Source organism: Callorhinchus milii, unplaced genomic scaffold, assembly GCF_018977255.1.
Source record: "Callorhinchus milii isolate IMCB2004 unplaced genomic scaffold, IMCB_Cmil_1.0 Scaffold31, whole genome shotgun sequence".
NCBI classification, from domain to species: Eukaryota; Metazoa; Chordata; class Chondrichthyes; order Chimaeriformes; family Callorhinchidae; genus Callorhinchus; species Callorhinchus milii.
The window spans coordinates 1,003,292-1,140,866 of NW_024704772.1; the positions used below are offsets into that span (position 1 = coordinate 1,003,292).

Sequence of the window (137,575 nt, forward strand, 5' to 3'; positions counted from 1 at the left end):
TGTCGGAAAAAGGAGCAGTTACTATTTTTTAAAAAAAAGAAAAAAATATATATATATCTATATCTCTATCTATCTCATCAGGGTGAGAAAAGTGTATTGATTATTCGTGCTTCGAAACGTGATTTCTTTCTTATTTTTAAGATACTGACTGTATATACAGATATATTAACGGGGGCTGGGGGGCGGGGGGTGGTGGGTGGGGGGGACAAGAGCGTTGGAAAGCGTGGGATGGGAACTGAGTTGGGATCAGGAATCCACACTCCACCTCAGTTCCCAAAACCTTCCAAAGGGATTCAATTTGGACACCGGTCCATGGAGTCCCACTCCCGTGATTTTTAGACTTTAACGATCGATAGTCATGTGTTTTGTAGTTTAACAGTGACTGTGTTCTGTAACAGCCATGTTCTATTGGCCGACCTGCTACCCCACCCTCCCTCTCCACCCAAATAAATACACAAGTCAATTCACTTAACAGTGTCTATCCTGCGAAGGCGTCTCGAAGACGTGATACGGCGCTGTGTCACAAGCAAAGATTATTGGGGGACGCTGCTGTGCGCAGTTGGCTGCTTGGTTGCGCCCACGAAATACACGGTTCACTCCACTTGACAATATATATCCTGTGATGCTCCTTGAGACGTCTCTCAACGCCGTGATAAAGCGCTGTATCAAATGCAAGGATTATTATTATGATTGCGATGAATCCCAAATTGCTGTGGGATTTCAGCCGATGTTCCTTACTTGTGTTTAATTCCATCTTCTCGTTCTCGGTCTCTCTTTCTCTCTCTCTGTATCGCTCGCTCTCTTCTCCCGACAGTGAGGAAGAACTCTTTTGTCTTCCAAGCTGCCCTGTGTTTATTGTTTCAGCATGTACCTGTAGAGAATGCGGTCGGTCGGTCGATTCTGTCACTAATGTCTTCAATACATTGGAAGGTGCTTGCTCTTACAAGGAAGGAGTTTTGCTTTGTTAATTGTTGGGGTGTGTGTGTGGGCGCGAGGGAGGGGGGAATTGGGGGGTTTGCTCGAGTCCTGTGGGATGGGACCATCAAACCTCCACCCCACTGCCGTCTTCCACAGGCGACCCAGCTGCACATTGAATCACTCACTCACTCACTCACTCACTCACTCACCGACCGTGCCTGGGATCTGTCTTGTCCACTTTACTGGGGAACCCATTGGTGCCAATAATGAACCACTCCATCTGAAGTCATTGGCTTTGTCGATGGTTACAGGGTGAGGCGAAGGAGACGGGCATCAGTAAAGCTGCCTTGTGCCGTCAATGCCTTGGCACGGCTTCAAGGGGTTGAGCTCAGAGGAAAGATTTTGATAGTTATTCCACACGAAAGGAGGCATCGAGCACACATTGCTGCTTACATCCTCCACCCCCTACCCCCCACCCCAAATTCCCTCACAAAGCTTCCCTTTCCCTTACCAGTCACCTCGGTCCTCGCTAGGCTCCTCTCCCTGTCCTCCCAGTGGATTGACTTCTAGGTCTTCAATCTCGCCGACAAATCCCTCCCTACCTCTGGGATGTTCTCCATCCAGCCTCAATCTTCCACCCCGTACCCCAACCTCTTCCGCGGGAATAATCTTGACGGACGGTGAGAATGAAAGCACGCCCCCCCCCCACCAGACCTGCCGGCAACTCTGACTGACTGTGAAGGAATGCTGCCTGCGTTTCAGCATTAACACGTGAAGATCTCGACAGAGGGCCACACAATGAGCAACGACATCTCGGTGAACATAACAGGTAACGCTTGTTCGACAGTGATACGACGACGACTTGCATTGAGGCAGTGCCCTTCACACGGGGCAGCGTCTTGCTTAACAGTGGCGGAGCTTGGTTGTGAGCTGGGGAGAGAGGGGGGAGGTGACCACAGGCGCGGTCAGAGAGGAAGGTCTTCAGGCGCGACCCGAAGATGGGGCCAGGAGATGGGAAGGCGGAGGGAGGGAAGGCTGCTGTATAAATACAAGTTGTTGTGGATGAACCATTCTCTGATGTAAATGCCACTTCAGTCCTGAATGGGGTTAGACTTGTCCTCAGTCCAGTGTCGAACGCCGGGAGGGAAACAAAATGACGTAAACGCGAGTGACTCTGGACAACTGAGCTGTGTGTGGCTGTGACGTGATAATCGGGACGGGAATCATTCCCAAATAAAATCCCGTCCTGTGCTTTTGAAGCACTTTGTTGCATTCGTCGCTCGTAAGTTTATTTTCCCCTTTTTTTAAAACACTTGACTTGGAGGGTTCTCACCCCCTGGACCAACGAGTCTATCCCGCTGTGTGCCAACAGACATCTTCGCTTGGGCCAAGGAAGATTCCAGTGAGTGAGTGAGTGAGAGAGAGAACGCCATTTGTAATAATTAATAATAATAATCCTTTTGATACGGCGCCTTGCGTTGGGAAGACATCTCAAAAGCGCTTTTGCGGGCTACCAGAATGGCCGGACAGGCTCGAGGGGCTGAACGGCTGAACCCCCCCTGTTCCTGTGTTCCGAGAATTTTAAAGTGTAGTGACTTTTTTTTTGACAGCCAATTCTGCACCCGGGGGCGACTTGCGAAGGCAAACGGCCGTAAAAGGGGAGTCGGCCGGAGCCTTAAGCCGGAGGGAGGACTGTCGGTCGGTCAAGACGTGAGGAGTCCAATTTTCCAATTGGGGCCTCGGGGTGGGGGGGAGAGAGCGAACCCGCGAAGCCCCCCCCAAACCCCTACCCGCTCCCCCCCAACCCCCACCCGCCCCCTCTGACTCGGAGGCGGGAGCGCTGTCGAACTGCAACCAAACCCCAAAACCCGCGGCCGCGAAGGGGGGAAACCACTTTTATGCTTTCGTTATTCTATTTGAATTTAATAATTCAATTGATTTTTTTTTCTTTGCGTTTTTCGTGACGGTCGGTCGGTCGGGGAGGGGTGGGGTGGGTGGATGGGTGGACTCGAACCTCTTCCTCCCGCGCCCGACCTCTCTCTCTGCGCCGGAGACCCAGCGCTTAACCCGCTGAGCCACCGACCCTTTTTTCCACGTCTGGTCGCGCGGCGGTGACGGTGCGGAGGGGGTGGAGCGAGAGGAGGAGGAGGGAGGGAGGAGCCAGAAGGCATCACGTGGGCGCTCCCCCCCCCCCCCCCACGGAAAACCCCGCCCCTCCTGCTCCTCCGGGACCGTGGTTACGGCGCGATCACGTGCGCCGAGGGGGCGCGAGAAGGAGGGGGGGGCGGGGCGCGGTGACGTTGGCGGGAGGGGGGAAGGCTCCGCGCCTGCGCGCTGGGGGCGAGTGCGGGGCTCGAGCTAAGATGGAGCTTTCGGCGGTTGGAGAGCGGGTGTTCGCGGCGGAGTCCATCATCAAGCGGCGCGTCAGGAAGGTGCGTCGGCGGCGGCGTCGGCGGCGGTCTGAAATCGTGGCAACCGCCCGGTCCCGTAGCACGGGCAACGCGGCACGGAGTGCATCGATGCACCGGGCGCCGCCGCCTCCCGCTTTTGCATTTGCGGCCGGTGACCGGGGCTTCGGGGATGATTTTTTTTTGTGTGTGTGTGTGTGGTGTGTGGGGTTGGGGGGGGGGGCGTCGGGGGGGGTCTCTCTCTCTCTCTCTCTCTCACACACACTCACTCTCTCTCCCTCTCCCTCCCTTTTTGCCAGGGCCGCATCGAGTATCTGGTCAAATGGAAAGGATGGGCGATCAAGTAAGTGGTCGTCAGATTCTCACCCTCTCCCCCCCTCCCCCCTCTCTCCCCCCCTCCCCCCTCTCTCCCCCCCACCCCCCCTTCCCCCTCTCTCCCCCCCATTCCCCCCCTCCCCCCTCCCCCCCTCCCCCCTCTCTCCCCCCTCTCTCCCCCCCCCCTCTCCCCCCCCTCTTCCCCCCTCTCTTCCCCCCCCTCTCTCCCCCTCTCCCCCCTCTCTCCCCCCCCTCTCTCCCTCCCATTCCCCCCTCTCTCCCCCCTCTCTCCCCCCCCCTCTCTCCCCCCCCCTCTCTCCCTCCCATTCCCCCCCTCTCTCCCCCTCTCTCCCCCCTCTCTCCCCCCCCTCTTTCCCCCAAAGAAAAATAACAGAGGCAAAAAGGCGGCCCCTGTAATGTAACGGTTACCCCCCTCCGAAAAAAATCAATTATAATTGTGTGTCTGTCTCTGTCTCTATCTGTGTCTGTGTGTGTGTCTCTGTCTGTCTCTGTGTCTGTGTGTCTGTGTCTCTGTCTGTGTGTCTCTGTCTGTGTGTGCGTGTCTGTCTCTATCTGTGTCTGTCTCTATCTGTGTCTGTCTATCTGTGTGTGTGTGTCTGTGTCTGTGTGTGTCTCTGTGTGTGTGTGTCTGTCTATCTGTGTGTGTGTGTCTCTGTGTGTGTGTTTGTCTCTGTGTGTGTGTGTCTGTGGCTTTTTTGCATTCAAGTTATCCTCGTGTGTAATTTTTTAAAAAAAAGAAATATTTTGCATTCAATTGATTCAATCTCTCTCTCTCTTGTTGTTGTTGTTGTGTGTCCTGTTATAAGGTACAGCACCTGGGAGCCAGAGGAGAACATTTTGGATGCAAGATTGATCGCTGCTTTTGAGCAAAGGCAAGAGTTAAAAGTGTCTTTATTTAAGATGTTTTTCTTCCCCCTTAGGATCCATTTTGGATTTGATTTATTTTATTTCAATGGCTGTTTTTTTTTTGCAAATGAAAATCTTCTCCTTCCTCCTTTTCCCTCCCTTCCCATCGCCATCGTTGCACCTTCCTTCTCCTGTGCCTTTTGCAAAGAAAAATGTCTTCTGGTGGCAATCCAAATTCCTCCCCTAACCACCCCGCCTCCCCCCCCCCCCCCCACCACCGCAGCCAACACTACTAACTCCACCATCGCTACCAAAAAAATAATGATTAATGTTGTATTTGCCTTTCTTGCAGAGAGAGGGAGAGAGAGTTATATGGACCCAAGAAAAGAGGGCCCAAACCTAAAACCTTCCTCTTGAAAGTGAGTGCGGAGTATTGTGTGTGTAGGGGCGGGAGGGCGGTGTGTAGGATATATTCATCGTAATAATAATAATAGTGAGATGTCGAGACGATGTGAAAAGCGCTATATCAAATGCAAGGATTATTATTTATTGGACTCCTTGCATTTGATATAGCGCCTTAAAGCGCTCTGAGACACCGTCCGGCGTGGAGGGCGCTATATAAATCCAAGTTGTTGTTATCACGCCATCGTTCATTATAGCGATCCTATGTAAACGAATATTACATTGTGTAAATTCTTCCATTTGACACGGCGTCTCATCATGTCTCGAAAACGTGACAAGGCTCTATATCCAATGCAAGGATTATTCTTATTGTTAGCATCACGGGAGGACATATCAAAGCGCTTCGCAGGATTTTGCTGTAAAGTGTAGTGACTGTGCATTTTTTTGCAGGGAGACCGCTCTAGCCGATTTGCGCACAGCTATGTACCCGCAAACAAACACGAAGCGAGTTTCACTACACTTAAAAATTCCCGTGAAGTGCTTTGGGACATCCCCTCAACTGTGTTAAGTCAAGGGCAAGGATTATACGATACAACATGCATTTATATAGGATCGCTGCGCCATAATAATTCCTACGTGCAGTTCAGGTGAATGCTAGATGTAGGGTTGTGATGCGGGAAGCAAAGCTGTGTGTATTTTCGCAATGCAGTATTTCCTAGTCCTGTTGGTAATGGGTCCGGATAGGATTACAGCTGTGGTTTAGACATCGTGTGTCGTGTGAGGTTACTCACTGTGTCAGCCCGCAAACCCGCTCAATTCTGTGAATTGGTGTCCTGTAGCTTAGTGGTTAGAGCACTCGCCCCGCAATCGAGAGGACCTGGGTTCGATTCCCGGGTGGGGGGGGTGCGAAACGCTGAGCACGTTGCCTTACTCCACACACGTACGCGCCTCTGTTTAACAGTAAGTAGGAACCCGCTTGTTAACCGCTTGGTGAAGATCGCTAATAATCCCTCCACACAAAAAAAGTGGGCACTCAATCCGTGATAGTCTGTGGGACGTCGCTGGGCGCAATCGGCTGCCGCGTTTCGACCCCCCTCCCCCCCAAAAAAACCACACGGTCACTACACTTTACAATGTATCCTGTGAAGCACTTTTGAGACGTCTCGACCACGTTGTAAGGCACTGGGTCAAACGCCAGGATGATTATCATTATTTCGAATGATTGTAATGGTTTGTTTCGGTCGCTGTTTGCCAGGCCCGGGCACAAGCCGAAGCCCTGAGAATCGGCGAGATGCACTTTTCGGTCAAGCCGGGGTCCGGTTCGGGGCCCCCCGGCCTGTCGCCCTACAAGCTGAAGAAGGACCTCCGCAGGTGCTACCGCACGTCCAGGCGGACACTGCCTCGCTCCGAGCCCCCCCAGCAACCGGGGCTGAGCGGTCACAGTCACGCTCATGGTCTCGGGCACGGCCATGGGCACGGGAGGCCGGCGATGCCGATTCCCGAGACCGTGCGCATCATCAACCGCAAGGTGGAGCCGCGCAAACGCAAGCGCAATCGCATCATCCTCAACCTGAAGGTGATCGACAAGGGGGGCAAGAGCAAAATCCCCTCCCGCAACCGGGTCATTGGCAAGAGTAAGAAGTTCAGCGACAGCGTCTTGCGGACCCAAATCCGCCACATGAAGTTCAACCACTTCCCCCTCTTCGATAAGTCGGCGCGGATGCCCACCGCCTCCCTCGGCTCCAGCTCTGAGGGGGTTGGGGGTGGGAGGAAGCCGGAGACCGCGCTGGGGGGCAACGACCCCGGCCCCTCGTGCGCCAAGCCCCCCGCTCGCGACCTGCCCCTTCCGTCTGACCCGCTGCCCCCCTATCTCAGCGGAGCCCCCCGTTACGGCAACAACCTGGTCTCCGCCAAAGCTGCCATCGCGGCCACGCCCGACCGGGCCTCGACCTGCCGCCGAGACCCCCCCTCGCCTAACCCCTCCCTGCCCCCCGGGGAGTCTCTGAGCCCCGCTGTGCCCGACTGGCGCGAGGCAGAGGCCCTGGATCTGTCCATCCCCCCTGAGTCCGCGGCCGGTCGTCGTTCCCCACCGCCCGGCTCCCGCAGCCCCCCCTCTGACCCCGAGCAGGAGGTGTCGGACTGGAGGCCGGAGATGTCCCCCTGCTCCAACGTGGTGGTGACGGACGTGACCACAAACCTCCTGACCGTCACCATCAAGGAGTTCTGCAACGCCAACGACTTTGTCAAACCGGCCAATGGGAATAAATAATTCCTCGCTCCCCCCCCCCCCTCCCCAGCCTAGGGGATCGTTGGGGGTGGGGGGGGAGTTTAGCTCAATTGGCTTGGGAACCACAAAGCCCCTTCCTTCCTTCCTCCCTCCCTCCCCCGCCCACCACCAACCCTCTCCCTTTGGTTGGCTGTTCGCTGTCTTCATTAGGATTCGCCATTACCTTTTTTTTTTGCATGGAACCTCATCAGGGAAGGAGGGAGGGAGCCAACGTCCTCTATAAGTAGGATGTCCGGGCACTGATTGATCGATTGACTGACCCTCTCTCCCTCCCTCCCTCCCTCCCTGCCTTGTTCTATCTCTCAGAGAAATTGAAATTGCGCTTTCCCCGTTTCCCCGGCTGATGGGATTGGATTAATATGATTTGCACTGGGGACCAAGTCTCGCTTTCTTTCCCCTCCCACCCTACCCCAAACCATCATGGCTCTTAACACTGCCCGGCATTAAGATGCCAAATCACCCCCACCCCCCCCCCCCACCCCACCCCATCTCTCTCACCCAACACCACCCACAGGCACAGCCGATGGAGGGGGGGGAAATGCGTTTAACGCTTTCAAAACCAAAGCCGTGGTCACACGATCGGTTTACGCGGCTCTTTAATCTTTCTTTTTTTCCCCCCTTCTCTCTCTCGCTCCGTTTGTCCCCTTTCTTGGGGGGGGGGGGGGGCAGATGAGAGTGGATCGGGTTGGGGTGGGAGGCGAGTGGGTGAGGAAAAGGGGGTAATAAGAGGGGTGAGTAAATGGGGGGGGAGGTAAGTGGACCGAAGACACGGTCAAGGTGGGGTAGGTACCTGCAACAGGGGAAGGGGGGGAAATTCTGACAACATAACCTGGCTCTCGGGAACCTGTTAACCCCTGAGATTTTGGCCGGTCGGAGCAGATGCCCCCCATTGTCAGTTCTGAACTTGGTGACGGTCACTTTATCTTTATTGGGGGGGGGGGGGGAGCCAATATCCCCCTGGGGTTGCCCTATGTTTTTTATTCGCTCGGTTCCACTTTTTCAACCGACTTTAAACAAAGAAAGAGAGGAGAGAACAGAGAGAGATGGAAGGAAAGAAATAGAGAGAAAGGAAGCGAGAGAAGGAAGACAGGCGGGTGGAGGGGGTGGGGAGCTGGGGAGGAAAAATATTCCCAAATTTTTTTTGACAGCTCTTACTATTACGTTTAGTGCAAATTAGGTAGTATATTGGACAGAAAGCTTAAAGCACTTCCAAGTCAAGTGTTTGTGAGCCTCTGGGATGGATCATAGGAACAGGTAGAGGCCATTCAGCCCCTCGAGCCTGTTACGCCATTCTATTAGATCATGGCTGATCTGGACCTCAAGAGTGATGAGGTCTCACACACACAGAATTTGTAGGAATGACGTGGTGAGGGTGGTGGCATTGATCGATCAACTGATCGATCCATAGCAAGGCAGGAGGGAGCCTTACCTGGAGGCAGTAGTCTGAACAACTCGAAGCGCTTCACAGACCGTGTAGTGACTGTTTTGTGCAGATTGACTCCACAAAGTGTGAACGGTCAGTTTTATCTGCAGTGGGTGGGAGGGGGGGGGAAGAGTTGTCGATTGTACGCGCAGGGAGTGGTGGGGAGATGCGGATAGAGAGAGAGAGAGAACTTCCCAGTGAGATGGTAAGATTTGTTTGGTCGAGTTGACATTTGTGATTGTTACTGTGATCACCGAATGGTTGGGGTTATTGTTCGTCTGCCCATTCGTCCGTCCGTCTTACGTTCCTCCTCAAAGCCTTTCGTACACTCGCGCGCGTGCGCGCGTGCACACACACACACATCAAGCTCACAAAACCTCCCAGCTCATGCACATACATGCCTGGCAAGAGTTGGTTGACGTGACGTTGTCAGCGCTGTGTGTGTGTGCGTGTGCGCACGGATACTCATAAGCTAGAGATTGAAGGGCGAGGATAGATTTTTTAAAAATTTTTTGCTCTTGATTTATTTGCACATGTATAAATAAATAAAAATGACTATAAGCTAACACAGATTAAGTGTAAGGCCCCGTCCGTCCATCCGTCCGTGTGCGGCGAGAGGGAGGTGGGATAACGTGCCAATTGGGGGGTGGTTGGGGAATGAATGGCAGAGTTTGAATACTAATGAATACACAGACTAGATGGAAATCCTTATGTTCTTGGTAGAGATGCAGACAGTTGAGTTGCCTCTTATTGATGATGATAATAATTAATAGTCTTTGCATTTGATATTTAGTCTTATTTGTGGAATCCTGCAGCTCAGTGGTTAGAGCACTCGCCTCGCAAGCGAGAGGACCTGGGTTTGATTCCCGGGCAGGGCTAAAACCTTGGGCAAGTTTCCTTACTCCACCCACACGTCTCTGTGTACCCAGCAGGCAGTGGGAACCTGGTTGTTAGTCGACTGGGGAATCGCTTTTCTGGGAGTAACTTCAATTTAAAAAAAAAGTAACAGTAATTTGATCACTCGGTCCACGACTGTGTGCGGGACGCTGCTGTGCACAATTGGCTGCCGCTTTTCTCCCACACAATATACGGTCGATTCACTTTACAGCGTATCCTTTGAAGCGCTTTGAGACGTTGTGATGTGAGTGATAAGGCGCTGTATCAAATGCAAGGATTATTATCGCCTTCTTGGGTGCTATAAATTTTTATGGACCTTTCCCTGATTTTGCTCGTGCCCCCGAAAGGTGAGTAGAAAGGTGACTTTGCTCCGACAGAAGATGGTTTAACAGAGGAGCTTTTTATAGAGTGTTGTGAGTGAGTTTTCTTAAACTCCCTCTCTTCTCCCTGCCCACACCCTCCGAGCTGCGTGGGCAAAAGCACCCTCTTCCCCCCCCCCCACCCCCACCCCCTGGTGATAGGAACTAAGTTGGTTTTAAGTGTAGCGTTCATAACTTAAGAGTCAACAAATTGTACGTTGGTGTTGGAATTGTTTTTTTTCTCCAATATATATATATTATAAATATAAATAATAATACTGCATTTAAAATCAAACATTTAAAAACCGTATTAAACAAAAAAAAAGTAAAAATAAGTAAGTGAGGGACGATTGGGGAGGGGTGGGGGGTGACGGAGCGAGTGGAATTGTTTGGTTTGTGTTATATTCCAATTGTCGTGGTTCTGGTTCTGTGTTTGGAGACTAGTTGTTTGAGAAATGGCCTCAATGTCTTGCTGTTTGGTGAGCGAGAGGGGGAAGGGGAGAGAGGGGAAACGAGGTGGGGAGGGGTAAGGGGAGTGGAGAGGGGAACGAGGGAGGAGAAGTAAATGGGGGAAAATAGGGGAAAACTAATGGAGTCAGTGGGGAAGGAAGAAGAGGAAACGGAGAAGGGGGAAGGAGAGAGGGAAACGGGGGCAGGGGAGGAGCGCTGAGTGATGTCAAGTGCAAACCTCGCGTCCCTCTTCAAGTGATTTTTGTCTTTGACGTTTATTATTTACCTGTCCGTCAGGTGAGGTGAGGAGTGGTGTGACTGGGTATATGTTGTTGACTGCAGTGACTGTGTTTGTAGGTAGTAATAACAATAATAATCCTTGCATTTGATACAACGCCTTATCACGTCTTCGAGATGTCTCAGATCGCTTCACAGAATGCACTGTAAACCGTAGTGACTGTGTTTTGTGTGCAGAAGGTATAACCTAGAGTGAAGGGTGCGAGAGAATAGGAAATGTGTATTTGTATTCATGTCTCTTTCCTTACCCCCCCCCCCCAATTGTTTATAAAACACTTTTCTCACCCATCCACCGACAGTAATCTGTCTCTTTTCCTTTCGCACCCTTTCCCCTGCCCCCCCCACCCCGTAAGACTTGCCACAGCTTGCACTTTGTTTAATGTCCCATGCAAAGCAGAATTGGTGTGTAGAGTTAGCAGCAGTTTATAGCACTTGCATATAAATATATATGTATATACACACACACACACACACATGGTCCTTTGCTCTTATCCCAATCCTTGGCACCGTTGGGTTGGGGCAATACATTCCAGCACTTTTTTGTGTGTGTGGTAGGGCAGGAGGGTGGGGAAGAAATGTTCAGAGGGTTTCCCTCTTTCCCCTTCTCTCTCCCCCTCTTGACATTGTCTGGGGGAGGTGAGAGAGAGGGAGAGCGGGATTGATTGATTGACTGACTGACTGACTGGGTCTCTTATTTTAGGTAGAGTAGGAATTGATGTGGAAAAGCTGGTAGATGCAACCGTTTTTTTTTCTCTCTCTCCGTGAAACGGACCGTAACGGTTTGAAGAGTGGGTTAAGAAAGCTCTCCCTCCGCTCACGTCTGCTATTGTCTCTGTCCGGTCAGACAGATGAGAGCATGTTTTCATTGCGTCTTTCCAATGGAGTACAGTCTAGTTTGTAGCATGCAATGTGGTGGCTGAAGTCATGATGATGGTGTAGCTTTGTGTGTACGTGTATGTTTCTTTCTCTTCCCCCATCCTCTCTCTCTCTCTCTCCCCCCCCCCGCACCCTCTTTCATTGTTTTGGGTTGAAACGCCATTGCACCCACCTTGTCTTTGGAAGACGGGAAGAAAAAATACACAAAGAAGAAAGAGAAATCACGAATTTACAAATTTTGTGCGATGAGTTCATTTTTAAAAAAAAAAAATTATTGTTTGCTCCTGCAAAGAAAGGCTAAGACTAGGTGGAACTTGGGGGTGCCTGGGCTCCATAGTGACTTCGAGAGAGAGAGAGAGAGAGAATGTTTTAATAACAACAGTAATCCTTGCATCTGATAACAGCACCTCATCACGTCTTCGAGACGTCTGAAAGCGCTTCACAGAATAAATGGATCTGACACGGATTGAAATAACTTCTTAATAGCTGGAATTATTATCCTGTCTTCCCTCCCTCCTCGCTGCTCTCCATTCCTCTCTCCCCCACCCCCCCCACAACCTGTAATTAATTACTGCTTTTGCATCCTATGGTACCTGTGTATGTGCTTTTCAAGCAATGTGGTCGCGAGAGAAAGATTGAATGCGTGAACAATAAATAAATAAGCATGGAACGTGACGTTTATAGATCTTTATGTTTTTTTAATTAATCATAATAATTATCCTCGACTTTGATACAGCACCTCATCGCCTCGGGAGGATGTCTCGAAGCGCTTCACCTGATTTTTAACTGTAAAGTGAAGTGACTTGTGTGTTCTGTGGGCGTACCCAGTGCGTCCAATAAATACTTTAAATGTACTGAAACCTTCCCTCCCTTGTCCCCTCATTTTTGTTTCGCAAACTGCGTTAGACCATGATACGCTGTGTTATCTTGTACTGTGGAACCAGAGGACACGGCCTGCGATTGATTGAAGTTGGGTGGGGTGGGGTCGGGGGGGTAAATCCAGAACCAGACAGACAGACAGATGGTGGAAGCACAAAGTGTCGTTTGTTTCAAGAACAAGTTAGATAGATTTCTGTTAGAAAATAATATCTGGGGATAGTTTGGGACACGACATGTCCAGCGACGGCCAGGAATGCTGAAAGGCCAACTGGATGGACCTTGGTTTTCTTTCGCCAGCAAATTCTTATGTAAACTTTTGAATGAAGAAAACTTTTGTTTATGATTGGCCATCACTTACTAACTCACTCTCTCCGGTGGTTGATGTGTTTTTTTTGGGGGGGGAACGGGCCATTGACTGTATTGTTGACACCCAGCACTTGTTACAGCTACACTTTGGGGGGAACTTGACTAAATGAATATTAATACACCCAAATACAACCTAAAGTATTGTGTTTTCTCTCTGTTGGAGTCTTGGAGGTTGATGTTGAACTGCGAGATGGTAAGCCTTTCTTTGTTTGGCCGTGTACGTGGGGGGGTGGGGGGCGGGAGAGTGAAGGGGTGGGTGTTCTGGAAGGATGTTCTTCATCCAAACTCGTCTTGTGAGTCAATTTTTCTCTTGATTCCTTGACTCTTCTGTCCATTCGTTGATATTGGAAATTTTCTTTTGCATTTGGGGAGGATAAGTTTGCAGGGCTACGGGGAGTGGGATCGATAGCTCTTTTCAAAGACCGGGCACAGACTTCTGTGCTCTACGATTCTATAATATAATAATAACAATCCTTGCATTTGATATCGCATCTTTTCACGTCCTTCTAAACGCCTCAAAGCGCTTCACAGAATATATTGTGAAGTGCATTGACTGTACACTTGTGGGCCGTTTGCATGTGGAGGGGAGGGGCGTGAGGGCCTTGGACTTGGACAAAATCCATCATCTCTTTTATAAAGAGGAATTGATGAAGGTTGCAGAAAGAAATGCAAGGATTATTATTATTATTATGTACACCTCACCCCCAAGACCTGACCTTGCTTGTTGTCCAGAGGTGCCTCACCACAGGTAGCCACTAGGTGGCAGATTGGGCACACGAGTGCCAAGTCCCTTTCTCCCCCCCCACCCCCACCCCCATCACTGCCAAATCCTTCTGCGTTGCCTTTCAATTCCAAGCAGCGGGAAAGTTTGCCAGACAGTGCTCTCGATGGCAAGCTGTGCGGTTTTAGCTGGTTAAGACTCCAGCAACTTTCCCCCAACGCACCCTCTGTCCCCCCCCCCCCCCCCCAAGTCTTGGCTCTTGCCACCCCATACCTAATACTTGCCGTAATTAGGTAAACAAGGTGCGTACGTCCAGAGACAGAGAGAGAGCACAGTCCATTCCAACAATCGATTGCTGGGATTTCCACGTGTAAATGGAAATCTCAGTTTGGTTTGGAGGCTCCTCAACAACGCTGATGGGTTTCCGCGTGTGTCAGACGGACACCCGGCTGACAAAAAAAGAAATGATGCCAAATGCAATTTGTTGTTGTGTTGAGTGCAGAATCCTGATGTTATCTCGTGCTGGACAAGGGCAGGTGTATAGCGACGGGCGGTTAGCGACGAGGACCTTCCGAACGGCAGCGGATTTGAGTTAATTTATCAAACGAACATTGAGGTAATCACAACGTGGGAATTAAGTTCTCCTTTTATACAGTTGCGCTCGCCGAATCCGACTAATCCTGTGATTGCTCAGTGACTCTGCGGTTTGGCTGAGCGAATGTGTGTGGGGGTCGGGGGGTGGGCTGGGGAGCAGGCTTGCCAGCAAACGCACAGTCACTACACTCATCAGCGATATCTTCCCAACGCGAACCAGAGTTCTGTGCAGCGTTCCTCTGATGTCAAAAAGTCTTCCGATCCTGTGACCGAGTGGGACATTTGTCCCGTTAGAGTAGTTAGTGCGCTCGCCTCGCAAAGCGAGGGGACCCGGGTTCGATTCCCGGGCAGGAAGAAACCTCTGGCAAGTTTCCTTACTCTCCGCGCGCGCCTCTGTTTACCTAGCAGTAAGTCAATTGGCGGATCGCTTTCCGGGGGTAATAGTCCCTCACCCCCCAAAAAAAGGTAATAAATGGGTCGCTCGATTCACGCTGCTGTGCGCAATTGGCTGCTGCGTTTCGCCCACAAATGACACAAGTCAATCCACTTTACGGTGTGTTCTGTGAAGCGCTTCGAGGCGCCTCAACGAGATGTTTAAGGCGCTGTATCAAATGCACGTCTGTCGAGGCTGCTGCTGGGGGAAGGCTGCACGGCCAGCAGTGCTGCCCTTCGGACGAGACTTGCCCCGTTGAAGTCGACGTTAAAGATCCCTTGCGGAGGGAGGAAGCGAGTATCTTTCCTGCTCGCCTGGTTGATGGTTCCCCCTCCCTCCTCCCTTCCCAAATCAGTCATTCGCTTCATTGGCAAAACTGTTCGCAAACGTTTCCTGCGAAGAGATTTGACGGTCGCTTTCTCCAACAGGACGCGCAGTGACTGCACTTCAGAGCGCAAGCCCTGTTTCCCAATACGTTTGCGGGGAGAGATGCAAGACAGAAGTCCACCTGCACTAATTTGCCATGTAGCTTAAAGGGATAAGGTTTCCATGGCGACGGAGATCGCAAGACACATTACGCAGCTCATGCGATGAAATTATTCCACGCTCTGTCTGGGCCAGCAATGTGCTTGTTTTGTTCTGAGATGCCATGCGAACGCAGCGCATTCTGAAGGGATGCTGTTCATAATAATAATGGTAATAATCCTCACATTTGATGCAGCGCCTTATCACGTCGTCGAGACATCTCTAAGCGCTTCACAGAATATGACTGTAAAGTGAATTTGTTCCTTTGCCAATTAGCTTAAATCTGTGTTCTCTGGTTCCCGACCCACTCACCCACCAGAGGAAACGGTTTCTCCCCATCTACTCTTATCAAAACCCCTCATAACGCCTATTAAGCGAACCCTCAACCTTCTCTGCTCCAAGGAGAGCAATCCCCGGGTCTCTCTCGTCTCTCTCTCTCTCTCCGCCAAATTCAAGTCTCTCATCCCTGATGTTTATGTTTGCGTTGGGTCCCGTGAATTGTAGACCGCAGTGTGGACACGCTGCACATTTCAGACGGCAGGCACAGAGCTGATTGCCGTACCAGATAGCAACATGAATAAAGACTTCGCAAAACCACATTAGCATTCGACTTGGCAGGAAGCCAGACTCTGGGCTGTACCAGTCTTGGATTCATAACTCAATTAACTGGGTGACGTTAAGTGCTACACATTACTTGTGGCCAGGCTGTTAGCCCGACAGTGCGACTGCTAAATCCTTGCATTTCTATCCGTGCCGCCTTTTTCTTTTCTTTTAACAGTAAGAGCATTCGCCTTTGAGGCCGCGCCTTATCATTGCCGTCGAGACATCTCAACCACCGCAAATTATAATAATAATAATAATAACAAAAGTAAATCGTGTATTTTGTGGGCAAAAACCCATGCGTTTGTAAATTGCATTTGCTACTGGATGATTGGGATTCTAATAATAATAATAATAATAATCTTTGCAGTTGATATAGCGCTTTTCACGTCTTCTAGACGTCCCAAAGCCCTTCACAGAATATAATGGTTCTCATGGTTTGGAGACTCTTAAGCAGCACGGGGATAGGTTGCTGCATGCGTCAAAGAATTCGAAAATAATTTGACATTTTCTTAAAAAAAAGATATCACCCAAACACACAAGTCTCTTATCTGATCAATCGATCTGTTATCTGATCAATCGATCTGTCTCTTATTTGATCGATCTATTTATCTGTCTGTCTTATCTATCACCTAATCTATCCATCTACTCACCTACCACTTTCTCTCTCTACCTCTTCATCTCCATCTCTGTATCTCTATTTTGACAAAACGTTAAAAAAAATTAAATGAAGAAAGAAAACCATCTCTGTAATATTTCCCTTTTAAGAAGGCAGTGAACTCGTCCTGTGGGTGTTGGTGACGTGTTGGTGATTGGTAGGGATTTGTAAATCTATCCCTCCCTCTTCCTTCAGTCAGTGTAGAGTGGAGCTGCCCAACACAACACAACACAACACGACCCAACGCAACCCATCTCCACTCCTCTTCCCTCCTCGCTCTCCATCACCCCAAACCCCCAACCCTTCCCTGGTGTCTGTCTCCCTCACTCTCCGGCACCCTGAAGTATCTGACTGTCCTGCTCGGGGCAGGGATGCTTGCCTTCCTGGGTGCAATCATCTGCATCATCGCAAGCATCGCCCCAGCCTCCACGGGAACTCTCCAAGGTGCTGAGGGAGACCCGGGCGCTGCCAATGCTGTGGTTGGGGTTGGAGGAGATGGCCAGGGCTCTGTGCCAGGCACTGCACCCAGCACAGGCACAGCCACAGGTATGGACACTCAAGCAGCCAAGGCATCTGTATTGGACGCCCATCTGGGCCAAGGATCCCCTCTGGGCTCTGGTGTCCACCTAGGCAGCACCAGTAGGTTCCTCTGCTTGCCCCTGACCCAGGACTGTCCCTCCAGCTCGGCCAGAGAGGACCTGCTCCTGCTCAGGACCACCGCTGACCACCTGAGCCAGATGGTCACCCAGCAGAAAGACCAGATCTTCAGCGACCAGGAGATCATCAAGGAGCTGACTGGGAAACTGAGTCAATGTGAGAACGGGCTGGAACCTGGCTACTTCCAGGGGAATCAAGAGGAATATGCTTGGGATGCAGGCAGAGACAACCTAGACCATCTAGCTGATGATGACGATGGTGGTGAGGATGATGAAGATGAGTCTGGGAGGACAGTCCAGGAACTGGAACAAGCCATACACACCTTGAGGGACAGGATTGAGAAATTGGAGGTAGGGTTTGCTTGCTATTCTTGCTGTACTGTATTTTTTGTTCTATTGTAATGGTTAGTGGGTAGTGGGAGAGGGTCAGTCAGTTAGCAACAGTGGGGTGGGTTGGTAGGGGTGTGTGGGGGTCGGGGTGAGGAGATAGATAGAGAAATAGAGAGAGAGATAGGTAGATAGAGAGAGGTAGAATATTGAATGATTGATTGATTAGACAATATAAACATAAGAAATGCTGCACGAAAAAAACCCGAGATCCATCTCGTTCGCCTTCCACCTTCCTGGCAGTCGCTTGCACATATGTCCCAAACTACCTATGTACTATATCCCATAATGTTATTTACTGAAAGAAAACTATCTAATCTGTGTTTGAAAGAGATAAGAAATAGATGGAGAGAGGGGGAGAGAGTGAGAGATAGCGTGGGAGAGGGCGAGAGAGAGAGAGCTAGAGTGGGAGGGGGGGGGAGAGAGAGATACAGGGAGGGAGATGAATAGATAGAGAGATAGATAGATTGATTAGAAGACAGACAAGCAGATAGATAGATCAACAGCTGGATAGACAGACAGATAGTGTGAAAGATTGTTCATTGCTGTCCATTTTATTGGGGGGGAGGGGGGGGAAGGGACCAAATAACAAATAACCTGTTGCTGTGAGCAAACTGTTTGCTGTGTTTCACCCTCCAAATACACAGTCACTACACCCTACAGTGTATTTTGTGAAGTGCTTTGAGATGTCTCAACGGTGTGATGAGGCGCTGTATCAAATGCAAGAATTATTATGATGATGATTGTCCTTATTCTCAATGGCACAGAATTCCATCTTAAAAAGGCAGTTTCGAGGCTCGTTCATTTATCGCAAAATTCTGTTCTTCAATTTATTCTCATTGAATAAATTTATTACACCTTTTTTGGCGTAAGTCAATCGGTAAGAACTGATTCCTGACCCTAATTTGATTTCTTTTGTTCAACAAAATGGGCCAGGGAGTGTGGGTCAATCTCGTTGCTCTCCTTCTGCACTGCCTCTTGGCACTGAGCAACCCTGTTAATTCACGGTGGACCAGAAGTGGACGCAGAATGACCATTCTGTCCCGCCTCTCCGCCTCTCTCTCTCTCTCTCTCTCTCTCTCTGACCCTGCCGGCTCTGAGCAGAGTATCTAGACTTCAAAAGCAAAGGCTTCCATCAACATTGCCCTTTGAAGACGAGCTCCTGCTATGAAACCAAATGTCATCTGGATGGAATGCAGATGGATTGTGCTTCCCTGGAGATGTTGGAATGAAGCCCTTCACACTTAACAAAAAGCGGTAGTGTAGTGGATAGTGCGTTTGCCTCGCAAGTGAGAGGACCTGGGTTCGATTCCCGGGGCAGGGCGAAACCTTAGGTATGATTCCTTGTTCCACTCTCCTCTTCCTTAAGGAGGAACCTGGCTGTCAGTCGATTGGCGGGTCACTTTCCGGCGGTAATAATCCCTTCAAAAAAATAATAATGATAATTTGGTCACTCAATTCATGACTGTTTGTGGGACGCCGCTGTGCGCAATCCGCTGCTGCGTTTCGCCCACAAAATATACAGTCAATTCACTTTACAGTATATCCTGTGAAGCGTTTTGAGACGTCTCAATAACGTGATAAGGCACTATGTGAAATGTAAGGATTATTATTAAGCAATTGCACGCTGTCCCTGTGTTACCAAGTCCAATAAACTCAAATCTCTCTCTATAACAATGGCGCTGGAACAAAATGGCTGCCTATCAGCATATCCAGTTTGACAAGACACCAGTAACATCACTTCCGGCCTGGGTGTGGGTCACAGGAAGCTAGAGGTGCGGATGTACCGCGCTATAAATGGACTGCGTAGGAGTGTCAGCCTAGACGACGTGTGATGACTAATCTCCCCAATATGGTGGCTTGAACCCAGGACCTTCTGGCTGAGAGGCGAGAGCGTGAACACTGAGCCAGGCTGACACCGAGCCAACAGGAGGAACCTGTGCGAAAACCTCATCCCGTTGCGCAAATTAGAGATTATGCTGTGCCCAGCCGGGTTACTGCCGTCTCTGGTGTAAGACAAGTCGCCTTGTACTGTAGATACCTGGATTAGGACTGAGGGGAATCTTGAGCATTCAAGTTGGGGGAATGTGGACCATTATGTGTCACTATGTACAAAGCTCCCAGCCTTGACGTCTCAGTTTCTTCCTGTTTTCCTGAAAACGTTTCCCATCGCGTTGGATTAAAGGTGGGGATGCAGAGAGATATGCAAAGCAACATGGTGGCTTGGTACCGGTGATGTGGCAAGTGACAGATTAGCAGTTGTCTCTCTCTCTCCCTCTGTGACTTGAAGCAGATGGTCAGGAAGAAGCAACACATCGAGGTTCCTCATTGGGGAGGCAGGGGGGAGTGAGAAGAGGAGGTCAACTTCATAGTGAGTAACACAGCAGACACAGAGAGAGAGAGACTGGGGGTAACTGCACAGTCCCATCAAACAAGCCACTGGAGGATACCAAGGAGAAGGGATCTCACTACAAACATCCTTCACCTGACAGTAAGACAACAACATCAACAACAACACACTGACCACAGAGACAACATGGAACTAACTGCTTTGTGGCTACAGTCTGGGAAGGACCAATGTGATGACTTGATGACTGCGATTGCTTTGGGAGGAGGGTGTGGATGTGGAGTGGCGGGTGTTGGTGTTGTGGATCAACCTACTTCCCCCCTGACTCTGGGTGTGTGTGTGTGTGTGTGTGTGTGTGTTTATGATGGAGGGGGGGGGCGGGTTCAGGTGCTCTGGGAAGCTTGAGATGACAATTCCCACCCCCAGCTTTTGATGTCTCCTCTTCCTGTTTTCCAGATGGAATGATGGTGAGCTTCATTCTGTGAAACCCCTTCTCCCACCCCTTCTGTCCCCGCTCTCCCCTACTCCTTCCCCTCCCCCTCCCTCCCATTGGAGGTTCCTATAAGGGAGGGGAGGCATTTGCCTTCAGGCTCTCAATGCTATCAATTGTCTCTCGCTTGTCACATTAACATTGGGGAGTGGTGGGAACAGTGTTCCATTGTGCCTTCCTCTTCTTCCGCTTTCCCTCGGCAATCTTCATCGTCGTTATCATTATTCTCCTCCTTCGGACATGAAGACATCGTCTTGTGAGGAGGCAGCTTTGGCTTGGGAATTGGATGGTTCAAGAGTGAAACCAGAAGAGTTTGAGTTCTCTAAGGAGGAGTGAGGGGGAGGAAGGAGGCTTCGTGAATGTGCTGAACTGACTTGTGGAGGGAGGGGTGTAAATTGGACATTGTGGACATTGTGCATTTCAGTGTTTTACTGCCATCTGTACTTTCCTGGTCTAAGTATGGGCCGTGCCGTGTCAAACTGTGAGTGTCTTAATGTTCTTGACGTCGTAAAAGTTTCTGAGAGCCTTTGTGATCCGTTGTGAAGTGAGTAAACTTCCAATAAAGTAATTACTGCCATCAACGTGCGACCCAGAGTCGTTTAATTCTCACGTGTTTCTCAAACCTTGCAGTTGCTTCAGCGCCTTATCGCGTCTTCGAAACATCTCAAAGCGCTTCACAGAATATACTGTAACGTGGATTGTCTGTGTATTTTGTGGGCCAAACACGGCAGGTGACAGTAAGCACGGTCGAAAAGGATGGCTTTCAGGCGGGACTTGAAAAGGGGGAGAGGGGGACAAGGCGGAGGGATTGAGGGAGACTGCTCCAGAGATTCAGGGCGTAGTGGCTGAATGATTGACCTCCATTGATGGAGCGGAAGGCGCGAGGGACAAGCAAGAGGCTTGTGGTTTTGTCTCCAGGTTCACTCCCAGGACATCCGCTGGGCTCAGTCGAAGGCAGACACACACACACACACACACTCTCTGAGAGACAAGTGCTGTGGGTTCAAACTCCACGTCGTAATTGTTTTTATTTTGGGTCTGACACATGAGGAAACCCATCACCGTTGCTTAAGAGTCTCCAAATCAAGCTGAGAATTCCATGCATCCCGTGGAATCCCAGAGATAGATTGCTGGAAAGGAATGCACATTCTCTCTCTCTCTCTCTCTCTCTAGCTTACCTAATTCTGGAAAGTATTAGGCGCAGGTTAGCAAGTGCCAAGGCTTGGGGACTTTTGTGTTGCGCTAACTGCTGGAGTCCAGCCAGCTAAAACCATTGCTTGCCATTGATAAAACTGTCTGGCAAGCTTTCCTGCTGCTTGTCCGTTATAGTTATAGTGGTATAATAATAATACCTTTGCATTTTCGCCCACAAAATACACAGTCAGTCCACTTTACAGTATATCCTGTGAAGCGCTTCGAGACGTCTCAAAGACTTGATAAGGCGCTGTATCAAATGCAAGGATTATTATTATTATCAAAGCCAAGAGTACGAGAGATTTTGAGTTCCCCACTCACGATCTCCATACATTTATCTGGTGACAAATAATTATGTTCCTTATTTTTAATCTGACCTAATTTCCACACTTGGATGAGTAGCCAGGGACAGCTCCAATTATATATTTAACACCTGCAGCTCGGTGCTATATTTAAGCTTCCTTGAGGATGTAGCAGAGACTTAGTGTGATCTGTCCTTACCCCATTTAATACACAATGTTCTAGTATTAAGTTTAATTGTCACGAACCAAACACGGTCTTGAATTTATTAGCGTAATCGTTCTGGAAGGCTCCTGGCACCTGGAGAGCTCGGAGTCACGTAGCATAGTGGTTGGAGCACTCACTTCCCTCGTAAGTGAGAGGACCTGGGATCTGTTCCTGGGCGGGCAGGGCGAAATGTTAGGCAAGTTTCCTTACTCCGCACACACGCCTCCGTTTACCAGCAGTAAGTAGGAACCCGGTTGTTAGTTGATTGGCGGATCGCTTTTCTTTGGGTAATAATCCCTTCAATAATATATATTTAAGAAATTAGGTCACTCAATCCACAACTGTTTGTGGGACACTGATGTGCGCAATTGGCTGCTGCGGTTTGCCCACAATCTATACCGTCAATCCACTTTATGGTATGTTCACTGAAGCACTAGATCAAAGGATTATTATTATTAATAATTAATAAAAATCATCCTTGCGTTTGGTACAGGGCCTTTCATGTCCAAAGTGCTTCACGTGATTTCACTGTAAAGTGGAGTGACTGTCATTATGTTTCTTAATTTAACCTCTAGCTTAACCCCTTAACTTAACCCTAAAATTAATCTAATTTAACCCCTCCTGATCCCAATCCCCAGCAAGTCAGGTGCAAATCTTTGACTGTCCAGCGCTTTGGGATGTCCTCCCGACGTGAAAGGCGCTGTGTAAGTGTAATTTGTTGATGTTGTTTCCTCTTTGACCGTAGTTCCTCCTAAATTCCCCTACATAAAAAAAAACCCTACTTCAGTGAGCGAGTAATAAATGTGTGGAACAGGCTTCCGAGGGAAAGCAGAAAATGTTGTTTGCTTCAATGACAAATTAGATAGATTTCTGTTAGGAAATAATGTCTGGGGGATACAGTATATAGTTTGGGACACGACATTTCAAGCGACTGCCAGGATGGTAATTGAACTTCAGTTACAGATCAGTCATGATCTTATTGAATGGCAGAACAGGATCGAGGGGCTGAATGGCCTACTCCTGTTTCTATGTTCCTATGGTGGAAGGCAAACTGGGTGGACCTTGGTCTTCTTTCGCACAGCAAATTCTTCTTTGCTTATGTTCTCTCTAACACCCTGTGGAACAATCTCTATCTAAAGGTCCAGGAGTTGGAGGTTCAGTTGCTCTCCCGGTTGGCGGAGCTGGAGAGAGACCGGCTTCTGTTGCAGAATGAGAGCTCCCACCAACGGCAACACCTGGAGTCTCAGCTCAACACCCTTCACCACCGCGTCACCGGACTGGAGAAAGGTACCTTTGTTACCTGTCAGCTTTATCTACATAGTAGGTGTGTGGGGAGGAGAGGGGAGAGAAGGGGGAAGGGCGATTTGACTATGGAGGGCATCATAGTACACTTTTCCGGGGATGATAATCTCTTCAAAAGGGGAAAATTCCCTTGGAAATACAAAGGGTTGGGTGACTTCCAATCCGTAGCTCAGTGGTTAGAGCCCTCGCCTCGCAAGCGAGAGGACCTGGGTTTGATTACCAGGCGGGGCAAAACCTTCGGCAAGTTTCCTTACTTCACATACACGCCGCTGTTTACCAGCAGTAAGTAGGAACCCGGTTGTTAGTCGATTGGCGTATCGTTTTCTGGGGGTAAAAAAAATTGGTCGCTCAATTCACGACTGTTTGTGGGACACTGCTGTCTGCAATTGGCTGCTGTGTTTCGCCCACAAAATATACTGTCAATTCACTTTGCTGTATATCCTGTAGGACCTCGGTTTAACCTCTCATCCGAAGGACGGTGTCTCTGACAATGGAACGTTAGGGTAGATCAGGGTATAAAGGGATATGGGGCAAAGGCGGGTAATTGGAGGTGAGGTACAGATCAGCCATGGTCTTACACAGTGGTGGAACAGGCTCGAGGAGCTGAATGGCCTCCTCCTGGTACCTATTATTAATAAAACTGGACTCTCCCATTCTCCCCAACAGATGCTGCGGTGTATAAATTGGCAGAGGGATATAAGATTGTGTTTCCAGTGCGCACTAACTACATGTATGCCCGGCTGACCAGGAGCCTGCCTGAGATGTATTCCTTCACTATCTGCCTGTGGTTGAAGTCCGATGCCTCTATGAGGATTGGGACACCATTTTCTTATGCTGTCCCAGGTCAGACCAACGAGATTGTCCTGCTAGAGTGGGGCAACAACCCCATTGAACTGCTCGTCAACGCCAAAGTAAGTGACTTCGGGAGTCTCTTGTTTTATTTTGTATTTTTTTTGAGTCAGTCCGGTGTCTGACACACGCGGAAACCCATCACCGTGTTTAAGGGTTATGTAAATGGGAAATGGATTCATCAAAATGTCTCTCTATTTAAGAAACGTTAGGCAAGTTTCCTCACTCCACACACACGCCTCTGTTTACGCAGCAGTAAGTAGGAACCCGGTTGTTAGTCAACGGATTAATAATAATTTGGTCAATCAATCCACAACTGTTTGTGGGACGCTGCTATGCGCAATTGGCTACTGTGGTTCGCCCACAAAATATACAGTAAATTCACTTTATAGTACATTCTGTGAAGCGCTTTGAGACGTCTCGAAGACGTGATAAGGCGCTATATCAAATGCAAGAATTTTTATTAATTATTATGTCTCTCTGTAGGTGGCACAGCTACCCTTACGGGTTAAGGATGGACGCTGGCATCACGTGTGTGTGACCTGGACGACTAGAGATGGCACATGGGAAGCATATCAGGATGGTACACGATGGGGTACTGGAGACAACCTGGCGCCTTGGCATGCAATCAAACCAGGGGGCATCTTGATATTTGGGCAGGAACAGGTATGTGTCTGGGGTGCAGGCTAGTGGGGAGGAGAAGAGGGGAAGAAATGGCGTGAGCAATGATTAGACAAGTTAGGGCTCTTCAGCCTTGAAAGGAGACTTCACTCAAGTGGTCCTCTATGTAGATTTTAAATGGGACTGAGAGAGGCAGCTCAGAAATGGATAGACCAAGGCAGAAACCAGGAAGTGTTTCTTTGCACAGAGGGGAGAAATAACGACAGGACATTGTGATCAACTGGGTCCAAGGGTGTTCTTTACTTGGATATCTCTCTCCCTCGTGATCTTTTGAAACCCACAACGTCTTACACAGAGACGAGAATCCTACACGGGTCCCGATGGGAGCTTTGGGTGCAGTCACTGCTGTGTCTGTCCACAAAAATACAAAAATAAAGTCTGTTCGAGGGACAGATAGCGTGGGTGTAAAGCAGGTTAACTTAAGATTGCGATCACAGAATGTGGAGAAGAGATTTCCACTAAAAAGCCGTAACTCTTAATTCTTAATGTACGTGAATGACTAATTGATTGAGAACACGACTGAAAACCATAATGATAGGTATCATCAGAGATAATTAAATCAAGTGCGTTCCTGCCTTTGGGACCCTGTTAAGGTACAGTCAATGAGTTGCCTTTATTTGGAGCTCCAGAGATCTGAAATTCCACCTACTTTTAGCTTGCAAGACCCATTTTGACTCAACGTGTAAGAAATATTTACCTTGGGAATACAAGGGGTGACTTCCAATGTTTTAGTCCTGTAGCGTAGTGGTTAGTGCACTCGCCTCGCAAGCGAGAGGGTTCAATTCCCGGGCAGGGCGGGGTGAAACCTTAGGCAAGTTTCCTTACTCCACATCCCTCTGTTTGCCTGTTTGGTATATAGGAATCCAGGTGTTAAGTCAATTGGCCAATTGCTTTCTCGAGGTAATAATCCCTCAAAAAAATGTTGTGACTCAATCCACGACTGTTTGTGGGACACTGCTGTGCGCAACTGGTTGCCGCCCACAAATACACCGTCAAGTCACTGATTTGTACCTCAACTCCATCGACTGTGTATTTTGTGGGCGAAATGCAGCAAATTATTATTATTTTTAACAATAATGGGTGGCTTTTTCACACCAGAAGCTCGATGGAACCGAGTGGCATCTTTCTTTTGACATAAGCTTCATGTCTTTTTTCCTTCCGATCACGCAGGACACTCTAGGGGGACGTTTTGATGCAACACAGGCCTTCGTTGGTGAGCTGGCACAGTTTAACGTGTGGGACCGTGTCCTCACCTCCGCGGAGATCATCAGCATTGCCAACTGTTCAGCGGGCACAGCGGGCAACGTCCTGCCCTGGGAGGATCAGGGCCTCGAGGTGTTTGGTGGAGTGACCAAATGGCCTTTGGAGAGTTGCGATGAGAGGAGAAGGTTAGGGAGTGACTGACGGGGGGATTGGGGATCAGGGAGGCCGTCTGCACTTTACGTCAACATGCATGGACCAGGCATGAGCAAAAAAAAATCCCTAGCTTTCGCACTGAGATCATCCCGCAGTGTGTGTGTGTGTGTGTGGGGGAGGTGGTGGGGGTAACCCTCAGGCTGCCAGCACAACCCTTGCCGTGTCTCTGATGCTCAATTAATCCTTTTGCCAACCTATTAATATTAATAATCCTTGCCTTATCACGTCATTGAGACATCCCAAAGCCCTTCACAGCATAGGCTGTAAAAACTGTATTCTTTATGGGCGAAACGCGGCAGCCAAATTGCGCACAGCAGCGTCCCACAAACAGTCGTGGATTGATTGACCACATTATCATTATTTATGCCTATTATTATTAATATTTATGACCCAATGCTGGATGGGAGGGGAAATGTCCTTCAGCGCCCAGAAGCATTTGATTCCCAGGGTTATTGAGACACCGATCGCTTGTGCCCCTGTAGACACCAGAAGGTCATTAACAGAACGATTCACCTGGTCACAAAGCACTCACTGTTTGGCCCAATGAACTGTATTTTGCAGAGATCCATCGATCCCTACATCCACACATACCAGTCGACCTCACCTTCCCCCATTGTGTTGTTACCGTCACATTACCTAACTAGATGTTCGGACAAATTCTGTGTATCAGTCTCTAGCTTGTACCACACGTGTTGGTTGTGCCATGTCTTTGAGGGGAGGAAAGGAGGGGGAACTTTTATTTTTAACCTTAGATATAAGTTTGCAAGGAAGTACTCCAGGATCAAATGGCCAACACCAATTTACATGGCGCCCATCACAAGCGATAGCATCTCGGAGTGCTTAGAAGACCTCATTGACTATGGGCCGTGGGAGCAAGGCACCATTGCCCATATCTTTGTTGTCATCTGACGCTATTCTAACCTCCCCTCCTTTGTGGTTAAGATGTTTGAAGACAGGGATCTAGTGTTGCAGACTGCAAAACTGTGAATTGTCTTGTTGGCGGTAGACTTTCTCTCCTGGAGTGAGGTGAGGCTTCAATATCTGTCTTGTTTGCAGCACGTGCTGTGCTGTTCTGTTCTGTTGTGTCCAGTGTTCCTCGTGACAATGATAACATTATTTCGCACCGGACGTAACGTAATGTTCTTCTTGGGCTGTCTGAGCACGTACAGCCAGCGCACAGCATGTCGTCAGTCTTTGTTCATCGCCTCCTTCGAGACCAAGGTGCTCTCTGTCCCCGTGTGTTTCGAGGTAGAGGCACCTGGTCATCATGTGTGGTCTTTTTGATATGGTTCTGGTTACTTGGTGAACGATTAAAACAAGACTGAGGTACAAGTTGGTGGCAATTGTTCAATTTATTTGCTAATTTTTCTGAATACAAACCTCGATTTAACCGTATTTAATCCAAATCCCCGACTGTCCAGCGCCTTGGGACGTTCTCCCGAGGTGAAAGGCGCTGTGTAAATGTCATTTTGAGTTGTATTTGGCTGTTGCGTTTGCCTACAAAACACACACATGATGGTAAAATCCTGTGACATCCTTCTGATGGGAAAGAAGCTGCGTCAGATGCAAGGATTATTATTATTTGTGAGTGTCTGTGATGGCTTTCTTGAACAGTTCTGCATTGAACCCCACTCTCTTCCCCTCCCCTCCTCACACATCCCCCTTTTTATATTTCTGTTTTTGAAATATTTGTCTGAATCCCTCACAAAAGCGATTAAAGCCGTATTTACTCAAATCTAAGGCGCCTCCTGAAGCCGCAGGAACTTTAATCAGACGTCAAAACGTGAGTGAATTTTTATAAGTGAATGTTTAGTTTCCTCTCTCTGGCTCTCACACATACAAGGAGCTCTCTGACTTAGCTTCCGGCCTGTGTTTAAGTGCTATTGAGGTGTTGTTAACTGTCTTGTCACCTACGTGTCATTCATTCTCTGGGCTCGTGGGAGTTAGCAGCTTGCCACAGTGGGAAATCAGGATGCATCTCGGATAACTGAGGAACTGGGTGGTGAACACACTGACAGAGAGAACAGGGCAATTGGGCACAGTGTTATCCAGTGCAGTGTTGGTTTGAAGGATGTAAAGGCAGGTAATTCTTGAACAAAAGGCAAATTACTGCAGACGCTGGAAATCTGAAATAAAAACAGAAGTCGCTGGGAACACGCAGCAGGTCAGGCAGCGTCTCTGGAGAGAGGAAAATAAAAATAATAATCCTTGCATTTGACATCTCAAAGCGCTTCACAAATATACTGTAAAGTGAATTGACTATATGTTGAAAAATGAATCAACGCTTCAGGTCAATAACATTTCATCGACTACAGTGTACTTGAGAGAGACTTTAGTGGGAGCTTCTCTTCCCCCACCCACCCATCCTCCTCTCACCCGTTCCCCCCGCCACCGCCGCTGCCTCTCAGAGGGAGGGGAAGCATAAGAGAAAGTCATTTCTCGTCACCGCTCATGTACAATAACCAGGGGCTGAATGATGGGGGAACAACAGATGCCAGGAACAGATGGCTAGGCTGTGCACTGAGCTGGAAACGGTGCTTTTCTGTAACCAGCCAAGAATAAAAATATCTTGTATAGTGGAGTCCTGTAGCTCAGTGGTTGGAGCGTGGGTTTGATTCCCGGGCAGGGTGAAACGTTGACCAAGTTTCCTTACTCCACGCACCTCTGGTTACCTCGCAGTGAGTAGGAACCTGGGTGTCAGTCGATTGGTAGATCGCTTTCCCAGTGCTAATAAAAAATAATAATAATAATTTGGTCACTCAGTCATACTGTGTCCTGACTGATCACCCCATCCCCACTCTTTGCTCTCTCACACAATATCCCCAACAACCCAGCCCTACACACAGAACACTTCCCACTCGCACATCCTGCGATGCATCCCTAAAGCCTTTCAAACACACGTCAGCCGACTGACGAATCATCTGCATAATATTCCCTTTCATGTCTAACTCAGACCCGTTCACACGCAGCTTCCTTGATGTCTGATGTGCGTCTGTACAACCAACTCATCCACTGCGGACTTGCCAAAATCAATCGTGGCTTGTTGCAGAGAGAGGGAGAGAGAGAGATTAGCCTCTGTATCGTGGTTGAATGAGGTATCTTTTAACTCTGTCCAGGGAGTATAACCTTAGAGTATAGGGGCAGTTTGGGCACAGACACCCAGGCAATAATAATACATAATAACCCTTGCATTTGGTATAGCACCTTATTATGGCTTGGAAACGTCTCAAAGGGCTTCGCAGAATATACTGTGAAGTGTAGTGACTGTGTATTTTGTGGGCGAAACCGGCAACGCGCATGGCTCAAGGGCTGAATGGCTTACTCCTATTCGTACGTTCCTTTACATACAGAATATATATATATATATTACCTTTTAAGAGGTTTTGACATTGAAGGTACTCCCTCAAACACCAAGTATTTCTTACTTTTATGCCGTGTGTACTCTCAGTCTCGCACTCCTGTCCCCTGTGTTAATGCCACAAAGAGAGAAAGCAGGTGAGCGTTGCTGTGTTCAACCTTACAAGGAGATAATGCAGTTCTTTCGATTGTTATTGGAGTCGGTGACAGGCTGGCTCAGTACAGAACCATGCTAAGAGTTTGCAAACGCCATTCAGATTTGCTTGAGGCCCACTTCAAACCCCGCAAATACGACTCGCTGTCAGATTCGATCCAAAAACAAGACAAAAAAAAATCATGCGTTTGATAGCTGGCAATGCAGTGGATCGCGTTGTGAGAGTATTAAAATAAAGGCATCAAAGCAAAACTCCTCAAAAGTTTAAAACGTCCTTCGGGTGAGACGTTAAACCTCACTCAATCCCCATCTGCCTGTTCAGGGACATGTTGAAGACCTCCCACGGTGCTATTCAAAAAGGGAAGGGGGTTTCTCCCCCTCTCTCCCCCGGTGTCCTGGCCAACAATTCCCCCAAAATAAAAGAGCGGTCGCTCACTCTGTCCCTGTTTGTGGGATGTTGCTGTGCTGTGCGCAACTGGCTGCCGCATTTCGCCCCCAATAGTTACAGTCACTCCAATTTGAGACGTCCTAACGACGTGATAAGGCGTTAGATCAAATCCACGGATTATTATTTATTATTATTATTAATCCAGTGTTAATTAACAGTGTCGAAACTGGCTCTTACTTGATGGATCGGCCAATTGTAGGCAAAATGATTGGAATCGGGTGTTGCGGTGCAACAAATTCCTCTCTCACGCACACGCACTCCATCTCCAGCACTGAATTATTCATTCAGCCGCCGATTGAGATTTTCGCACCTCTCACATCACATTAGGCAAGACTGTCGTCATTCACGCACCCTGCTTGTTGTTGTTCATCACAGACTGATTCGTGCGATGCTAGAATTTTACAGCGCATCGGGAGGGCAATAGAACTGTTGTGTTTACGTAGATTCACACAGTCTATATAGCGTGGAAACAGTCCACTCGCCTCCACCAGTACGTGCCGGTGTTTATGCTCAACATAAGTCTCCCTCCCCTCCCACTCCTTACTCCCTCCCTCCCCTTCTCTTCCCGTCTCGCTCTGTCATGTGTGATATATAGCTTCCTCTTAAAAGCATCTACATTATTAATAATAATCATAATAATCTTTGTCTGCTTCAACTACCGCTTCGGGCAGCGAGTTCCCCATTCTCTGCATGAAGTCGTTCTTCCTAAATTCTCATTGAGATCCACTGGTCGCTACCTTATAATAATATAATAATGTGGTCACTCAATCCACGTCTGTTTGTGGGACACATCTGTGTGCAATTGGCTGCTATGTTTCACCCACTGAACATACAGTTAATTCAACCGTACTGTATATTCTGTGAAGCCCTTTGAGACATCAAACCCAAGGATTATTATTAAAGACGTGATAAGGCGCTATATCAAATCCAAGGATTATTATTGTTATACTTGTGCCTTTCGACTGAGCCAAGCTGAAACCTAAGTAGATGAAGAGGAAACAAACATGCAATAGCTGCTTTGAGAACAAATCCGTCAATCTCTGTGGCTTATTTTGCTGCATTCTGCCTGAAATATGCAGAAACCCATCACTGTGCTTAAGGGTATTCAAAGCAAACTGAGAATTCCATTCGTGCATCCTCTCAAAGTACCAAACTGACAACTACAGCATTTCCAAAACCTTACTCAGCTCTTCTCAAGACCGTTAGCAGTCACGGTGAGCTCATAAAAAACGCGATACAGTTTCAAAGAGGCCATTTAATTTTATACTTTTATTTTATTTTATAAGGGTTATTTATAAGGCTGAAATTAATTGCATGTACTAATTAGCCCACAATGAATGATCCAACCCAACACATTAACAATCCGTGTTATATTTTCTACTTGCTGGAGCGCAGGTTATTATTGCTGTCTGGCAGCTGTATATATCTTGTGTAATTGTACATATGCCACATGCATACAATGTGCAAACTAACTACAGTATTCCCTGCCCCACCATCAGCAGTTGGGCCTTCAGCTTCTCTGCCTCCATCCTTTGGAACACCATCCCACAGTCCCTCTGCCTCGCCCCCTCGTTTGCCTCCTTCAAGGCCCGACTTAAGACCCTCCTCTTCGTCCCTGCTTTGGTTGCCCTCCTACCCATAAGCTCCCTGCCCTTCACCCCTCCTGAACCCAACCCCCAGCTCAAGTCCAACTGCCTGGCTGTCCAGCGCCTTGGGACGTCCTCCCAATGTGAAAGGCGCTGCATAAATGTAATTTGTTGTTGTTGTGTTGTAGCTATTATCACAGTTATTCGATGCCATCAAAGCAGTTATAATGCACCAGCTATAATGTGCTATGTGTACTGTCCAGGGCAATGGGGCTCAAGCCCTCCATCCCTGTGGTTAAACCCTCTCCCGACAGCGTGGAGAGAGCAGAAAGCTGTGCTCTCTGCCGTGTGGGCTAACCCGTGTTTATAGGGTTAAACTGCTTTCAGTCAGGCTTCATTTCCAAGCTCAGAACAAATTTTTATATTTTATTCATAAATGACTCCTGGGCGAAGGGAACGGTGGTATAAACAAATGGCAATACAGTCTGCCTACCTTTCTAATCCGCCTGCGCAGATTACATTTAGCTCTACCCCACATTAAACATTTGCAACACGCAGTTAAAACAAACAGGTCTGGAAAGAGGGGAAAACATTTTTTAGGCAATAAAGAATAAAAAATCTCTGACGTTTTTAACCCTCTCCTTGTTCCGCGGAATTTTCATACATTTGAGGTAGGAATTTCCCAGGGGAAGTTTGGAGAGGGCCTTTCATTCTTAACGTGCAATGCACCTGTTCTGCTATCCTGCTATCATATTAAACAGCTGTACGTGTGGGAGTGCTCTCTTAAACCTGTCTCTTAATAATAATAATCCTTGCATTTGATATTGCGCCTTATCATGTCTTCTAGACGCCTCAAAGCGCTTCACAGAATATACTATAAAGTGAATTGTCTGTAACTTTTGTGGTCGAAAGAATATTTTGTGCAGCCAAACGCACACAGCAGCATCCCATGTAATTTAATGGGTCCAGCAAGCCCAGTGTGTGACACTATTTTGCAACTTATGGGGGTGGGTGCGGTGAAAAGGGGGCAGGAGGCTGGGAGGGAAATGAGACGGGGAGGGGCTTTAATTAAATGAAAGCATCAAAATTGATCTTTTTTGTCTCATTTCGGCCGAACAATTTATCCCACCGTCAATCGCTCCCCTTTCTTCCGCCCGGCGTGGAGGGCGCTATATAAATCCAAGTTGTTGTTGTTGTTCTTGCAGTAGCTGAGCGAGATTTTCCCTGGACACCTCGTGAACAGAGTAAGTGGAGAGTGAATTTAATAGAGTAATCCAATCTCGGCTATGTTAGATTACAAACCAAACCGCTTCCTTTTTTTTCTTCTATTTCTCTTGATTGGATTAATTCCTCTACCATCATCTCCAAATCCTCCTTTTTTTTGAAAAAAAAAGGTCAAGTCAAATGAACAACAACAACAAATCACATTTTTCTTGTTGGTCGGCCGGGTGTCCTGACGTACACGGAAACCCATCACCCGTTGCTTAAGAGTCTCCAAACCAAACTGAGAACTTCCATGGGTCCCACCTACACACGGCAATCCCCGAGACTGACTGTCGGAATGGAATGCGCTCTCCCTCCCTCCCTCCCTCCCTCGGTCACCTAATTCCGGAGAGTATTAAGCGCAGGTTGGCGAGCGCCAAGGATTGGGACGGTGGGTGGGTGGGAGGGGGGGGAGACGGTGGTCTGGGGGGTTAGGTGAGGGGAGCCCAGTGGGCGCGTTGGGGCAACTGCTGGAGTCTGACCGCCCAAACCCGCGCGCGGCTCGGCCATCGAGAGCCCCGTCCGGCCAAGCTTTCCCGCTGCCTGTCCAGCTCGGGCCCCCGACAGCGAGGGCTTTGGCTTCTTGAAGGGGGTCGACCGGAGCCGAAGGGGGGAGGACTCCCCGGCCCCGAGAGGGCGCGGAGACGGGGCTCGGCGGAGGGGTGAAGGGTCGCCATCGCCCCCCCCCCCCCCCCCCCATGTCGACGCGGTCGCTCCAACCCCCACGGCTGACGGTGGGGGATGTCATCACGACGACGATGAAGAAGATGATGATGGAGATGACGATGAAGATGATGATCATTTAAGGGGGCGGATGTGGCTCTGAGCACGGCCGTGACGTCACTTCCGTCTGTGCCCCGTTGCTAGGGACAGCTCCTTAGCAACCAGCCGCAAACAAAGACTTCCCCTCCCCTCCTCCTCACCTCAAAACAAGGCCCCTCGAACGCCGCAATTCCCAACCAGGGGAGGCCGTACCCCTCACCCCGCGCCACCGCCCCGCCCCGTCTCTCTCCGGCTAACGTTTTTTTTAAAAGGGGAAGTCCCGCAGGCGCGGGGGCGGGCAGCCCGGCCCGCGGGCCGCAGCGACTGACAGGGCACACGGGCCAATCGGCTGCTGCGATCGGCCCAGCAGGGCGGGGCTGAGGCTGGGGATACGCCTACCTCGTCGATTGACGTAGCGACGGACCAATCCGGGACGGGCAGGGCGGTGGCGATCGACCAATTGGCTGCGCGGGGAGGCGGGAGCTGGTGGCGAGGACCCCCATGGAGACGCTGACAACAAGAGCGGCGGCTTCTCGTCCCGCCTGAATGGCTGACAGACAGACAGAGTGACCGACCGACTCCCCTCCCCTCCCCTCCCCGGCCTGACAGACACTCACACACCCCAGGCCCAGGCCCGGAGCCTCCCCCCTCCCCAACCGGTCACTCTCACAGGGCTGCACTCCCCCCCCACACACACACACACACAGCTCCACCCTCCCGGGGCCCATGTACCGCCTCCGCCCGTCGCGGCCCATCAGAGCAGCAGCTTAAGGTAACAATATACACTCCACAGTCAGTTTATATGCAGATATATATATATATGTGTGTGTTGTGTGTGTGTGTGTGTTGTGTGCACGTGTGTGTGTGTGTTGTGTGTATTGTGTGTGCGTGTGTGTGTGTTGTGTGTGTTGTGTGTGTGCATTGTGTGTGTGTGTTGTGTGTGTGTGTTGTGTGTGTGTGTTGTGTGTGTGTGTGTTGTATGCACGTGTGTGTGTGTTGTGTGTGCATTGTGTGTGTGTGTTGTATGCACGTGTGTGTGTGTATTGTGTGCGTGTGTTGTGTGTATTGTGTACACATGTGTGTGTTGTGTGTATTGTGTGCGCGTGTGTGTGTGGAGTAAGGAAACTCGCGTAAGGTTTCACCTCAACCTGCCCGGGAATTGAACCCCGGATCCTCTTGCTTGCGAGGCGAGTGCGCTCACCACTGTGCCATAGTACTCCACTACATACAGTGTATGTATATATATATATATATTTATATGTTTATATAGTTATATAATAATTCTTGCATTTAACCCGGTGCCTTATCACATCGCCGTGACTCCCTCAGAATGCTTCCCGGGATTTCGCTGCCCAGTGAGGCGACTGTGTGCACGGTGTGTGATCGCGAGTTGCGCATGCATGTGCACAGTCACTACACTTGACTCACGGTCACTTCCGCGTGCAGCGCTTTGAAACTTTTTGACGTTCTACCCGCTGTACCCAATGCAAGGGCTACGTTACTTCTTCAAATGTTTCTGTTTCTCTCTTTCTCTCTGTACCTCCCTCACTCCCTCCCTCCCTCCCAGGGCTAGAGTTCCTGTGTGATGGCCGACCCGAACGAGACAAAGAAGGAGGAGACCGATGCCAGGCGACTACAAACCTTTCCCATCTGCAGGGTGAGTTTCTGAGCCTGTGAACCTTCAACCCCCAGGGGTTACAAAAGGTCGTTGAGTGCGAGGACTGTCTCATATGGTTTAGATGGTTTCCCAAATTGGAGGGGATTGTGGGGTGGCTGTGTTTCACACCTCACTGGCTCCACTATAATAATCCTTGTATTTGATACAGCGCCTTATCACGTCTTCCAGACGTCTCAAAGCGCTTCACAGAATACACTGTAAAGTGAATTGACTGCATATTTTGTGGGCGAAAAGGGTATTAAGCCTTTACAAGACGGAGTTGTCCAGCCTCTGCTTTGTTCATCAGCACTCTGATATGACGGAGGAAATGAAAGTGGAAACGATGGAATTGTGCGTCACCGCTTGTGAGAAATTTTCTACCAACAATGAGGTGAGCCCACGTGCTCTCCGTGTGTGATGAGGTGTGGGTGGGGGGGTGGAGGCGCTACGAGTGAGGTTGTGCTTGTAGCTAGCTCGATGGGGAGGGATTAAGGAGAAGCTTTCTTCCTGTCTGTTAGCAGCCCAGCGCGCCTGAGGATCCAATGGGAGGAAAGATATCATGAGTAGAAACTCTGGTGAAATTCCACTCGGTAACATTAACTCGTGGGCACTAAGACCAGCTGTGTCCCGCACCACCACCATCCCAGCTGAGATCAACAACAACAACTTATAAGCGTCCAGGAGTACTTCCAGACCAGGCTGCAAACCTGTTGCCCTCAGCGTTCAGGTGTCTTTGAAACTCCCATCACACAGTCCCTCCGCCTCGCCCTCCTCCCTCGCCTCCTTCAAGACCCGTCTCAAGACCCTTTTGTTCGGCCGCGCCTTTGGTCACACTCCTACCCTTACCCTCCCTGCCCTCCACCCATGCTGATCGCAACCACCAGCGGATCCCCGACTGTCCAGCGCCTTGGGACGTTCTTCTGAAGTGAAAGGCGCCGTGTAAATGTCAACAGTTGTTGTTGTTGTCTTCTCATTTGATTGCGCCGTTGGCTGACCTATCGCTGGGTTTCCTCTCTCCCCGCAGACAGCAGCCAAAATGATCAAGGAAACGATGGACAAGAAGTTCGGCTCCTCGTGGCACGTGGTGGTGGGCGAGGGCTTCGGGTTCGAGGTGACCCACGAGACCAAAAACATGCTCTACATGTTCTTCGGAGGCAACGTGGCCATTTGCGTCTGGAAGTGCACGTGAAGCCCCATCGCCTGCCCCCCTTTTTGAGACGCTATGAGTTTAAACGTTTTTTTTTACTCCTAATAATTTTGTGTTCGTTTTCAGCGTTGTGAGTTCTTCAATAACAGAGTCTGGTTTAGTTTAACCCGCTCCATGTTTCTGTTGTTTTTAACATAACCCCCTCAACCCCCGCGAAGGTCATTCCACATATAAATCTCTGTCGGGGGTGGGGTGGGGGTTGTGGCTGTGTCGCATGTGTCCGGTGCCTCAAAGCTTCATCTTTGCGGTGGATCAATGACGTTGAACTCGTCGCTTTGGGGTTAAAAGTGGCAGACAGCAGAGGATCCATATTGTGGAGAGGCTGTGTGTGTGTGCACGTATGTGTGTTTTGAGGAATGTGTCGTTAGTGTGTTTGGGGGAGTATGTGGGGGGGGGTGGTGTGGAGGGTGGGTGTATTTGGGTGTGCGTATGGGATATGCATGGTAAAGAGGAGGAAGGACACAATGGGAGGTTTGGAAGTAAATGTGTCACTCGCAACCTCACTGAATACATAGAGGTTCAGCCCTTGGCTATGCAGACCTGAATGGGGCGATGGATTGGCTCATGGTGTGGCACTCATCAGGTTGGCTTTCTAATCCATCTCACTTCAGTTTTCATCTCCCCTGCGGACAGCAGCGGGAGAGGGAAACGGACCATCACGAGCCTTCAACCGTTTACTAATAAACTTTGTATTTTTCATCAGAGAAACTCGCTTCACTTGATCTAAAATGTTGTTTATTATTGTTGTTATGTTCTTAAACGGGCGAGAAGGGAGCTGTTTTCTTTCATGTTTCTCAACACGTTTTATTTCTTTTAAAAACGGAATTTTGTATGATAGAATGTGTGTGTGTAATAATAAACCCCATTCCCTTAGAAATAATAATAATCTTGCATTTGATATAGCGCCTTATCATGTCTTTGAAACTTTTCAGAATGCTTCATAGGATATACTGTAAAGTGTAGTGACTGTGTATTTTGTGGAAGAAATATATTCTGAGATATTATTTCCTATCTCCATTCCTAGGGTAAGGATTGATTCACAGTGCTGACAGATCACTAACCAGCGATCATTCCGCTTCACCCCAACTGCTGGGAGGTGCATGGGTGTGTGTGACTGTTGCATGAGGACAGCATTGCTTATGATACCTCATATCTCCACTCGTTTACTCTCCCTGGGAAGCCACTGACACAGTGCAGGAGGCTGCCAGCTGTCTGGAGCTGTTACCCAGCGAGGAGCCTGTAGCTGCAGGAGAGGAGGGGGAGGTGACAGCAGGAAGCTTTTGGAGGAGAAAACTAATTACAACGAGAAATGCCATCAACAGGCTTCGTAAATTCCTACAGTATAGACTCCTTGAACAGAACAACAGTGGCCCCTCGTGGCGAGGAGGCGGCTATTTCAGACTTGTTAAGAAAAATATCCTGTCCCTGTGCAAGTCCATAGCATCATTCAATTGTGCTTTTCTCCACATCCTTTGATATCATTACGTAACAATTATCTACCTCTCTGTCTGCGATGCTTCAATTGACTTTCTATAACTTTGTATAGCCTTTCCCCTTCCTTTCCCATCTTCAGATCATGCCTGAAGACCTTTCTCTTCGACCGTGCCTCCGGTCACCTCCCCCGGTTCTGCGTTGTGCTCCACCACTGTCAATCGCTCTGGGACCTACCTGTGCGAGGGGGCGCTGTGTAAATGCAAGTGTTGTTGAGACAATTCTATCAGTCATTTATTGGTGGGTTGGTGCAGTAGTAATAATAATAATAATCCTTGCATTTGACCCAGCGTCTTATCGCGTCGTCAAGACGTCTCAGAGCGCTTCATGGGATACGTTGTAAAGTGAATTGACTCTATTTTGTGGGCAAAGAAGGAGTAACGGCAGGCTCGCAGTTCACAAATTGAGATGGCTGGCATTTAGTGCTCAAATATTCAAAGGTTTTCTCTCTGTCAGAACCTGCCTTGGATGCCAAAGGCACCTCGGAGGTTGCTCATGGCAACAGTTGCTTGGATATGCTTGGATGCTGGAGCTGAGAGAGGAAATTAATAACAGCTGTTGCTTTGGGATTTAAAGCATAAATGTGTCGGGGCTTGTAAACAGTATGCCGGGGAGACTGATGTATGATGTTAGCTATTGCAGCTACAAGAGCATTTGCAGAGACGGCCTTTTCCCCCAGAGACTTGAAAAGTCATCAGTTTTTAATCCAATGTTTAATTGCATTCCTTTGTTGCACATCCACCCTGACTTGCTGTGTCCAGCGGTGGCGTCTTTGCTATTCCTGAGCGGTCTCCTCGCTCTTTATGGCTTACTGGGAAACGCAGATTGTTCACATTGCACATTGATTGAAACTCGCATTCGGTGTAATTTACATTTGATAGAGTGTCTACAACATCAAGATGTCTCGAGGTGCTTCAGAAGTGATTAGTGTTAAGATTAGTGGCTTGTTTTTATAAGCAGCTCAGTCAGATCTCACACAGCAACCGTGAAGTGAATGGTCAATTTATCGGTTGGATCATTGAGAGGAACTCTCTTTTCAAACAGGGGATCTTTAATGTCACCTGATTGATTTCTAGTCCACTCTTGGAGGTGGCTTGAAGCTTGAGATCAACCCACCCAGGTTTTATGAATACCTTTCATCAATTTTGCGCAGAGAGAGAGAAAAAACCCTTTTCTTTTCGAATAGTTCCATGGGATCTTTAACATCCGCCTAAACAGGCAGACAGGGAGCTCAGTTTAACGTCTCATTCAAAGGATGGTGCCTCCCAACAACGCAGCACACCCCCAGCACTGCATTGGAGCGTCAGCTTGAGTTCCTAGTTCCTAGTGGGGCTTGAACCCACAACCTCCTGACTCAGAGAGGCGAGAGTGCGGGCCACTGAGCCGGGTTGACACACTCTTAACATAAAAAATATTCTTCTAAATAATTTTCTCTGAATGCAGATCGAGAGTTCCGACTGCGACGATCCACTCTCTCGCTACGCCCTCACGTTGTATGTTTAAAAGGACTGTGCAATGTTGCGATGGGGCTCGACAGACCCTTCGGGTCCAATTCCAAGGTATTAAACCACCGGGAAACGGGCCGAGGCGCTGAGGTACTGATGGAATTGAGTGAAGAAGCCGTCGATGTCTCCAGGATGTGGTGCTCTGATGGCAGAGCTCTGCCGAGAACGTGCGGTGGGTGTCGGAGCTTCTGCTTTGTCTGAAGGACACCCACACACAGAGCCTCTGTCTGTCTGCCCAGCAATGGGGGGTCAGACAACAGGGCCCCATCTCAGCGCCTGGAACCCACACTGTCCCCTACAGTACCCCCTTTGGCCGCACAGTGTCGCTGCAGTATCGAGTGACTGCAGTACCCCTATGGCCGCGCAGTACCGCTGTGGTATCGAGCGGCCGCAGTACCCCCTATGGCCGCAGTGCCGCTGTAGTATCGAGTGACTACAGTACCCCCTATGGCCGCAGTGCCGCTGTAGTATCGAGTGACTGCAGTACCCCCGAGTGGCCGCAGTGTCGCTGTAGTATCGAGCGGCCGCAGTACCCCCTATGGCCGCAGTGCCGCTGTGGTATCGAGCGGCCGCAGTACCGCGTCTGACCGTCGGGCGTCGCTGTCGTCGACTTTCCCCGGGAGTCGCCGCCGCCATTTTGTGAGTGGTCCCCCACTGCCGCGTCCGCTTCTCTCTCTCTCTCTCTCTCTCTGTGTCTGTGTCTCTGTGACTGTGTCCCTCACCAGCGGAGCCGGAGGCCTCTCTGTGTCGGTAAGTGTCCTCCCGCCCCCCCCCCCCCCACTCTCTCTCTCCCGACCCCGCGGCTCCTCGGGGGCTGAGAGGCCGCGGCCTGGGCCTCGGCCTCGGGGGGGAGCGGAACCAGGAAAGGCCGAGGCTTTGCGGCCTAGTCCCCGGGGCCTGGAGGTGGCGGTTGGGGGAAGGGGGGGTTAATGGGGCCCTGAGGGGGAGGGGATGGGGCTGAGGGGGTAAAGGGGGGAGAGAAGTGGTTTTGTTCAGGGGGTTGAGGCTGTGGGGGGGGGTCTTTGTTTACCCCTCTCTCCCCCCTCTCTCCCCCCTCCCCCCCAAGGCAAGGAGACCGCCCGCGCGGTGAGGATCTGTGACTGACCCCCTCAACACCCCCCACCCCAACCCCCCGATCGCCCCGTCCACTCGCCCTGCGATGGGGGGACATAACCGGTCTCCCCCTTCCTCTCCCTTCACCGCGGGGGCGGGTGGGGGAGGAGGGGAGGGGGTTGTGGTGGTGGTGGTGGTGGTGGGGGAACGACAGCCAATCCGCCCCCCACTGCATCGCCGAGCGCTCCGGGGTCAGCCGGTACCCGGCGACTGCTTTAGGGACCTCCCTTTTTCCCCGTGACCCCCCCCCTCAGCTCGGAGCCACAAGGATCGGGGTAACCTCCCCCCACCCCCCCCACCCCCCTCCCATAAACACACACACGCGCTCGCGATGGGCGTTGGAACCCGTTGACAGGAGGAGACGGACCGTCCGGCCCCGCCTGACCCAACGCCGCCGTCCATCCTCCCCGTCGATGGCGGCTTTACACTTTGGCCGCGATCGTTTGATGTTCAGCGTCTGAGTGACCGACCGTGGATAGTCACCCCCCCCTCCCCCCCCCCCCCCCCTCCCTCCCCGCCCCCCCCCTCCCCCTCGTTAATCAGCCTTCACCATCTGCACAGTGGAGTTGTGTTCGCTGGAAGATTGGCGATGTGTTGGGGACTGGTGTCGCGCTGTGGCCATCCTCCCAACTCCCCAGGGATCGGACGCGTCTGACCTGCGGCTCGGTCCCGCTCTCCGCTGACCCTCTGACACTCCGTATCAGCGGCTCGTGCCGGCGCTGGACCTTGGAGAAAGGGCTGGGAGCGCGTCGAGGAGAAGTGAGGAGTCCTGTGATTAGGAGCTTCCCGTCGGCCACTTCACACGTGCAGTGAAAGTCTGAGCACTAATACTCCATTGTTCTCCTGGAGCTCAGCTGAGATGTGGCTCAGATATGAACACACAGTCAGAGGCCGATCGCCGCCTCTGTCATAGGAAACTCGAGAGGTGCCACAGTCTACGAGTTCGCGTCCAGTGCTGAGTGGGATCACTTAAGTGGGGTCTGGTTCACTGGCAGTAATTGACGAGGAGTGTGTTCACCAGTGGTAACTAGTGATGAGCGTGTGTACTCGCACTGACTAGCGCTGAGTGTTTTTACCAGCGGCGATTAGTGATCAACGTGCGCGTACAGACAGTGACTAGCGATGTGTGTGTGTGTTTACAAACAGTGACTTGCGGTGGGTCCGTTTACTAGCGGTGACTAGTGCTGAGTGTATTTACTAGCGGTGATGAGTGTGTTTACTAGTGGTGATTAGTGATGAGAGTGTTTACCAGTTTGTGCTCCTCTGGGTTCTGACCATTTTGGCCTCATTTACACACACATATAGATATACACACAGACAAACACACACACACACACACACACTGTGACCAGCCATTCATACCCACAGCACCTTGCTTGACCAAGTCACCCTCGGTGCAGACAGACGGCTGACCCACCACCGCTGGTCACTGTACGGTAGCCCCCACATGCCTGTGATCGAGTCCCGAGCTGTGCGTGGTTCCAGCCGAGCCGGGGAACGGGCAGCGGGGTCCCACACATTTCCTTCCATTGATGGTGCCGGTGTGGAAAGTTGGCACGTGCATTTCCCCCTGAGCCCCCCCCACCTCATCCCCCCCACCTCACCCCCCTCCCCACCACCCGGCTGTCCAGCTCAGCCTCACTCTCTGTTCTGTAGCAGTTGCTGAAGCTGTAGAATAATAATAATAATAATAATAATAATAATAATAAACCTTGCTATTGATACTTTTGCCTTGAGACGTCTCAAAAGTCCTCCACGGGATACAATGTAAAGTGTAGTGACTGTATATTTTGTGGGCGAAGCTATCCCCTGGGCACTGCGCCAACTCAGCTTGAGGTCAGGTTGGCAGTTAGCAGTGCCAGGCCGGGAGGGGAAGGAAGTGCACGGTTTAATGTTTGATGGGGGGGTGTAGCGCCCCGGGCTCCCCCTGCCTCCCCTGGCTGACCCGTTGCGCTCGGCTGGGTCGAGTTGAGTGCTAAGTCCCAGGCTGGGGGTTTACTGAGGGATCGAGAATCATTGGTTCAGAGACGTCACCCCAGCTCGTGTCTGCCACCCATCGATCTGTGTGCTGCTGCGGGCAGGGTTCGGCTGCCTTTAACTCGGCCACACGTGCGCGGTGTCGGGGCCGCGTCGATGGCCTGTGGTTCCTCCTGTGTCGTTCACATCGGTTGTTTTCCTGACCTGAACTTTTCCTGGGCTGGTGCTGTCCCATGTCACAGCGATCGCTGTTGAGAAGCACTGTGAAATCCGTCGGCTCTCCCGAGATCATTAGATGAACCTCTGCCCCTTCTGATATCATCCACGAGGTTCCATCTCTCTCTTTATCTCTGTCTCTCGTTGGCAGTAATGATTATCCTCAGCACCGTGAGCCTATGTACCAACTAACCTTCCACCTCGCGGCTTGAGCTGCCTGATTTAATTCCCCTTGTACATGAGGGAAGGAACTGTTCAGTATTGGAGCGTGAGCGATGCCACATTCAAATAACAGTCAGCCTTGTGTTAACGTCACTCTTAACGTCAGTCAGACTCAAAGTGCTTCACGGTGTAGTGCCGAGTGTCGTGACTGTAGTTCCAGGCAAGCGTAGCACACACTTTTGAGCTCAGGAGAGCCCTCACGCAGGGCAGTAAAGCGAGCGAGCGACGTGCGGTATGTGGTGGGTTGTTGGCCGGGAAACTGGGAGATGCTCAGGATCGACTTCTTTATGTATAAAGAAGGGTGGACGGGATCAGACGTGCAGCTCAGGATGGTCAGGGAGCTCCGTGGCTGGTTGGAGAGGAGGGAAGCTTGTCAGTGTGGGAGGAAGCAGAGCTGCGCGTGTGTGTGCGCGCGGAGCAGTGTGTGTGTGTGTTTCAGTCCGTGTGTGTTAGTTTGTGTGAGTATATTAGTGTGTGTGAGAACGTTGGGTGTGTGGGGTGTAAGTTTTCGATTGGGAAGGTTTCCTTGAAATACTTCATCTTTTTAATAGCAATTTGGTCACTCAGTCCACGACTGCTTGTGGGACGCTGCTGTGTGCAGTTGGGCCGCCGCTTGTCGCCCACAAAACATACACAGTCGGTTCATTTTACGGTTTATCCTGTGAAGTGCTTTGAGGCGTCTCGAAGACGTGATGAGGCGCTGTGTCAGACGCAAATGTTGTTATCGTTGTGCGCGCGTGTACATCTCCAAACGTGTGGAGGATCGCTCAGCTTGCTTTGGCTGCTCTTGTGGACGGCGGTGGGTTTCCAGGGCGTTGGACACCTGGCCGACCGACGTGAAACAGCGCGTGGGGATCGGGAAGTGACTCCGGTTATCGTGCAGCACTCACAGTGCGTGTTAGTGCTTTGCTTTATGTTTGCGATCGTCATGCTCGGCGTTGCCAGGTGGTGAAAGGTATCTGACTGTATTTCCTCTCTCTCTGTCTGTTTTACAGCGCACTGGAGCATGGTGTTAAGGCACTGACTGTTCGCTCAGTCATGGCTGATAAAAGGAAATTGCAAGGTAGGAGACCCGCAGCGCACTTTGGGTTGTGTGTTTTTTTTAAACTCTGGGAAATGAAATGAATGCTTTCCTCTCCCCCTTTCTGTCACGTTCAATGCGATGCACTTAGCTTGTCTGGTGCTGCACGAGGTAAGGTGACACAGGCTTGAAATTCCACGGAGTCTTTATCTGTCGGCACATTCCGTCTTCCAAATCTTAAGGTTGTGCAGAACTAATCTGAAATTCAGAAAAGACACCGTCTTTCAAATAAAGGCTGCGTTTAGGAAATTTCTACAGGTTGTCCACACAGTCCCATTACCCCCATGTTATTTTCCCCCCACAGCGCACTGACCAACAACTGAAACATGATGTGGAAGAATGATGATAATTGAACTTAGAAGTTACTTTTAATTGTATTCAGTTTAAGTTTTTAACTGTATTTAGACGTCCGGAGGATTGGTGTGTGTGTGCTGTGTGTGTGGTGTGTGAGTGAGTGTTTGAGTGTATGAGTGAGTGTGTGTGTGTCAGTGTATGTGTGAGTGAGTGTGTGTATGAGTGTGTGTGTGAGTGTGTGTATGAGTGAGTGTGTGAGTGTATGTGTGAGTGTGAGTGAGTGTGTGTGTATATGAATGTGTGTGAGTGAGTGTGTGAGTGTGTGTGTGTGTGTGAATGAGTGTATGTGTGTGTGAGTAAATGTGTGTGAGTGTGTGTGTTTACGCCATCATTTTCATGGTAGATAATGATCCTTCGCCATATTCGGTGCCGTAACATGAGTGGAGTGAGGAGGGCCAAATGCGTCTCTGACAACTTGTTGCACCTCCTCCATAGTCTCATGTCGCTGTTTTGTAAGGTGGGCTGAGGTGTAACAGGACTTTGTGGACACCCTGTACTATGGACACCCAAGCAGTCTATAGTGTTGAGGCAAGATGGTCTTATAGGCTGAGACGTGAGAGGTCCGAGGTGGCTGTGAAGCGTGAAGGCTGTGGCTGGGCTGATATCTGGGCAACCAAACTTTCCTCAAACTTGTGTCCCAGTTCGGGCCGGGACTCTCCTGCTTTGATGGGTCTGAAGAGCGAAGCACCTCAACAGCTCGCAAACAGCAGCTAAACTCCAACTCCCTCTCCCATCACTGCCTTTCTCAGCTCTCTCACCACACCATGCCTCGCTCCGCTCCCCAGCGTCTCACACTAGGGGTGGGGGGGAGAACGGGGAGTAGGGAGACAGACAAATTTATACCCTGTGAACTCGCTGTCTGTAAAGCAGGTGCAGTCGGCCCTCGCCTTGTTTATAGTGCGGGGAGGGGAGTTTGTGGACGTCACACTGTAGAATATTCACATCTACGTGTGAGCGCAAAGCGACATCAGAGGGCGGCTTGAGATAGCTGCTGTTTTCAGAGTGAAATTGAAGCCGTGCTTATGTCTGTGCAGCTTCATGACATTCGCCGCAAAACTTTTGAACGCCAGTCGAGGAGACAACAACAACAAATGGACATTTACGCCTTTCACGTCAGGAACATGTCCCAAAGAGCCGGACAGTGGGGGATTTGTACCCAATCTGGGGGTTGTGATCTGGAGGGAGGGTAGGGTAGGAGGGTGACCGAAGACGAGGTCCGTTTCGACCATACGTATTGTTACCTCCCCCGCCCCCCCCCCAGCTCGGAGTCGGGCTCCGCCACTGTTAAGAGCTCTGAGGCACTACCCTGTGTGGAGGGCGCTATATAAGTGCAAGTTGTTGTTGTTAATCGCCGCTTGTATCTGTTGTCCTACAGGAGAGATTGACCGGTGTCTGAAGAAAGTCAGTGAAGGTGTAGAAACCTTTGAAGACATCTGGCAAAAGGTAGAGGTACTCGACATCCACATCTGGCTTCCTAGCGATTTCCTAACCGAATTTTGTAACTTTATATTCTGTAAAGCGCTTTGAGACGTCTCTAAAGACGTGATAAGGCGCTATATTAAATGCACGTTTTATTATTATTGTTATTTATAATGTTTGCATTCGATACGGCACCTTTCACATCAGGAGGATGTGTCAGAGCACTGAGGAATAGGGGGGAGGCCATTCAGCCCCTTGAGCCTGTGTTCTGTCATTCTATTGGATCTGTACCACAACTCCCAATTTCACAGGATTTACAGCAAAGTGCAGTGACTGTGTGTTGTCGGCGTGAGTCGTTCGGGAGAATGAGTGCGGTCGTTCTGTGCTGAGCCAGGCTGAGTTGAGAGGAGGCTGTTGTCGGTGGTTTTGCCTCTGATCCCGGCTGATGCGCGAACGGTTGCGGAGTTGTGAACTGGAGGTTGGACTCCGGCAGTCAGACAGACAGACCGACCGACACTTGCGGCTGCGCTGGCTGTGCGCTTGTCGTTTTGCATCAGAGCAGAGGGTGGTCAACACCTCGCGGCGAGTGAGTGGGACACATTGGTCAGGAGAGGAAACCGAAAACCCTAATCTCAAACTCGAATTGTGCCCGTGTGTATATCCACTTTCTCACTCTGTGGCGATCCAGTGTCACACGAGAGAGAGGAGAGAGAGAGAGAGGGCCACGTTGCCTTTGTTTGGCCTCTCTAAGACTTCTTTTTTCACCCTTTTCTCCTCTCACTCCATCCGATGCCCCCTTAAGTGCTTTTTTTCCCCCCTCTTTCCTCCTCCCCTCCTTCGCTGCGGCCGTTGTGTTGCCAGCGACGGGCGGGCGGGCGGGCGGGGCGGGGGGGGCGGTGCGGGGGGTGGAGGGAGGGAGGGAGGGAGCACTGAGAGCCCGAGAGGAACAAAGAGAGAAAATTGCTTTTGAAGACCAATCCTATTGGTTTGCCTCTTGCGGCTGTGGGACCTTTGAGCCGCCGGGAGTGCCTCCCCCCGGCAGGCGGCGCCGACACACGCCGGGGGATCCTTCCCCCTTCCGCCCGCGGCGGGGATGCATTCACTCCCACTCTCCACCTGGTGGCGGCGCCGCTGCGCCGCTTGAAACGGCCTCGGCTCGCTAGCGCCGCCGGGAGGCGATTGGCGCCGCTGCGACAACACCGGTTAAGGTCCCCCCCCCCTCCCCCTCTCCAAGGAAAATAATAATAATAATAATAATTGTCATTATTATTGTTTTGGTCGCTGGATCCGCGACTGTTTGTGGGGGCGCCGCTGCGCGCATCTGGCTGCTGCGCGTCGCCCGCAAAATACACAGTCACTCCGCTTTACTCTCTTTTAGACGCCTCGGAAGACCTGATAAGGCGCTGCAGCAAATGTGAAAGGTGCCGTTTCAGTGCAAGTTTGTTACTGTAGAGGGGATGGAGGTGTCAACAGTGCCCACGGGCTGCGTAATCGTGGGCTTGGGATAAACGTTCCTTTTCCTCCTCCCTCCCTCCCTCCCTCCCTCCCTCCCTCCTTTCCCCGCTCCCTGAAGAACCCTCTCTAAGGTCTTGCCCACAGCGCTGATGTGAGAGTAGAGTAACGAGAGCGCTAGTTAATCCGTGTCTCTGTGATCAGGTTCACAGCGCAGCGAACGCGAATCAGAAGGAAAAGTATGAAGCTGACCTGAAGAAAGAGATCAAGAAACTACAGGTGAGAGAGAGTGTGAGGACCAGAGCGATGGCGTTTACCTCTCACGCCACGTAGCTGCCTTTTTGTCGCGTCTCGCAGAGTTGCATTGTTTGATTGAAACCTTCAGTGGCCTCACGGCTGGAGCTCGGAATCCCTCGCTCCCATCCCTCCCTGTCCCCATCCCTCTCCCAATCCCTGGCCCAGGCACGTGAGCTTTGGTTTCACTCTTTGGTTGTGTCTGAGGGATTTCACAGCCCAAACCAATTTTCCAATTCGCTTGTGGGGGGTGTGTATGTTTGTGTGTGTGTGTGTGTGTGTGTGTGTGTGAGCTGCCGCTTCGCGATCTGGGGAACAGCACAGGGGATAGACTGTACCCCTCTTGGGGAGAGGGGGAACAGATTGAGCAGGTTGCTTTGTCTGATCAAAGAATCGTAGAAAGTTACAGCGCGGAAGAAGGCATTTGGCTCATTTTCCAGTAAGTCTGTGTTAAGAGTATGGGGTGAACGGCTTCTGTTAAGATGTGCCTTAAAGGCATGTCAGGCGGCAGATTGGGATGGCCAGCGTTGACTGGGGAAGCTTGATGGTGAGCAGGAGCCCTGGTTTGTGCGTTACAGGTGTGTTGGTGGGTCTGGCGGGGGCTCAGGGGCCTGAACTTTGCTCTTATGGCCTGTGATCACATCAGAATGCTTCAATTGTGACAGTGTGCAACACATTCCAGCTGCCCTGGGTTCTCAGGCTCGGGAGTGGGGGCGGGTAGGGGGGGAGGGGGGTGCTGAGCCTGGGGCGAGAGGCGCTGGTTGCTGACTCCAGTGCCATTTCCTGTGTCGTGGGCGGGGTGGGGGGTCGCTCGTCCTGGCCAAGGGCGTGAGCACGAGAAGCCGCTGATTGAGAGACAGACGACAAACGGATCGCTGGGAAGGTTTTGGATAAATGGTTTGTGCCAGCCAAGAGCCAGCTGATACTCTGTGTGGCTTTGTGAGGTTAGCCTGGCTGTTTCGCTTTCACACTGCTTTGTGTGGAGGGGAGTTAACACGTGGAGCAGTTTGTACGGACAGCGTTGGCTGTTTCATAAGCGCGTTGAATGGGATCTTGGCAGAGAGGGGAAGTGTGTGTTTGAGTGAGTGTGTGTAGCTGTGTGAAACTGTCACAGGCCCAAACAGATACACACACACACAAGTGCACACACAGACACTTACACACAGATACACACACACTAACGCACACAGCAAAGCACGATCAGGGAAAGACATAGCCGTTGGGAACCGTCAGAAGCAAAATAACCTCATCGGACTCTCTTGTTAAATGTGAGTCGGAATCTTTGCTGTGTGGAGTCCATGTGGTTTTATGTATGTCTCCCCCCCCACCCCACCCCACCCATATCAAGTCACGGAGTGAGAGGGGAACTGCTCTGAGAAGAGCGAGGTGTCCCATCGACTCGCTGGTCTTAACTCTCTTGCGTTGTGTTTGCAGAGGTTGCGAGACCAAATAAAAACATGGGTGGCCTCCAACGAAATCAAGGACAAGAGGCAACTTCAGGAGAACAGGAAGCTGATTGAGACGGTAATGATCCGCGCTTCATCCCACCTCCCCCTCCCCTCACTTCGTCCCGCCTCCCCTCACTCTGTGCGATCGCTGGCCGCTGCCTGCTGCTCCTTCCGCACACCTACGCAGGGTAGTGTCCCAGAGCGCTTAAATGCGATTGCAAATCGATGGTTGTGGTCATGTAGTTTTAGTTCATTAGAGGTTAACTATTCTGACTTTCCCCCCACCCACGTGAAGCAAATGGAAAGGTTCAAGATCGTGGAAAGAGAAACAAAGACCAAAGCTTACTCTAAAGAAGGATTGGGGTCAGCGACCAAGGTGGACCCCGCACAGAAAGAGAAGGAAGAAATCTGCCAATGGCTGACGGTAGGTGCCCTCTCCAACCTCCTCTGGTACCCTCTATGCGCTCTCTCACCCTCGCACTCCTCCATTGCTTTGATAAAAAGCCCACAAAACACACAGTCAACCCACCTTACAATCTATTTAATATCTGGAAGGCACTGCCTGAAAGGGTGGTGGAAGCAGATTGAATAGTAACTTTCAAGAGGGAATTGGATAGGTACTTGAAAAGAAAAAAAATGTGCGGCGCTACTGGGAAAGAGCGGGGGAGTGGGACTAGTTGGTAGCTCTTTCAAAGAGCTGGCACAGGGCACGATGGGCCGAATGGCCTCCTTCTGTGCTGTAAGATTCTGTGAAGCACTTTGAGACGTCTCAACGAGGTGATAAGACGCGATAGCAAATGCAAGGATTATTATTAATATTATTGAAAACCTCTTGAGGACTGTGAATTGAAAGAATAACAGTAACATCAGCTGATGTTTCCCACAGCCTCTGACCTGTGTGCTTTCCTTTACAGAATACAATAGACACTTTAAACATGCAGGTGAGTGACCACAGAGTGACTTTTCCCCGCGCGCTGACACCCCCACCCGTAAGCGCTCCTGGACGCTACCCCTCGTGAAGGGCGCGAGCTGATAAATACAAGTTGTTGTTGTTGATGGGCAAGGAGAGTAACTCCGTACTGTTCCCCAGGTCGACCTCTTCGAAAGTGAAATGGAAACGTTATCAGCCGTGACGAGGAAAAAAAAGGGGGAAAAGGAGGTACGAGTGCAACTGCCGTGTGTCTTAGTGGAGTCCCCGTAGTGTAGTGGTTAGAGCTCTCGCCTCGCGAGGGGACCTGAGTTCGATTCCCGGGCAGGGCAGGGCGAAACCATAGGAAAAATTTCATTCAGCGGATCGCTTTTCCGGGGGTAATAATTCCCCCACCCCCCAAAAAATATTGGTCACTCAAATCAGCGACTGTAGGTGAGGCGCTGCTGTGCGCAATTGGCTGCCGGGTTTCGCCCACAACATACACAGTTGGTTCCACTTTACGGTATATACAGCATAAGCGCTTTGAGAAGTCTGAACGACATGATAAGTCGCTCTATCAAACGTCAAGATTATTATTGATTATTACCCATTGACCAGACGAGTGCGAATGAGAGATGGTGTGTGTGGAGGGGGGGGGGAAGAGAGGGGGTGTGGGGGGGGAAGGGAAGTGGAAGAACATTCAGTACGATGGAGTTAGTCCTCACTGCCCATTTCCCCTTGTTGCAGAAACAAGACCGCTTGGAGGAACTAAAACAGCACATTGAGAGGCACAGGTACCACGTTAAAATGCTGGAAACGCTGCTCCGCATGTTAGACAACAGTACCATAGAAGTGGACCAGATAAAGAAAATCAAAGACGACGTGGAGTACTATGTTGATTCCTCCCAAGATCCCGACTTTAAAGAGAATGAGTTTTTATACGATGACCTTGATTTGGAGGATATAGGTAAGAGTTGTGTTTTCTCTCTTTTCCTCCTCACATTCCTGAGCATATTTAACCCCACGTTCAACCCTTTTATTTGTTTTGCCTACAAAATGCACAGTCAATTCACTTTACAGTATATTCTGTGAAGTACTTTTGAGACGTCTTGAAGACGTGATAAGGCGCAATATCAAAGGCAGGAATTATTATTATTATTATCTATCTGTGAGCCCCTTCCCTTGCCTCTTTCTGCGCCTTTGGTCATCCTCCTACCCCACCCTCCCTGCCCTGCCCTGCACCCCTTCTGATCCTAACCCCCCGCTCAGGTGCAAACGATTGCCTGTCCAGCGCCTCGGGACGTGTTCTCGATGTAGACGGCGCTGTGTAAATGTAATGTATCGTTTACTCCTCTCCTCCCCCTTCGTTTACCCCACTATTTCTCATCCCCCTTCGCCCCCCAATCTCATTGTTCCCTTTCCCGCCAGTTGATAGAAGCAGACTCTTAATTGCCTCGGCTTACTGAGAGTCAGTCAGTCAGGGGAGCGAGAGCTGAGGTTCAGCTGGTCTGGCAGTGGAGGACAAGTGGCTAATTGACCAAACGAGCCATTGCTGCTGATTTTCCAGCCCCGGCCCTCCTCAGCGTGAAGGCAGCCAATGAGAGCAGCTGCCGTGGCTCCATTGAGGTGCCGTCAGGTGGGGCTGTCTTGTCCCTCCTTCAGCAGTCAGAGCTCAGGGTGTTGGGGGAGGATGGGGAGAGGAAGCCCCTTCTCCTCTAGGATGGGAGCCTTCGCCTGTTGGGTGAGGGAGGTGATGCCGGCCGCTCGCTGCCTCGGGTGTTAATGGGATCCGCTCCGTGTTTGCAGCACAAACGTCGATAATGGCCACCTCGCCGGCCAGCAACAGCAACAGCAATGTGGAGGACGAGCTATTTATCCCGTGTAACAGTACGCCCACCTCCACAACCTCCAGCTCGCCCGTGCCGCTCAGTCCTGCCAACCCGTTAGTGGTGAGTTGGGGTGTACACAGCCTTGGGGTGTCCAGGTGGGGGGAGGGGAGAGTCTGCTTTACATCCATTGCCTGCTCTTTGCGTGTGCGGAGAAGCTGCTGCGTGTTGTACTGTTGAGGCAGAGCCCGTCAGATTGTTTTGAAAGTGGGGGAACGTCCCTCCTTTGAGCTTAAATGCCTCGAGACCTTAACTGGAAGGGTAAGTGTCAGGGTTTGGAACTTGTCTCAACTGCCTGTTGAGGCCGGGGCTATAGGAAGGAGAGCTGGATAAGCACCTGGGAAGCGGAGGTGTTATAGGATGTGGGGGAAGGGGTAATGAAAGGGTAGCACAGACATAATGTACAAAATACCTCCCCCCACCCCCCTGCCACAGTGCAGAAACATCCTCTGTTGCTGATGAGCAGCAGCTCAGCAGAGTCGGGGCTGATTGTACAGAGATGCTGTGAGCTCGGGAGGGGGGGCAAGCTGTTCTGAAGCTGGCTGGGTCCTGTTACAGTGTCATTGTGTTGGCTTTTGGTGTGGGGGGGTGGGTTACAGGTGTGTGGGAGCCATTGACTGCCCTTGGCCTGAGCGCTGGGGGCTGTAGTGAGCCAGTGAGCGAGCGACAGTCAGTGCATTAACACCTGCTGTTTCTCTGCAGGAAAACCACGAGGATGAAAGGAAACGGAGCCGATCGGACAGTGAAATGAGCATGGTCAGTGGGGGGGTGTGGGTGGCCAGTGGGGGGGTGTGGGTGGCCAGTGGGGGGTGTGGGTGGCCAGTGGGGGTGTGGGTGGCCAGTGGGGGGTGTGGGTGGCCAGTGGGGGGTGTGGGTGGCCAGTGGGGGGGTGTGGGTGGCCAGTGGGGGGTGTGGGTGGCCAGTGGGGGGTGTGGGTGGCCAGTGGGGGGTGTGGGTGGCCAGTGGGGGGGTGTGGGTGGCCAGTGGGGGGGTGTGGGTGGCCAGTGGGGGGGTGTGGGTGGCCAGTGGGGGGTGTGGGTGGCCAGTGGGGGTGTGGGTGGCCAGTGGGGGGTTGTGGGTGGCCAGTGGGGGTGTGGGTGGCCAGTGGGGGGTGTTGGCCAGGGTGTGAAGGGTGTGTGTGATGTGATATTTAGTGTAACGTTTTGTTATAAGCAGTTGAACCTTTCTTCCCCCCCACCCCCACCCCCCCCCCCAGTCCCTCTGTGTGCACTCTCTCCTGTTGCTGCTCAGTAACTGGTGGTCGGTCGCTGCTGACCGGTGAAAGGCGCTGTACAAACAAATGCAGTTTGTTGTTGTCTTCCCTCCCTCTAGTTGTATGAGCGAGAGGCTGACTTTGGCCTGGGGCCTTGCTGGTGATCTGGCCGGGCCCCAGAGGATGGTGTGCGTGTTTGTGTGCTGGGGGTGGGGGGTAATCACTGGAATAAGTAACCTGTCCTGATGCCTTCGCATTCTGCGTGAGCTGAACGTTTCCACCTTCACCCATTCCCTGACGTGTGTCGAGTACCGCCTCTCTGCTTCTCTTCCCTCCAGTCTCCAGCGAAGGTGATTGGCAGTAAACCTCACCACAGCAACAACCTTCCGCCATCCATCGCTATCTCACAGAGCTCCCAGGTGCTGAGCAGCACGAGGCCGCCTGCGTTGCCCCCCAACGGCTCCAGCAATGGGGGCAGCAAACTGCTGCAGGCCAGCAAGAGCTACTCGGCGTGAGTATCCCCCCTCCTCCTCCTCCTCGCCCCCTACAATTGGTGGTTGGAGCACTCGCCTCACAGGCGAGAGGACCTGGGTTCGATTCCCGGCCGGTAATCATCCTTTTTCTTAGAAAAAAAAAGTTTTAAAATAATACTTGGGTCACTTCAATCCACGACTGTTTGTGGGACGTCACTGTGCGCAATCGGCTGCCGCGTTTCGCCCACAAAATATACAGTCGCTACACTTCAGTACTCTGGCACTGTCCAGCGCTCTGGGCCTCTCTACTCTGCGTGAGGTGGGCGGGTGGAGCGCTGTGTAAATACAAGTTGTTGTTGTTGCCTGGCTCCGCTCTCCCTGTAACCGAGTCTCCTCTCTTCCTCCTCGTCCAGGACTCAGGCCCCCATCTCTGTGTCAGCCTACGCGGCGGCTGTGGCCACGGGCACCACCACCATCAGCAGCAGCAGCGTGGGCAGCATCAGCAGCAGCTCGTTCCAGGCCAGGCCGGCCAACGCCGTGCCCATCCCTGCCACCAAACAGCAGAACGGCACCGCAAGTACGTGCCCGGCCCTTCTTCCCCCCCACCCCCACCCGGGCTCCGTGTTCTCAACGCGCCCCCACCCCACCGCTCTGCTCCAGTGCCTTGCCTCGCTGCCCCCGGCTGCTAGACCAAGATTTAAAAACAGCCCCTGTTAACTCTGCAAACCAAAGCCCTAACAGGTAGGGTTGTTCCTCACCGGGCAAGCAGCGGGAAAGCTTGCCAGGCAGGGCTCTCGCTATATGGGCAAGCTAGGTAGTTTTAGCTGGTTAGACCCCAGCAGTTGCTCTTGCCAACCTGCGCCTCTCCATATTTAGGGAAGCAGGATCCTCCAGTGAGGGGTCAGTAGACGGCTCGCTTCAGTCTGTGTATGTTGCTCCCCCTGTGTTTGGTGGCTGGCCCCTTCCGAGCGGGTGTGTTCTGCCTCCATGTGACCCCCACCCCTCCCAACCACCTCTCCTCTCCTCCCCAGGTTACAGTGCCGTGGTGGCTGAGAACAGCGTGGAGCAGCCGAACAGCTACAGTCTTCCTTCCAGTACAAACAGCCAGCCGAGCAGCACGACGCCCGTACAGAACAGCGTGTAAGTAGCGCGAGATGCACAGGCGCACTTTCCCTGTGCTCCCGGGTTGCCGAACTCTCAGTCTAACTCGATTGATTCTTCTCCCGTAGGAAAGAGCCCGTCAGCGTGTCTGTAGCCAACACGACGAACATCATCCCCGTGCTCGCCGCCAGCCAGGTCAACACACAAGCCTCCAACTTCACTGATCTGAAGCCCAGCACGGCCATGATGAACGGACCCTTGCCTTTCGTCTCACAGGAACTGAAGGTGAGTGCTAACGTCTCCGTCCAGCTCACTGCCCTCAGAGGCAGTGAGTTTCAGACAGAAACTCCAGTGAGTTTCAGCAGCTCTTGGGGCTGGAGGAAAGAAAGGTCGTGATAGAACGGGCTCGGAGAGGCTATAAAGCTAAATTTGTCTCCTGCAGCCCCTCCGTTTTTCCTCCTTTAAAACCTCCCTTCCCAGAGGCGTGAAGACTTTCTGAGTTCAGCTCCACGGGAGGAGAGTCAGCCTCTGAGTGACCCACGTCCAAGAGCTGTCAGTCTTTGTACGTGAAGTGAGATGGTCGGAGTCGACACTGTGTTTGGGGTGTGGGTGGGTGGGGGAGAGGGACGGGGGACTGAGCAGTGTCTTGACACCTGTGACGGCTCCTGAGTATCATTAGGTCCTGCGCTTGTTATCGAGGCTGCATTTGTTTTCAAAGGCAGGAAAGCCCCCTTTTCCTTTGTAAGTAAATGGGTTTGAGTTTGACAGCTGCTGTCTCTGGGGTGGGGAAGGGAGGCGGGGAGAGGGGTGAACGTGCCTGTCTGTCCCTTGCTGTGGGGGTGGGGGGGGGGTTGTTGTTTGAAAGAATGGGAACTGTTGATTAGAACGTTCGGAGACTTCGCTCACAATCCGTCTTCTGTCTGGAAGTTGGGGTTTGAAGGTAAACTCCAGACTGCAATGAATTCAGAGGCAATTTCGGTGGGGGGGGTGGGGGGATGGTGGGGGAGGCTGAGGGAGGTCGGGGGGGAGGCTGAGGGAGGTCGGGGGGGAGCCTGTGTAGTCTGTTACAGCAATGTCCTCCTCTCCTTTGCTGTATGTCTGACAGCACTCACACAGAGGAACTTCGCCAAAGGTAAATTCGCTGTCCCTCGGGTGTGAACAAACTCTCTGTGGGTGGAGGCCGTTGTGCTTGTGAAGCATCCTCAGGACGTGAACGGGGAGCCTGGCGGAGAGGCTGGGGCTCTTGGCTTCCGTCTCCCGGGCGGGTGGGCATGACTCTGAGGCTAACTCTGCCTTTCACTCTGCCCCCAGCAAGCTCCTGAGACCCTGAGCTCTTTAAAAAGCATGGCGGAGCGGGCGGCTGTCAGTGCCGGGCTGGAGGAACAAATCCAGTCTTTGCACCTGAATGAGAGGGGTGAGTGCCTGCCGGAGATCCCAGCGAGCGCGGTGCTATTCGTCTGTCTTCAGGGTAATGCGCTCTGAGACGTCTCAACAAAGACTTGTGTATAGCGCTGCTCGTGCAGAGTAGCGTCCCAGAGCTTAGCAGCAACGTGATGAGGCGCTAAATCAAACTCAAGGATGATGATTATTCGGGTGATCAGTGCGCTGTGTCCACTCAAGTCTCTGTGAGTTTATTCAGTTTAGTTCTGTTGCAAAGCGCCCCTCAGCCTTTCCCACCTTCAGGGGACAATGTTAAGGGGCTGATATGTCCACACCTCAGTGCACACCTCACACGTGTGTTAATGCTTCACTTCAGCGATTATATTGACAGTATATTCCATGAAGCGCTTTGAGACGTCTCAGGGACATGCCAGAGCAGTGCATCAAATGCAAGTATTATTATTATTATATTGTGTCGTACAATGTACAAGTAACAAGGCAGAAAGCGCAAGTTTTGAAGTCTGGAGCGCTGTAAGGTGACTGTTCTCTCCTTCCCCCCTCCCTCCCGCAGATCTCTTCAGCACACCGCCCACCCAGAACAACTCCATGCCCCCCAGCGTCCCACAGACAACTGAAGTTCACCTGCAGCCAGTGCTCGGCGTGTGCCCGCTCAGCCCAGTGCATCTTTCCAAGGACCAAGAATACCAGCTGCACATGGTGGAATCAGCCTGGCTCCACATGCCTCACCCCTCAGACTCTGAGAGGATACGGTCAGTCTCCACTCACTCACTCACAAACACCGGGGGGGGAGAGGGAGGGAGGGAGCAATAAGACGGGGATTTACATCAGGATAGGTGGCAGGGCGTGTTAGTCAGTCGGGAACTCCCTCAGCTTGGGGTTAGATGTTGTTTGGGAACGCGCTGTATTGTGTGAGGCGATAACCGTCCACAGGAGCTGTTGGGAACATGAGAATTTGCTGGACGAAAGAAGACCAAGGTCCATCCAGTTCGCTTTCCACCCATCCTGGCAATCGCTTGACCTGTCGCGTCCCCAGATAAGATTTCTGTTGAGAAATACTATCTCATTTGTTCTTGAAAGAATCAACACTTTCACTTCCACCGCCTGTCTGTCTCCCTCCCTCCCTCTCTCCCCAGGGAGCCAGTCCTATACGCTTCCTATTCGCTCACTGAAGTGTTTCTGCAAAACCACGTGTGAGAAGGGAGTTTCCCCCAATACATTGCTCGTTCATCTCATGGTTGTTTTGGGGGATTTTGCTGTGAACAAAAAGGCCTCTCACAGACCCAACTCCCAAAGCAATTCTAGGAAAGATAAAACACAGCGCCTTTCAACTTCAACAACAGCAGCAAAATTACATTTGTATAGCGCCTTTCACGTCAGGAGGACTCATAGGATGTCTGCCCCGCTCTCTGCATCTCCGTCCCCAAGGCCCTCCAACTTCTTCCCTCCCTCCCTCGCCTTCTTCAAGGTATATCTCAAGCCCTACCTCTTGACTGTGTTTTCAGTCATCTGTTCTCTTCCTCCTCCTGCTCCCATCGTCGTTAAGCACTTTGGGACATCCCCCTGCCATGAAAGGCGCTCGGTAAATGTCAGTGTGTGTATTGTGTTGTATAACGTCTTGAAGTGCTTCACGGGGACTGAGCAAGGTGGAGAAGGTTGGGGAGTGGGTGAGGGTTTGGGTTGTGGGGGTGGGTGAGTAGTAATTGAAGCTGCCTGTGACTGACAGGAACGGAGTATGGTTTGACCTCTTCTCTGTGTGTTTCAGACACTACCTCCCGCGCAATCCGTGTCCGACACCGCCTTACCATCACCAGATTCCTCCGGTCCACTCTGACACCCTGGAATTCTACCAGCGATTGTCCACAGAAACTCTCTTTTTCATCTTTTATTACCTGGAGGTGGGTGCTGACCGCAGCAGCTTTTACTGACTCGTTGATGTCAGGGTCTGGGGCGGAGGGGAGGGGGTTTTGGGGTGGAGGGAGAGAGATGGGAGGTCAGGCCGAGTGTTCATTGGTGTCTTACAACGAGCCGGAAGTTTGTGACCTGGTCACTTCAACCGTGCCTACAATCACCTCCACCCCCACTCGGTGTCGTGCTCCGTCACTGTCAGACGCTCTAGGGCGCTACCCTGCGTGAGGGGCGCTGTGTAAATACATGTTGTTGCTGTTCATCCCCTGTCCAAATCCATCAGAAAAGAGATTAATAACTTACCTCATCGTGGGGGTGGGCGGATACTTCCAGCAGTCTAGTGGGCACGTTTGTCTTCATAACCACAGTCACTACACTTGGTGTGAAGCCGGTGAGCTGGCTTGTCGTGTTGACGTGCTGTGTTAACCTCCCCATGTTAACGCTGGTTTGCTCTCTGCCCCTTTGTGTAAAACAGGGGACCAAGTCCCAATATTTAGCTGCAAAAGCACTGAAGAAGCAGTCATGGAGATTCCACACCAAGTACATGATGTGGTTCCAGAGGCACGAAGAGCCAAAAACAATCACCGATGAATATGAACAGGTATCCTGCCTCTGTCTCTCTTTCTGTGCCTCCCTCTCTCTGTGGTCTCTCTCCGCGGCCCCCACCCCCTCCCCATTTAGTAAAATGCAGTCTAGACAGTCGCCCTCTAGGACTGCTGCAATGTCCTGCCAATGGGACTCAGTTGCGCTGAGCCAATGCGCTGTTACCTTTGAAAACTTTATGCCGACCCCCATGTGCAATCCGGGCCGGGTGGGGGGTTGGGGGGACACAGGAGGTGGAGAAGAGAGGTCCTCACAGTCTAGACTGCATTTCAGGGCAGTGGGAGGGTGTTTGTGAGGGGTGGAAGAGGAGAGGGAGAGTGTTGCATTTTTCACTCAGCGAGTTGTTGGGATCTGGAATGCATTGCCTGAAAGGGTGGCGGCAGCCGATTCGATAACAACTTTTAAGAGATAATCATTTGGGGGAGGACAGGTTTGCAGGGCTATGAGGAGAACGCGGGGCGTGGGATTGAACTGGGCAACACTTTTCATAGAGCCGGCACAGACAGACACGATGGGCCGAATGGCCTCCTTCTGTGCTGCATAATTCTACGCTTCTATGATTGTCCTTCGCACGAGATGTGTAAAGCTGCCCCTCATCCTGTTTGTAACCCACTGGCTTTGCTCTCTGACCTGCAGGGAACATATATTTACTTTGACTACGAGAAGTGGGGCCAGCGCAAAAAGGAAGGCTTCACATTTGAATACAGGTACTTGGAGGACAGAGATCTGCAGTAACCAGGAGGTGTGCCCTGCTGTGTGTGTGGCTGGGTTCTGCCCCCTCCCTCAAGTGCTGCTCATTGAACCCTTTATACCCGAATTATCAGGCTTACAGTCTGAAAGGGAAGGAGAAAATGTTCTTAGAAGAGAACTCTTTTTTGTTTAAGAGACCTTGTACAATTTGCAACAAGAGAGAGACAAAAAAAAGGCGAGAAAATGTTGTACATCATGTATTTTGTTCTAACCTGTGCATAAGATATTGTATTGGAAAATACTTTGTCAGGGTTCTGTACAGTTCTGCGTTTAAAAGAAAAAAAAATAAGCAGCTAGTGCTTGTATGAAAAAAATAAAACATTTTTCATGTAACGCTGGCCTGCTCATTCAGCCCAGAGAGAGAGCGAGAGGGAGAGAGGCAGGTAAGTCCATGGTCTCACAGACTGGCTCGCCAGACCAGCCACCTCCACAGATATTCACAGACAGAAGGAAGGTGTACAGCCCCATCGTGTCTGTGTTGGGCTCTTTTTCTTACCCTCTCTACCCTTCCATTTGGGAGCTTGCTGTAGCCCAGTGCGCAGCGATGTGACGAGAAGCCAATCCACCGCCAAGTGAGGTCCTGCCGACCATTTTGCCCAGTGTCCTCTCGGTTGCTGGGCCAGTTTGGAGGCACTCGATATCGACCCATCTGTCTTGCAGGTAAGTGTTGTGAAGTCAAGTGACTGTTTGTTGTGTCTGCTTCCAATGACTCCACCACCCGGGATTGTTGGCTTTGGTATCAGGTGATGGGAGAAACAACCTAAGAGAGAAGGCAGAGAAAGGCAGAGTGGCACTCCACACTCTCGTCTGTGAGACCTGCCTCTCTCGGATTGTAAACCCTCCCCAGAGTTGAAAGTTGGATTTGAGAAACCGATACACACAGGAGGGGAAAGGGAATGAAGGGAATAGAGTTGGGGGGGGTGGGAGAGAGAGGAGGGTTGGGGGCCTGTGTGGATTATAAACACGGCCTGTGCAGACCAGTTGTTCCAATGGCCCGTTTCTATGCCCTCTTCTCTACACAACACTCCCAAAACTTGCTTAAGAGTCTGACTTAACAGCAGGAGGTCTGGGCTTTGAGCAGAGAAGACTAAAGGGAGGCCTTTAACAAAGGGATGGACAATAATAATGGGAAGCCATTGAGAGCTGGGGCTGTCGGAAACAGTGCATGGGTTTGAGACGGAAGTTTATACTGTAATAATAAATATTCCTTGCATTTGATAGAGCGCCTTATCACATCGTCCAGTTTGTGCACAGCTCCAGAAACAGTCGTGGAATGAGTTACCAATTTTATGTGGAGGAGAGAAAACTCTCCTTTTAGAATAGTGCCAACAACAGGCAGGCGGGACCTTGGTTTAACGTCTCATCCGAAGGACAGCTCCTCCGATAATGGAGCACATTCCCAGCACTGCATTGGAGCGTCACCTTAGACTGTGCTTCCAAGACCCAACATGGTGGGAGATTGAACCCACAATTTTCTGACTCGGAGGTGAGAAAGCTACCACTGCGCCAGGCTGGAATGAGAGAGAAGGGGGTGTTTGCAACTAAACATGTTTTTACTCTCGTGCCAGTTTTAGTTGAGTAACAATTTCAGTAAAACTTACAGCTTTGTTACTGCTGCCGCGTGTGTATTTTTACTCTGTTCCAACGAATGACGTTTAATGACTGTCTCCGGTGGCTTTGAGAAGCCAAGTACGATGGCTGTTCCTTTTGGTTTTGGTCGGCTGACACGCACGGAAACTCTCCCGTGTGTGTTGCTCACGTGGGCAGTTTCTGTCTTGTATATGGTTGACTATTGAGTTCTGACCTTTCTTTTGATCTGCGATGTGTGATCGCAAGGTGATACTTTCTCTCCTCCTGGGAATGAAAACAACCTGTGGCTTTCAAGTAAGGTTGAAATCACAATAATCCTCACCCTTGATGCAGTCCCCTATCACGTATGAGGCATCTCAAAGCCCTTCAAAGGAATTTCCTGCAAAGTTCAGTGTTTGTAGGTGACCGCAGCAAGCATTTGCATATGACTTCCTCGTATATAGATAGAGAAGCGAAGCGAGACATTGTTGATGATAGTCCTTACATTTGAATAGCGCCTTATCACGGCTTCGAGACGCATCTCAAAGTGCTTCACAGCACACACTGTAAAGCGGATTGACTGTAGAATTTGTGGACCGCAGTGTCCTACAAACTCGTGGATTGAAGTGACCAAGTTATTATTTTTATTTTTTGGAAGGGATTATCACCCCCGGAAAAGCGATCTGCCAGCCGACTAACAACCGGGCTCGGCTCCTACTTACTGTAGATAAGCAGAGAGTGTGTGGAATAAGGAAACTTGCTTAAGGTTTCTCCCCACCCGGGAATCAAACCCGGGATCCTCTTGCTTGCGAGGCGAGCGCACTAACCACTAAGCTACAGGACTCCGGTGGGGGTGGGGGGAGGGCCGTGTGTAATTGTCGGCTTGGGACACTCGGTAACATCTCGGAGCGCTTCGCGGCGATGGAGCGGAACTGGAGGTGGGTGGGGGGAGTGCGGTTGGGAGGGTAGGACAGGTAAGGCTTCTGAAAGCGGAGACAAGTCAGACAGGTGATGGTTTCGGATGTGCTGAGGATTATGAGGTGTTGGTGGAATTCTCCCTGAGCTGAATGTTCCGGGTTGTGACTCAGGATGGTGGAAGGCCACCGAACCAGTTATGGCTTTTGTCCTCCTTGATGTTTACCCACAGGGTTTGGGGCGGACACACTGGCTCCCTCACTCTGATATCAACCCTGTGCATCTCACTGAAAGCAGATCTCTCTGCAGATATGCCAGTCACCATGACGCAAGTGTCAAGACCGATCTCTGACCGCACTTTCGATCATCTTCCAACGCGCACACGCACAGGCTCACATTCCCCCTCCCTGCCTTCCACAGCCCCTTGTCTACCCATTGCCCCGTCCCCACCTCATCCGGAATTTAGTAATTTAGTAATAATAATAATAATACTTGCATTTGCTATTGCAATATCAGGTCGTCGAGATGTCTCAAAGTGCCTCACAGGAGATACTGCAAAGGGATTGACTGTTTTGTGGCCAAAATGCTGCAGCAAATTGTGCACAGCAATGTCCCACAAACTGTCGTGGGTGGAGTGACCATATTATTATTTTTGAGGGATTATTACCCCCAGAAAGCGATCCACCAATCGGCTAACAACCAGGTTCCTACTTACTGCTGGGTAAACGGGCATGTGGGTGAGTAAGGAAACTTGCCTAAGGTTTCACCTTGCCCGGGAATTGAACCCAGTCCTCTCGCTTGTGAGGCGAGTGCTCTAACCACTAAACACTCCCGTTCCCCCTCCCCACCTTCCTCGGCCCCTTTCATACCCTTTGCCCTCTCTTCCCCACCTCAGGAGGAATTTAATCCTAAATGATTACAGCAGATTGGTAGAAAAGTTAAGTGACTTTTGTTGAGATGTGCGTAAAGGCAGATTAAGTCTGACTACACTGCTCTGACCCAATCTGCAGAAACACGGTTGATGAAAGGAGATCAGCCGGGAGTGTATCGCACACCGTGTTATCCTGAAATCGGGAGCAGCTGGAGCTCAGGCGGATCCGACATCTTTCTGGGAATTATTAGAGATGTGCGTGAGGTCTAACAGCCTGAGAGCGTTCGACATTGAGCAACGAGACTGAGACAAGCACAGGGACAGGACCCTGGGAGCTTCACTGATGCAGGTGGGAAGGAGGTTCAGGTTGCACTGTGTGGGGGGGGTACAACAACTTGCATTTACACAGCGTCCCTCGCACAGGGTAGTGTCCCAGAGCGCTTGACAGTGGCCGAGGAGGCTCCCGAGCCGGGTGGAGGTAACCGTAGGCACGGTCGAAGAGGAAGGTCTTCAGGCGCGACTTGACGATGGGGAAGGAAGGGGGCAAGGCAGAGGGATTGAGGGAGGGAGTTTCAGGGCGGAATGGCTGAAAGTGCAGCCACTGATGGTGGAACAGAGGGCATGAGTGCCAAGCAGGAAGCCAGAGCCAGAAGAGCGGAGGCAGCGGGTAGTGGTTTGTGGGGTAAGCAGCTCAGAGAGATGGGCAAGTGCCAGGGAGTGAAGGGATTTGAAGATGAGTGAACAGCTGGCGGGCAGAAAACTGAAGGGGTTTGCGTTGTTCCACCATTACCTATGTATTGGAGCGCAAGATTCAGCAAATTAATTTGGAATGTGGTTGACTTATTATGTAAGAAATCACGGCACGCAATCTGCTAGCAATACACCCCCACCCGCACACCCCCACCCGCACGCACACCCACTCGCACACACCCACACGCACGTACATAGCAACGAGATGAGTTGCTAATTGTTTTTCTTTTAGTGCAGTTTCGGAGTTTCGTCGAGAAAGGAATGTTGGCACGAGCCCAGGAAACAACTCGCTGGCATTCTTCCAGACAGTGTGACTACCACTCGGGTGGGAGAGAAAGGGCGAGAGAGACCCGCTCCAGATTCTTATCTGAAGGGAAAGATGAGGCGTGAAGACCAACCTTCCGAAGGGGTGAGAGTCTGCCCTAAGCCCGCCTCTGATAACACCACGAAAATTGAAGTGCGTCCACAAAATATGCAGTCAATTCACTCTTAGGTTGTATCCTGTGACGACGTTTCTGGGACGCTGCCCTGGGTGAGGGGCGCTATATACATGCAAGTTGTTTCAATGGCGTGCTGAGGCGTTGTATCAAATACGAGGATTATTGTTAATAATCTTCTGAAGGTTTGTTGTGCTCTGTGAATCCTACACATTACGGGACAGGGTGAAACCTTGGAAGGGGCTGGGGATGGCGGGGAGGAGGAATGTGAGCCTGTGTGTGCGCGTGCGTGTGTTGGAAGATGATCGAAAGCACGGTCAGAGATTTATGTCATGGTGACTGGCGCATCCGCAGAGAGATCTTTTGGATTCCTGTAGCTCAGTGGTTAGAGCACTCGCTTTGCAAGCGAGACACCTGGATTCAATTCCAGGCAGAGGGCGAAACCTCGGGCAAGTTTCCTTACTCCACACAGAGCCTAATAATAATCCCTCCAAAACAAAATAATAACAAATTGGTCATTTTCAATCCACGGCTGTTTGTGAGACGCTGCTGTGTGCAATCACCTGTCCTACCCTCCCAACCGCGCAACCCTCACCCACCTCCAGTTCCGCTCCATCCCCGTGAAGCCCTCCGAGATATTACCGAGTGTCCCAAGCCGACAATCCCTCTCTACCCCCCGGGAGTCCTATAGCTCAGTGGTTAGAGCACTCGCGAGAGGACCAGGTTTGATTCCCAGGCAGTTTCCTTGCTCCACACACTACCCACTACCGGGTTTCACCCACAAAATACAGACACTCCACTGGACAGTATACTCTGTGAAGCGCTTTGAGACATCTTGAAGACGCGATAAGGCTCTACATCAAATGCAAGGGTTATTATTATTACAGTGGCTTTTGCATTGACACACAATGCCTTTTACCTTGAGGGGATGTCTTAATGAGCCTGACCTTGAGCTTGAGTGTGTGTGTGCGCACGTCTGTTTTGAGTCACACCTTGAAATGGGAGGCAGGGAGGGAGGGAGACTGCTGTATGGTTGCTTTCAGTTAATTTTGACTGATTTCACCTCCCAAACTGAATTATATGATTGCAGCCCAACCCAGGGAAGGGCGAGCAATAAAAACTCGGTATGGAATGTGCTGTAATAAATGATAGCACCACCTGTGTTTTGGGGTGACAGCAACGTCCAGTTGGGAAGAGTTGGGGCAGGAAAAAAAATGTTTTGACTCGGTCAATCTACGAGTGTTTGTGGGGCACTGCTGTGCGCAATTGGCTACTCGTTTCACCCACAAAACACAGTGACTCCACTTCAGTTTGTTTTGTAAAGCACTTTGAGAAGTCTCAATGATGTGATAAAGCGCTATATCAAATGCAAGGATAATAATAATTATTATTATTTTGCTTTGTTCCATATTCTAAAACAAATTTACTTTTTGCAACAGGAAAGTTGCAACAGAAGTAAGGACAAAAGCATTTGCTCGCTTAAAAACATTTTTAATGTTAAATTTCAGTCTGAATGAATTGTACAAACACTGGTATTAAAACTCTGGTACAGACAGATTATATCAAAAGTCACAGGAATGCACGGCATATACAGTTATACATCAATTACTAACAAGTGCAGTGACAGAAAGAGAGGAAGGAGGTTTCTGAAGGCAATTTATGTCGTTCTTTAGCTCTGAACTCCATCACCTTCAGCGTTTAGATACATTCATTATAGCATGAGTGCTGATATGTACAAGGGGATCTAACTTGCGATCTTTCTTAAATAAGAAATCCATTTCTTAATCAGGACAACTCCCGCACTCAAAGCCAATCTCTTGTCTGGGAATCTAAGGTCCCTCTGTGATGTGCTGATGGCCTTCCAGTGAGCAGAACAAGGACCGTCTTCATTGCTTAAGAACCATCGCAAATTACATCCGCCATAAACCCCATGGGCTGTAAACGGTTTATTTGTGATAATTAAGTCCTTGCATGCAAAAATATAATGTGTGTATGTATATATATATATATGCTCATACTCTCCAGTGCAGCTGAGACTTGGCGGATTTCATGTGGGACACAGGCAGCTCTTGAATGGGTTAATGGCACAAGGTTTGTGTGGGGGTGTACGGGTGATCAGAGAGATGCACATCCCCTGCCAGGCACCGAATCACTGGCTGACCACTCCTTTCAGTCGCTCACTCCCAACGTGGGCAACGTGACAGAGGACATGAGGCCGAGCCAGGCATGTTTCGTGTTGGGGAGGGAGTCCAGCTGTTGATCTCCTCGGGGCTCTGCAGCGTAAGCCTCGTTCCACTCTGCAATCCATCCCGCTCGCTGTCGAGAGGGCTCGTTTAATAGATGGGTCGGGTCTGCGGTCTGGGGATGGTGAAGTCACCCGGGGTACCCTGAAATACACAAGGAAAGGACAAACGGGTTAATACAATACAATTTACCTTCGTACAACACAACAACGAATGACATTTTACACAGCGCCTTTCACCTCGAGAGGACGTCCCAAAGCCCTGGACAGTCAGCGATTTGTACCCGAGCTGGGGGTTGGGATCAGGAGGGGTGCAGGGAGGGTGGGGGTAGGAGGGTGATCAAAGGCACGGTCGAAGAGGAGAGTCTTGAGACGGGCCTTGAAGGAGGCAAAGGGAGAGAGGGAGGGGGTGAGGCGGAGGGACTGAGGGATGGAGTTCCAAAGGGCAAAAATCAAACAAAAATACAGTACGTGGGAAAAAAACCTGTAGTGCCTTTCAAGTCAGGTGGACGTCCCAAAGCATTTAGTGAGAGAGCGAGACTGGCAACAAATCATTGTATTCCCCCATGTGTCCCCCCCACCCCCCAAATCAATTGCTCATTCAACCTTCTTTCATTCAAAGAATTTGCGCTTGATGTCGTGGGCTGTTTTAGGAGAGCCTTTCTGTGTAGTGTACATTGAGAGTCCTTATCGCTCAGTTCTCACTCACCGGGATGGTGTTGCTGTACATTGCGTTTGGAATCTGGAAACTGGGGTTGGTCCCGTTGGCTGCGGGCAATGGGGAGGGAGAGAGAGAAAAAAATACATTAACAAATATACAAATGGAGTCCCGTAGCGTAGTGGTAAGTGCGCTCGCCTCGCAAGCAAGAGGACACGAGTTTGATTCCTGGGCGAGGAGTAAGGGAACCTTAGGCAAGTTTCCTTACTCCTCACACATGTCTCTGTTTACCTAACAGCAAGTAAAGAACCTGGTTGTTAAGTCTGTTGGCGGATCCCTTTCCGGGGGTAATAAAAAAAACAATGAAGTCAAAGACTTTCACAGATGGAAAGGATGAAGGTCAAGGCGAGACACCGCTGTGCGCAATTGTGTTGCTGCATTTCGCCAACAAAAAATACAATGACGTGATAAGGCTCTATATCAAATGCAAGGATTATTATTATTATGAAGGTAACATTAGTGAATGACTGAGTTTACCAGTCTCTGAGGTTTCGAGGAGGGAGGTTTCATTGCAAACCTGGCTCCAGGCAATTTCCCACCCGTCAGGTCCCGTCAGGTGGAGCATTGAAGATCATGAGTCACCACTTTACAGCAAAACCCTGTGAAGTGCTTGAAGGCAATTGCGGTTGTGTTTGGTTCCTTTCGCTGTTTTTTTTGAACATTGCTGTGCGAAATTGGCTGCCGTGTTTCGCCCACAAAGTACACAGTCGCTCCACTTTACAGGGTATCCTGTGAAGCGCTTTGAGACGTCTCGATGTGATAAGGCGTTATATCATACGCAAGGATTATTATTATGAAGGTTTGGAGTCGGGAGGACGTCTCAAAGCGCTTCGCAGCATTTCCCTGTACAGTGTGGTGGCTCATGGTCTTCGGTTGTGATCTAGAAGAGGGGAGGGAGGGCGCGAGGTGGAAGGATTGAGGGAGAGAGTTCCAAAGCGTAGGAGCGTAGTGACTGAAAGCATGGCCGCTGATGGTGGAGTGGCGGGAGGCGACAAGGAACAAGCAGGTGGTCGGAGCCAGTTGAGCAATGGGGAGGGTGAGAGAGGTCAGAAAGGTAGGGGGGTGAGAGGGCGTGAAGGAGATTTGTAGTCGAGTGAGATCTTGAAATGGAAGTGCATTCACCTTGGTTGGATTGCTCCATGATGAACATCTGGTTGTCTACTCCTTTCGGCTGCTTGCCTTTAGGTCCCTGTTCCTCTGGCCCTTCGTCAGGCTTGGCCGGGCAGGTGAGGTGTCGTAGTTCAGGGCAGACGTAGAAGAAGATGAAGACCCAGCCATTGGCGACCAGGGCAATGCTCAAGGTCGGGTCGTCCCATACTGGTCTTTTGTTTAGCAGGTCGATCCCCCGCACGAACATGACAATCCACACCACCCAGATGCAGATGGAGAGGAGCAGGGTGACGAAAATGTATGCCCCGTGCTTCTTCCACTTGCTGTAGCGTCCGCAGAAGCCACAGATGGAAAGGATGAAGGTCAAGGCCATAAGGAACATTACGTAGATCAGCAGCATGACAAAGACGTCGGGGCTGTACTGGCAAGGCTGGCTGTTTCGCTCTATGGTCAAAACCAGCCATATAATCGCAATGATGACTTGAACCAGGGTCAACCCTACCACCAAGCCAAGCAAACACCACACAGAGAGACCCGATTTGCCACGCACCAGCCTCAACACCCTAAAGGCGTGGGCCAGCAGGCAGGAGAAGCACAGGGCGAACAACACCCCCCAGAGGAAGATCCTGGTGGGACACGTCCTGTGGTCCAGCTTGATGATGAAGGCGAAGGTCAAGCTAAAGATTCCCAAGGTGCCGATGAGGAAGATGAACTGGATGGGGAGGGTGGACCTCTTCCTGGGATTGGAGACGTGGGGGATCAGGAACAGGAACAGTACCATCAGGGCGATGGTCACCACAATCCCTGCAGCTGCCACGGCCTCCAACACAATCCCCCACACGGCGTCCAGGTCACACAGGTTGGTGTAAAGTGAGGGCACGTTGGAGCCACAGCCCAGACTCGAGACCAAGTCACACAGAGACAACAGGAGGAGAAAGCCCAGTGATGGGATTACCCTCAGCCTCATCATCCTGCAGGGAGAGAATATTCAGGAGTGTGAAATAGACGCTTTTCAAATGCAATCAACCTTGTAATTCCAGGTCTGTCGATTGTTTGGTCAATCAAAGTTTGTGGGCCGTCGCTGTGGACAATTGGCTCCCGCGTTTCGCCCACAAAATACACAGTCACTGCACTTTACAATATATTCTGCAAAGCGCTTTGAGATGTCTCAACGACGTGAAATGCAAGGATTATTATTATTATTAAAAAAAAATTGCTCAATCCCCACCCAGCCATTTTTGCCAGTCACCCAACAAAAGTCTACAGTCGCTGTGCTCGGAGGGAGGTTTGTTTCCAAATTGCAATCTGTAGCCGTGTTGGGATTTGGTTTGGCATCCACTGGACTGACCGGGGATCAGAGCTCAGGACTTGTGTGTGTGTGTGTGTGTGTGTAGAGGTGGGAGGGAGACAGCAATGTTCTGAGTAAATCACTTTACCATTGCTGGTTAAGGCGCTTTATGCAATAACATGAAATAATTTGTTTTGTTTCCTAAAGGGATTGGGGAGCAACAGAGAGAGAGAGAGAGAGAGAGAGATCAGAGGCGATTTATTCCTGGTCTTAACCTCAGCATCGGAATTTGATCCTTCGCATTTCTCTAATGCCCGGTAATAAACTCTTGATCTCCTTTCCTTTAATCACCGATTATGGGCTTTTTTTTTTGGTGGTGAGGGGAGGGCGGGAGGGAAAAAGTCTCTTTGCAAATACTTAATACCTTACACATTCTGCTATTCTCCAACCCTGAACACTATCAGGTAGGGTTCTCTCTGCTTAACACTAATAATAGTAATTCTTGCATTTAATACAGTGTCTTATCACATCTTCGAGATGTCTCAAAGCCCTTCACGGAATATACGGTAAAGTGAATTGACTGTATTATTTTGTGGATGAAAATGCAGCAGCCAATTGCGCACAGCGGCGTCCCACTAACAGTCCTGGATTGAGTGACCAAATTTTTTATTTTAAAGTGTTTTTTTGTAGGGATTATTACCCCTGAATGCGATCCGCCAATCGACTAACAACCGGGTTCCAACTTACTGCCGGTAAACAGCAGTATGTGTGTGGAGTAAGGAAACTTGCCCAATGTTTCGCCCTGCCCGGGAATCAGACCCAGGTCCTCTCATTTGCGAGACGAGCGCTCCAACTACTCAGCTAAAGGATTTATACAGCGTCTCAGAGTACTTAATCAATTGAGTCCATGCAGTTCTGAAATTATAATAACTAAGAAAAATAATGTTACCGTAAAGTTTGTACACTATATATGAGAGAGAAAGGGTTGTTAGATTGTACCGTACCTGCTTTTTCGGTTAAATATTCCCGGTCAGCAATGCTTTCTTGGACTTTTGTTCGCTGCAAGTTCGAGAGTTGCTAATCTGTGGTGAATTTCAGTTGAGTTTTGTGGCGTTACAGTTATTGACTGGCACTACCTCTCTTTGGGTCTCTCTCAAGCACCTTCTATTGATCCTCCCCATAAACTGGGCTCATTTTATACCAATCTTAAAGGTGTGCCTGCAGCTTGCGTCAGACAGCCTTTGGGTGAAATTCCAAAAGTGATTGACTATGTAAAGATAAACTGATTGTTTCCGCGTCTCTCTCTCTCTCTCTCTCTCTCGGCGGTGAGTGTTTATCACATGTTACTCTTGACACTGTGGGTGTTGCTTTTAAAAGTCACGAATGAGCTCTTAAACGTTTATGACCTTGCATTTCTAGTTCCCAGTAAAGGGGAAGTATTATTGTCGGCATTTTGTTCCCAAGGTGAGAGATTTAATTACACAGGAAGATTATCTGGGGACAAATTGTACAACCTCTTGTGTTTATGCGGCTTTAGGTTAAGGAGATTGACACTCCCTGGGATGCTAACGTGCGCGAAGGCGTTAGATAAATGCAAGTTGTTGATATTTTTCTTGCCCATCCACAGAGGACATCAGTTGCAACGTGTAAAAATAAATGGAAATATAGAGAAGAGATAAATTTAACACAGCGCCTTTCCCGTTGGGAGGACGTCTCAAAGCGCTTTCACTGTTTAGTGTAGTGACTGTGTGTTTTGCAGGCGAAGGGGCCAGCCAATTTGCGCCAGCGAAGTCCCCACAAACAGCCGTGAAGTGAGCGAGCGATTTTATTTGGGGGGAAGTGTGGGGGAGAAGGATCGTCAGCCAGAACGTTGGAAGAGAGAAACTCTCCTTCCTCTTTTTTACAGGGACTTGAGCTCGCAGTTCAGGCTCAAGCTCTTACACTGGGAGAGAGAACTGGTCACGGTATTTTGCAGTGCACATAAAGGCTGTGTCATTTGCCTAAAATACAGTCACTACACGCCCCTCGAGACATTTCGATCTGCAAAGCGCATTGTTAAAATGTTACTGCACTGCCTGGTGTGATATTACTGGGAAATGAGGTCGCGTTTGCGTGCGATTTAAGGGACAGGTTGGTATGAGGAAGAAACAAATACTTAGGAAATAAGACTGAAGCGAGTGGAAACGCCAGTTAAATAATGCCGTGATAATAGTCCTTGCATTTGATACAGCTCCTTACCACGTCGTTGTTACCACTCTCGGCACAGAGTACACTGTAAAGGGGAGTGACTGTGTATTTTTTTGGGCGAAACGCGTAAGCCAATTGCGCACATCAGTGTCGCACAAACAGTCATGGATTGAGTGATCAAACTATTATTTTTTGGAGGGATTATTACCCCCGGGAAAAGTAATCCCACAATCGACTAACAATGGGGTTCCTAGGTAAACAGAGGCGTGCGTGGAGTAAGGAAACTGCCTAAGGTTTCGCCCCGTCTGGGAATCGAACCCGGGATCCTCCTGCTTGTGGGAAGCGAAAGAGACCTGAACGTGTGACACATGAGCACGTGTATCGAGAGGGGAATTATTCACCTCTCGTGTAAAAGTGGGTGTGATGGTAAAGAGAGGCTTTATTTAGATCAGGAACCAAACCCTTTGTCACCTTGTCGCTGTCGCAACAGTCCTGTTGACTCACGTCCCTGTTTGTTGTGACGTTTGTCACTTGGAGATCGGTGGGGGGTGGGGGGGAACACGTGAAACGGTGGGAGACTTTTACCAGACACTTCCCTGTCACCCGAGCCCCAAATAATCGCGTTGGAGTGGGAGAGATTTGCCTGACAGAATTGGGCGAATTGGCTGCCATGTTTGCCTACAATACACACAGTCACTACACTTTATACTGTATCCTGTCGAGGGCTTTGAGACATCCATCCCACAGTGTGATAAGAGGGAGATCAGTATTATTAGTGTTTATTGTAAGGTCACGCTGTGTGATTGAACTTAATCAGATCAGATTGCACTTAAAGGCTTTCCTCTTCAACTGTGCCTATTGTCACCTCCCCCCCTCTCCCCATCCCAGGCTCGGTGTCAGGCTCCAACACTGTCCGAGACACTGCCCTGCGTGCAGGGTGCTGTGTAAACAGTTGTTGTTGTTGAAGTTCATTGACATCCCTGAGTTGTCTTGTCTGGTCAGAGTGCTCGTGACTTGGGGACATTAACGTCCTGATGTGACTGCCCGCTCCATCCACCACCTATCTGTCCAGCCCTCCCTTCCTCACCTCTTTCAAGGTCCATCTCAAGACCTTCCTCTTTGACCGTCTTGGCCATCTTTCCCCACCCCCACTCGGCTCCCACCCACAGCTCGGGTGCCCAGCCTGGACTGTGATACCCTCCTGACATGACAGGCGTTGTGTCAATATGTGTTTATGTGTTTTAAAACATCGTGTGTTTTAGCTCCAGGGTGACAGGATTACATGTGATGACCAACCCTCTTGCACAGAGCTGCACTGATTGTAATGCTCAGTCTGACTCAGAGGGTGGGTTCTCAGGTCCCACAGAGGGTTGGGAAGCACAAACCGGGAAAAATTCCTTCCTCACTTGTTGTGACCACACGTATCCAGGTGACGTAGCTCCAGTGAAGAGGATCGTGGTCAAAGTGCCAACAGAACCAGCTCAGTGTTGCTAAACCAGTAGTACCAGTGAGCCCGCCAGACACACCTCATCTGATCCTTCTTCATTCAGTGGGTGTTATGATCGCCTTTCAGATTTTGGGCTTAAGATCAAGTGTAGCGTCTGTCCTTGTGAAGGAGCCCTGTAGCATGTTGGTTAGAGCCCTCGCCTCGGAGGATCTGGGTTCGATTCCCGGGCAGGACGCAACACTGGGCAAGTTTCCTTACACACACGCCTCTGCTTACCCAGCAGTCAGCAGGGACCCGGTTGTTGGTTGATTGGTGGATTGCTTTCCGGGAATAATAATCTCTTCACGAAAAAAATGTTCTTGTTATTCACTAAATCCATGACTGTTTGTGGGTCTGTGCGAGATCGGCATTCAACTGCAAGAAAGCCGATCAATTGTGGGCAGAGTACATGTACCCACAATTGATGTACTTTCACGCAGTGGAATGCAGACGAGGGTAAAGGTAGGATTTTGAGTAGTGACTGAACAATACACCCTATGCTTGCGTTATCAGAACTGATTATGGAAACATACAGCGCCTTATTTCATCAGAATGTCTCAGGATTTTACTGTAAACTGTTTGCCCTTTGATAGTGGGCGCCTCTATCAGAGGACAATGGGAACAGTGTCGCAATCGAACCCAGGTCCTGTTGCTTGCGAGGCGAGCGGGCGAACCACTACGCCACAGGACTCCACAGAGGTGGAGAGGCGCAGGTCATTATTTACCCCTCCCTCCCAGAAGTGGGGCGGGGGGCGGGGGGGGGGGGTAGAACTCAGGAGAGTGAGTTCAGCTGAAGTCACCTTGCTCCCTCTTCACATAACAGGGTTTCCGACAGGTGTGATGACACAGATTGCACACCTGTGCGGTGAGATAAATGGCTATATTTACCCATGGAAACAGTATAAATAGGATTAATTCATGCAAAACACGGGGGATCTGGCCTGGACAGGCCTGGTAAATGGGTCACACGCGATGTGCAGTTGGTGGATTGGGTAATTATCCAACCGTGTGTGTGACCTTCCAACCAGTGCCTTGACCCGTTGGGTTCCTGAACGGTGACAGCTTGGTGACTGCCGATGAAATCACAATTACCTTTATTATTAAAGGTAATGGCCAACTCTCCCTCCGCTCAGCAAGCTCCGGCCTGATGGGGAACTCTGAGGTGTCTGCTGGGGACTTCCTAGGAGCTGGGGAAAATCGGCTTTCCCCTGACACAAATGGCGCTGCGGCAATGTAAACTGGTTGCTATTGATATATATGGTATAATTATATATTGATATATCAAGACGTGATAAGACGCTATATCAAATGTAAGGATTATTATTATTGTTGTTCATCCTCGCGTTTCATTTATCCCGTTGTCGAGACGCCTCTAAGCGCTTCACAGGAATTTACAATGAAGCATAGTGACTGTTTTTTCTGGGCGAATGTGCTATTCTTTGTGGTGTCCAGGGCACTTTTGCACTAGCCCTAGTGCTAAGCTTTGCAGAGGGGGTTCACATAGCGTGAATGAATGTAGTCTCGTCTAGTCCAGTCCTGCCAGGTACTGGCTGGCTCGTGTGTAGAGGGCACCCTCACACAGCGCTGGGTGGAAGGAGGGAGCTCTCTCTCTCTCTACCTGATGGTCACAGAAGCCACCCTTTGCCGGCTGTGTCTGTAGTGTAAACAGGACAAGCTGTGATCTAAGCCAAACCCATTGCTGCCAGCAAGGGGGTTGGTGTAATTGGGGCCGGTGTGTTGGGTCGCAGTCTCCTCCTTGTGCAGCCCAAAGGGTATATAAAGTGGAAGGAATCACCTCATAGATAACATCGTGTTCCTCTCTGACTTGCTGCTGCTTCAGGCTGCGAAGACCACGAGGGTGAGTTAATCCTCACGTCCGATACAGCGTCTCTCACCTCGAGACAGACGTCCCAATGCTCTTCATGGGGTTTTACTGCTCCTCTGGGACGTTACCTTGCGTGAGGAGCGCTATGTAAATGCAAGTTGTTGTACTGTAAAAGACTGTAGTGACTGTGTATTTTGTAGGCGAACGCAACAATTTGCAATCTGCGCACAGCGACATCCCCACAAACAGTTGTGAAATGAGCGACTGGTTTTATTAGGTGAGGGAGGGGGAGGATTGTCAGCCAGGACACCAGGAGAGAGAAACCTCCTTCTCTTTTTGGGCTGCAAAGAGCAGAGGCTTAGCTGTCGTGTGTGTGTGTATTGTAACCCCATCTTCAGGTGGTACCTGAAGACCTTCCTCTTCGATGGTGCTACGGTCACCTCCCCTCTCCCTCACTCCCGGCTCAGCGTCATGCTCTGCCACTGTCAAGCGCTCTGGGACGCCACCCTGCGTGAGGGGGCGCGGTGTAAGTGTAAAGGTTGTGTGTGTGTGTGTGTGTTGAGGAACATCTGCCCAGTGCAGACTCCAATGACTTGCATCACCTTCATTCTCCCACAGATTTCCAATGGGGATCACAGACTACCTGGATGCTGGCGATGTGGCTGCTGCTTTAGCCCAGTGCAAGGGTAAAGTATTCCATCTCGTCCTGTAAGGCTCCCCCGAGAGCTCCGGGACACTGCAGGGTGCCATGTAAATGCAATTTGTTGTTGTCGTTTATCGTTTCTTGGTCAGCTGGATTTCCGCACGTGTCAGACACTCGGCTGACCACACCCACACGCCCCCCCCCCACCACCCCTTGTAAATGCCTTGTAGATCCATGAAAATGCATTGACCAAATGCCTGGTCAGAAAGAGAGGTGTTCAGGTGTAATTTGAGGGAGGGAGGGATGGACGAAGGGAGGGAGAGAGAGAAGGGGGTACACGGAGGAGGGAGATTCAGGGACATAGTTGCCGAAGGCTGATGGTGGCAGGGAGGAGCCAGACCAGAGTTGAAGTGTAGCGTAGTGACAGTGTATTTTGTGGCGGGCAGTTTGTGCACAGCAACGTGCTCTTGCAATCAATTGTGAAGTGTGCGAGCGAGGGGTTTCATTTGGGCTTATCTCGCGGTAACGTAACATTTGATTTGATTGCAGCCGCAGACTCCTTCAGCTTCAAGCAGTTCTGTGCAACGTCCGGTTTGGCGAAGAAATCTTCCGATACAGTCAACAAAATCTTTAACATCATTGACGAAGATGGCAGTGGTTACATCGAGGCCAAGGAGCTCAAGTAAGAATAATCACCCGGCTCCACTGGCTCCCCTCCCACAGAGGATAGAGTTGAAAATCCTCGTCCTCGCCTTCAAAGCCCTCCATGGCCTTACCCCTCCCTACCTCTGTGACCTGCTAACCTCCATGCAGACCTGTCCGGTCCCTCCACTCAGTGGCTCCGGCCTGCTCCTTGTCCCCCTTCCTGCCCGTCCCACTATCAGTGATCGGGTCTTCAGCCCCCTTTGGAGCTCCATCCTCGAGTGCCTACGCCTCCCCCCCCCCTCCCTTGCCTTCCCCGTGAGTGTCAGCTTAGACTGTATGATTCTGAGTCCCGATTTGGGGGTTTGAACCCATAACCTTTTGACTCAAGAGGCGAGAGCGCCACCACTTGGCCAGGCTGACACACGCACCTGTATATCGCGCTCTTCACACGGGGTGGCATCTCAGAGCGTGTAAGGTGGGTGTTGTGTGGTGCCAGGGGCTAGTGACACGTGGCGCTGAGTTGCCAGAGTTCGGTGATTGACGTGTGCTCTTGGTTTCAGGTTCTTCCTTCAGAATTTCTCCTCCGACGCCAGGGAGCTGGGCGACTCCGAGATCAAGACTGTCCTCTCGGCCATGGGCATGAGCGACGATGGGAAAATGAATGCCACCGGTGGGTGGGCTTAACCGCTTGTACATCTCAGGTCACCTGCTCTCTGCGCTGCCACGATTCGCTTGCCGTAGGCTTAAGGCTAGTTAAGCGCTACCCTACCCGAAGGCCGCTGTGTTGATGGAGGCTGTTGTTGTGGATCCAGGAGCTCAGATAATAATATGTATATAATATTATATATATATAATTATATAATATTGAGAATAATATAATGAGAATAATCCTTGCATTTGATAAGGCACCTTATCATGTTGTCGAGATGGTTAGGGTAAAGCGATGGAACCGTGTGTATTTTGCGCGAGAACGCGGCAGCCAATTTGCACACAGTGCCGTCCCCACAAGTCCCTGACAAGGGGCGGGCAGTGTGGCTCTGACCCACAATCTTTTTTGACTCAGAGGCAAGAGTGTGACTGAATGAGCTATAGGCTGACAGGATACACTGTCAAGTTTTATAACTGTATGCTTTGTTCACCCGCGTATATACAGTACCGCACAGCTCACAAGCTACAGGCTGACAAAACCTCTTCTCAATCCAGTCTTTATAATAATAATAATATTAATAATCTTGCATTTGATACAGTGTTATCATGTCTTTGAGACGTCTCAAAGCGCTTCACAGGATATACTATTAAAGTGAATGGACTGTATATTTTGTGGGCGAAACGCGGCAGTCAATTGGGCAAAGCAGCGCCCCACAAACCGTCGTGGATTGAGTGACCAATTTATTATTATTTTATTACTCTTTGCTTTGTGTTTGCAGAATTCCAGAAACTGGTATCCGCGTAGAGAAAAACGGGAGCCGCGGACACCCACATCGCGTTGGCTCAGAACCTTGCGGAAGAAACAGTTAGTTATTTGCGAACTATCTCACCCACACTGTCCTCGTAACCAATGCAGCAAATCTTCCTCCCCCCTCCCCTCCACTGACATGATCTTTGTCAGAGAGTATCCTGCCGAGGGTACATTGTTTTACTGAGGTATCATGACATCAAGGAACAAGAGGTGTGAGTGTTGTAATACCAATAAAAAAAAATCCGATGAGAAATGAGATTGTTATTGACTGCACATGCGATCCCGATTATTTGCAACAGGAAAGCAATTGAGAAAGAATTATTCTATTATACTGTTAATAATAGTGAGCCTCGCATTTGATAGAGCCCCTCACCACATTGTTGAGACGTGCAAGCGATATCAATGGCAAGCTGTGCGGTTTTAGCTGGTTAGACTCCCGCAGTTACCCCAACGCACCATCTGGGCTCCCACCAAGCCTTGGCTCTGGCCAACCCGCGCCTAAAACTCTCCGGAATTAGGTAAGCAGGGTGCGTCCCTCCGGGGAGCGAGAGAGAGAGAGTGCGCATCCCATCCCAACAATCTATCTCTGGAATTTCCGTGTGTAGGTTGAGCAGGTGGAATTCTCGGCTTGGGTTTGGATACGCCCAAACACGGCGATGGGTTTCCGTGTGTGTCAGACACCCGCCTGACAACAACAAGGTATAATCCCACTTTGCGTCTTTTTTCTTTTGGCTCTCAAAAAATAAACACCCGGCGTACAAAACTTCCATATATAAAAACAATCATCAAGAGTTACCAGACGGGCAGCAGGCAGGGAGCTCCGGCCATATTAATGTCAATAATGATCGTGGTTGCAGTTGGTATAAAGCGCCTTATATGTCGTTGCGCTTCACTGTAAAGTGGGGGGACTGTAAAGCGTCTTGTCAAGCGCTCTGGGACGCTACACTGGTCAAGGGGCGCGATACAAACGCAAGTTGTTGTTTGTTGTTGTTGACTGTATTTGGGGAGTGGGGGGTGGGGGGGGGAGTGGCAAAAAGGCTGTGCGGGTTTAACCCTAACTTGCGTGAAGTGCGCTATATGAATGCGAGTTGTTGTTGAATCGCTCTCCTCGGTGCTGTATATAGCGCTGACGTTCAATGATCTCAGAATCACCGCTATACTTTATTCCAGGAACTATCAGGGTCCTTCGCCTCTTTCTCTATCATCGGTGATTGAATATAGGCCCCAGTCAGAGCGATCTCAAGAACTAGTCACAACACTTTACTTATCGTTTGTAAATTTTTATTCAACAAGTGATATTCTACAAGCGGATCTTTCCCGACACGGCGCATGCGCATGGAGGCAAAACAAAAAGAACTTTTGCCCAACAAGCAATCTTATACTTTTTAAGAACTGCTCAACAAACGGAGAGCACCTGGGAATTACGCCTCTATCAGTTCCCAACACATACCTCAAGTCTCTTTCCCAAATGCCCTGATTCTCTCCTGTTCTCTACCGTTTATCCCTAACTTGTTCCTTATTCTTGAGGCTGCAAATGCATCATTCTTATCATGACTTCTGTCTTTGTTCCATCCGTTTATCTGTTGTTCATCCCTTGTCAACGTATCTTAAACTTGCATGTTAACCACATCCCCTCTTTTATTACTGGAGCTATCTCCCAAACCATTGGTGGATCACTTTTCCGGAGGGAATAATTCCTTCCAAAAAAAATGTGATAAATTGGTCACTCAACCCACGACTGTTTTTGGGACACTGCTGTGCGCAATTGGCTGCCATGTTTCACCCACCAAATATACAGTATATCCTGTGAAGCGTTTTGGGACGTCCTCCTGACGTGAAAGGCGCTTTATAAATGGAATCTTGTTGTTGTTGTTGTTTGAGACGTCTGGAAGACGTGATAAGGTGCTGGTATTAAATGCAAGGATTATTAATACATCACACGGCCAACCAGTCGCCCGCGGGTCAGAAGTGGTCCACAGGTCCATCAAGAGGTGGTCCCCCAAACCTTTGCATAAATGTAGGTAAGTCCGTATTTGATCCATAGTGTATTTTTCTGTTTTTTGTTGAATATTTCCTGATTTATGGCATATTTCAATTGAGAAAATGTCCATAAAGGATGTCGACCACTGGTCTATATTGCTAAAATCATAACAAATTTATATTTCTTTCTGGCAAAGCTCAGCAATAATATATATTTATACATCTATGTGTGTATGTTCCTATGATGCATTATTCTTATGCCAACTCACCCATGATTATTCCGTGGGCAGTGCTGGGGATTGGAAAAGCTGAATGGAACAGGACATGGATGTAGGGTTTAAGGGGCAGTTGGGCGTTGAATAAGATACCGAGTTTCTGCACTGGTTCCAAGAGGTTGAGTGTGCGTCCATGTCGATTGATGCTGTCAGGCCTGAGGTGAGAAGGCTCTGATGGGAGCCTGAACTTCCATATAACATTAGAACATAAGAATTAGGAGCAGGAGTCGGCCATTCAGCCCTTCGTGCCTGCTCCGCCATTCAATAAGATCATGGCTGATCTTCTCACCTAACTCTGATCATCTGCCCTATCCCCATATCCCCTAATCCCTCTATTTTTAAAAAATCTATCAGTCTCAGCCTTGAAGATGTTGAAGGACTGACATCTACAGCCCTTCTGGGGGAGTGGATTCCATAAATTCACTGCCCTCTGAGTGAAGAAATGTTTCCTCAACTCTGTTCTAAAAGGCTGACCCTTAATTTTCAGACTGTGACCCCCGGTTATAGATTCTCCTACTGGGGAAACAGACCCTCAGTGTCTACTTTATCAGCCCTTTAAGAATCTTATATGTTTCAATAAGATCCCCCCTAATTCATCTGTACTCTGGAGAATACAGCCCCAGTTTATTCAGACTATCCTCATAGGTCAGTCCCCTCATCCCAGGAACTAACCGAGTGAATTACAGCACAGAAACAGGCCATTTGCCCCAATCAATCTATGCCAGTGTTCGTAGCCTACACCCGCCCCCATCCCAACCTGAATCTTACTTTAATATTATTGGATTATTTCTTGTAGCTAAAATATTGCGCAAATATGCTTAGAAGAATGGAATGATTTATTAATATTATGATGATGATTTCTGTCCTGTAAATGATGCTCATTTCTATTAGGTCCCTTCTTATAACCATTTCTGCTCTTGGCAACAAATTATCATTCCCTCCTTCACTCCGTCCCTTCTCTTAATCGAGGAATAATTCATAGACATAAACCTCCCCGTCGGTCTGGGTCACTATCAGGTTGTCGTCTTCATCGACTGTTATGGCGCGAGGCTTTTTTATCCCATCCTTAGCAGCCAGCATTTCCCGTTTGAATATCCCCGTGGGAGAGAATGAGATGATGCAGCCTGGCTCGCTTACGTAGATATTGTCGTATTTGTCAACGCAAACGCCAAAAGGATTCAGGCATCGAGGCACCCCTTGCATCAAGATCTCGTCACAAACCCTTAAGACATCCCCACTCCTCGTAAAGATAACCAGGCATTTCTTGCCGACGTCAGACACGATGAAATTCTCTTGGCTGCTCACCGCGACGAAGAGAAAGCGGTTACCTTGATACCCTCGTGGCTTCACTCGGTCAATGGCTTGACCATCGAGGTTGTAGAGAGACAGCGAACACAACGTCCCCTCGCTGACCACCAAATACTCGTCTTTGTAAGCGGTGATGGGGTAACTGGGTTCCGAACCTTTGAGCAAAAGCTGTTTCACGAGATCACCGTTGAGTTCTACGATATAAAGCTGGCCATCCGCAGAGTAAGCGATCTGGTCACCGCACACCGTGACGCTGCACGGATCCTTGTCTGTGTCGGCCACTGAGAACCACATCCGGAAAGACCCATCAATCGAGTAACTCTTCAGAGTGCCGTTGGCTTCATCCACCAAAATGATGTCTCCCTTCCTCAGCATGCTGACGCCGGTCAGCTTAGGAGTATAGGAGTCTCGATGGAGCTCAGTGTTGAAACTGCAGCGAAGAGTTGGTCGTTGCCAAACCTTTGTCACAAGCTTGAGAGCATCACAGCTGGTGGCAGAGAGCATCAGCACCCTGTGGTGGTGCTGTGAGAGAGTTGAGAGGTGCTTATTTGTGCAGAGCTGACACATGAAACTGGGGCAGTCAAGGCACTCGGTGACCGCGGGTCTATCGTGCCGCCATTTTGGTGGGCAAACGTTACACATCTTGTCAATCTTCTCATTGAGTTGCAAAGCGTTGAGAAGGTCGTTGATGTAGAAGTTTGTCCTCAGGTTGCTGATGCCTCCTTTACTCAGGATGACTTCCTCTCTGCATTCCGGGCACTGAAAGACTTTGGTTTTGTGTGGCACCAGCTTCCTCAGACACTCCTCACAGTAAGTGTGGAGGCACGGCAGGGCCTTGGGGTTATAGTATTTCTCAAAGCAGAGTTTGCAATTGAGAAAATCTTTCTTAATGATCTCTGCAAAGGAGGAGGATGTTGCCATGGCAATGGGATGCTGAGACAATCTGCAATGACACACAGCATCGGGTTAATGCATTACTTTGCTTGCTCACTCTCTTGCTCAGTCACTGCCGTCCAGAGCAAAGGAAGATGGCCTAAAATAAGTACCCACACATAGATTCACAATTTTTCCAGGTTAATAATGTGATTTAAATGAAATATAGTGACAATTTGAATTAACGGGAGTAAAGACAGCCTATGGCTCAGTGGGAAGCACTCGCGAGTCAGAAGGTTGGAGGTTCCAGCCCCTAAGTTGGGGACTCTGGCGCTATTCGAAAAGAGAAGGTAGTTTCTCAACCCAGGTATCCTGGCCAACATTCCCCCCCCCCCCCCCCCGCACCCGATAAAATCACTCATTTACCCCAGCCCTGTTTGTGGGAATGTCGCTGCTCAAATTTGGCTGTTGCATTCGCCTACAAAATACACAGTCACTGCAATTCACAACAGAATCCCTGTGAATAGCTTTGACAGTGTGTAAAGGCACTGTTTCAAATGAAAGGGTTATTGATTGTCAAGAAGTAAAAAGTGGCATTAACAAACAACAGTGATTTGTTGGCACTGATGTCATATGTGGACGTGTCTGTTATTTGGAAAAGAAACCTAATTTGCAGAATAGAAAGTGAAACTTAAAACGTCTCGAGTGTCCTTCTGTACACTTACGTCAGGATGCGCTTATGGGCTACCCACGGTTGTGCCGGAACGGCTTCTGCTGGGGTCGGGCGCTACCCGGCCTTTGAGCCGCAATTCAGCTTGTCCCTCAGTATATATCGGGAGGAATCCTGAGGTGACAGCCAGCGACATCTGGCAAAATGCCTTGTCGTTGGCTCTGACTAAACATGGCTGGCGATTAAAAAGGCTCTGGACCTCCCGGCTTTCGTGTACGGTCGCGGTCTGGGCCAGTCAGCCCGTTGCCCTCGGGCCGCTGCAGGGGCCAGGAGACCGTGGACAACCTCTTCTGGGAGTTAACCTTTGTGTACCTGAAAGGTACAAGGTGCAGACTGAAATAGCAGTGGGAATTTGATCCTTGCCTGGATAAGTAAGCTGACTCCCCAATTTATCATACATGCAACAAACAGTCTTAGCTTCGTTGTGGATCAGGGGCAAATAGGTAAAGCAGTAATTCCCCCTCCCCGCCCCACCCACCCACCTCAACACTGAAGCTGGAGAGGCGATCTGGAGTTATCAAAATCATACTCACTTTTACAGCAGGAGCTGATGTTGATCTTCAGACTGCAGGGCGTGAACTGTCAAAACTCCTCTGTTCACAGCGTCTAAGCTCACAAACTGTGCTGCGATTGGGCAGCTCCAGGCTCCACCTCACTGCCTGTTCGGTTGTCTTGGTTCCGGGAAAACTGACATTCAATTATCTCTGAATCACTAATGTTTGACCAATCAATAAAAATCGTTGGCTTTGACACAACAACAACAAGATCTCATTTATAGAGCGCCTTTCACGTCGGGAGGACGTCCCAAGGCGCTGGACAGTTGGGTTGGCACTCGAGCATTGGGGGGGAAATGGTCAGGGTGAGGGGAGGGAGCGAGGAGGGGGTAGAGAGTCGAGAGTGCTTTTCATTGCTGGGAGGACATCTCAAAGCGCTTCACAGGATTTTACTGTCAAGTGTAGCGACTGTATTTTGTAGGCGAACACTATAAGCTCTGAATGCAAAAGATTACTATTATTAAACATTGATATTCTCATGTTTGACTATTATTAAACAATCCGATTACTTAATTCTCCGCAGATCTACAATTCCACTTTCTGTGTTGGTCTATTTTTAAAAAAAGACACCTTTTTATAAAACCTTTCGTGCGAAAAAAATTTATAAAATAAAAGTTATTGGAAGTTACTTTTCTCTACGAAAAAGATCAGACGGGGACAGAGGCTAATGCAGAGCCTCTGCAGTGAGGATGGGTTCAATCTACGGGACATTGTGCTCAATTGGCCGCCGCGTTCGCCCACAAATGTACAGTCAATTCAGTTTACAGTATATTCTGCGAAGCGCTTTGGGACGTCTGGAAGACGTGAAAAGCGCTACATCAAATGCGAGGATTATTAAGCGAAGGGCGGGGTCGGAGGAAAGACTACAACTCCCAGGATGCCACGCGGGGGCCGCGCAAGCGCACTCAACTGGTACCGGTGAGGGGGACGGAGGTCACGTGAGGGGGAGGGAGGTCACGTGGGGCGGAGGGTGGTCAGCGCGGGCAATATGGCGGCGTGTGAGAAGGCGGTTGCAGAAGCTGAAGAGAAACCGGAGCCGGCGACTTTCCGAGAGCTGGTAATAGCCCGGGGTGGGGTGGGGGGGGGTGACTGGAGGCGGCGGCGGGGAGGGAAGAGAAGAGAAGAGCCAGGCCCGGGGTGGGGGGGGGGCGCCGTAACCGTTGTCGTCCGCGGTCTGTTCCAGAAGCTTCTGTGCTGCACGTGCGCCCCCTCCCCCTCGGCTCCCCTCACACTGAGATGGCGGTCAGTCGGGGAGGAGGGCGTCTCCGGCATTATTAGCGTCAGCACCAATAATAATAACCGCAACGATCATCATCGTTGCCGTTGGGATAGAGCGCCTCATCGCGACGTTGCGCTTCGCTGTGAAGTGTGTGGGAGGGGGGGGCGGGGGTGGGGCTGTAAAGCGTCTCGTCAGGCGCTCTGGGACGCTACCCTGCTCAAGGGGGCGCCATGTAAACGCAAGTTGTTGTTTGTTGTTGACAGTTTGGGGGGTGGCAGGAAGGCTGTGCTGGTTTGGCCGGTCAACCTCCCCACCGTAAAGCGCTCCGGGACGCGACCTTGCGTGAAGGGCGCTGTATAAATGCAAGTTGTTGTTCTCTTCCCCCCTTCCTCCCCACCCCCCAACATACACACACACACACACATACACACACCCACCCACTGGGGTCTTTTCTTCCACCCACGTATTCCCCAACCGGCGGAGTTTGGTTTCGTCTGCGAGCAAAGCAGAGGATGCAGTTTGCATCAGCGCTTTGGGACGTCCTCCTGATGTGAAGTGCAGTTTGTTGTTGTTTCGCTCTCCTCGGTGCTGCATTTAGCGCTGATGTTCATTGATCTCAGAATCACCGCTGTACTTTATTCTAGGAACTGTCAGGGTCCTTCACTTCTTTTCCTATCATCGGTGAACATAGGCCCAGTCAGAGCAATCTCAAGAACTAGTCGCAACACTTTATTTATTATCACATATAAACCATTCTATTTTATTCAACAAGTAATATTCTACAAACAGAACTTTCCGGATAGGGCGCATTGAGAGAAAAACAAAAGAACTGTTGCTCAACAAATAATCTTACACTTTTAAGAACTGCTGTTAGGTCCCCTCTTAACCATCTCTTCTCTTTAAAGCAAATTGTTACGTAGAATATACCTCACCACTCCCAATCATCCTCGCTTGTTCCCTCGTTCGTTTCTGTTGATAATTCAAAGACATAAACCTCCCCGTCGGTCTGGGTCACTATCAGGTTGTCGTCTTCATCCACTGTTAGAGCGCGTGGCATGTTTATCCCATCAAGCGAAGCCAGCACTTCTTGCTTGAATATCCCTTCAGGGGAGAATGAGATAATGCAGCCTGGCTCGCCTACGTAGATATCATCATAACTATCAACACACACGCCGAAAGGATTCAGGGATCGAGGCACCCCTTGCATCCAGATCTCATCGCAAATATTTATGACGTCCTCATTCCTCCTGAAGATAACCAGGCATTTCTTGCCGATGTCAGACACGATGAAATTCTCTTGACTGCTCACCGCAACGAAGAGAAAGCGGATACCTTGGTACCCTTGTGGCTTCACGCGGTCAACGACTTGACCATCGAGGCCGTAGAGAGACAGTGAACACATCGATCCCTCACTAACCACTACGTACTGGTCTTCGTAAGCGGTGATGGGGTAACTGGATTCTGAGCCTCTGAGCAAAAGCTGTCTCACGCGATCACCGTCGTAATCTAGGAAATAAAGCTTGCTCTCTGCAGTGCAAGCGATCAAGTCACCGCACACTGCAACGCTGCATGGATCTTTGCCTGTATCTCCAATAGCGATCTGCCTCCTGAAATCCCCATCGATTGAATAACACTTCAGAATACCGTTGGCTTCGTCTGCCACAATGATGTCCCCATTGTTCAACATGCTGACGCCGGTCAGCTTCGAATTGCACTCTGCATAGCACTCAGTCGTGAAGTTGCAGCGACGGGCTGGTCTTAGCCAATTGCCTGCCACGTTTTCATAAGGGGACTGCACTGGAGGCAGCTCCGGACTGGAAAAGCGAGCAAATTCTTGCCAATGCTCCGGAGCTTGATCAGGAACTGGAGGGATTTTCTGCATTGCTGCTTCTTGACCAAGTTCAATCCTGAACAGATCCATTTGAGACATGTAATCCTTGGTCACCACCAGCTTGGGGATGTCCTCCTTCATACTGGGTGGCTGGTACGCCAGCAGTGTCCTCACTTGCTCTCCGAGAATCTTCTCCAAACAGACTATGCTGCCGTTCTGGCCAGCCCTCAAGACTCTCTCTGAGTAATCTCTGGTGCTCTCTGCACTCTTCGTCTGTCTCTGCAGGTCTGCCTTGGCCGTCTCATACAGTGCTTCCTGTTGCTTGACAAAATCGGACATTTTCTTCCTGATGTCGTCCCTCTGCTTAAAAAGGGCACTCTGCACCTGTGCCACTGCGTCCACCATTTTGGACTCTATGGACCTTTCTGCAGCCTTCAGCTTTTCCAGCGCCGCATTCAGGTCGTCTTGGCTTCTGGTCAAAGACTGGACCTTGGTGCTGAGTTTCCCGACGAGCTCCCTCACAGCTGGTGTGCTGGACTCTGCGGCTTTGGACATCGACAGCGCTTCGTGGCGGGAATGAGAATTGACGAGGCAAGTGTCACATATCGAGGCATTGCACGGTCTGCAGAAATAGCCGCCTTCCTTCTTCGGGTGGGCAGCGCAGTAAATCTTCTTCCTCACGTGGATCTCAGCGTCACAGCTGGTGTCAGAGAGCCTCAACACCTTGTGTTGGTGTTGTGAGGGAATCGAGAGGTGATCGTCTGTGCAGAGCTGACACATGAAACTGGGGCAGTCAAAGCACTGGGTGACCGCGGGTCTATCGTGCTGCCCTTTTGATGGGCAAACGCTACACATCTTGCCAATAGTCTCATTGAGTGGCAAAATATTGAGAAGGCTGTTGATGAAGAAGTTTGTCTTCAGGTTGCTGATGCCTCCTTCATTCAGGGTGACTTCCTGTCTGCATTCTGGGCACTGAAAGACTTTGGTTTTGTGTGGCACCAGCTTCCTCAGACACTCCTCACAGTAAGTGTGGTGACACGGCAGGTACTTGGGGTTACGGTATTTCTCTAAGCAGATATTGCAATTGAGAAAATCATTCTCGATGATCTCTGCAAAGGAGGAGCATGTCGCCATGGCAATGGGACGCTGAGACAATCTGCAATGACACACAGCATCATGTTAATGCATTACTTTGCTCACTCACTGTCCAGAGCAAAGGAATATGGCCTAAAATAGGTATATTGATAGCATCATTAACAGTACTTCTGGCAAGCCTTTATGCTGCTTATCCAGCTTGGACCAGTTAGGTCTTTGGCTTGTGGGGTTAACAGGAGTGAGTGGGAGAATTCCCTCCCTGCCCCCAGTGACCTGGGAAGAAAGACGATACCCCTTAAAGGCAAAGGCTCCAACAAAAGTATGCTCTGTTCTCCAGAGCAGTAATTCTACCTTTCAATGCAATTCCTGCTATATCAAAGTTATACAAAGTAAATTTTTCCTGTATATGCGAGCTTGATTTTCTTAGGGTCACGAACCACACATAGACTCACAATTTTTCCAGGTTAACAATTTGATTTAAATGAAATATAATGACAATTTGAATCAACGGGTGTAAAAACAGCCTAGGGCTCAGTGATGTTGGAAAAAATGATCGAAGACTCGACAAATACCAAACATGGCGCGACACACCTTTGAATGCTTTATTTCGATACCCAACAGGTAATATCAATCATACAATACAAAGAAAAGTAAATGATCCAATATGCAGTACTGGAATACAATGATTATGTCAAAGTATAATGATTATACTTGACTATTTATATTAAAAACGCATTGGTTACATGCAGTTAAGAAATACTCATACTACCAGTTTAAAGGAGTCAGTAGCTTCAGGTCTTCGTCTTCCCTCTCTTGAGCCCGAGCAGCTTAGTGATTATACTCACAAACTAACGGTGTCCCTTTGATCTCTGCTCCCGGACTGACTATCTCCCTCTTGAGTCATCTTGCTCTTCTAACTGTTCTCACCTAGAGGTGGGCTAGTTATACCCTTTCTCCAAGTGTTCTTTTCCTAGGGCCCCTCTACCCACTTCTGATACTGTCGCTTACTCAGGTTAATCAACCATTTGGCTTGGTGCCTGACTGAGTCTCCACAAGGTCTTCCCTTTGTCCTGTCTAAGCCAAGAGATTGATCAGTTTAGGGCTGTATCTGGTGCTTGTTATTTTGTTATGTGGGATCGTTAGTACATTCCTTTTAAGTGAATGGTTATTTCTTATCAGTATCCTGGGATGGTACCAAAATCCTCCAGTTTAAACAACTTGCTCGTTGTTGCTATTCTTGAGGGTTGCCTTCTGTTTCTTGGCAGGCCCAGTCAGAATCTAGAGACTTATTACTAAGCTGAGATTCTGTGTCGACCGGAACCTTGGACTCTGTGGCTTGTTGTTATCTACTGATAAGTGGTGACCTCCTGCCCTTTTCCAAGGCTGTCTTGTTATTCCTTACGAAAAAGAGAAAACCAGATGTGTCCTATCCCATGACCGTCAGTACTTTCTCCCTTCTACATTTGTTTAATGTTTCATTATTATTAGACTACAACTTCTATAATCAAACAGTGAGAAGCACTCGCGAGTCAAAAGGTTGTAGTTTCCAGACCCCAAGTTGGGGACGGTGGCGCTATCCGAAAAGAGAAGGGAGTTTCTTAGCCAAGTATCCTGGCTAAAAAAACAACAGTGACTTGTTGGCACTGACGTCATATCTGTTATTTGGAAAAGAAAGCTCAATTGTGGAATAGAAAGTGAAACTTAAAAAGATATTTGGTCGGAGGATTCTTCCGGTTTTTTTGATTGAAACAAGACTCGGAAGCGTTCACAATTAATCATTTGCCAACAAAATACACAGTCCCTACACTTTACAGGAATACTATTTGATGGACGTTTCATGAAATATCATTGCTGTTTGTGGGAATGTCGCTGTGTGAAAAATGGCTGGTATTTGATGTGTTGGTACATCAAAGCACCGCTAAGGTGCAGACTGAAATAGCAGCGGGAATTTGATCCTTGCCTGGATAAGTAAGCTGAGTCCCCAATTTATCATACATGCAACAAACAGTCTTAGCTTCGTTGTGGATCAGGGGCAAATAGGTAAAGCAGTAAATCCCCCTCCCCGACCCACCCACCCACCTCAACACCTGAAGCCGGAGAGGTGATCTGGAGTTTTTCAAATCATACTCACTTTTAAGGCAGGAGTTAATGTTGATCTTCAGACTGCAGACTATCAAAACTCCTCTGTTCACAGCGTCTAAACTCACAAAGTGTGCTGCAATTGGGCAACTCCAGGTTCCACCTACCTGCCTTTTCTGTTGTCATGATTGACTCCTGTCAGCGCCCCCGCACTGACAGCATCACCATTGAAGGATCCACCCTCCACCTCATCAAGCTAGTCTGGAACCTTGGCGTCTTGTTTGACTCTCAACTGTCCTTTTTACCCCACGTATCCATGTTATGACCCACTTTGCTTTACCCCACCTCCGCAACATCGCCCGGCTCCGCCACTGTCTCACACCGCAGGCTACCGAGACCCTCATACAAGCATTCATGACATCCAGGCTCGATCACGCAAACTCCCTGTGTAAGGTTTTGTTAAATTCATGACCCTGCAGTGAAGTAAGGAATGACACCAATGTTCTACAATTAATCAAGGTTCATTAATTCAGATTAATAATGGTTATAAGTAATTAAAAGAATATATCACAATAATGCTTACGTATCCACCTACAGTTCACAACAATATAGTTGATGAAACCAAATGCTGCGGAAGAGATAGAGGAGCAATGTCCAATTTAATGTCCATTTTAATGTGGCCTTTTTAATGTCCATCAAAAGGTATCCCAGTATTGTACAGTTCCCAGTTTGATCACTCCAAAATATCTAATTATTATTGTGCGTTTCCCAGTTCGATCAACTGTTTCTTCTGATTCTCTTTTCGAATCGATCTCTGTTTATCCAGTTGGGTAGGTGACCTTTCACCTGTTGTCTTTTGCAAGATGGTTCCTTTGCAAAAAAAACTGCAACACAATTCTCTCCCATGTTAAAACAGCTGCAGACTATTTTTCCATGGGAAAATGATTGATAAGGAATAAAAACAGTTTGTTGTTTATAATCAGTCTTTTGTTTCTCAACCTTGAGAAAGAATCTTCTGCGAACCTAGTCACAACCGGCTCCCATCGTATCTTATAAGACTGATTATAAGTCTCAAAAATATAAACATTGCAAATATAATTTGAGATATTATTTAATACATTAACTACAGAATCCTACACCTGATTGTCAGCCTTCCCAACTCCTCCCTCCATAGGTTGGAGATCATCCAGAACTCTGCAGCCCGTGTCCTCTCTCGCACCAGGCTCTGCGACTCTATCAACCCCATCCTTGCCCGACTCCACTGGCTTCCCATCACACAGAGGATACAGTTCAATATCCTGATCCTTTCAAAGCCCTCCATGGCTTTGCTCCCCCCTCGGGTCTGTGACCTCCTAACCCCCTATCAAGCTGCCCGCTTCCTCCGCTCAGCAGGTTTCCGGCCTCCTTCACGTCTCCCGCCTCACTTGCCCCACCATTGGCGGGCGGGCCTTCAGTCACTCTGCCCCCACCCTCTGGAACTCCATCCCGCAGTCCCTCTACCTCGCCCCCTCACTTGCCTCCTTCAAGACCCATCTCAAGACCCTCCTTCGACCATGCCTTCGGTCACCCTCCTTCCTCTCCTGCCCTCCACCCTTCCCGATCCAGACCCCAGCTCGGGTTCGAAACACTGGTTCTCAACGCCTCAGGACGTCCTACTGACATGAAAGGTGCTATACAAATGTAATTTTGTTGTTGTTGTCTAGGTTAAGGATCAGTATCTCTCTCTAGCACTGACAGTTACTCTGAGTCACTGCTGTACTTTAAGAACTTATGTTGGACGATCAATAAAAATCATTGGCTTTGATACAGCACCTTTCATTGCTGGGGGGATGTCTCAAAGCGCTTCGTAAGATTTTACTGTCAAGTGTAGCGACTATTTTGTAGGTGAACATTATAAGCTCTGGAAAGGCGCTGTACAAATCTAAGTTGTTGTTATTGGATCAAATATGGAAGGATTATTAAACAATCTTTTGCATATTTATTTTTTATGAAATAATCAGATACTTAATTCCCTGCATATCTACAATTCCGCTTTCTAAAAAAAAGTTTTTTTCTTTGCTTTCGAAAGTTGTTATAAAACCTATCGTACGAAAAAAAATAAAACGAAAAAGCTTCCGAAAGTTACTTTTCTCTGTGTGAGCTCCTACAATGCTGGGGTGGGGGTGAAAAACTACAACTCCCAGGATGCCCCGGGGACCCGCGCAAGCGCAGTGCCAGCGAGGCAGGTCACGTGGCGGGGACGGAACCGGCAACATGGCGGCGTGTGAGACGCCGGTGGTGGAAGCTGAAGAGAAACCGGAGGCGGCGACCTTCCGAGAGCTGGTAATAGCCAACAGCGCGGGGGAGGAGGAGGGGGAGGGGATGGGGCGACTGTCGGCGGGCGGAGAGGGAGAGCCAGGCCGAGAGCGCCGTCGCCCGGGGGGTGGGAGGTCTTCCAGAAGCTACACGTGGGCCCCGCGCGCTGCTCTGGGCCGGACGCGCGCCTCTTGTCAACGTTAATAATACTTGGTACCGTTCCTCGGCTCGACGCCGGAGTGGGGAGAATGGTCTCGTGGGGTCCCCGAAAGAAAACTTTTTTTTTTTTTGCCCTTTTTTTTAAAAAAAAGTGTTCACGACAACGCCTTGCGTTTGTGTCTGTGTCCCTCTCATCCAAATAGGAAGTCAGGGACCCAAAGGACAGCGCTATAACAGTCCTCGCGTTGGGGGCACAGCTCCTCATCACGTCTTCGAGACGGCTCGATAGCGCTTCACGGAATACAGGAGTAATAGCGAAAGTCCTGGCGTTTGATAGAATTCCCTGTCACTCTATCCTCGTTACCACTCTCGGCACTTAGCAGAAGGTGCTGCAAAGTGCAGTGACTGTACATGTTGTGGGCGGAATGTGGCATCCAATCGCGCACGGCGGCATCCCCACAAACAGCCGTGGATGGAGTGACCAAATTATTATTTCTTTTCTTGAGGGATTATGGTCACGCAGGTGGAATAAGGAAACTTACCCAAGGCTTCACACTGCCGGGAATCAAACCCAGGTCACGCCTCTCGCTTGTGGGGCGAGTGCTTTAACCACTGAGCTACAGGACTCCATGGTTACCATAGCCAATATTATGCTGTTATGCTCACATATAGCGTGTCGTATATACTGTAGTTTATAAATCTTAAAAGTTTATAAGCAGCAGAAAGACCTCTTGCTTGGGAACGTTGATAACGGTAAAGCGTTCAGTCTCTTGCAGTTCTGTTCTTGTCCCGTCAAAGTCTTCTTCCGATATTACTGGTACCTTGGACAGTGATGTGCTTGAGACAGGTGGAAACGTTAACTTCCTGGAGAAGCAAAACAACAACTTGCATTTATATAGCGCTCCTCAGGCAGGGTTGAGTCCCAGAGCACTGTTTAAAAAAACACTCACTTTCTCACCAACTCAAACTGACAAAAGGCTGATTAAGGCAATACAGGATCAGGATATCAACAATTAATACAAACTACAGCCAATCGCTTCTTATCTCTTAGCCAGTTTAACTCTTCATAATACAGGGCACAATATACTGACATTTTCTAACCGTAACATTCCAGTGCTGGGAGGGCATTATCACAGGTGATTCCTGCTCAGGTGGACGTTAAAGATCCTGTGATACTATCAGGGGAGTTTCTCCTGGTGTCCTGGCCAACAATGCGCTCAAGATTAAAAAATAGTAAATGGTTGTTTGCAAATTTGGTTGTTGCGTTTACCTATAAATGCACACCCACTACATCTTGCAGAAATACTCTGAAGTGCTTCAAGACTTTTTAATGTGCTGTATCAAATGCAAAGATTATTATTAATAGAAAGACTTACACTGGTGTGCTTTGTGTTTCAGGGTGTGACCGAGGTACTCTGTGAGGCCTGTGAGCAGTTAGGATGGAAAGAGCCAACTAAAATCCAGAAGGAAGCCCTGCCGGTAGGACTAGAAGGTGAGCAACTGGTTTCAGTGAGTTCCACAGCAGTGGGAATATTCCTGCTCTGTTTGGTTACAGGTATAAGTTATGTAATTTGGGGGGAGAGAGTAAAGTTTGATGGCCTGAAAATCTGTGTAACCGTCTCTCGTTTCAATGGCCCCTTTTCTGTTTCAGGGCGGGACATTATTGGCTTGGCTGAGACTGGCTCGGGGAAGACTGGTGCCTTTGCAATCCCCATCTTGCAAGCCTTGCTGGAGAATCCACAGCGATTGTTTGCTCTTGTGTTGACTCCGACCCGCGAGCTGGCTTTTCAGATTTCCGAACAGTTTGAAGCCCTGGGTTCTTCCATTGGAGTTAAGTCTGGTGAGTAAACGATAGTTTTTGTGCAGTGGGACATAGTGAAGGCATGGACTCTTAATTTCAATCTCGCTTGCTCTCTTGTGCACCATCTCCATGTTAACTGGGATATCCTCCTGAATGTAAATCCTTTCACGTCATCGATGTGAATCGATGGTAACCTCATAAACTTGCCACGGTGGGAAAGTGTTGATTTGGGGTCTGTTTAATATGGTCTTCTCTTTAAAATCCCAAATCTTTGTAACCAAGGATATTCTGTGAAGTGCTTTGAGATGTCTCAAAGATGTGATAACACTATATGAAATGTAAGGATTATTGTTATTATAAATCAATGTACTGGACCAGGCTCTTCAACTTCAGTCAGAAGACTGTTTAGTTTTCCTGCAAATGCATAGCCGAGGCACTTTACAGTAAATCCTGTGAAGCACTTTGAAACATTTCGGCAAAGTAATAAGCTGTTATATCAAATTCAAGGATTATTATTTTCATCCTCTAGTGATGAAAAATGTTCTGCAGTTCTGACTGTCTGCCACAGGAGGTCGATAGGCTGCTTCATAAAATTTGATTGCAGTTGATTTCTCCGGGTTGACTCAAAACATTCAGACTGATCTTTCTCTTTAGGTGGGACAATCACATAAAGATTAACCTGAAGGAGGCAGAGATCACGTACTTAAGCCCTCGAGGATCTTAGTTTTGTCTGGGAGAGGGAAGGGGAATGAATGCATTTGCGTGTCACCAAGAATGGTGGGTTCGTTAGTTTTCCTGAACATTGCCCCTTCCTTCTCCATCTTCAGATCACACCTGAAGATCTTCCTCTTTGACCATGCCTATGGTCCCCCCCGTCCCCCGGCTTGGCGTCGTGCTCTGCCACAGACAAGCACTCTGGGACGCTACCCTGCGTGAGGAGCGCTATATAAATGAACATCAATGAACAAAATTGTGTTTGAGAGGATCTTTCATACTCCGACATGTGGACAATCTTATTAACTTGTGCATCTTCATTTGACCTTTTTAGCTGTCATCGTGGGTGGAATTGACATGATGTCACAGTCCCTGGCTCTGGCCAAGAAACCTCATATTGTGATAGGTGAGTTGAATCCTTGTGAGGCAATGAGGGAGAGTCAGTCAGGGAGAGGAATACAGTGCAGAAAAGTGCTGGTGAGCTAGCTCTTCAGCTGCGCTTTCAGTCACCTTTCTCTCCCCACCACCAGCCTCCTTAGCTCCCTTCCCCTTTCCCCCGGAAAAAAAAGCTTGGGTTCCCAATCAGCGGTGTGAAGTGCTGTATAAATATAGAAAATAATTAGATGTTCATTTTCACATCAGGTGCACATAACAACTAAGTCACCAGAGTGCAGTGTTTCACTTCTGGATCGATTGAATTCCATGGGGCTAACGGATGGTTTGTTGCTGTTGTAAATATGTATCTGTTTTATCCATCAGCAACCCCAGGCCGACTGATTGACCACCTGGAGAACACAAAGGGCTTTAATCTTCGTGCTATCAAATACCTGGTGATGGATGAAGCTGACAGAATTCTAAACATGGATTTTGAAACCGAGGTGTGTTAACTAACGGTAGTGGCTTCGATTACTCTTGTGTGCGTGCGTGTTTTGTGAGTTCAGAAGATAGTGAATGGAATGAGAAAGGCCTTCCCCAGAATGTCACCTCTCTACATGGAGACTCCCTGACTTTTGCCAAAGAAAATCTTGTAGTTTAATGTCATATTAAATTGTTCTGATTGAGTAAATGCTTTGGGTGACTATGATAAACTTGTTTGTCTGTTAAGCGCTCCATGACTCTGACCAGCGTGAAGGGCATTATATGAATGCAAATTGTTGTTGTTTGTTCCGTTGAAGACACTTTTAATTTATTTCTCAGGTTGATAAAATCCTCAAGGTGATTCCACGAGATCGGAAAACATACCTCTTTTCAGCGACGATGACAAAGAAGGTATTGGATTAGTTTGTAACTGTAGTAAATTCATGTGCGATGCTCAGTGGCGCACTCAAGGCAAATCTTTGATTATTTGTTATTGCAGTACAATGCCAATTTACATTTACAGGGTCTTTCGCATTGGAAGGACGGCCCAAGCACTTGACAGTGCTAGCTTGAGTGAGGGTGGAGGGGAGGAAGCACAGTCTAAGAGGTTGGTCTTGAGACTGACCTTGAGGGAGCGAGTCTGAGGGACACCTGGATGGAGTTCCAGAAAGTGGAGACAGATGGTCTGAAAGCCCGACCACGATGGTGGGATGTTTGGGGCAGGGGACTTGAGGCAAGCTGATGCACAGGGAGCAGCTGTCTTGCTTCACTAATTGGCAGGATAGTGACTCATAGTGCTAGGAAGAGGCGTATGTCAAAATTATAACAAAAAGTACATATTTTTTGTGTCGCTTAAAGTGTGTCCTTCTTTCATAGGTACAAAAACTGCAGCGAGTGGCATTGAAGGACCCGGTGAAATGTGCTGTCTCAACCAAATACCAGACTGTGGAAAAACTGCAGCAGTATTATGTGTTCATCCCCTCTAAATTCAAGGTAATAACTAACAGAGTTTATTCTCTTTCAAGCTGCGTGCCCCAGTATAATCTTTGTCATCTTTATAGTCCCAAGAACCTGACTAGTAATGATCAGGACGGTGGAACTGAATGGACGTGTGCAGAAACCTTTGAAGCCATGAAGATTAAGGTCCCTTGACTTCAACATCGATAGCCTTAGAAAACGCAAATAACAATTATAGACTGACCAATTCAAGCTTACTTTACACTATTTCAGTAAATAGCGGAATTTTCTTACGCTATTCCAGTAAACGTGCTAGAGTGGGAATGTATCAATATCTAAGTTGAGGTTTATTTTCTTGCTTGTTTCCCCAGGACTGTTACCTGGTTTACATTCTGAACGAGCTCGCTGGCAATTCTTTCATCATCTTTTGCAGCACCTGTAACAACACGCAGCGGACAGCACTCCTCCTTCGCAACCTGGGGTTCACTGCCATTCCCCTACATGGACAGATGAACCAGGTTTGTGGGGGTCTTCACTCTTCAACAGGAAAATTGGTCTTTAGATCAGTTTGTGTATGAACATAGGAACAGGAGTAGGCCATTCATCCCACCCCGAGCCTGTTCTTTTGCAGCACCTGTAACATTCAATAAGATCACAGCTGACGTTACCTCAACTCCAATCACCTGCCTTTACCCTATATCCCTTGATACCCCGACCTAACAAATATCTATTCACCTCAGTCTTGATAATTTCAAGGGATCCACAGCCTTTTGGGGGAGGGAGAGAATTCTAGATTTCCACTAGCCTTTGTGTGGATTTTTTTAAAAAAATGTGTTTTTCTCTCTCTCTCTCGATTACCGTGGAATATTAATCCTTTCCATTTTTTTAATATAATTTTTAGCATAAACGATTGGGGGCTTTGAATAAATTCAAGGCAAAGAACAGATCCATCTTACTCGCCACAGATGTCGCCAGCCGAGGCCTGGATATTCCGCATGTAGACGTGGTTATTAATTTTGACATTCCCACCCATTCCAAGGTAACTTCCCAGCTTTACAATAAGAGCCTTGCATTTGATATATCGCTTTATCGTGTCTTCGAGGCGTCTTAAAGCGATTCACAGAATATACTGTAAAGTGAATTAACTGTATAGTTTGTGGGCAAAACGCGGCGGCTAATTGCGCGCAGCATTATGTAGCCTTGGTGTCAAACTACAGGAATAAAAGATGGTGTGTCCTCACTCTGTTCCTCTTCTGCCCAGATTTAATAATAATAATACTTGCATTTGCTACAGCGCTTTATCACGTCGTTGAGACATCTAAAGTATCAATTTACAGGATATATTGTAAAGTGCATTGACTGTATTTTGTGGTGAAATAAACACATAAACTCAAATTAAATATCCAAACAAAGAAATAAAAAAAAACAGTTTAAAGCCATTCATTGTTTATTTCACAGGATTACATCCACCGAGTTGGGAGGACAGCCAGAGCAGGACGCTCGGGAAAATCTGTTACCTTTGTTACACAGTGAGTACCTTTTTCTTCTCCCGCCCCTTCCTCCCTTTCCCTTTCAGCCTCTATGCCTCTCAGTAACTTCCACCTTAAATCGTCTTTGCCAGTTTCCTTAAATTTCCCACTTTCCTGATCGGGGATGAAACCCTTTCAAGATTGTCATCCTGCTTGAAAGGCACTGTGTGTGTGCAAGTGGCTGATTTCCAGGATAGTGAATGACTAATTTTATTAAATGATTCTCCTGGACTATGATCTTGTAGGCAGAAAATCTTGCATTTGATACAGCGCCTTATCACGTTTTTGAGACATCTCAAAGCGCTTCACAGAATATACTGTAAAGTGAATTGACTATATCTTGTGGGCAAAATGCGGCAGCCAATTGCGACCAGCGTCGTCCCACAAACAGTCGTGGATTGAAAGACCAAATTATTATTATTATGATTCCAACACTTCCCAAAAAGATGGTTCTTGAAAAGTTTGTGTGTTTCAAAGCGCCGGCTGTAGGAAAAGGTGGGAAGTATGATTCTACTTTGAACCAATAACTAGGCACTAAAAATGAATCGTGGCACACTTAACACCAGACAGAGTGCTTGTAAACATTGTGGTCCAGGCTTGTTTGTGACATTGCAAATTTGATCCATGTTGAACATTTCACTTGTGGTCGATCTCTTCCAAGTGTTTACAACATGTTGAGTTGAAAGAGCAATTGGGAAGAATGCTGGTAGAGAGTCCAGCTGGGACGAATCAAAGAGCGGCGATAATGGCCCATATTTGTGGGTCTCTCTACAACTCCTTGTTCTTTTTTTTCCCATCCCTGGTTGCAGAATTGGAGTATTTCTTAGAATGTAATGCATTAAATAAGGCACGTTATTGTGGTGGTGGGCTTGGAGGGGGGCATAGCAGAAGAGTGTGTTCAAGAGGCAAACTCTGCAGCTCCCACCCCGCTGATTCCCTCATGTTAAGATTGGGTTTAGCTCCATTGAATACAATACTTATTCTTTCTTACCTGCTACACTTGCTGCAAGACAGATTTCCTTTAGGTTCAGTGTTGTCATCTGCTAAATGGCTTCTAAGATTGTTAAAGGATTAACCTCTTGCTCTCGCTGCTCTCTGGATACCAATTACTGCTTTGATCTTACAATAGAGTAGGAGCCTCGTGATGAGGATTCCCTGCAGTGAGCGAAAAGTTTCCTTTGTCCAGAATTTCTATGGATCAATGTGCAAAATGTACGGAAACTTTGTTGGCGCCTGAGCAAATGCTTTAGTGATTAAGGATTACCAGGTTTCTAATGTACCTGTGGTCTGGTATTAGAAGATTAAAGGAACAGTCGGGATACAGCTACCTGTGGAGCTAGAACAAGGATGTTGTGTAACTGGGGAGGGGAAATGTGGGGCAGGTGGACAAAATGTGATCACTTTAAGATGAAGAAACAACATGTGCTTTTTTTGTTGAAGGGACGCTTCACTCAGCAACTTGCATTTACATCGTGCCCCTCACGCAGGGTAGTGTCCCAGAGCGCTTGACAGTGACAGAGCACAACAGCAACAAATGACACTTGTAAAGCGCCCTTCATGTCGGAAAGACGTCCCAGGGTGCTGGACAGTCAGAGGTTTTTGGACCTGAGTTGGGGGTCAGGAGGGGTGGGCGTGGGAGGGTGGCCGAAGGCTCGCCCGAGGAGGAAAGTCTTTAGATGGGAGTTGAAGGAAGCAAGAGGGGTGAGGCGAGGATTGCAGAATAGAGTTCCAGAGTGTGGGAGCAGAGATGCTGTATGCCTGACCGCCAATGGTGGCACGACGCCGAGCTGGAGTTTTCCTGCCCCACTTAAGTGTTGCATTGTAAAATTGTACAGCGTAGGGATTGTCCCAAAAACTTGTGTCACTTTGTCTTTACCCTGATTGGTTTCAATTTACAAGAGTTGTCAATTTTTGGGGGAGGGGGGTGGGGGAACGAGGGTGGGAAAAAAGGAAAAATCTGCTTCGACCTTTTGCTAAAATAAACGGCGCTACGTTAGCAGAGACTCTGTCCTTCAGGTGAGGGGTTATACTGAGGCTCTGTCTGCCTGTTTAGTATTGTCTGTTCTGGGGAAGGCAAGCAGAGAGGAAATCTAAAACCTATTTCTCTCTCTGCCTGTGGCTCTGTCTCTCTCTCTCTCTCTCTCTCTCTCTCGGCTTTGGTTCCTGACTAACGTCAAATAATTTGCAGGTACGATGTGGAACTTTTCCAGCGGATCGAGCACTTGATCGGGAAGAAGCTCCCGGCGTTCCAAACGGAGGAGGATGAGGTGATGGTGCTGGCCGAACGCGTGACAGAAGCGCAGCGATTTGCACGGATGGTAAGTAGGTCCCAATTCACCAGAGTCACGGAATCCCTGAAGCTGGGAATGGGAAGCTCCATTCGCTTCCAAAATAGACAAGTGTATTGGATCTGCCCGGTAGAAGTTTTGGAGCCATCACTTGCTAGAAAAGTATAGTACCAGTTGCGTTCCTGTCTGTGCTCTTCCCCCTCCTCCCCTCTTGAGTGCAGGTGTTTGAAGGTTGGGAAGGAGAGGTATTGGAGAGTGGGATACGACAGGGTGTTGCAGAGAGGCAGGGTTGACCAGTCTTCTCTTGTTCCCTGTCCAGGGTTGCGAGAGAGGCACTGGAAGAACACTCAGGATATCCAAACCATAGGCAAACTTGGGCTCTATAGAGGGATTACTATTAAGATGTTGCTGATGTAATCGGGGATCAAATCAGGATGGAACAGTACTGATGTAGGAGGCTCTTGACTCCAGACAGACGAGGAGCCTTATACCTCCTGATGCTCTTTCTCCAGACTAAAGGTCACTGTGATTTCTGCTTGCTGAGAGGGTTCATATTGAGCTATTGGCTAACATAATATATCCGTTATGTAATCGGGATTTGGCATAAAATGGGACCACGGGATGGGAACCCTGCTTGTGATTTTTTTTTCCTTTTATTAAAACATTCCCTGTGTTGATTATGGTAGGTCGCAGACAATGTCCAATTGTTTCCTTCAAATTAATTTATATCTTCGCAGAACTGTTCCTGTGCCAAGTACTTGTAGGTAGTTAAAGATCTTGCTTTTGTATACGACTTGTTATTAATTCTGCTGCACTGCAGGAAGTCGTAGACTTTCCAGTCCTTTTGGGTTACAGTGCCTTTTTTTTAAAACTTAATTACTTATAAGTGAAGTGCATTGTTCTGCTTTCACTGCTGTGTATGCCACATTCCGAGTTTACTTTGAATGTGGTGTGAACTGGGGGATATTTTAGCATCATTGCTCATATTTCTTCTCCGCAACCCCATAAGTTATCTGATCCCCTTCCCCCCCCCTTTTTGTGTTCTCCTCTGTGACTGTCAGTGATATTTTCCACGTCTGTTCAGGAGGCTTGAGCGCCGATAATGGCCCATTTTTGTGGGTCCCTCTAAAACTCCTTGGCTCAGTCGGTCTGCCTCACCCCCTCTCTGCCTGGCTTGAGATCACATCTGAAGACTTGCCTCTTCGACCGTGCCATCCTCACCTCCCATTTTTCACTGGCTTGGCATCAAACCACACCAATGTTAAGTGTTTCAAGGTGCTACCCTGCAAGAAGGGTGCTAATAAATGCGAGGTGCTGTTATTTGTGTATAGACTGCACGGCTGTGTGATTGTCAGTATGAGGTAGTTAGACCAGGTCTTAACGAGCAGTCCAGTGGGCAGGTGTGTGACTGTTATGTACCTGAGACATTTTGTTTGGCGTCTGGTCTGTGCTTGGAGCGTGCAAGGACCACTGAACCTCTGTACTCTCTACAGCAACTGCGGGAGCTGGGGGACAAGAGGAAGCGGCCACACGAGGAGGTTGAAGACGACTCGGAGCAATCGCTCGGGATCAGGAACAAAGTATCAGGAGGCAGAATGAGGAGAAAGGTGCGATAAGACAGAACTGCCAGAAACATTGATTGGGAAAATGGTTGGGACGTGGATTTTTATAGGTACCCAAAATCAGGCTGTATCACTTCGGTCCAGTCCACCACTTGGGTGTGTCTGTTGTGGAGGCTTTGTACCTCCTTGTGACAGATGAGCATCATGAAGAACTTGGCTCTTTTTGGAATAGAGACCACTGGCATCGTTGTCACCAGGATGGAAGAGTGCTTCACCCAGAGCATTGCTGTGTTTGTCCACACTGACCCTTCTCTACAACTTTTTCTCACAATAACACGTGCAACGTTTAATCTCTGTGTTTATATAAAAAAAATTCTTTAAACCATACACAATTTTGGACATCCTGTGGAGGACTGAAATCACTCTATTCTTTCACTAAACTCTTAAAATAAATTCGACCAAGTCTTTATAGTGGAAAGCATCTAAGCTTCTGAAGTGGCTTCGGAAGATGCACGTCGGATAAGATCTTTCATCTCACTTGTGAAACCAACCAAATCCTGTAACATACAGAGTGGGTCTAAACAGCAACAAAAACAACACATGCTAAACTGAGGTCTGGCATACGCACAAATAGATGACATCCTTTCAAAACCACAGCAAAATTAGTCTGATTCATTTCTAGACAACAGTAATGACTTTATTTTTCCCTTTCCAGTTTTCTCTCCGCTTTTCTGATTCTCGCTGCGATAGGATTCCGGAGATACTCTGCAGTGCTGTATACACAGCCCTTATTGACTGCTTAGCTCTTCCTGTCCTCACTCGGTATCTACTTCTGGCAGAAGATATTGGATACCAACTGGGAGCACAAACCCTGTCTTAGATTGCCCCCACACTCCCTAGTCTGAGGGACGCTGAGGTCAATGTTGGCACGCCTATTATTACTCTGCCTGAGATCAGCTAACTTAGAACAGGCTGAGATTGACTGAGAATTCAGACATGGCACCTTTCTGCTCTGTATAGACTAGTTTCATACTGGGCACTGGATTTTCTTCATGAGCAATTGGAGCTTTTAACTAAACTTGAATTAGTTACTTTGGGCCTCCTGTTTGTTGATTCTGGTGAGGAATTTGTTTATTTAGCTGTGAATTTTCTGCAGCTTTAAAGGGACTTAGCTACAGTGAGCTTCTTCTGAAACACTTGCTACCAATATAATCGTGGACTGGTGGTGCAGCCCATAATCTCAGTGCTGCTCCCTTCAATTCCAAATCTTCTCTTTTGAATGCTGGAATCTGGTTGAATTTCTTAATAATAATGGTCCTGACATTTGATTTGTCTGCCTTTTACATCAGCGGGTCGTCTCAAAGCATCTCGTAGGATACGCTGTAAAGTAAGACTCTGTGTGTATGTTGTAGGCGAACGCAGCAGCCAATTTGCGCACAGCGATATCTCCACGAACAGAATTAATAACTAGAACTTACTGGATCCAGGCACTAAAGTTAGTGGTGTGTTGAGGAAGGGGGAGATTATCTCAGCTGTTTGCTGTTTCTGAATGATAACCTCGGCAGATTGAGGAAGGTATAAGGTTGATGATTGACATTCAGCTTTGCACAGTTGGTTGTCCTGACTGACCGAAACGTGGCGAGAGAATACACACACACACATGCATCCAATCTTTGCTCAGTTTCTCCCAAGTAGATGCAGTATATTTGTTGCTGAATCGGCAGCGGGCCTGGATACACTATACATTTACTGCCAACCACTGAGATCAGCACCAGGCGTTGGCTGCACTTTATACGCTCGATCATCATAAAGTGCTAACTCTCATTAGGCTTTGGAGAGCTAACCAGTTGACCACTGCCTGAAACAAGCCCTAGGACATTCGAGCCTCTTGCCTCGTGATATTGTGGCACCAGGATTAAAAAAATGTCCGTTTGTCCTGAATTTAAAAAAATTGAAAAGGATTTGAATCCTCGGAACTCTCCTCTGTCTGCTTTTTACCCTGATTTAGACCCCAAATGGTGTACCTCGTAAAAGGTTTGTTCACTGAATGTCCGCACGCATATTGTTCCCCCTGAGAAAATAAGAGGAGCAAATAAGGCGATTCCCGGTAGCAGCAATCCGGAGTTACGAGAAACGGTTTGGGAAATTTGACCTTGTTGCCTTTGGAAAGGCGATATTTCTGAGGTGTCGCAATTGAAGATTTCTGAAGGGGATCAACAGGGCGGAGACAAAGAAATGGTTCACTTGTAGGCGCGGGATTGAATCGCCCGCCCACCGCAGGGGAGGGTGGGTGGGATAAATTGTGTACGCGGACGGAAGTTGGTTTGAGCTTTCGTTACTTGAAAGATTTTGGGTTGTTGAATAAACAAGGAAAACCACTGAAATGAATGAACTCTGTTGTATAAATGGATTTAATTTCAGGCATTTCTTGAGGGAGAAGAGATTGAGGGCACAAATAACGTAGGAGGGACTCGTTACTAACTGCTTCGATTTCTGCTTAAAGTTTTTTCCTGAAAAACTGAGTAAAGATTTTTACAGCAGTTTCCTGACACATTGCACCTTGCATACACTGTGTACAGACAGACTGTGGGAGATATCTCCTTACCAATCATGCAGGGTAAACCACAGGCATCGCTGCATCCGCAGCATAGTGTGCTTGTGAGGATAAGAAGTCACAGACTTTTGAAGAACAGAGATGGGGCATTTGGGCTTTCACTCTGCGCTGGTGTTTCTCTCTACATCCTCTCATCCTCTCTGCAGTGCGAACTCCCTATAGCCTTAATATTCCTCTTGTTCAAGCATCTGATTAACTTTTAAAAGAGCACTTCTATTTTATTTGTATGCGGTGTGGGTTGGCTGTGTGTGACATTCAGGGGAGTGTGAGTGTGAGCGAGGGTTGGTGTCTGCAGTTTGTGCACGTGTGTGTGTGTGTTGCTGTGGGAAGAAAGGACGAGAAATAATCTGATACAAGAGAAAAAATAGTATACATTTGGTGTACGATTCTCTCTCATCCCTGGGTCTAGATCAAATCCATTAACTATTTTAGTTTTTTTTAATCACTGACAGAAAACCGACTTCAATCTTAAGAATGGATTCAACAAGTTCTGGTCGCTCTAAAATGCTACATAAATATTCAGGCTAGAGCCAGGTGGAATGCGGAGTGAAAGATACTGCACAGAGTTTAGAGTTTCAAGGTAAAGTGCGAGTCAAACTTATCCAAATAGAGCCTGGTTCTGTTCAATTTTTTTTATTATATTCATGAAATACAGACTTTCAGAAGCTGCGTTTTTTTTTAGCTTTCCCACCCCCCCCTCCAAAAAAAAAACATACAGAAACAAGTTGACATTTTGACAAAAAGCAAAATCTCTTCAGCAGAAGCAAGTCTGTGACACGTGTGTATGTGTTTGTGTCGTGTGAGAGATACCAATTTTCGACTTTTGCTGAGGACTCTTCCTCTCTCTTAGGGCTTATTTATTTCAGCACAACCTCAAAGCTGCTGTAAGGGGAATGTTTAGAAGACTGATACGTCGGGCGTTCGAGAAGTTTTATGGGGTATTTATTTTTAACGATTAAGCCTCTTGGGATGTTCTCCCGAAGTGAAAGGCGCTAAATAAAGGTCATTTGTTGTTGTATTGGTGAAAGCGCGAAGCTGGGAAGGGGGGTGGAGAATGGAAAAGCTGACCAAATGTGCAGTTGAGAAGAAAGGTCAGGTCTTAAGGCCGGTTTTAAGGTGGGGAGGGAGATTGATTAAAGAAGCGTTTGTTTTCTCTGAAGGCTGCTGGCGTGTGATGTCGTGTGGCACCTCCAAGTCATCCGCTTTGTGATCCCAGATCGCTGCTTGAACACTTTATCCCGTGAATTTGACATTGTGTGTAGTGTTGTGAAGGGCTGCCTAATAATAGTCCCCGAAGTACTGTCTGTAGGCATTTCTGTATCCAATGCGATTTGCCAGTATATCGCAGGGGTAGTAAGACTCGCAGCTCTCCTTGCGCCTCTCGTACGGTGTCTTGTAGTACTGTTCACGGAGCCTGGAAGCGGGATTGATTCCACATTAGATTTGCATGTTGTTTGCTGCTCAAAGGCTTAGAGTTATGGAGCTAACTTTCATACCCTTCTGAAACGCAGTGCTGCCAAACCCTTAGCCAAGGGCCTCCTCCCAGCTTGGCGTGGACAAGCACCTTATGAGTGAAACAATTGTTGCTGAGCTAATAGTGAAAGCCTCTGGCAGAGAGAGAGGCTGAATGTGAATTCAAGTCTTGAAGATAATAATTCGTCCTCTCTCCGATCAATCTGGGATTGACTTTTTTTTAAAACACTGATTTACCTAAATAAAATTCTTGAGACCTAAATGATTCTTGAGACCATCAAACCCCTTAACAAGCACAAATGCTCTGCCCAGTGCTTGAATGCCTAGCAGCACGGACTAAAGTGGGTTCAACACACAATACGTTCATTCCAACATTGAAACAGCTGGCTGTCCTTAGTTCCTCTGACTGAACCGATCAGAACCCTTTTGTTTTTGACACGTTTCACAGTTTTGAGTCTGTTCTATCTCTACGTTGTTATCTGTGAGCTACGGGGAGGAAACTAACCACGACTGAAACGGTGGTAGATAGAATGAAACTTGGGAGTTCTTTAACACTTGAACAACTGGAGCTACTGGAGCTGAACGTGGGTCAAGGCCATTGGGTGAAGTGCTTTGACACATCTCAAAGAGTGATAAGGTGCTATATCAAATGAAAGGATTATTATTGTTGAGCTTGGCCACGGTGTCAAAATCACCGCTCAGCCTGACAGTGAACAGGAACTGCATTAACATTGACAGATAAGTAGCAGTAACCCGCTATGATCTTTTCAGACTAACGGTGGAGGTCAAGGTTAGGCTCTTTAAGATCTCCCCCCACCGATGACACTGTTGGGGATTAATAGATCTAAGGGGTAATAAAAGACGAGAGAAGAAAAGACATGTCACAGTTAATTCTGCGGCTTTTAGTTTCCCATCCAGCCCGATATTGTGACATCTAAATTGCTGCATGTTTTTGTTGGAGAATTATCTTGAAACATTGCCATTCCAACATTATAATCTTTCCCAAATAGCTGCCTGTTTCGTGCCAAGCTATGGCGCATTGTATTTTCAAGTTTTAAAACTCACACTCGCGTCCCCTGTTGGCTCTGGGACAGTAACACCCACTGAGAACAGTAATGTGGCACATTGTGGCCAGCGAGGGCTTATCGAAGCCCTGAGCAACATTCTGGGAGATGTGGCATGCTTGTTGGGATGCCATCAAAAGCATTCCTCAGCCTTGTTTATTTTGATTGCTCAGCCAACAAAAGCATAGCACGAAAGACCACATTCCAGGTGCTCGCGCCGAAGCTCTATGTGTGCGTGTGTTGTGTGTGTTTTACTCTGTAGCCGCTTCCTGACACCACAATGTAGACACTGAGCAGAAAGGGCCAATGGCACTGATACCCAGCGCGGAGCCAAGTAAACCGAGAGGGTTAAGAAATTAATTTCAGATCCTGAACTAGAAAAGGGAGCATTCCTGTCGCTCATTATCTTTTTACAATGTGGGATGATGCCCGCTAACAGAGACTAATCTTAGTTACTTGCATGCACAGAGAGATGCCAAAGGCATTTCAAACTGTTGTGTTTTTGTACTCAAAGCCAGAGACACTTGCTTTCGTAACTTGCAATTCGTATCTACCCTGCAATGCTCCATGTCTTTCTGGACAATCACTTCCAGTGTCTTAAGGACTTTGACCATCTCAGGTCGATGCCTTCAGCGTGTGGAGCGTAAAATATTAGGACATGACCCTGCCATGTGCAGTGCCCGTTGCCTCTCGAGAGCTTAGAAACATGAGATTTGTGTGGCGCAAAAAGCACTGCTCTCCTCGACGCTGCCTGTGTTTGTAACCTCGGATTAGAAACACAGTGTGAACAGTTCTTAAAAAGACTTTGCAAATAGCGGGCTGACCTTTCGTAGTAATTAGGGTATTCTCTTTTGTGTCTCTTCATCATAGAGTTGGCCTTTGTTTTCTCAAGGAATGGGCCTGAAAAAGGCATAAATAGAGCCAATTTAACACAGTGTTCTATGATGCTTTCAGAGGTAGAGGGTATCTGCCCTCGAGTTAGATTAAGTTAGCCGACAGCACACAATAACCCTGCTTTTTAAGTGTTTTATATACATAGATATTCAAAATAAATAATTTGATCACTCAATCCACGACTGTTTGCGGGACACTGCTGTGCGCAATTGGCTGCCGCGTTTTGCCCACAAAGTATACATTCAATCCACTTTACAGAATACTTTGTGAAGTGCTTTGAGATGTCTTAACTACATGATACGGCGCTATATCAAATGCAAGGATTATTTATTACATACAAACTCATAAGATTCAAAAGTTACCGACCATTTTTGACGTTGCGTGTCACTTGCGCAGAGGCTGGAAAAGGAAGTTGATGGTTAGTCGGACAAGTTTAAGCCCATCTCCAGTTGGTGTATACAAAGCCATAGTGATTGACCATCTGAACAAATTGATCACGAGCCAAGAGAGATTTCCCTCCAGACTAAAGTTTAAATTATGCTGCAAAAACATGTGTCCTGGTCTAGCCTTGTGATGAATAGCTTCACTTTTTCCTCTTGCAGTAACTTGCCCCATTTTGATGCGCTTTCTTTCACTCTGTTGACTTTACGTGTGAGAGATAGCTATGGTGACCACTACAGATGGGAGCCAGATGCTTTCTCTCCGAGGGCGAACAATCCCACCAAACAAAATCGCTCATTCGCTGCTTGGATGTTTGCGGGGACGTTGCTGTGCACAAATTGGTTGCTGCGTTCACCCGCAAAACACATAGTCACTGTACTATACAGTGTATTTTGTGAAGCCCTTTGGGACGTGAAAGGCGCAATGCCAAATGTGAGGATTACAAATAATACGAATAATAATAAAACAAATTAGAGAAAGAGGTTAGATTGGTGTTTTGCGCGAATGAATCGGGCCATCCCTATGCTGAAATTGCATATTAATGACTAAAAAGATGAGGGAAGCGCTGATCAAATAGAGAATCATAAAACTATCAGTGTCTTTACCTGAGTCGTCAGAGTGGGTCTCATTTTCTGTGGAATCTAAAATAGAACAGAATTGACAAGAGTGTGTTTTCATCCAATGATACTGAACATGTTTCATTAAAAACAAATCAGTCCTTTTCTGACAATGCACCCCACGCTACAGTAAACCCTGTGAGGCGCTCTGAGACAGGATATCCCACCAACGTGATGCGGAACTGTATCAAATGCGAGGATCACTAATAATTATGTTTGAAGCAGTTTCAAGTGACGCAATGAGAATAATCTGATCGGTCTCCAGACTAAACGTGGAGGAAGAAAGTCATAACCCTTATTGTATCAATGCCATCCCAACCCCTATGATTTAATCTGGACTAGCCTGTGGTTGATTAGTAAAATCATCCGCCTGTTTACCTGCAACATCAGAGTTATTCTCCACAGAATCTGAAACAGAAAATACAACATCAGTTATGGTTAAAGACTACACGACTCACTTTTTATCTAACGTAGAAAGAAGCAGCTCGATGCTGCTCGTCCAGCTAAAATCACCTAGGAAACTAAATAAGCTACAGTAAGGATCGCCCAAGATTAACGGATGCAAAAGTTTTCAATCTTCCCCAGATGGGTATACTACAACAACAACAACAACAACAACAAATTAGATTTCTATGGCGCCTTTCACGTCAGGAGGAGGTCCCAAAGCGCTGGACAGCCAGGGATCCGCACCTGAGCTGGTGGTTAGGATCAGGAGGAATGGAGAGGGTAGGGATAGGAGGGTGACCAAAGGCATACTTGTAGGTACAGTATTTTGTCCTTTTGTTTCACACTGTAACAACGAATACAAGAACTGCCTCACCAACGCCTCTGGAGGTGCACAAGGTTCCCAGCCCCAGGAGAATGAGCAGGAGTAGGCACTTCATCTTAAACACTTGTCCTTCTCTGAGATGCCGCCCGTCAGTATCCTGAGAGCGCTGCTGTGATTGTGGTGGGCTGAAGGCAGCTCTCCCTATATATATACACATGCTCACCATTCTCACTGACAGTCTAGAGGTCCCACATGATGCTGTCTGTGGTGAGAACATCTGCTCATAGGAAGGAAGGACCAGGGCAACCACCCATCCATATCATTTCCAAAGAAACATCCAGATTATACTCATGATTTATGCAGGGGACCTTGATCATGGGGGGAAGAGTACAAACCAGGATAAATAAAAAGAGTGTGGCCAAGGCTGTTTGCATAACATATTTCTGACAGATCCCAGGGGTGATGTGATAAGAATTTTGGAAATCCTGTGTTTTTTTGTTCTCTCTGAAATTAATTAGTCTGTTTATTTGGTTCTGCCTTCCACCCCTTAGGTTCCAAACACTCTTCATGCAGCCTTTCTGCACACTCGCTGTTGTTGTCCTCTCATCGTATTGTCGTGGAGTCCTGTAGCTCAGTGGTTAGAGCACTCGCTTTGCAAGCGAGAGACCTGAGTTCAATCCCAGGCAGAGGGCGAAACCTTGGGCAAGTTTCCTTACTCCACACAGAGCCTAATAATAATCCCTCCAAAACAAAAAACAATAATAAATTGGTCATTTTCAATCTACGACTGTTTGTGGGACATTGCTGTGCGCAATTGGCTGCCGCGTTCGCCCACAAATATACAGTCAATTCACTTTACAGTGTGTTCTGTGAAGCGCTTTGGGACGTCCTCCCGACGTGAAAAGCGCTATATCAAATGCAAGGATTATTATTATTATTATTGTTGTGCGAGGAGTTGTCGACAACTCCTCGCACAACAATGTGATGAGAGGACAATTTGGTGGCTAAAGTTACTGTTAACGATAATGTTGATACTTTATCAGGCTTCCTCTAAGATCAACGTGGGAGAGCATTGGTGCCTGGTAAAGGAGAAGTGCATGGAGATTGTCAATCATTTCCAAGGGGGTTGACAGCGCCCCTGACCACATAGTGGACAGACTTGCAGCTTACCGACCAGGTAGGGAGGTTGAGGGTTGATGATCAGTTCGAATCCTGGTCCATGCGGAGTTTGCCAGTCTTGATCGGGCACTGCATCTAAGGATTTATTGCTTCTGGGCCACTTGCAGAGTTAGGAGGCGAAAAACAGCCAGGGTTCCTGCCCCTGGCTCTTCTTCAGCCCTCTCTACTGCTGGTAGTGTGTAATAATAATCCTTGCATTTGATACAGTGCCTTATCACATCATTGAGATGTCTCAAAGCATTTCACAGCATATATTGTAAAGTGTAGTGACTGTGTGTATTTGTGGCAGCCGGATAGGGCAAGGTCAGGTTCTGTTGTGACTTGGCCCGAGTGGTCTTGAGGCTTGCACATGAAGAATGGTCACTGTATGTGTGTGTGCATATAGGGAGGGGAAGGGGGTGAACTAGAAGGCAAAAGGACCTGTGGAACAGCACCCCAGCAAGAGAGGAGGAGGAGGGGCGGAACAAATACCGAAGGAACAAAAATTCCTGGAGCACAGAATTTATCCTTAAAGGAAAATAGTGATGTGTTTTTCCCAGTCCAGGACAGGTAGTGTGTGGGTGGAAGGACAATTCTTGTAGCGTGGTAATGCAAGTGATTTGGTGGTTTTCCTCCCTGCAGAATAACCATACGATTAGTCACTGGTTTGTGGGTTCAGACACAAAGAACTTTTGTACAGTGTGTGTTTGTGTATATATATATATATATATAGAACATAATTGCAGCCCTTTTCACGGGACCACAATAAGTTGACACTAAACCACTGCTGTTAATCAGTCCTTTGACAAGATGAACTCCAAAGAAACCAGGGCAACACACACTCTTTTCTCAATAGTCCTCTTTGGTTTTTCTCTAGATATATTTTAGATTTCTGCTTGTACCCCACTGCACTAAACCTCCCCCCCTCTCACTGGTGTGGTATTCTCTGCCCCACCATTGGCAGCCAAGACTTCAGCCATCCAGTCCTCACCTCTGGAACCCCCTGCTTCAACCCTCCGCTTCACCCCCCTCTATCTTTAAATTCCTCCTTTTAACACTTGCCTCATCACTTGCTGGATCCCCACAGCCAACAGCTGTTGCTTTGTGCCCAATGGGCTATTAGTGTGCTGCAAGTAAGGGGTAAAATGTGTGCTATTCCTTAAAGCATTCCTTAACTTTTGTGAGGAGCACCAGGTGGCACTCCTCAGGGTCCCCTTGCCTCAGAGGCCGTGTTCGGACACTACCGACCGCGCAGAACTCCACCTGGACTGTGCTCAAGCCCTGATATTGGGAATGGGTTCTTGAACCCACAAGCTTTTAGCCCATAAGCCCGACTGAGCCAGACCGACACTGCTTCAGAGGGTGGTCTCAGCACTTGGGGTTAAGAGGTGTTCAGTCTATGTTGTGGGACCCTGATTTACTGGCTACAGAAAACATTTTGCCTTCCGTGTGTGACTGACTGGAACGAGAGTTCAGCCAAGTTAGTCTCTGGTGTGTGGGACTGGGATCTGGATGAAGGTTCTCCGTTAGTGTCCTGCAGAGCAGCACGATCTGTCCGCAGATTGAAACCATAGGAGCCCTCTTTTCTGTTTTTAAACACAAACAAAAAAACCTTCCACAATGGACTCAAATAAACAGTAATTGCTTCCTCCCTCAAAATGTTCCTCTCCTACAGTTGGGAACATCTGCTTTTAATCCTCACTCAAGAAAGAGCATCAGAGATATAGGAGAATCTTTACATTTGCCACAGTGCCTTGTCACATCGCACAGGCGTCCCAAAGCGCTTCACAGTAAAGTGTAGTGACTGTGCGTTTTGTAGGTGGATGCAGCAGCCAATTTGCGCGCAGCAATTTCTCCGCAATCAGCCATTGAAGTGAGTGACTTGTTTTTTTTTAGAGTTTATTTGGGTGAGGGACAACTATTAGGTGTCAGTTGGTAGCACTCTTGCCTCTGAGTCAGAAAATTGTGGGTTCAAGTCCCACATCGGGGAGTTTGAGCTCACAGTCAAGGCTGGCAACCCAGCGCACTGCTGGGGGTGGGGGAGCACTGCATTCGTTCAAATGAGACTTTAAACTCAGAAACATTCTTGCATCCCATAATGTTATTGAAAAAGAGAAGGGAGTGACAAAATACAGTCACTACACTTGACAGCAACAGCCTGAAGAACTTTGAGACGTCTCAATGATGTTACAAGGCGCTGTGTAAAATTATGAATCATTAATGCAATTGCAGAGCTATTAAAATTTGGGAAATACAGGACTGAGGGTGACAATGGTTGCCGCATTTCGCCCACAAATATATACAGTCAATTCACTTTACAGTCTATTCTGTGAGGCGCTTTGATACGTCGAGAAGACGTGAAAAGCGCTGTATCAAAAAGCAAGGATTAATATTACTATTATTAAAAGAACTGAGCGCTTGGAACCACAGTCGAATCTCACAAGAAATGAGCAAACTAGAGAAGCTTTCTTTATTTCTTTACTATGTATTTATATAAATGTACATTTCAGTTACACACTGCGTATATAGTTGGGGTTGTAAAGCTTTGGATAGAGAACAAGAAGGTGTAGTAAATGGTTGTTATAATTACAGCTGTGGGGTAGCGCTGGTAATAACATGCGTTGAGCTGTCTTGTGCTCAGCTGATATATTTCAAGCTGCTTTTAAGTGGAACTACGTGCAAGGGGAGTATTGTTACCGAATACACAGGCCACCAAGGTCTCCTGATGTGCGGATAGTTCAGAGATGGGACAGTAAACAAGTCACAGACAGCTACCCAATGTTTTTTGCTATCGCTGTGTTTAGCAAACTATAGAATCGGATCGTTGGCAACGCAGAGGGAGGCCATTCAGTCTTAACAGACCACGTTCTGCTTGGCCACCGAGAGCAAGGGACGTTTCAGCTCAGTGCTGCTTGCTGATTTGCCTGTTGATCGTTGTCCTGGCCTATTGTTGTACGTGGTGGTTTACGTGCATTGGGGAGAGGGGGATGTGGGGAGCACGGGGAAAGGATTCTTTGTGGGAAGGGAAGTGTCAGGGTGTTGCGAAGAGCTGAGTTGTGGGGATGGATAAATATCCTGACAACCTTTGGGAATCTGTGCCAATTTGAGTTGAAATCTCTGAAGAGAAACTTGGCTCAAATCAGCCAGAGCCCAAACCATTAGTGTGGACTGAGAGATGAGTTGGTATCAGAGAGCGATTTGATTGATCGTGCAACATGAAGCGTTTTGGGAGTGTCGCGGAGTGTGGGGGGAGCTTGCAAATAGCAGCGCGATCAATTAATTCACTTTAGATTCAACAGAAAGCCGCGGCATTGCTGCTCTGTTTTGAATGGGGATAGTTTTTGTGCTGGAACTCAACTGGCATTTGGTCACTGGTAGCAACAGCCTCCCAATGGCCGATGTTGCCTGTGTGTGAGGACCACGTGTGTGTCAGTGTCAGAACCGGCGCCTGCGGTTGCGATTGTTTTTCCGCAGCCTCCTGTTGCGGCCGGCCCTCAGCCTCCGGTAACCACTGAACCGCTGCCTCCCCGACCTGAAGAACTTGCCGATGGCTCGCTTCAGCCCCACCTGCCTCGCCAGGCGGTCGCACGGCCTGTACTCCTCACACCGCTCCCTGTTCCTTTCACGAAGAGTCTTGAATCGGTCTCTGGAACTGAAATGTTAACGAACATTTGTTTACGAACATCTGGATTTTTATTCTTATCAGCTCCCTTCACCCTCCCTCTCCCCTCGATTATGTAGCTCATAGTGGGGGTATCTGTGCCTTTACCCACTACCTATTCTCTCCCCTGCCAGCGCTCCCAGACATTACACTATGGGACCAATGCTGTGTAAATCCAAGTTCTTGATGTACGAATGTTAGTGGGTTAATTTGATTACAGAGGGCATCGCAGCCAAACAGGCCTTGTCCTCCCAAAACGTCCACACGTTTGCACCTTGTAGCAGGCTGTCGCTGGATAGCAAGTGGGAGATAAGAGTGCTCTCTCCATATCCCCCCAAACGGATTGGAGGGGGCGGCTCAGTACAGTTGTAGTGATTTTATCACTGCCCCCCCCCCCACACGCTGTTATCGTCTGACTCAGTACAGAGCAGGGACCAAACCAGCTTCCGATCACCAGTGCAATAATCAATAATCAATCCTTAGCAAAGCCGGTGTTATTCAGCTTAAGTGATCAAACTAACAAACCTTTCCCACGGCGAATGCCTTTTGGCTTGTCTCACGAAAGAGTTTGCGTCTCTCCTTTTGATAAACAAAGCTGGAGGGTGAAAGGAAACATTGGGTCAGTTCATTGCCGTAAATGGCGCACAAACGCTTAACTTTCTGATATTTACATTTTTTTTTAGAATAATAATCCTGGCATTTGATGCAGTGTGTTATCATGTCATCGAGACATCTCAAAGCGCCTCACAGGACGTACTGTAAGGTGATGTCACTGTATTTTGTGGGCGAACGCAGGGGTCAATTTGTGCACAGTGACATCCCGCAATTAGCCTTGAGGGGAGGTCATGGAGGGATTGTCGGCCAGGATCGTGCGAGAGGGAAACTCTCTTCTCGTTTCAAACGCTACTTGGAATTTACACAGGAATTACACAAAACAACACAGCACTGGAAACGGTGCCGTCTATAATCCAGTCATCATCTTTGCGTTTGATATGACGCCTTTCACGTCAGAAGGATGTCTCCCATCACTTCACAGTAAAGTGTAGTAACTGTATATATCACAGGCAAACACAGCTACCACAATCCACACAAGTATAACTAAGGCTGTGTTTAACAAATTGGCAGGATGCGGACACTGAAAAGCTAAGAAAATTGAGTAAATCTGGAGCTGGCTGTTAACGTTAATCTCAACCTCAAGAATTTATTATTCTCGCTTCTGTCCCTAGATCATAAACAGAGAATTCAACCCACCTTCGTCTATCTCGTTGGATTCCGAGGAGTCTGAAAGCGGAGGAGAGTTGGAGTTAACAAAGACAATAGTCAGTGAACTTTCAATGAATAAATTGGATCAAAATTCAAAAGGTAAGATCATACGGTAAAATAATTGGATTTGATATCTCCATACAGTTGTGTTGACGGAAGAGAGTGGGATTGTGTTGAGGGAGGGGATAATATTCCTTACTATAATCCTTGCATTTGATATAGCGCCTTATCACGTCTTTGAGATGTGTCATAGTGCTTCATAGAATAATAATAATAATAATAATCCTTGCATTTGATATAGCGCTTTTCACGTCGGGAGGACGTCCCAAAGCGCTTCACAGAACACACTGTAAAGTGAATTGACTGTATATTTGTGGGCGAACGCGGCAGCCAATTGCGCACAGCAATGTCCCACAAACAGTCGCAGATTGAAATGACCAATTTATTATTGTTTTTGGTTTTGGAGGGAATATTATTAGGCTCTGTGTGGAGTAAGGAAACTTGCCCAAGGTTTGGCCCTCTGCCTGGAATTGAACTCAGGTCTCTCACTTGCAAAGCGAGTGCTCTAACCACTGAGCTACAGGACTCCACGAATATACTATAAAGTGGAGCGACTATAATAATAATAATAATAATAATAATCCTTGCATTTGATACAGCGTTTTTCACGTCCTCTAGACGTCTCAAAGCGCTTCACAGGATAGACTAAAGTGAATTGACTGTATATTTGTGGGTGAAACGCAGCCAATTGCGCACAGCAGTCGTGGATTTAGTGACCAGATTATTATAATGAGATTCGGGTTGTGTTGAGAGTGTGTGTGTGTGGGGGCGGGGGGCGTTGCATCATATCTTGGCAATTACTCTGTCTCGTTGCTGATAGCAAGACCACACTGAGGGTAGCGGGGGCTCCTTGCACTGGGGCTTTCCAGGGAACCATTACCTGAAACAAGAATGAGCCTCATCCCAGGCCCTCTGGCTGGACCTAGAGATAGTCAAGCACCTAACCAATGGCCCTAACCAATGTTGACTCTCTTAGCAGTCCACACATGCCATGCCACCAGTGGTCTCCTCAAATCAACTCTCACCTCCTGAGTGAAGCCTCTCATCCCCCCCGGTATAAGTTGCATTGGCGCACAGGTACACTACATCAGCAGTCCGCCCCCAGCCTTCAACTGATATCCATACCTAGGCAGTTGTTGTCAGAGAGCACTGACTAGAGACCACAGCACCCACATGACATCTCGTGTCAGCCTGGGAGACCATTTTGCCTTCCGAGTTTTAACGTGCTGCAGATTCTTGTAATATTTCTTCATTTCAGTCCTAAATCCTTTCCTAATTTGGCTTTCTGCAAGATCTTGGCTTCTAAATTAGGACTAGATTTGAGGACTTTCTTGCCAAGCTGCGCTAATCTTATCTCTAGGTCTAAATTAGGACTGGATTTGAGGACTTTCTTGCCAAGCTGCGCTAATCTTATCTCTAGGTCTAAATTAGGACTAGATTTGAGGACTTTCTTGCCAAGCTGCGCTAATCTTATCTCTAGGCATGCTGGTTAATGAACTCTTGCTGTCTAGCTCAGTGGTACCGAGACCACAAGTATCACGGCCCCAGCAGAAACCTGACCTAACTCTCCGCAGGGCAGTGCCTCCACCCACAGAGGCACTGGACAAGCCTGAAAAATCTGCCCTGTGAATACCTTCCAACTTCCTCCTAACCCTTTGCCTGCCTTAAAGGCGAGCCATTGATTCAGGGCCCGTTCGACTCTCCTACATCAAGCAATGGACATTCCGTCCAAACACAGTCGCTCACTCACTACATGGCTGCTCCTTCTGTCACTCCCTGCCTCAATCCCTCCCTATGCCTTGGCCCCCTCCCCTCTTTGCCCATCTTCAAGTCACACCTGAAGACTTTCCTCTTTCACCTCCCCCCCCTCTTCCCGTCAAACTATGTCACTGATAAGCACTCCGAGATCCCCTCACCCACCGTGAAGGGTGCTGCGTATATGCAAGTTGTTGTTATTGGCTGTTTGCGGGAATGTGTGCGCAAAGGAGCTGCTGCGTTTGAGTACAAAACTAAATGATCCCTCCACTTGACAGTAAAATGAAGCTCTTTAAGTCGCCCTCCTGACCTGAACAGCATTGTGTCGGCTGTAAGGATTACATGGTTATTTATAATCCTCGATAATTCCTGCCCATTACATCGGGGAGCTTTGATTTAGCAACTTTAAATATTTTTTTCCCCGATGGCAGCTTTTCTGTGAGCACAAGCCAGTCTTACCTGCCACGCAGATAGCCGTGAGCACGGAGAGCATCAGTAACAGCAGGATTCTCATTTTGCCTGAGTCGTTCAGTGTGACATTAAAATCAGCAAAGCCGGTGTTTCTGAGGGAGACTGGGGAACGGGGGATTAATATACTATGGCAGTATTTACATAGCAAAGCCCAATGTTGTAGCATGGCTCAGGATGATGGGTGTGGGTTCTCTGGCAAAACATCCTTCTGGACAGAAGGTTCATTATGACCTAAGCTGAGTTGGCCATGAGCCAAACTAACTACTTGGCAATATTTTTTTTCTTTTAACCTTATGTCATTTTTTTTGTTGCTGATTTTGTTCCAAGTTATGGCAGCAGTCAGGATGGTTTGATGCACTGGGTGGGGTTGGTGGTGGGGGGGGGGGGGGCGCTGCCTGTTGTGATGGGTCGCGAGCATTGGGTGGGGCAGGGGGAGGTGAAGTGTTTTGAGATACTCTGCATGAGAGGCATTCAGTCTCTAAGCACAAGATGTGTTGTTGTCAAATGCTTTCACTGGTCCCTTTCTGCCAACTGGGTAGCAGACAACGGAGTCTTAATGATATAATAGTGATCCTTGCATTTGATGCACCATCTTATCACATCGTCGAGACGTCTCTGGGACATCTTTTCAATGTGAAGGGCTCTGTAATTTGTTGTTGTTGTCTAAAAGCACTTCACAGGATTTCGCTGTGAAGTGCAGTGACTGTTTTTGTAGGCAAATGTGGCAGCCAATTTGGCCACAGTGACAGTGAATGAATTAAAACGGGAGATAAACAATTTCTCGAGAGCTGCCAACAAGTCTCTTGTCCTTCAATGTTGAGTCCCGTGTTCGGTTCTCAGTCACATTGTCGCTGGCCCACAAGTGATGGATTACTGGAGACTGCATATTCATCAAAGCGCTGGTCAGTAATTTGCAAATCACAACTGTTTGTGTTTCTTTCCCCAGAGAAAACAAACAGCTGTGCTGTGCACCACAGAGGTCTCTGGTTCAGTGTGTGGTGAGTTAGACCAGCGGTGCCAGGGCACTTGTAAAGGGAAAACAATCAGCCTCAGTGCCCCAAGGCTGGAGAGGGGAGGGAGAAGGCACCTGGCTGCCACATGCTCCTGATCACTAGCCATTGACCCTCTGCTGATCGTGTGAGTGTGTGGAGGACGCCTGGTGAGAATATCAAGCCTCATTACTTGTGCGACCTGAAGATGGGGAAGGAAGAAGAGGGCAAGGCAGAGCGATTGAAGGGGATTGAACCCGAGCCTATTGAGAAGTTAGCAGAATTGTGTAGCCCTAATGGTGTCGTGGATAGAGCTTCCACTTAGCAGACCAGCAGCATGCTGCTCGAATCCTGGTCCGTGCTGAGTTGGGGGGTGGGCTATAAATTGGCCCCAGCCTTCCCAGTCTCAGGGGTGGGAAGTTCAGACAGGTTTCTGCCCCCGGTCCCTCTACTGTTGTGGGTCAGATTTACTGCCAAGGCTCACAGCTGAACAATGGTCACTGCAGGGGATGGGGAGGGAGTGGAGGGCAACCAGCGGATGTGGAACCACATCTTAGAAATACGGGGGCCAGATCAGGCGCAGATGAAGTGGGGAAAAAAGCTTATTAATAATTGGAAAGACTGAAATAATATGAGAAAAATACACTCAGCGTGTTTCTGGTTGTGCTCCTCCACATTGCTGAAATGTTCCTCTTTCTTATGGTCAGAGAATTCGTCAGCCGTGATCTCATGGTGAGATAATAATCTGCAGTAATCTGCAACTCATTAGATATGATAGATCTTGTTTATAGCTAGCTGCGTGCGGTTGAAATCTTTACAGAAACGAACGGGGTTTTGGGTGAAATCTGTGCGTTAGATAACAGCGGTCTATTAGTGCGTGTATTCGGGCAAGCTTTTGGCTCCAAGGCTCTCACACCGACTCGTGCGGGGACGTACTTTGAAGTGAAGTGACTGCTATAGTGTAGTCATGCAACAGGGCAAGTTGGCCACACAGCAGTGGACATACAAGCTGTATTCTGAGCTCGATGCCCTTTCAAGGCAAATAAACAGGCCACCCAGAGCGGGAGCGAGATTGCCTTTAGGGGATCTTAACATGACGTTGTGTCAGGATGTGGAAGCACGGGGGTATTTTGAGATAATGTCAGCACTGATTTTCTATTTTGAGGATTTTTGGGGGGAGTTCAGAAAGGTTTTGAAAGGCGTCTCAGTGTTTTGTAGAAAACCAAGCTTTGAGATGAACAAGTATTTTTTCTAATTAACCTGCATTAAAAAAAGGTACATTCTGTGCTGTTCAGCAACACAAATACCATTTCACAGCAACCCTGAACATTGTCAATAAGGCAAACCAACTTCAGATGGCCTCAAGTCTCCCTTTCGATTTTGAGCTCACAATCTAGCAGCGCTGGGGTGGGGGTGGGTGGGGGTTGTTGGGGAGCATTGCATGTCTCTTCGGATGAGACGTTAAGATCCCGAGCTCCATTCGATGCGTTCTGTTCAGGAGGATGCTAAAGATCTTTACCCAAGGCACTGTTGGAAAAGAGAATGGAGTTTCTCTCCTTTTCTCCTTAGTATCTTGGCCAACAATTCTCCAGATAAAAACTCCTCGCTCACTTCACGGCTGTTTGTGCAGAAATTGCTGTGCAAAATTGGCTGCTGTGCTTGGCTGCAAACCACAGTCATACGCAGACATAAGAAGGTCTCATCGACGTGAAAGAATACTGCATGAAATGCAAGGTTTTTTTTATACATTATAAAAAGCCTGTGGAAGGTTGGGTGTGGGTGGGGGGGGGGGGGGTCTATATCCCGGATCTGGGGGATGAGAGAATGGCATGCCAACAAAGTCGGATGTTATTTATGAAGCTTTTTTTTGGATTATTATACAGTATATATAAAAATAACCGCATTGAACGCTCCCTCATCCTGTTCTGTAATAAGGAAACGCTTCCCTCCTCCAGTTCCCTCAGACACAGCTCATACTTCCCACTGACTGTCGGGATGTAAAGCCTTTATTTCCAGTGAGTTCACCTCGCCGTCTACTGTTACTCTGGCATCTGCTACACACTTGCTGGATGAAAAGGGGGAGAGAGTGAAAAACTCATCCAGATGTTCCTGATTTCTTCCAGCATTCGGGAACGCTCAATGGATCAGGCATCTCGTCTGAATGAAATACAGTCCAGAGCTTGTGTAGCTCTGCGTAGCTTGTGTGGGCCCTGTGTGCTCCATTGCCTATCTAACGCTAACAGTAAGACTAATAGTTGTTGTGCTAGCACTTGATACAGCGCCCGTGAAACATTTCAAAGCTCTTCGTAGGATTTCACAGTGAAGTCTCAAGACCTACTTCTTTGACTGCACTTTCGTTAATTTTTTCCCCTCCTTCCGCTCCCCTGGCCTCCCACCTCCAGCTCAGGTGCCAAGCCAGGACTGTTAAGCACCTTGGGATGTCCTCCCATTACGAAAGGACGTTGCATAAATGTAACTTCGTATTATCTTGTGCTCGATAAGTGAAGAGACAGGACAGCAGATACCCTGCCCATTCACCTATCCCGGGGATTTTCTGCTGTGCAACATACTGGAAAGAGAGCGCGTAGGCATATAGAATAACATTTGGACCCGGCATAGCTCACTGATGAAGTCATGGTCTTAACATCAGCACTAAAGCATTGCCCTGTTTATTCTGTGCTGGTTGGTCTGAGGGCATCTGGTTCCAGACACGGTCCTGTAATGATGGGCGGTTTAGTTAGTTTGCGGCTTCGAAGATATGATCTTCCCGGGTCCCCGTAAAAACTTACCCTGGTAAACAGTGCTGCGAGTTGCTGGTCAATATTTATGCTGAGTGCTTAACGCTATCTGTGGCAGAGGCCAGAGGAGCATGTGGGTTAGTTACCAAATGTTAGACTTTTTCTGCCAGGGTTTGGTGGGCTCGGAGTCTGAGTGGGGGATGGAATGGGAATGACGGCATTTTGCTATCAAGTCAGGTTATCAAGATTGTTATCATCTTCATTCTGAGAGGGGATAGTAATAACCCTTGAATTTGATATAGTTCCTTATGAAGTTTTCAAGACGTCTCAAAGCGCTTCAAGGAATGCACAGTAAAGTGAATTGTATATTTTGTGGGCGAAATGCACCAACCAATTGCACACGGCAGCGTCTCACAAACAGTCATGGATTAAGTGACCAAATTCTTCTTTTTTTTAAAGGAATTACTACCCCCTTTTACAATAAATCGAGACGTCCTGCTAACATAAAAGGCGCTGGAAAATCGAGGATTGTTATTTCGCTTTGAGATTTGAACAAACAGGTTCACTAATGGTGAGATCAGCGGCATAGCCTGAAATGTTTGGACAATGAGGACATGGTGTGAGAGAGAGACAGACAGAGAGAGAGAGAGAGAGAGAGAGAGAGAGAAAGTTAGCTAAGAGAGGCGGCTGCCAGGACAGAACTGGTTTAACGCATTCAGTCATTTGACGAGATAACATCTGGATTTTCCATGTGTTTGAAATAAACTCAACAGAGTGGGACTGATGGACTCATAAATCACAATGCTGGGCAGTAAAGTGTATAACTCTCGCCCTCAAAAGTACACCACAGTCACTAAATCCTGTGAGGTGTTTTGACACGTCCCCCCGTCATGAAAGGTACTCAATCCCCACCTCTCTCCCTCCGCTCCACCATCGGAGGTCAGCCGCTATGCCCTGAATCTCTGGAACACTTTCCCTCAATCCCTCCGTCCTCCCCCTCCGCTTTTTCAAGTCCCGCCCTGAAAACCTTCCTTTTCGACCGTCGCCTCCGATCACCTTTCCCCCCCCCCCCCCCCCACCCCGGCTCGGAGTCAGGCGCTGCTACTGTTAAGCGCTCTGAGACTCTGCCCTGGGTGGAGGGCACTATATAAGTGCAAGTTGTTGTTGTTAGGGAATCTGAGCTCAATGTCTTGCTTGATGCTCCAGTGCAGTGCTGGAGAGGGGGAGCACCACATTGTTGGAGCTGTCATCCTTTGGATGAGACGTTAAACCGAGCTCCCACCCACCCCTGTTCAGGTGGACATTAAAGATCACGGCGAGGTATCGGTAACTGGAAAGGAGTTTCTCTATCCTGGTGTCCTGGCCGACAATTCCCTTCCACCTCCTCACTGCATGCCTGTTTGTGGGGATATTGCTGCATGTAAATGGCTAAATGCGTTCGCCTGCAAAACACTGTATGATAAATGCTGTGAAGCGCATTGAGATGGGCTCTTGAGGTGAAAGATGCTGTATTAAAATTGAAGGATTATTATCACTAAACTTCCCGTCAGAAGTGAATCTCACTGTTGCTCGATGACACCCAAAACAATGCCATATTCTAGCCCTGGGTGCACGGTCTTGCTGAACACAGCAGGCGTTGTTTGCTATGCAGTGTAGGTGGACGGACTCTGTTTACTTGGTATCTGGCTTCCCCCAGCATAAATCGGGTCTGTCATTCCAAGGCTCTCTCAAACCCACCAACTCCTACACACTTCCTAAAGTACACAGACCAAGAAAACCAAGCTGGCAAACCCATCCGCACACTGGCTCCAGTGCAAAACCAGATGTGGTTTCAGTCAGAAAAAAAAACGTTTGCGGAGTCAGCAAGTTTCCTCGGGTTTTGTAGAGATTTTGTTGAACAATTCGGAGAATGTTCAGCCCCCAACACCATCCAGAGGGTCTCGGGGGCCACTTGGCTGTCACATAGGTTCTCGAAGTTAGTCAGTTTGAGGGAGCCTTGCAATGAAGTGTCCTATTGTGTCAATAATAATAATAATAATCCTTGCATTTGATATAGCGCCTTATCACGTTTTTGAGACGTCTCAAAGCGCTTCACAGAATATACTGTAAAGTGTAGTGACTAGGTATTTTGTGGCCGAAACGCGGCAGTTAATTGCGCACGTCAGTATCCCATAAACAGTCGTGGATTGAGTGACCAAATTTTTTTTTAAGGGATTATTCCCCCCTGGAAAGCGATCTGCCACTGAACTAACAACCGGGTTCCTACTTACTGCGAGGTTAACAGTCCTTGTGGAGTAAGGAACGTGGCTACCGCTTCACCCTGCCCTGGTGGTCAACCCAGGTCCTCTCACTTGCGAGGCGAGTGCTCTAACTGAGCTACAGGACTCTACACGAGCGCTGTATAAATGCAAGTTGTTGTTGAAACACAGGAAAACGGGCTCAGGAGGAGGCTATTCAGCCCACTGAGCCTGTTCCACCAGTTTATTATTAGATCTCGGCAATCGCATATATCATAAAGGTCTTTCTTTCTGCAAGTCACAACTTCAGAACACAGTGCACTATTTTTATCACCTACAAAACACACAGTCACGACACTTTGTGGTACAACCAGTGAAATGCTTTGAGACGTGCTTCTAGCATGATAAGGCGCTGTAGCAAATGCAAGGATTTTTATTACTGTACCATTATTAATATTGTAAAATTATTATTATAGGACCTCATGGATCACCTGCCAACCTGGTTGCTCTACTGCTGAATCCCGATAAGATTCTGGCCGCTTGCCAGGCGATTTCCTGCTGGGATCAGTATTCCTGTAAAGCCGAGGGAATGTCTGCCAGCTGGCTCTCAGGCGCACCACAAAACTATTGAATCGTCCATTCAGCGAGTCAAGGTAAACAAAAACAACGGGGTCACTTGGCAGAGATGTACAGGGCTTCACCGCGCGTAGGGTTCTGCAGAGGGCACCGAGTAACGAGGTCAGGCGGCTGGAATGTGGCGGAGACCGTCTGTGCGGAGGTGACGTGAGGGTTCGGTGGTGGGGGGATTCGGGCACGATTTATCCGCGGGTCGCAGTTGCGTCATTCGTGCTCTGGAAAACGTATGCTGTGTGCAGAGTCGCTGGGCAAGTGGTTTGATCCATTAGTATTCTGTCTTCCGTGTATCCGGATTTGGTGTTGATGTAGTCAACGATTCAGATGAGCTCGAAACACATTCTCGCGCGTCTGTCTGTGTCTGTGTTATTCAGTGCACGAAATCTATTCGAATGTGTTTGAAGGGGTTTTCCTTGAGTTGTCAGCAGTGCCGTCTTATCGGCAAGATGTACACACGAGGAAACTCACTGTGCTTCAGAGTCTCCAAACCAGACTGAGAGTCTCATGCCTACCGCCGAGGCTAAGCTGACAATGCAATGCAGTGCTGGTGGGGAGAGCACCGTCAGACTCGCCATCCTTCAGAGGAGACATTAAACCGAGCTCCTCCTCTGTGCCCTGTTCAGGGAGATGTTAAAGATTCCAAAGGGAAAGAGAAAGAAGTTTCACTCTCTGTTGTCCTGGCCAACAATCCCCCGGATAAGCAGCCACGATTGAGGTCAATGCCCTATTTTATCGGGGTGGATTACCAGGCAGGATACTGGCAGAGAAACTCCTTTCTCTTTTCCAATAGTGTTACAGGATCTTTAACATCCGCCTGAACAGGGCACAGAGGAGAAGACACTCGTTTCAAACATCCCATTTGAAGTTCAGTGGCTCTGACAATGTGGTCATTCGGTGGTCTCTCCCCTGACCGCCCCACTCTCTCACGTCACTGGAACGTCAGCTTAAACCTTGAGCTAAAGACCTGGTGTGATGGACTTGAACCCACAACCTTCTGACTTGATGGGGAGAGCGCGGTGAGCTGAGCAAGGCTGGCATGTCAGGCATTTCACCCCTGTGTGAGCGAGTGGGAGTGACCGGGTCGAAGTGCGTGAGCCACACTAGAAGAGACTCACTTTGTATGTGTGTGAGAGAGAGAGAGAGCGCGAGCGCAAAAGAGAGAGGCACATTGACAACCAGCCCACTTGTTGGGAATATCAGTAAACATGAAGTGCTAACTTGTCAACACGTGGACTTAAAATGCAAAACTCTGGAGATCAGCCTCCCCCTCCCCTCCCCCGGCTGCCGTCTCCGTGAACAGAGCAGCGAAAGATAAGCTTCCTCTGGGGAGGGGCTGGGCCTACGTTAAGGTTATTTATTGCTCACTGGGAGTTTGTGTTTGTTCCTGAGAGGAGCTGAGTAACTGACTCTCTGTTCCAATGAGTTCTTTTTTAATGATTCTTCATGCCAAATTGCATCACCGTTAGGGTCAGATAGGTTTTGGTATCTGCAGACAGGAGATCGATAGATTCCCTATTCCCCCCTACCTATCTCCCCACCCCCTCCCAGCACCATCGCTGACAGCCAATGCCTTTTTTCCCTGCCCCACCGAACATCAAGTTGTGTTGTGCAAGTGTCCAGGACCAACACTGAATTGTGTCTTTCTCATCGAACCTAAAATCATAACAATATTAATCCTTGCATTTGACACAGCGCCCTTCACATCAGTAGGACGTCTCAAAGTGCTTCAAAGGATTTTACTGTAAAGTGGAGTGACTGTGTGCTATGTAGTCGAAGGTGGCAGCCGATTTGTGCGCAGCGACATCCTAGCAAAATAGCTGTGATATAGGGTGGGGGAAGAGAGAGAGAAACTCCCTTATCTTTTCAGATAGTGCCGGGCGTGGGGGGAGATCTTGAATGTTGAATTTGAAAACAAACTCCGATTGTCGTCAATCAACACGGTCAAAAAGGCTTGTGGCATTTGTTTGCCCTCAGGAGCCATCCACCAACCAGGGTTGGCCACCAGGTAGGCTGGTTGGAGCCTGTCACCCACACACGCGGACACCCTCGCACTCCCACGTGCCTCCCAGCTCAAAAAGGCCTCTCGCTATCACTCAGTAATCAACGAAAAGCAGAGGCGGTTTGTTTACCGAAGGCAGGTTTATTCTGGCAGCCAAAAAGGTGGATTGATTTAAGAGGTTTTCCAAGCAGCCCCATCCCTTCCTTGCACTCCATAATCACCTGGTGTGCCATTTCCCACATCCCCTCCAAGGCAGGGCGTTGTCAGGTTTCTGCACGCTTCTGAAGACGAGTGTGAATGGCTTGGGTAAGGGAAACAGAGACAGAGAATAGCTGTGTCCACTCACTGGGGCAGTGAGACAGGACAGAAAGGTATCATAGGGTGAGTTACAAAGATGGGGGAGATTACTAGAAATTCGTTTAACACACACTCTTATTGAAATGTTTTCCCCTGGATGACTCTTGAAGCTAAGTCCATACTACAACAACAACTTGTACATTTCTGCAGCTTCTGCCCTTCATGCAGGACGGTGTTTTGGAACTTTTAACAGTGGCGTAGTTTGACGCTGAACCGGGGAGAGAGGGGAGGTGACCCAAGGCATTGTCGAAGAGAATCTGAAGTTAGGTAACGGAGAGGGAGTGCGAGGCGGAGGGATTGAAGTGGGGAGTTCCAGAGGTTCAGGGTGCAGTGCCTGACGGCCAAAAAGGCAACTAACTGGATGATGATGTGAGAGCAGCTCAGGGACTGACCTGTCCAGCTGACAAGTCTGCGACTCTTATGTTTTGCTAACACCCGTTGCGTGAAGGCCGCGCAGACGCAAGCCCTGAGCCATAGTAAGCTGTGGTGTCAGAGGCGCTATCCGTTCAGTGAGCCGATAAAACCAAAGCTCCCTGTCTGTCTGTGTGTGCCCTGTGCAGCGGACTTTAAGGATTCATCGAGACCCCGTTGGCAAAGAGAAGGGAGTTTCGCTCCCGGTGTCCTGGCTGACAATTCACCCCACCACAAATAAAGTCAGTCACTCACTTTGTGGTGTTATGGGACTATATTGTGTGCACCCTGGCATGAGCTGTAACCATCACCTGTGCTGCCCTCTGCTGACACAGTGAGCGATATTAAATGCAAAGATTATTAAGCGTTTCAGTCTGTCTGTGTCGCTCTCTTGTGGCGCCGTAACTATATCATCCACCAGCTGATCTATGTTGATATTTAACTGGCAATTCGTTATCGGTGCAGTTTGTTTTATTGATCTCCCTATATCCCATTTGCTTATGGTCGGCACACAGCTTATCGCTCGCCGAGATAAAAGCCCCTGCCTCCAAGCCAAATGTCTCTGAAAGTTCTAATAATTCATTGATAATAAAAAGCCCTGTGTTTGATCCAGCGCAAGTAAAACATCTCAAGAGATTTTTACAGGGAAATTGCCATCCAGTGCAGAGACTGCTGCGTATGTCTGCTGTTAAATCAATGGAAAGGGTAGGAAAGAGTAGGGTAAGGTCCCATAGAAAGCTCCTCGTCATCCAAACCTCTCTTGCAATCGTTAATAAGTGACTGTTTTCTGTCCAGGTGAAGTGTTGGTTTTGCTGTATAGGTGTGTCACTGCGAGTTCTGTAAACTCTGAGGCACAGAGTGAACTATCCACTGAGCCATCCCAGTGAAATCAAACCAGCCTCATTAATGTAGGAAAGCCACCAGCAGATCTGATAGAGGGAGTTCAGGGGGAAACTCTTTGCGCAGAGAGGGTGGTGAGAGCCTCGATGCTGGAAGCTGTGGTTGAAGCAGAAGAGAGCAACATGTTTAAGGGGAAACTTGATATGTACATGAGGCAGAGCGGAACAGAGGGGATTAGGAGGGGTGGGGTCTCGTGTGGAGTAAGTGATCCAGGACTCTGCTAGCGTGTCGGGCTATATATAAATCAAGTTGTTGTTACTGAGTATAAACATGGACTAAACAGTTGGGCTGAATGGCCTTTACTGTGCCTTAATGTTCTGTGTAATATGGGGTACTTTAATGTGGATCAGTCGGGGGATATACAGCCAGAGACCATCAGAGGGCGAAAGAGACTGAAGCGAAAGAGAGGAGACTGCACGGAACCGCATTGACGGGGGAGAGGGGGGAGTTTATTCATAGTCCTGTAGCTCAGTGGTTAGAGCACTCGCTTTGCAAGTGAGAGACCTGAGCTCAATCCCCGGCAGAGGGCGAAACCTCGGGCAAGTTTCCTTACTCCACACAGAGCCTAATAACAATCCCTCCAAAACCAAAAACAATAATAAATTGGTCATTTTCAATCCACGACTGTTTGTGGGACATTGCTGTGCGCAATTGGCTGCCGCGTTCGCCCACAAATATACAGTCGATTCACTTTACAGTGTGTTCTGTGAAGCGCTTTGGGACGTCCTCCCGACGTGAAAAGCGCTATATCAAATGCAAGGATTATTATTATTATTATACCGTCCACCTCGTCTTTGAGGCAAGCTTCAGCTGGACACTGTTAATAATAATCCTTCCATTTGATACAGCCCCTTATCTAACACGTCTTTGAGATGTTTCAAAGCACTTCACAGAACATACTGTAAAGTATATTTTGTGGGTGAAATGCGGCAGCTAATTGCGCACAGCGGCGTCCCACAAACAGTCGTAGATTGAGTGACCAAATTATTTTATTTTGAAGGAATCATTAAACCCAGACAAGCGCCGAGTTCTCTAACCACTGAGCTACAGGACTCCAGATGGGAGGACGGTTGTGGCAGGGAGCTCGCCTGTGTTAGTACGGAGACGTGCAGAGGGAGAGAGAGATGAAAGGAGGCGCTGAGCTCCACACACGGTTTTATTTATTGCAATTCACAAAAGACAAAGGTAACCAATCACATTCGCTACAGGATTTCAGCTGCTCCTCGGGAAGGACGAGGCAACATTTGCAATGAAGTAATAATACACAGAACACGAGGTGGGAGGGGGGAGGTCTGCTGATCAACAGGACGGTGGGAGGACTGTTTAACAAGTACAAACACAGGAGGTTATAGACAGAAATGTCAATGCAAGATCGACTGGCTTCCCATCAGACGATATTTTCTCAATTCCTGACTTGTCTTTCTGAGCTGAGCTAGTTGTTTGACCTGGAAGAAAGAAAAGGAAAGAGTTAAGAGCGATTCCTGTGTCTTGTTCCTCTAACACCAACCTCCCATGATCAAAGAAAAACTGATAAGGACATAAGGATTTGCTGGCGAAAGAAGACCAAGGTCCATCCAGTTCGCCTTCCACCATCCTGGCAGTCGCTTGACATGTCGTGTTCCAAACTATATACCATCCCGAGACATTATTATATTGCACAAATCTATCTGATTGCTGGTGTCTGCCTTGAAATTGCCTCTTCACATCTCTAAACACAGGTTCTCTTGTTCTGCTGTCTTGCTCCATCTAAAATATTAATCTGGATTTACTTTTTTAATCTGTTAGCCATCTGAGTGGCCTTCTCGCGAGACTGAAGTTTCAGGGAGCAAGATCTCTGCGTGTTACATAGCTGAGAGTTGATCACTTTGTTTGTGTTTTAAAGTCTCTTCTGTTAGCAGATGTGCAATGCTTTCTGATCTCTCCTGGGAGTTTTTTAAAAAAACTATATAATTATATGAATCATCCCGGCCACAATTCCCCGAATAAAAATTGGGTCATTTGCTTCTTGGTTGTTTGTGCTGGGAAATTACTAAACCAGATTGGCTGCCGCACTTGCCAACAAACCACAGTCACTCAACTTTACAGTAAAATCCCTGTGAAGCGCTTTGAGACGTCCTCCCGATGTGAAAGGCGATACACTGAATGTAAGGATTATTATTAGGATTATTATAGGAATAATTTGAGTACGTTTATTTGACTGATTGCCTATTATTTTTTAATAGAGAGCCACTGGCTCTCACGTCTCTACTTTTGCTGGTCTGACCTCCGGTACCCAAGGCCAAGTGGCCATTGGTCATGAGTGTCGGGCAGTGACACTCGACCTTAGAGGGCATCACATCACATCTGAGCTTGATCTCTCCCCACATGGCTGCCAATAGAGGGTGCTGTGGAAGGACCAGGAGCAGGAACCTGGCTGATTTTACCCTCCCTATCCTGGGAAGGCTGAGGCTAATTTATCCTCTCTATACAGCCAAGATCAAACCCCTCAGCACAGACTGGTATTTGAACCAGTGAGCTCCCATTGCCTGAGTCCCTGCAGCGAGGTGTTGGGTGGTCAGCATCCATTCCTGATGGGGTTGGCTTTAAGTTGACTCTCTGTTCTGCAGAATTCTCCCGCTGCTCAGTTTGGCAAACCCCGGGACAGACACCAATATTTGTTGTTTATTTTCCAACTTGTTTACCAAACACGAGTCTATTTCTTCCTGTCAGCCTGAGTCACCACCTCAGTGTCCACCTGCCAACCTCTGACACTTCTTACACGTCTGTCTGACTGGCGGGAGGTTGGTCAGAAAGGAGTGGGTAGGGAAAGCTAGCAGCTGATATCTACTGACGTTTCTGTGTCTACATGAGGAGCCTGGTCACTTCACATGGAGTTACATACAGAGAGCGATACAGGCCATTTGGCCCAACTAGTCCCTGCTGGGGCTTACACTCCATGCAGGACCTGCCGCTTTGACCTCTACCTTTTTCAGTTAGCTTTCCCCTCTCCACCCCCCCCGCTCCTCAGTACCTGTTCCCAGCTCGGGTGCTAAGCCAGGATTGTGAAGTACCTTCTACGTCCTCCCAACATGAAATACGCTGTGTGAATGGAAGATTGTATTGTATTGTAAGTCCCCAGCTGAACCCTGTATCGACTTTCTTGCTCTTGTAGGCCTGAAGCTCTTTGCCGCATTTACAAGGATTGAGAACTAAACACTCCCCTCTCCCCCCGCCTCACCCTCATCTACCCAAGCCATTACTCATTCAGACAGTCCTCTCTATCCTTCACCCTCAGTGCCAGGCTATCACAGAGAATGTGGTCAGTATGGGACCTGGGGTTCAGACCTTTGTATTAGAGTAGTTTCCTGGCAGAGGCAGAGATGGCCTGCCTGACACTGTCTTTCACCTGCACTTTGTAATCCCATAAAAAGCGTGTATTGAGCCAGGCGATACTCTCATTTGACTGGAGGTTCTCTGTCTGACACACTGTGATGCCGCAAATCTGAAGCCCATGCCAGCCCGATTTAAACCCAAGCTTCTCAGTAAAGAGATCACTGTGTGTCAAATGTAAATAAACAGTGCCTGGATTTGCAGAAATGTTAACTCACGGCGGAGGACAGAGGTGTTGTGTTGGACAAGGTGGGGAAGCGATGGTGAGTGCTGATACATTGTGGGAGGGCTAGAGGGACCCCAGTTATATAGAATGGCCAAACGGTCTTCAGGTTGCCTCGGTTTCTTAAAGACAGAAAGAGAGGAGCGAGGGGGCAAGAGACGGAGGGGTAGAGAGAGGGAGGGAGTACAAAGGTTAGGGACGAAGGAACTAAGAGCTCAGGCCACTGATAGCAAATCCGTGCATCTTTGGGCTTAGTGTTAGGCCTCCAGTGCTCCGAGATGTGAAGGGCATTAAATAAGTTGTTGTTACATAGCTGTGAATCTTTGTGTACCTCCCTGCTGAAGTTGACGGCTTGCAGATGCCTATTAAAAACTTAATATCATCCCCTTTTTATCAACCTCCCTAACTGATGTCTGTACTCCCACAGAGCTTGGAAATGTGACACTGTTTGACGTTTATACAGTGGTGAGTGTAAGCTGTCGTTATCACAGATGTGTTTAGATGTCGTTGTAAGATATTGTGTTTTGGAAACATGTTTATCGTCAGTAAGACATCACACACAAGCACTTACCTTAATCACTACTGTCGGAGTCGCTGCTGTCACTACTGTCGGAGTCACTACTGCCATTACTGCCACTGTTGGAATCACTGCTGTCACCGCTGTCGCTGCTGTCACTACTGTCGCTGCTGTCACTACTGTCGCTGCTGTCACTACTGTCGCTGCTGTCACTACTGTCGCTGCTGTCACTACTGTCGCTGCTGTCACTACTGTCGCTGCTGTCACTACTGTCGCTGCTGTCACTACTGTCGCTGCTGTCACTGCTGTCGCTGCTGTCACTGCTGTCGCTGCTGTCACTGCTGTCGCTGCTGTCACTGCTGTCGCTGCTGTCACTGCTGTCGCTGCTGTCACTGCTGTCGCTGCTGTCACTACTGTCGCTGCTGTCACTACTGTCGCTGCTGTCACTACTGTCGCTGCTGTCACTGCTGTCGCTGCTGTCGCTGCTGTCACTACTGTCGCTGCTGTCACTACTGTCGCTGCTGTCACTACTGTCGCTGCTGTCACTGCTGTCGCTGCTGTCACTACTATCGCTGCTGTCACTACTATCGCTGCTGTCACTGCTGTCCCTGCTATCGCTGCTGTCACTGCTATCGCTGCTGTCACTGCTGTCACTGCTATCGCTGCTGTCACTGCTGTCGCTGCTATCGCTGCTGTCGCTGCTATCACTACTGTCGCTGCTGTCACTACTGTCACTACTATCACTGCTGTCACTGCTGTCACTGCTGTCACTGCTATCGCTGCTGTCACTACTATCACTGCTGTCACTGCTATCACTACTATCGCTGCTGTCACTACTATCGCTGCTGTCACTACTATCGCTGCTGTCACTACTATCGCTGCTGTCACTACTGTCGCTGCTGTCACTACTATCACTACTGTCGCTGCTGTCACTGCTATCACTGCTGTCACTGCTGTCACTACTGTCACTGCTGTCACTACTATCACTGCTGTCACTACTATCGCTGCTATCACTACTATCGCTGCTATCACTACTGTCACTACTGTCACTACTATCGCTGCTGTCACTACTATCGCTGCTGTCACTACTATCGCTGCTATCACTACTGTCGCTGCTATCACTACTGTCGCTGCTATCACTACTATCGCTGCTATCGCTGCTGTCACTACTGTTGCTGCTGTCACTACTGTCAGCTTCATTGACGGCATCCCCAGCTTCATGACCTGCAGAACAGAAAATTAGTGCAGACATTAATGAAGTGAAATGAGAAAGTTTTTTAATGACGTACATCGGTCGTCATTGTCAGTGGAGAGAGCATAATACTGTGAATTAAAGGGACCAAGCGCTGTAAACCCAGCCTGGAATGGAGGACGGGTGGCAATGGAATAAAGTGGAATGTTTTGCTCGGTTGACTTTCGGGATCAGCAAATCTGTAAGATTAGCTTTTTCCCGGGAGATTGGGCAGAGGGTGGGTGGGGGAAGGGTGGCCCCCACCCACCCTCTGCCCAATCTCCCTCCCATTGAGAGGGCAGGTGTTGTCTGTGGATGAACTGGGTTTGATGTTCTGAATAGCTCTTTCTATTCCTTTGTGGCCACAGCGATGCCCACTCCACCGCCCCACACCGTCCTCTTCCCCTGAAGTGCTCATTAGAGCTGCGAGAGGCTTGCAGATTCAGTGAAAATTATTCAAAGCAAAAAAATTATTTACCTCCATTGCCGTTTGCATCCGAGCCTGAAACAGGAGAGAGGGTAACAAGGAGATTAGGAGCCATTTAGAAGATCCACATCAATTTGTTCTTATTTTCAGTGTTGGTGGGTCAGAGACTAAGTACTGTATGTGTACAGTATGGCAGTGTCACAGTCAAGAGGAATACCAGCCTAAAGGGTTAAATCCTACTGTAATTTGTCGATCAGGAATGTTTTACCACACTTACCTCCATTTCCGTTGTCATCGGAGCCTGTGAGGGAGAGAACGTGACATTGAGGTTAAAAGTTACCTAAAGGGACCTGCACTAGCACGGTTTGACAGACCAGCAGTTTCCATGAGCGCCCGACAACCAACAGGGTATTTAGGTTTGTTATGTGCGCTCTGAGGTCGTGGCTCTGGCCATTCAGCCCAAACAGTGCTTTACACTGGAGCCTCTGTACTGACAAATGGACTGAGAGAGGAGACATAATGAATATTGGATAATATTCAGATTAAAAGTTCCTTTAACAGACCCCACAGAGATAGAGATAGAGATTAATTGATCAATCGATTGATTGATTCCACCATGATTGAGCCCTGAGGCGCTGACAGATCAGGTTGAAGAAGGCCTTTTGGCTTATCTGATCTCATCCCTCTAGAATACCCGTTCCCCCCCACCACCGTATTTCCAGCATCCCTGCACTGCAGTCAGTCCGTCATCATCACAAAGGCACTTACCTCCATTGCCGTTGGTGTCAGAGCCTGAAAGAGGAGAGAGAAAGTAACCCTGAGATTTAGTTAAATGGCTCAACTTGAACTTCCTTATGGGTGTATGCAGAGCGCCCTGCGAGCGCCCAGTGGGTTATCTTCGATAAACCGGTCACATAACTACTGTGGAGTCGGCTTCTCTCTCGGTCGGTCACAGGGAAGCAAACGCCGGCGGGTGGGCGGGCAGACTCCCCGCTCCGAGTTCTGCCGGTGGCCGGGACGGGTGCCTCGGTATCCCCGTCTGCTCACTGCGCTGGGACTCACCATTGTTGGCGCCATCTTCCTCACTATCGTCATCGCTGCTATCATCTTCTCCGTCACTGTCATCCCCGTCACTGTCATCCCCGTCACTGTCATCCCCGTCGCTGTCATCCCCGTCGCTGTCATCCCCGTCGCTGTCATCTCCAGCACTGTTGCTATCGCCGCTGTCATCTCCAGCGCTGTTGCTATCGCCGCTGTCATCACTGTCTCCACCGTTTCCGTTGCCATTCCCGCCATTGCCGTTGCCATTCCCGCCATTGCCGTTGCCATACCCGCCGTCACTGTCATTGCTGTCCCCGCTGTCACTGTCACTGTCGTCACTGCTCCTGTAGTACCTGCCAATGCCTGAAGCAAAGCCGAGGACGTTGACTGAGAGAGCGTAGCCACTGGATGGGATCACCATTAACAATAACAACTTGCTTTTATACAGCGCTCCTCACTTTGTCAGCTTTGTCCCATCGCACTCTGCCCTCCCCGCCCTCCCCCACGCCACCCTCCCTCTTTCTCCGGGGGCCATCAGAGCGGACGGAAATCTTATCAGGGACAAGAAGCAGCCAGTGCAATCCTAGAGATGATGAGACTCTTTCCCAATCTCCAGTGCTACAAATCTCTGCAAGCCCTGATCGAGCAAAACTTGTTAGTCTGAGGCAGGAAGGTCCTATTCAATTGGGACTAAATACCCTGGGGATCAGTGAGCAGGGAAAAAGACAAGGGACAGTTGATTAAAGAGTGCAGTCAAAGCCATACTAGAGTTGCTTGTTGGTCAGGTTGGCTTTAGGGGTGCGGGAATCCCAGAGTGTGTGTTAGGGGATAATTGCTGGTAACTGCTGGTGTTTAAGTAGCTAAAGCCGTATGGCTTGCCAATCGAGAGTGCTGCCTGGCAGGCTTCCCGCTCGCTGCTTGTTTACCTTAGACCACCCAATCCGTCAGGACTTTGGCTTGAACTGTTAACAGGAGCCGAGTGAGCAGAATCCCTGCTCCCACTGTGGTCTGAGCAAAGGAGTGAATGTTTTATTTGGGGGACTGCTGAGTGGGAGGGTTGGCGCAGCTCACACTAACCAGCGCTGAGAGGAACTGCAGCTCGGAGCTCAGTGTTGGTGCTTTGGAAAGCCTTTGGCAAGTATATGAAGCAGGTTGGTGTCACGTGGACCTGTCTGAGACACCGGTTTCCTATAGGAACAGTAACCTTACAGACTTACAGGACACCTCCTCACTGCTGTCTGCCCCTGTGTGGCAGGAGCATGGCTCACCCTCCCCTCCTGTGCCCCCCCCCCCTCTACTCCTCCCATCCTCCTCCACGTCTCCACTCCGTGCCCTAAGCCGGGGGCTGGGTGTGAGCAGCCGGGCAGAAGCTGCTGCTCAGATCTCTGTGAGATTGTATTCATGGTAGATTCTGGGTCGAGGAGTATAATTCCTGCACGTGTGAACGGTATGGAGAGTGGAACTGTATGGAAATTGGGTCTGTAAGGCCACTGGACACTGTATGACACAGGGATGCTTCGGAGAAGGAGTTCAGCATTGAGAATTATAACTTTGACTCCCTTTAAACCTCGGTGGGATTGATGGGTAGTGGCGGAGTATGTCTGGCGGATTTTACCAATCGGTGTGGACGGTTAGTGGTGTATCTGTGTCTAACTCTCAATATGTCCAGGTAGTAGGTCCACAGGTTTTTGTCAGTGTTTGGGGGAACCTGCTCCGGGGAGGTGGGGGTGGGAGGCGAGGGAGATAGTCTGTGAGGACTGGACCAGTTGATATGGTTGGTTTAAAAGGCTCGGCTTAAGCACAAGGTAGCAGTGTGGCCACTCAATGTCTCAGCCTCAGCTCCTAGAGCTGTGTATTGGGACCCACAGTACAGTAGCGGAGGGCTTGAGAGAGACAATGTCACAGACACCGTCCTTCAGACGGGACATTTTAAACCAAGCAGCAATCTGTCCACATGGACTTAAATGATGCCAACGTCAAAAAGACAAGGGAGTTTTTCTCTCTCTATCTCTCTCTCCCCGGTGTTCTGGCCAACAATGCCCCAGGTAAAATGGGTCATTCACTTCATGGCAGTTGCTGTGACTTCACTATACCCAAATCGGCTGGCACATTGGCACACAAAACACACAGTCACTACACTTCACAGTAAAATCCCATGAAATGTTTTGAGACGTCCCTCCCGACATGAAAGACACTGCACCGAATGTAAGGATTATTATTATTAACGTCTCAGCTTGGCCGTGGGAGACCGGGTTCTGAGCAAAACCGTTGGGACAAAGGAGGCAATGAATGAAAGGGTCACTCACCTCTACAGTGGCAAACGACCACAAGTCCGAGCAGTGCAAAGACCACGAGCCCCCTCATTGTTGCTGGGTCCTTCTCTTGTGCTGGAACTGGAGAGAATGTGCTCACACTGCGGACACAGGCACGACCTGCACTATTTATCCTCTCCTTGTTCACAGGCCTTCATTGACACTTGGTGCCCACACGTGATCTTGTGGGTGGCTCTTCCGGCAGACGGAAGGATTGTGGCTCGCCACACTGAGAAACCCAAACTGCCATCACAATTACAGGGTCTGGCCACCACCAGGGCGCGAGGTCAGGCAGGCAGCGTGGGAAGAGTGGTGATGAGTAAGAAAGCAATTGGCTGCTGTGTGTC

General features: G+C 48.8%; 11 protein-coding genes across 21 annotated transcripts; 5 read left to right on the plus strand and 6 right to left on the minus strand.

Annotated features, from left to right (window-relative positions):
* Window positions 1-3,210: 3,210 nt before the first annotated feature.
* Window positions 3,211-26,189, plus strand: LOC103189412. The gene is made up of 10 exons (XM_042344922.1): window positions 3,211-3,350; window positions 3,626-3,669; window positions 4,469-4,534; window positions 4,861-4,927; window positions 6,166-7,174; window positions 16,471-17,282; window positions 22,996-23,143; window positions 23,825-24,069; window positions 24,494-24,673; window positions 25,859-26,189. Exons 1-10 carry the CDS (start codon window positions 3,282-3,284, stop codon window positions 26,090-26,092), a joined length of 2,874 nt encoding a protein of 957 aa, XP_042200856.1. The 5' UTR covers window positions 3,211-3,281; the 3' UTR covers window positions 26,093-26,189.
* An 8,148-nt stretch (window positions 26,190-34,337) lies between these two features.
* LOC103189413 (dynein axonemal light chain 4) lies at window positions 34,338-37,375 on the plus strand. The gene is made up of 4 exons (XM_007909793.2): window positions 34,338-34,446; window positions 35,242-35,331; window positions 35,639-35,722; window positions 36,356-37,375. Exons 2-4 carry the CDS (start codon window positions 35,260-35,262, stop codon window positions 36,518-36,520), a joined length of 321 nt encoding a protein of 106 aa, XP_007907984.1. The 5' UTR covers window positions 34,338-34,446; window positions 35,242-35,259; the 3' UTR covers window positions 36,521-37,375.
* A 2,779-nt stretch (window positions 37,376-40,154) lies between these two features.
* Window positions 40,155-59,685, plus strand: LOC103189427 (CCR4-NOT transcription complex subunit 3). Of its 2 annotated transcripts, none has more exons than XM_042345100.1 (20): window positions 40,155-40,284; window positions 44,058-44,125; window positions 45,873-45,946; window positions 47,573-47,647; window positions 49,097-49,186; window positions 49,406-49,534; window positions 50,025-50,051; window positions 50,201-50,269; window positions 50,768-50,987; window positions 51,827-51,969; window positions 52,609-52,662; window positions 53,458-53,630; window positions 54,006-54,169; window positions 54,624-54,732; window positions 54,822-54,978; window positions 56,005-56,107; window positions 56,645-56,843; window positions 57,857-57,989; window positions 58,475-58,600; window positions 59,239-59,685. In XM_042345100.1, exons 2-20 carry the CDS (start codon window positions 44,101-44,103, stop codon window positions 59,335-59,337), a joined length of 2,169 nt encoding a protein of 722 aa, XP_042201034.1. In that variant the 5' UTR covers window positions 40,155-40,284; window positions 44,058-44,100; the 3' UTR covers window positions 59,338-59,685. The 2 variants fall into 2 exon arrangements, with proteins under 2 accessions (XP_042201034.1, XP_042201035.1); XM_042345101.1 differs by having other exon boundaries at window positions 45,873-45,940.
* Window positions 59,686-62,908: 3,223 nt separating this feature from the next.
* Window positions 62,909-77,750, plus strand: LOC103189414 (parvalbumin, thymic). 6 transcript variants are annotated; one of them, XM_007909794.2, is made up of 6 exons: window positions 62,909-63,056; window positions 63,690-63,866; window positions 75,369-75,436; window positions 75,943-76,075; window positions 76,599-76,708; window positions 77,466-77,750. In XM_007909794.2, the coding sequence occupies exons 3-6, from the start codon at window positions 75,376-75,378 to the stop codon at window positions 77,489-77,491; spliced, it is 330 nt and encodes a 109-aa protein (XP_007907985.1). In that variant the 5' UTR covers window positions 62,909-63,056; window positions 63,690-63,866; window positions 75,369-75,375; the 3' UTR covers window positions 77,492-77,750. The 6 variants fall into 6 exon arrangements, with proteins under 6 accessions (XP_007907985.1, XP_007907988.1, XP_007907991.1 ...); XM_007909797.2 differs by lacking the exons at window positions 62,909-63,056; window positions 63,690-63,866 and adding an exon at window positions 69,629-69,716; XM_007909800.1 differs by lacking the exons at window positions 62,909-63,056; window positions 63,690-63,866 and adding an exon at window positions 69,802-69,818.
* Window positions 65,370-70,550, minus strand: LOC103189416 (retinoic acid-induced protein 3). Its single transcript, XM_007909801.2, has 4 exons — window positions 70,257-70,550; window positions 67,977-68,935; window positions 66,846-66,904; window positions 65,370-66,281 (listed from the first exon to the last, which is right to left on the minus strand). The coding sequence occupies exons 2-4, from the start codon at window positions 68,932-68,934 to the stop codon at window positions 66,228-66,230; spliced, it is 1,071 nt and encodes a 356-aa protein (XP_007907992.2). The 5' UTR covers window position 68,935; window positions 70,257-70,550; the 3' UTR covers window positions 65,370-66,227.
* Window positions 77,751-80,694: 2,944 nt separating the features above from the next.
* Window positions 80,695-89,597, minus strand: LOC103189418 (E3 ubiquitin-protein ligase TRIM56). Of its 4 annotated transcripts, XM_007909807.2 has the most exons (3): window positions 89,494-89,597; window positions 88,132-88,432; window positions 85,165-87,423 (listed from the first exon to the last, which is right to left on the minus strand). In XM_007909807.2, the coding sequence occupies exon 3, from the start codon at window positions 87,399-87,401 to the stop codon at window positions 85,365-85,367; it is 2,037 nt and encodes a 678-aa protein (XP_007907998.1). In that variant the 5' UTR covers window positions 87,402-87,423; window positions 88,132-88,432; window positions 89,494-89,597; the 3' UTR covers window positions 85,165-85,364. The 4 variants fall into 4 exon arrangements, with proteins under 4 accessions (XP_042201036.1, XP_007907999.1, XP_007907998.1 ...); XM_042345102.1 differs by lacking the exons at window positions 88,132-88,432; window positions 89,494-89,597 and adding an exon at window positions 80,695-80,736 and having other exon boundaries at window positions 85,425-87,423; XM_007909808.2 differs by lacking the exons at window positions 88,132-88,432; window positions 89,494-89,597 and adding an exon at window positions 80,700-80,742 and having other exon boundaries at window positions 85,431-87,423.
* Window positions 80,713-82,935, minus strand: LOC103189419 (E3 ubiquitin-protein ligase TRIM56-like). The gene is made up of 2 exons (XM_007909810.2): window positions 82,659-82,935; window positions 80,713-82,003 (listed from the first exon to the last, which is right to left on the minus strand). Exon 2 carries the CDS (start codon window positions 81,979-81,981, stop codon window positions 80,713-80,715), a length of 1,269 nt encoding a protein of 422 aa, XP_007908001.2. The 5' UTR covers window positions 81,982-82,003; window positions 82,659-82,935.
* Window positions 84,146-103,992, plus strand: ddx47 (DEAD (Asp-Glu-Ala-Asp) box polypeptide 47). 2 transcript variants are annotated; one of them, XM_007909804.2, is made up of 12 exons: window positions 84,146-84,274; window positions 93,294-93,387; window positions 93,547-93,735; window positions 94,745-94,816; window positions 95,170-95,288; window positions 95,608-95,679; window positions 96,145-96,261; window positions 96,597-96,743; window positions 97,127-97,264; window positions 97,684-97,754; window positions 99,943-100,072; window positions 101,536-103,992. In XM_007909804.2, exons 1-12 carry the CDS (start codon window positions 84,206-84,208, stop codon window positions 101,656-101,658), a joined length of 1,341 nt encoding a protein of 446 aa, XP_007907995.1. In that variant the 5' UTR covers window positions 84,146-84,205; the 3' UTR covers window positions 101,659-103,992. The 2 variants fall into 2 exon arrangements, with proteins under 2 accessions (XP_007907995.1, XP_007907993.2); XM_007909802.2 differs by lacking the exon at window positions 84,146-84,274 and adding an exon at window positions 91,653-91,763.
* Window positions 103,993-105,282: 1,290 nt separating this feature from the next.
* Window positions 105,283-109,675, minus strand: LOC121851279 (matrix Gla protein). The gene is made up of 6 exons (XM_042345059.1): window positions 109,528-109,675; window positions 109,086-109,115; window positions 108,696-108,731; window positions 108,016-108,048; window positions 107,580-107,655; window positions 105,283-105,632 (listed from the first exon to the last, which is right to left on the minus strand). Exons 1-6 carry the CDS (start codon window positions 109,589-109,591, stop codon window positions 105,497-105,499), a joined length of 375 nt encoding a protein of 124 aa, XP_042200993.1. The 5' UTR covers window positions 109,592-109,675; the 3' UTR covers window positions 105,283-105,496.
* Window positions 109,676-113,099: 3,424 nt separating this feature from the next.
* Window positions 113,100-118,008, minus strand: LOC103189424 (matrix Gla protein-like). The gene is made up of 4 exons (XM_007909815.2): window positions 117,833-118,008; window positions 115,547-115,576; window positions 114,821-114,890; window positions 113,100-114,286 (listed from the first exon to the last, which is right to left on the minus strand). Exons 1-4 carry the CDS (start codon window positions 117,885-117,887, stop codon window positions 114,070-114,072), a joined length of 372 nt encoding a protein of 123 aa, XP_007908006.1. The 5' UTR covers window positions 117,888-118,008; the 3' UTR covers window positions 113,100-114,069.
* An 11,516-nt stretch (window positions 118,009-129,524) lies between these two features.
* On the minus strand, window positions 129,525-135,337 carry LOC103189428 (dentin sialophosphoprotein-like). The gene is made up of 4 exons (XM_042344923.1): window positions 134,923-135,337; window positions 134,153-134,176; window positions 132,272-133,411; window positions 129,525-129,553 (listed from the first exon to the last, which is right to left on the minus strand). The coding sequence occupies exons 1-3, from the start codon at window positions 135,335-135,337 to the stop codon at window positions 132,273-132,275; spliced, it is 1,578 nt and encodes a 525-aa protein (XP_042200857.1). The 3' UTR covers window positions 129,525-129,553; window position 132,272.
* Between the last annotated feature and the right edge of the window lie 2,238 nt (window positions 135,338-137,575).

Bases quoted from the DNA above. Each gene is read 5' to 3' on its own strand.
- LOC103189414 (XM_007909794.2), top strand. From the start codon at position 75,376: ATGGGGATCACAGACTACCTGGATGCTGGCGATGTGGCTGCTGCTTTA. The intron at 75,437-75,942 runs GTAAAGTATTCC...ATTTGATTGCAG, and splicing joins TGCTTTAGCCCAGTGCAAGG to CCGCAGACTCCTTCAGCTTC. The intron at 76,076-76,598 runs GTAAGAATAATC...TCTTGGTTTCAG, and splicing joins ATCGAGGCCAAGGAGCTCAA to GTTCTTCCTTCAGAATTTCT.
- LOC103189412 (XM_042344922.1), top strand. From the start codon at position 3,282: ATGGAGCTTTCGGCGGTTGGAGAGCGGGTGTTCGCGGCGGAGTCCATC. The intron at 17,283-22,995 runs GTAGGGTTTGCT...CTCTATCTAAAG, and splicing joins ACAGGATTGAGAAATTGGAG to GTCCAGGAGTTGGAGGTTCA. The intron at 24,674-25,858 runs GTATGTGTCTGG...CCGATCACGCAG, and splicing joins TGATATTTGGGCAGGAACAG to GACACTCTAGGGGGACGTTT.
- ddx47 (XM_007909804.2), top strand. From the start codon at position 84,206: ATGGCGGCGTGTGAGAAGGCGGTTGCAGAAGCTGAAGAGAAACCGGAG. The intron at 93,736-94,744 runs GTGAGTAAACGA...TGACCTTTTTAG, and splicing joins TTCCATTGGAGTTAAGTCTG to CTGTCATCGTGGGTGGAATT. The intron at 100,073-101,535 runs GTAAGTAGGTCC...TACTCTCTACAG, and splicing joins CGCAGCGATTTGCACGGATG to CAACTGCGGGAGCTGGGGGA.
- LOC121851279 (XM_042345059.1), bottom strand. From the start codon at position 109,591: ATGAAGTGCCTACTCCTGCTCATTCTCCTGGGGCTGGGAACCTTGTGC. The intron at 109,116-109,527 runs GTGAGGCAGTTC...TTTCTGTTTCAG, and splicing joins GTGCACCTCCAGAGGCGTTG to ATTCTGTGGAGAATAACTCT. The intron at 108,049-108,695 runs GTAAAGACACTG...TTCCTTTTCCAG, and splicing joins GACCCACTCTGACGACTCAG to CCTCTGCGCAAGTGACACGC.
- LOC103189416 (XM_007909801.2), bottom strand. From the start codon at position 68,934: ATGATGAGGCTGAGGGTAATCCCATCACTGGGCTTTCTCCTCCTGTTG. The intron at 66,905-67,976 runs GTGAATGCACTT...CATTGCCCGCAG, and splicing joins CATGGAGCAATCCAACCAAG to CCAACGGGACCAACCCCAGT. The intron at 66,282-66,845 runs GTGAGTGAGAAC...TGTGTATTTCAG, and splicing joins TGTACAGCAACACCATCCCG to GGTACCCCGGGTGACTTCAC.
- LOC103189419 (XM_007909810.2), bottom strand. From the start codon at position 81,981: ATGGCAACATCCTCCTCCTTTGCAGAGATCATTAAGAAAGATTTTCTC.
- LOC103189424 (XM_007909815.2), bottom strand. From the start codon at position 117,887: ATGAGAATCCTGCTGTTACTGATGCTCTCCGTGCTCACGGCTATCTGC. The intron at 115,577-117,832 runs GTAAGACTGGCT...CTCCGCTTTCAG, and splicing joins CACGGCTATCTGCGTGGCAG to ACTCCTCGGAATCCAACGAG. The intron at 114,891-115,546 runs GTGGGTTGAATT...TTCACCCTCCAG, and splicing joins ATCCAACGAGATAGACGAAG to CTTTGTTTATCAAAAGGAGA.
- LOC103189428 (XM_042344923.1), bottom strand. From the start codon at position 135,337: ATGGTGATCCCATCCAGTGGCTACGCTCTCTCAGTCAACGTCCTCGGC. The intron at 134,177-134,922 runs GTGAGCAGACGG...TCTCCCTCACAG, and splicing joins CAATGGTGAGTCCCAGCGCA to GCTCCGATGACAACGGAAAT. The intron at 133,412-134,152 runs GTAAGTGTGGTA...CCGTCAATGAAG, and splicing joins CGATGACAACGGAAATGGAG to CTGACAGTAGTGACAGCAGC.
- LOC103189413 (XM_007909793.2), top strand. From the start codon at position 35,260: ATGGCCGACCCGAACGAGACAAAGAAGGAGGAGACCGATGCCAGGCGA. The intron at 35,332-35,638 runs GTGAGTTTCTGA...TTTGTTCATCAG, and splicing joins AAACCTTTCCCATCTGCAGG to CACTCTGATATGACGGAGGA. The intron at 35,723-36,355 runs GTGAGCCCACGT...CTCTCCCCGCAG, and splicing joins AATTTTCTACCAACAATGAG to ACAGCAGCCAAAATGATCAA.
- LOC103189418 (XM_007909805.2), bottom strand. From the start codon at position 87,401: ATGGCGACATGCTCCTCCTTTGCAGAGATCATCGAGAATGATTTTCTC.
- LOC103189427 (XM_042345100.1), top strand. From the start codon at position 44,101: ATGGCTGATAAAAGGAAATTGCAAG. The intron at 47,648-49,096 runs GTGAGAGAGAGT...TTGTGTTTGCAG, and splicing joins AAGAGATCAAGAAACTACAG to AGGTTGCGAGACCAAATAAA. The intron at 56,108-56,644 runs GTGAGTGCCTGC...TCCCTCCCGCAG, and splicing joins TTTGCACCTGAATGAGAGGG to ATCTCTTCAGCACACCGCCC.